Source organism: Balaenoptera ricei, chromosome 14, assembly GCF_028023285.1.
Source record: "Balaenoptera ricei isolate mBalRic1 chromosome 14, mBalRic1.hap2, whole genome shotgun sequence".
Taxonomy (NCBI): Eukaryota; Metazoa; Chordata; class Mammalia; order Artiodactyla; family Balaenopteridae; genus Balaenoptera; species Balaenoptera ricei.
Genome location: NC_082652.1, coordinates 7819827 through 7930350, shown reverse-complemented (window position 1 = coordinate 7930350; position 110524 = coordinate 7819827). Strand labels below are relative to the sequence as shown.

The 110524-nt window shown below is 50.9% G+C and overlaps 2 protein-coding genes and 1 pseudogene across 7 annotated transcripts; all 3 read left to right on the top strand.

Moving 5' to 3' along the window:
* Positions 1 to 1849: 1849 nt before the first annotated feature.
* On the top strand, positions 1850 to 31828 carry BCL7A (BAF chromatin remodeling complex subunit BCL7A). 4 transcript variants are annotated; one of them, XM_059893911.1, is made up of 7 exons: positions 1850 to 2211; positions 2649 to 2744; positions 9648 to 9729; positions 13521 to 13617; positions 18239 to 18406; positions 25624 to 25808; positions 28892 to 31828. In XM_059893911.1, the coding sequence occupies exons 2-7, from the start codon at positions 2653 to 2655 to the stop codon at positions 28961 to 28963; spliced, it is 696 nt and encodes a 231-aa protein (XP_059749894.1). In that variant the 5' UTR covers positions 1850 to 2211; positions 2649 to 2652; the 3' UTR covers positions 28964 to 31828. The 4 variants fall into 4 exon arrangements, with proteins under 4 accessions (XP_059749894.1, XP_059749896.1, XP_059749893.1 ...); XM_059893913.1 differs by lacking the exon at positions 1850 to 2211 and having other exon boundaries at positions 2390 to 2744; positions 25624 to 25745; XM_059893910.1 differs by lacking the exons at positions 1850 to 2211; positions 2649 to 2744 and adding an exon at positions 3885 to 4518.
* Positions 16496 to 16698, top strand: LOC132348290 (U2 spliceosomal RNA; annotated as a pseudogene).
* Positions 31829 to 45290: 13462 nt separating the features above from the next.
* MLXIP (MLX interacting protein) lies at positions 45291 to 107468 on the top strand. 3 transcript variants are annotated; one of them, XM_059895679.1, is made up of 17 exons: positions 45291 to 45795; positions 89843 to 89949; positions 90613 to 90698; positions 92500 to 92589; positions 93014 to 93055; positions 93413 to 93584; positions 94223 to 94312; positions 94893 to 94981; positions 95950 to 96604; positions 97050 to 97171; positions 97273 to 97453; positions 99402 to 99529; positions 100100 to 100201; positions 100296 to 100423; positions 100621 to 100744; positions 102150 to 102279; positions 102839 to 107468. In XM_059895679.1, exons 1-17 carry the CDS (start codon positions 45383 to 45385, stop codon positions 102958 to 102960), a joined length of 2781 nt encoding a protein of 926 aa, XP_059751662.1. In that variant the 5' UTR covers positions 45291 to 45382; the 3' UTR covers positions 102961 to 107468. The 3 variants fall into 3 exon arrangements, with proteins under 3 accessions (XP_059751662.1, XP_059751661.1, XP_059751663.1); XM_059895678.1 differs by having other exon boundaries at positions 97273 to 97489; XM_059895680.1 differs by lacking the exon at positions 45291 to 45795 and adding an exon at positions 89220 to 89235 and having other exon boundaries at positions 97273 to 97489.
* The last annotated feature ends 3056 nt before the right edge of the window (positions 107469 to 110524 follow it).

Sequence of the window (110524 nt, the reverse complement as noted above, 5' to 3'; positions counted from 1 at the left end):
ATCACCTGGGGGTCCAGGGACCCACGAGCCCCGAACTTGGATGTTAGTCATTCTGCACTCGCAGTGCCCTCAGGAGTCTGGCAGAGCAAACGTAAAGCAACTCGAGAGGAAGGTAACTCCATTCTAGGCCTCAAATCATCCCTATAAATAAATTTTAAAATACAATGTCCAGCAAGGTCAAGGAGAACCGGACAGATCACAAAGAAATAGGACACCATGAGTAAGAACCAGCAGAAACAGACTCTCAGATACTTCAAATATCAGAATGATCAGACATAGACTATAAAACAAGTGTGCTTTGTTGAAAGAAAGAAGTGTAAAAATATCCGCAGGGGACAGGAAACTATAAAAAGTGCCACACTAGATTTATAAAGAACATTTGTAGAGAGCTTTATAGTTTAATCAGAGATCAAAAACACAAACACCTTCAGGGGCCACGTGGTAACACAAATGAGTACAGTGACTGAGTGACACGTTGGTGACCTAGTGAGCTTTATCTGAGGGGCACAGGGCTCCTCAGCTCCAGCTGATTGTTGCCATGTGGCACTTGGGGCCCAGTTTGCAGGTCTTCTGCTATCTCTAGAGAAGCTGGATATTTGGATTTCTTTTTATTGTGGCAAAATACACATAATGTAAAATTGACCACTGTAACAATTTTAAAGGGTACAATTCAGCAACAGAAAGCACATTCACAATGTTGTGCAACCATCACCACTACCTACTTTCAGAACTTTTTTATCACCCCAAAAGGAAAACCTGTACCCATCTGAAGTCACTCCCCATTCCCCCCCTCCCTGCAGTCACTCCGGTTTCTGTCTCTAGGGATTTGCCTAGTCTAGATAACTCATATAAGTGGAATCATACAATATGTGTCCTTTTGTGACTGGCTTCTTTTACTTAGGATGTTTTCAAAGTTCATCCATGCTGTGGCATGTATCAGTACTTTATTCCTTTTTAATGGCTGAATAATATTCCATTGTATAGATATGCCCATTTGTCCATTCATCATTCAATACTTGGATTTTTAAATGTATCTTCCCATTTTTAATTCAAATATATGCTTTAAAAAGTTCTGTGTAACCTTAAGCATGTATCTGCTGGCCAGGTAAGTCAGAGGGCCAATGGTATGAGACCGCTGTTTTATGACCCACTGTTACATGTTTTCCCATATAATCCTCACATCAGGAACTTGGGGTTTGGGATGGTAAAAGGACATGCATAGGAAAAGGCCTGCAGTGCAGCTTCTACTCCGTATCGCCAGAAGCTTTTCTCCCCCAAACCAAAACCTCAGGAGAAAGGGCTTGGTTTTAGAATGAGCGGAAGACAAACATCTAGCTTATGGCTGTGTCCTTGAACTTCCCTGGGACTCAGTTTCCCTCCATGTAAAATGACTGATGTTGGGTTAGTTGATCTCCAAGGCACTGGGCTTGCTAACGGGGTCACTCTTTTTCCCCAGCATCCACCTGGGCACGAATTGGCTCTGGTCAATATAGTTTAGCTGCAGCTGAACACAAGGTTGAGGCCCCTGGCTTATCCTGGTAATTGTAGATTCGTGCGGAGTTGTCCTAAGGCACCGCGGTGAAGAAACCAGCCCGGAAGTTCTCCTTGTCGCTGGCCAGTCCATTTTACCTGCCAGGGTCATTTGTGAGGTGGCAGCACCTGGGCTGAGCCTGGGACTTACATCAGGAGTGGCTTAAACTCAACTCGTGGTTCTCGAACAGAAACCCCAGCGTGGGCCCCCTCACCTTATTTATGGCGAGGGCAACTTATCACTAGGAGGAAAGGTCTAAGAGCCCCTGTTGAAATGCTGATAAATAATCATCGAGCTTTTCCTGCGTCGAAAGCTGTTTCATAAGCAAGGTCGAATGTCTCTAGTGGTCACCCCAGGCACCTTTCCTCCCACCCTCGTTTTCCAGAGGGACGAAGGATAAGGAAGCGACGTCCTAGCTCGCGTATTTAAACCGGGCAGAGGGTCAGCACAGGTCCGCGTTTCTCAACACTTTCCAAGAGCACCTCGCGTCCCGAATCGGCGCCTTCAACTCGGAGAAGTCGGGAGCCCCACAGGAAACTTCCATTACTGCAGACGCTGCCACACACCCCGGGCAGCGGATGGGCTGCCGCGCTGGCTCCCCAGGAATGCGCTCCCTCCACGGCCGGCCGCCCCGCCGGCCCGCCCTCTCCCGGGGACCCCCCGGCACCTGCGGCCTCCGAGTAAGTGTCCGCGCGCACGTCCCCCGGCCCGCCTCCCCTCCGCGTGCCCGGAGCCGGGGGTCGCCGGGTGCCCCTCGCCGCCTCCCCGGGGAGCGGGGGGTCGCGGGCGCCTCCCCCGGGTGGACGGAGTGGCTCGCGGCGCTGCCCCGCGGCGGCAGCGGCGTCCGGAGGCCGCACTACCGGCGGCCGCGGCGGCGCTGCTCCCCCTGCTCGGTGCAGCTGCCGCCCGGCGCTTGCGCACTGGGCCCTGGGCGCGCGGCGGCACTAGGCTTTGTGTGTGTGTGTGTGTGTATGTGTGCGAGTGTGTGTGTGTCTGTGTGTGTGTGTGTGTGTGTGTCTGTGTGTGAGTGAGCGGGCGGGCGGGCGCGAGTGTGGCCGCCGCGGAGCGCGAGCAGGACCCGGCGGGCGCGCTCCCCCAGCCTCTCTCTCCCCGCCAGAACCATGTCGGGCAGGTCGGTTCGAGCCGAGACCAGGAGCCGGGCCAAAGATGATATCAAGAGGGTCATGGCGGCTATCGAGAAAGTGCGCAAATGGTAAGCGGAGGCGCCGGCTTGTTCTCTCGTTCGTTTGCAGGCTCGCGCCGCGGCCGCCCCGAACCCCGAGACCAGATACAAAAAGCCGGCGGGGCGCAGCGCCCCGGGCCGCCTGCGGGCCCGGGAGTTGGAGAGGGCGGGCGGCGCGCGAGCCGGGTCACCTGCGCGCGGCGGGGGCCGCGGCCGCTGCCCAGGTGCGCTCGCGCCTGTCGCCCACCTGGCGCGGCGGCGGCAGCCTGGAGGCGACGGGCGCCCCGGGCCGGGCGGTGGAGCGGCGGGCAGTCCCCGGCGCGGCGCTCGGCTCCCGGGAGGGGGGCTCGGGGCCGGCCCCAGAAGCCATTTCGTTTGTGCAAGTCACATGAAAGCGGCTTCCCGCGCGCCGGGGCCGCGATGCCGGCGGCAGAGGGGAGAGCGCGAGCTCCATTGTGCAGGCACCGAGCGGGCCGCAGCCGCCGTCTCTGTCTCCTACCCGCGCGCCCCGGGCGGCGCAGCGCCGGCCCCCGCGCCCTTGCCCGCGCCGGGCCTCCCTCCCTCCCTCCCTCCCCGGCCGGCTGGCTGGCTCGCTCGCTCGCTCCCCGCCTCCCAGGCCCGGCGCCCTCGAGTCTGCGGAGTTTGCAGAGCGCGAGCCTTTTAAATTTAGCGCTTTGGGCTGCCTGGAGCGAGGGCTCTTGGCGAGAAAGAAAGATGGGGACGAGCGCGAGGAGGAAACGCCGGCGGCGGCCGCGGGGCCCGGGGCTCCGGGCGCCCCCCTCCCGCCCCGCTGTGCCCAGACCCGGGCGCGGGGGTCCGGGCGAGCGAATGTTGGGGGCCAGACCCCGGTCCTGGGCCGCGTCTGCCTGTCCGAACCCGGCAGCTCGCGTTTGTTTTGCGGAGAGAGCCGTTGTTTTTGTTCTCTGCGCGGGGGGCGAGGGGGACTCGGTGTCGGCTGTGCCGTTTCTCCAGCTCACGTTAGATTCCGTCCGGCGTGGCCTGGTTGTAATTAATACGACTGAACGTTTCCCCGGCCTCGTCCGGGTCTGTCTCGGAATCGGCCCGAGGGCCAGGCCCGAGGCGCGAGCCGATCGCCAGGTTGGGGCGGACTTGTTGAAAACTCCCAGCTCCCGGATTTCAACTTTATTATTTTTTTTCCCACGGCCTCAGCAGGGTCAGGGAGGGAGAGGAGCCGCAGCGCCGTTCGAGTGTCAGCGCCCGCAGCCTCGTCCTGACTCTTTATTTAAAGCCTGCAAACCCCGCAGGCCCCGTGGCGGGCTCTGTTTATGTTTAGGGGTGTCACTCCTTGAGTAACGCCGCGCCTCGGTCCCTCAAAACCACTGGGGGCGAGCCTCCAGCCCAGCCGTGTCACAAGTTAGCTGTCCTTTCTGAGTCAAACCCAACAAAAAAGGCAAGAGGAAAATCAATAAAGTCCACGTGCTCCTGGGCCTCCTATGGAAAGGGCTGTCTGCAGATGGCCGGATGCCCGGCCGAGGGCTGGGTTTGGCTCTAGTGGGACAAAGAATTTTCAGAACCGTGAGAAGGGAAGGCCTTCCAAAGTTGAGATCCAAGTCTTCCCTGCCGTGGGAGCTCCCCTGGTGCGCAGGGCGCCCAGTGCCCGGACTGGAGCCATTTAAAAATGGCAGAAACAGCTGCAGGCCAAAATGCACACCGGAAAACAAGCCCACCACCCCCTCTCCTACGGGATTCCCAGAGGGAAGGCTGGAGTCGTCCCCTGCCTGAACGCCTGTGCAAAGAAAGAGCTGTTGTCTGGGCCTGAGTCCCTTCTGTCACCAGCCTGGAGGTGAGAAAGGGGTGGGGGCCAGCTGCCTTTCCGTGCTGCGGGAGGCTTGGCGGGGCCTTGCGCTCCAGGTTCCAGCCTGGCGGAGGCTCCTGCACCCTGACAGCTGCTCTGCTGGGAGGGCAGATGGAGCTGTGTGGGGTTTTCCACCCTGCCGGCCCCAGAGCAGCCGGCCTGGTGGCCCTCAGTGCTGCTCGGCACACTGCCGGCCAGGCCTGTGTTTGGGGGACGAGAGGAGAACGTGTCTCCCTCCCTTTTTTGTGTCTTGGGAAACTACGGGTCAAGTCCTCTAAAGACCTCAGGCTTTGGGATCTCATGGCTGGGCTTCCAGTGTGACCTTGGGCAAACCGCATAACTTCTCTAACCACGGCAAGAGGCTTCTGTGCTACCGTCTCCCCTTCTGGAATAACATCATGTCTCGAAAAGCACTTATCCTGCACACAGGAGCAGTCATTAAATGCGGTCCTCACTGTGAGGTAGAAACTTGCATTTTGCTGATTTTTTTTTTCTTTCTTTCTTTTTCTTTTTCTCCTGCCCATTCTAAGTAAAAAAAGACTTCGCCTTGTTTCCTGGGTTTCCCCAGCCCTGAGAAGCCAAATCTCACCCTCGCTGTGCCTTCAGAATGCGTCTTCCAGTCAGCCCTTGTGGTTTGGGGTTGTTTATTAACTGTGTGGCCACCAACCGTGCATTTCACCACTAGCTGGGACACTGGGTTGCCAGATTTAGCAAGTAAAATTATGGGACACCCAGTTAAATTTGAATTTCAGATAAACAAAGAAATAATATTTTTAAATACTTCTTTTTTTCTTTTTTAGTCTGAGTATGTCCCATGCACTAATTGAGACATACTTACACTAAAAAAATTATTCGTCATTTATCTGAAATTCCAATTGAACTCTGCATCCTGTTTTGTTTGGTTTGGTTTTTTTAAATCCAGAATGGAGGTGCCTGGCATACCACTTAGCCTGTAAGCCTAGGGTGGTATTTCTTCTCAGTCCCAGGGACCCCTAAAAATTCCCCCTTCTGCCAGCCCTACCCTTCCCCTGCCCTGGAAAAAGCCAGCAGCCAGCCGTGGCCACCCTGTCGGTAGCTGCCGGCCGTTTCTCCTCCCCTTTCTGTGGCCCAGCAAGGCAGGTCGGTGGAGTGAGAGGCAGCCAGAACACGAAGAAAGAACAAAATGGTGGGCTCCTTTTGGGGAAGCTGGGGCAGGGTTAGGAGGCCCGGTGTGGGCAGAGAAAAGCAGGGCAGGGGGAGTCCCTGGCAGGGAGGCAAAGGCTTGAGCCTCAAAGTAGGCTTAGGCCTGGGACCCCTGGATCCGTGGTCTGAAGGGTCCCTCGATGGCTTGTGAAGACAGAGAGAGGCCTGTTCCCCGAGACTTCCCACCCATCTCTGGGGGCGGGGGGAGGTTTGACTGTGCCTAGACCCTCACCTTGGTACTTCCAGGGGCACCCTTCTACCAGGCACAGGGCAGGTCAAGCGGGCCTGGGCCTAGTTAGGATGAGGCCAGCCGTAGTCAGGCCTCCTACGGCATCAAGGACTAGCCCTGGGAAGCGGATCGGAAGTGAGGGGTTCGGAGCCCCCCTTGAGGGAATCAGGTCACCCTGGCTGGCTAGCCCTTCCTTGGACCTGACCTTGGGGGGACACTAGAAATTGCCCTCGGCCTAGAGAATCTGGGGAGAAGGGTGCTCATGGTTTACACAGGAGCCTGTGCTGGGGAGGAGCATCTGGGGCTCTGTTCCTACAGCTGGAACCTCATTTGCTCCTTTTGTCCAGGAGCCCGAGCCTGGTGGGGAAGAGAGAGGCACTTAAGCCTGGCTGGTTACCAGGGGCCAGCGAGGCAGGAGGGCTCAGGCCGTGCCAGGGCAGCTTCGTGGCAAGGTTGGGCTGCGGCCTGGTGGTTGTGGTGAATCCGAGCCCAGTGCCTACAGGTGGTGAGACTTGGGGGATCCGAGGGAGCCACAGGGCCCCATCTGGAGAGAGTCAGTGCTCCTCGGGGCATGTGGGCCCCTCGTGGCCAGAACGTGTTTTTCAGAGTGGCCAGGAATCTGGATTTTAATGTGGGGTCTGACTTCTTTTTTTTTTAAGTCTGGCAATTGATTCAAATTTTTAGAAGTACCATGCAGGCCAGGCAAAACACGCCTGTTGGCCACTTGTTTGCCACTGCAGATGTAATTAAGTACAGGTTAATACCTTCCTTTGGGGTTGGGGGGCTGTGTGTTCTAGGGTGATGGGTTTGGAGGTGGTGTTGGGAACTCTCAGCTGCTCTCTGGAGTACCTGTGCCATTTCCCGAGGCGCTGCTGGGCCGCTGGCTTGGTGACACACCCGGCGCTCCCTGGTCGTGTGTCCGAAGTACCGGCTACTCACTCAGTGACTCGCCCCTGAGCTCTGGGGCCTGTGTCTCCCTGGGTGGCTGCTGGCCGGACACCAGGCTGAGGTCGGGTTCTCAAGGCTCTTCCCTCTGTCCCATGGCCCCTCAACGCCCACACCTAGAAATGCAACTGGAGAACGGTTTCTGATCCCTGGGGTGAGTTGGGAACTCGGGCCAAGGGAGGCACCAGAACCTAGCTGTGTTCAGCTCAGAACCTGCAGGGCCTGTAACCTCTCTGGGAAGCAACTGCCACTTGACGCATTCATCTTGGCTCAGGTGTGGCCTGCGAAGCCCAGATCTGGCACACTTTCTGCCCTGAGAGGTGTCCCGTGTACTGCAAGTCAATTACTATTTTTTTTTTTTAAACACAATCAAGCCTTGGATTTGCTGACCTAGTGGGGCCCGGGCCAAGGAAGCCAGTTGAGGGGCTTGTGAGTAGTGAGTGCCTTTGGCCATTTGCGTGGGATTTGGGCGATTTGTGCTTCTTTGTCCAGCTTCTGCCTCCGATGTGCTCTGTGGAGTCATTTCTTAGTTTTTCACGGGAGACAGAAGAGCAGGGGTCAGAGCCCGTGTCCAGTCCTGGTTCTGCCATTGAGGAGCTGTGTGACCGTGAGCGACCGGTATAACTTCTCTGGGCCTCCCATTTCCCCATCTATAAAGTGGGGTGACAGTAGTCTCCCTCTCATAGGCCTGCTGGCAATTGTCGGGAGAGAGAGCATGTAAGTAAAGTGCTCGGCACGGAAGCCCTCAGCGCACAATGGCCATTGTGATTGTTACTTTGTCACCAAGGTTGTTTCTTGGAATGTCTCTGTCCCTTCCAGGCACCTGCTGATTATTCAGCATGGAGGTGGGGAAAGACTGGGGTTGTGGATCGTCCATCCTGCCTCTGAGAGGCTGGGGACAGGTGGTGGTGACTTAGGTGCCTGACTTTATTTAATTCTCTCAGGGCTAAACGGGGCAGGGATGGGGCAGGGGAGGCTGCTCCAAAAAGCAGTGTGGTCTGGAGGTTGGAACACTGGCTCTGGGGAGAATGACTCCACCTCCCCCTGCCTCAGTTTCTTTATCTGTCAAGCAGGAAAAGTGACAGTTACTGCCACAAGAGGTTATGGGAAGATAAGAGTGTGTACAGTGCTTAGAACACAGAAGGCACTAGAAATGGTCATAGTAGAATAAGGAAAAGCCAGGCCCTAGCTTCGGACTTTGGGACCCGAGCAGGCACAGTCTGGGGAGTGGAAGTGTCCGTGATTTGGGTCAGCTGGTTTTGAGTGTGCTTGGGCACCCGGAACCCCCGGTGGTGAAGGGGTGCCAGGTGGCGGTAACGTGTCCCACCAGCTTGGGAGGGCTACTTGCCCATGGAGGAGAGGACCCAAGGCCAAGGTCTTGGTGGGGAGGCTGGACGAGGCGCCCACAGCCGCACGTAATTCTCAGCTCTGGTGGACCCCGCGTCGCTAACATTGCTGAGGACTCCCAGCTGCTATGCCACCTGCAGCAGGTGTACGTCTGGCTGTCCCGTCAAATCGTGGACTCCAGAGCCCAGCTCCCTGGTTGAAACCCCAGCTTTCCTTCTGGGGGGGCTCTCCCTTAGCCGTGGTGTCCTCAGGCACGTGGCCTCTGGCTGTCACTCTTAGTGTTAGGGGCAGGAGGTGACAGGACCTGACTCGTAGGCTGCCAGAGGTCGAGGACCGAAGTTGGGAGGCTGTGGTGATATAGCTAGAGAAGGACGATGCTCGAAGCAGAGAGGTAGGGGGAGAGAGTGGTAATTACCATCATTATTACCCTTAGTGGAAAGCAGTCACCCCCTTTCCTTCTTGTGGCTTGTGATCTGCTTCTCACCATCAACCTGCCTTTGGCCGCTGCGGGGCCCTGGGCACTGTGCCCCAGGAGTTTAGGATGCGGCTGGGGGTGGATCGGGGGCAGCTGTGCAGACGTTAGGAGCTGAGACCCTGGAACTGAAGCCTGTCTCCGAACCGAGGCATAGGGTCTCGGGGCAGGCAACCTCCCGGCCGTGGCTGCCCGCAGACAGGGCTGTGCTTCCCTGTCGCAGCCCCTCGGTTTCAGCATCTGGGGACTGCCCTTGGGGCCGAGGCCACTGGGCATCCAGGATCCCCCCTGCTCTCCATTCCCCGGGGCTGATCTAACTGGCGTTTGCCCGGAAGAGCCTGGGGTGGTTACTCATGCTGTCGGCTCCTGCTTCCCTTCCCACGACCTCGGAGGCATTGACAGGGGGCAGGGTGAGCCCCTGGGTTCCCTTGGGGAAGACCCTCCCACCCCCACGGAGGAAATGCCCTGTTGGTCTGAAGCCCTCTCTGCTGCCCAGAGGGGCTCGGGTGGCCCAGTTCGCCGGCTCTGGGGTGAAGGCTGGAGGAACCGGGGCTGATTCTCTCCATCCAGAGGAATCATCCCAGTGGCAGCCCCGCCCTCCCCTCCAGTCTTACCAGGCGCTCTCTTCCAGGCACGAGGAAGCTGTCAACATGCTTTGTCTCACTCGCGGCAGCCTGGAGAGATTGACGACCCCATCTAGCGGATGGGGAAACTGAGGCTCAGACTGGTGAAGTGACTTGCCCAGGGGCCCCCAGCCAGCGAGCGGCAGAGCTGGGATTCAAGCCCTCGTCTGTGTGATGCGGAGATGTTCTCTCAGCCCTGCCCGGAGCTGTCACCGTGTCACAGCTGCTCCAAGGGAGTGCGGCCTGTGCCCCCCACCGGCGTGAGCAGGGGCCTGCCCCCGAAGCCCCCTGGTAATGGGTTCTTCCTCGTCCTCTGCAGGGAGAAGAAGTGGGTGACTGTGGGTGACACATCCCTGCGAATCTACAAGTGGGTCCCTGTGACAGAGCCAAAGGTTGACGATGTGAGTATGTGGGGCCGGTCCCCTGGGGTGGGGCTGTCCATCCACACTCCCTCCCGTCACAGGGAGAGGGGGCTGTCCACGGCCACCCACCATGCGGGGACCCTGGGGCCAAGGCCACTTGGGCAGCAGAAGGACCCAGCTTAGGGCTGGAGAGGCTGCTGGACCTGTGTCTACCCCTCCCCCCATCATCCAGCCCCAGAGTTTGGCCCTCAGAGAGGTGGGAAATGTCCCCTGTAAGTCACCTCTTCGGGGCTGACAGCCCCATGGGTTGCCAGTGGGCACACTGCTTAGTGCAGAGGTATCCCCTCCCTGAGGCCCTGGGCACCATGGCTTTGCGGTGGGCGTGGCGGTACCTGCAGACGGGCAGACCCTCCCCCATCATTGTAGTGCCGTTCTTGGCACCTGACCATCTGCCAGGCATTACTTTGTGGAGTTGAGCTCTTTTCTTTTTTTTTTTTTTTTACATTTATTTATGTTATTATTATTATTTTTTTTAATTTATTTATTTTTATTTATTTATTTTTAGCTGTGTTGGGTCTTCATTTTGTGTGAGGGCTTTCTCTAGTTGCGGCAAGCGGGGGCCACTCTTCATCTCGGTGCGCGGGCCTCTCACTATCGCGGCCCCTCCCATTGCGGGGCACAGGCTCCAGACACACAGGCTCAGTAGCTGTGGCTCACGGGCCCAGTTGCTCCGCGGCATGTGGGATCTTCCCAGACCAGGGCTCGAACCCGTGTCCCCTGCATTAGCAGGCAGATTCTCAACCACTGCGCCACCAGGGAGGCCCTGGAGTTGAGCTCTTTATCCACTCTGGACAAGGGAGGACACGGGCTCAGAGAGGCGAAGCCGTTTCCCCAGAGTCACACAGCAAATGTCAGGTCTTCTGACTCCAAAGCACATACTCTCTCCACTCTTGGAGAGCCTTCTGGTGGTTGGAGCTGCAAGTTTGGTGCAGAGAAGCAGGGGCCATTGACGGCAGGGTTCCGGGAGGGGCGGTGACTGTGACCACTAGGGGGAGCCCTGGTGGCTGTGCTCGATCTCAGGGAGGCATTGGTGACAGGCCTGCCCCGCATCACGGATGGTTTTTCAGCTTGGTGGCTCCCAGGCCAGCTACCCTCAAAGACCCCCAGGTCAGCTGCTCTCATTTCCAGTCAAAATCCAGAATGGTCCCACTGACAGGCCTTTGCATGGGCTGTTCCTCCTGCCTGAGTGCCTTCCCTACTATGCAAGGATGGCTCAGCTCACACTGACCACATGCCTCCAGTCGTGACAGTGGGCATGACTGGTAGGTTTCTAGGGGCCATAAGGCGGGGCAGAGACTTCCCTGGCGGTCCAGTGGTTAGGATTCCACACTACCACTGCAGAGGGCACGGGTTCGATCCCTGGTCGGGGAACTAAGATCCTGCATGCTGTGCGGCGTGGCCAAAAAAAAAAAAAACACAAAAAACCGCGGGATAAAGCCTCCCTCCCCAGTCTCCAGTGACCTGCCCCACGAGTCTTGGGTCTCCTGGCAGGGCTGAGGCTCCATTCTTGACCCTTTGATCCCATGCGGCCCCTGGGTGGGTCGGTGCTGGGCTGAGAACGTGGGGGCTTTTCATCCCTTCTGGTCCTCGCCTGGGCTGGTTCGTGGAGCCACCAGGGCTGCTTTCCCCAGAGGCACCGACAGAGACTGTCCTGGCCTTTGGTGCCGGCCGTTCCGGAGGGAGAGCAGAGTGCAGCCAGCCTCCTCGAAGGCAGCTCCTGGCTCTTGCCCACGTCTGCGCCTTGCACATCATTAGGTGTTGTATAAACGCCAGTTGCATTTGAGAAGACGTGGTCCCTGCTCTCAAGGAATTTATAATCTTGTTGGGGGAAGATAATTATAGAATAGCATGAAACAGACATCAGGGAAGTGCCAAATGGATTGTGATGAAGGAGAGAATGTAATATATGGGCTGTCAGGAAGGACAGGGCAGCCTGGGGCTGGGCGAAGACCTTAAGATTTGGATTTGGACAGACTACCCCCAATTAACCTGTGATGCCAGACAGGTGACCCCACCTTGCTGGGTTAGTTCCCTCTTTTGTGCGGTGGAACAGTAACATCCGGCTCCTGGGGTTTCTGCAACAGAGCAAAGGCAGTGTATCATATGGGAAGAACTTAGCTCAGCACAGCTGTGCAGACAGTGCTCGGATGCTAATTCGCTGTCATCTCTGAGCCAAGATGTACAATACTCCTCCCACCTTTCTCTAGGGTGGTGGGTCCCACGCCTGGCTGAGCATTAGATCCCCTGGGAGTCACAACAAAATGCAGGTTCCTGGGCCTCACCCTGGATAGCTGAATCCGAATCTCTGATGGTTGTGGCCGGTAATCTGCAGTGGGAAGGGATAGCTTTTCATGTTCTTGTTTTTGGTTGGTTTTTTTTTGGCCGCGCGGCATGTGGGATCTTAGTTACCTGACCAGGGATCAAACCCACGCCCCCTGCATTGGAAGCGTGGAGGCTTAACTACCTGACCGCCAACGGAACTCCCTCTTTTCTTGTTTTCAAACACCCAATAATGACGTAGTTACATCTTTTTTCTTTTTCTTCAGAACTCTTGAAAATTGTCTTCTCTTAAATAGGTAGAACATGTTACAAAATTCAACTGTTACTTTAAAACTCTTTTTTAAAACTAAAACGATTCACATGCCATAAAATTCACTCTTTTAAAGTGTGCCAGTCAGTGTTGGTATATTTACAGTTGTGCAACCATCACCGCTGTAATTCCAGAACATTTTCATTACCCTGAAAACAAAACGTATACCCTCCCCAAGATCCTGGAAACCACCAGTCTACTTTCTGTTTCTATAGGTTTGCATATTCTTCAAACTTTAAGAACTTTAAACTTTAAGACTTCAAGTCTTATCTTTTTATACATCTGCTTCCCATCCCCGCTGAACACCTCCAACCCCATCCAGCTCTTTTCTTTGGAGACAACCAGTATTTGTTTATCCTTCCAGAGAGCTTGTGCACGCAAAAATACAAACACACGCTCATTTATGCTCTTCCTTTACCACCAGTGGCAGCATTCTGTTCACACGTTCTGCACCTTTCTTTTATACATCTTGGAGATACTGAAATATTTTAATATGTGGATATTTCTGCGGATCCTTCCATATTAGTACAGGAAGAGCTTGTACTTGGACTCTGTAATTGTTGCATCCCACTGCGTTGAGTGAATGTACTGTAATGTGTTTAACAAGGCTTTTACCAATGGACACAGGTTGTTTCCACACAATTCCAAAAATGGAAGCACGTACAAAAAACATCCCCTTGACCTTGCCCTCCTCCCCTGGGCTTTCCCTCCTCACCTGGTCCCCAGTGTCGGGCCGGAAGTCAGCTGACTGCCTTTGAGGAAGGCAGTCCCAGGGGCCTGAAGATAGTGGAAATGTGTGAGCTGTGTTTTCCATCCCTCACCTGGCAGCCCTGTACTGTACCTGCTTCGGGCAGGGTGACCATGGCCTTTTCCCCAGAGGAAATTCCCGCCAGCCAGGGTGTTTGCATGCCTGCGGGGCTGGCCGCAGAAGCATGGCAGCCTTGCCCCCAGCCCCCCAGCCCAGCCCCGGAAGCCTCCCCTCCACAGGGCTCCTTGATTCCAAAGCAGGTGAGGCTCCTCATGGGACGTGTTCACATGCGGGCCAGTGGAGCCCTCCAGAGCTCATCCAGAGGATGAGTCAGCGGAATAAAATATTCACCCCGCTCCCCAGGGTCTCACTCGTGCGTGTGCACACACACACAGTTGGTGACTCGGTTTCTTCATCCTTTTTCTCCTCCAGAAAAACAAGAACAAGAAAAAGGGCAAAGATGAGAAGTGTGGCTCAGAGGTGACCACGCCGGAGAATAGCTCCTCCCCGGGAATGATGGACATGCACGGTGAGCTCCCCGCTGCCAGCGGCCAGCCGGGCCCCTCTCCTGCCCGCAGCACTTGGTTGTGTTTTTGTTTTACCAGCAGGTTTGTTCACATTCCAGTCGAGGGGTAGGAGGGCTGGGCAGGACCGGGAGGCTTCTGTGCCAAGGAGGAGGCTCAGCAGAGGAGAAGAAGCTGCTTTTCCCAGAGCAGCAAAGCCAAGAAGCATAAAATGAGCCAGAGACATTGAATAAGACCTCCTTCCCACCCAGTGACACAAATGTCACAGGACATGTTCTGTTAGTCCCATGTGCCCAGGAAGTTTTTGGGAGGAATCTTATCTTTTTCCCTCCTGGGCCTGACATATCATATCAATGACTCTTATTTCCTATTTCCTATTTCGCTTGGGCTACTGGGAAGCTCTAACTGGATTTCTGACTTCATGTGAATCAGTCTGGGACCCTGGGACCTGCCCTTCTACATCGACTGCCTAACTTCCTTTGCTGTCTTATTTCAAAAGTTGTAACCAGTGTCCCACTGATCAGATCCAGGCTGGTGACATGCTTTAGTCAGTCTGCAGTTGTTTTGATGCTGCTGGTGGGGTTTTTTTTTACCTTTTTATCTGAGAGGAAAGGCACAAATCGTAAGTGTGTGGCTGCATGAGATGTTCACAAACTGCACACACCTTTGTCACCAGCCCAAATCAGGACAGAATGTTCCTGGCAATCCCCGTGGTGTCCCCTCCCGGTCATTCCCCTCCCCGCCATGGAAAACCACTACCTGACTTCTCACCTCAGAGATTTGAACCAGAAGTTTCTAAAAAATTGAGTTGCTGATATTTATAAATCAGAAAATCTGCATTTCTCCCATCCTTTGAGAAATCAGATCCGCCAGCCCTTGGGCATGTTCTTCCTCGAGGCCGCGGCCCGCTGGAGCAGGAGCAGCTGTCCCTGCGGGGAGAGTGTGGCCTCTCCAAGCCCACCAAGCTCACCTCCTGTTTTGTCCCCAGCCTGGCCCTGCTGGTCTAAGAGCTCCCAGCACTTGCCTTTCTCTGTCTTGATCACAGTTTGTGTCTTTGTACTTCTGACCACCCAAGCCTTTTTGCGCAACAAGGTGATGTTAGATAGATAAACAAGTAAATCAAGAGGGAATATTGGTTGGATCTAGTTCCTAACCCTCCAGGTCTGGGGCTGACTTACCCTGGGGGAAGGGAGGCCAGCAAACTTCCCCATTTGCCCAAACTGACTAGTCTGGAAAACAGTCACAAGCTCCAAGGGCAAGGAGTCTTGCTTGTTGCTGAATTGGCTTCAGAGAAGCACAGTGGGAGTGTTCGCTGACAGTTAACGTGTCAAGAAAGTGTCACACACACACACACACACACACCAACAACTGGCCGTATAATTGTAGTCGGGATGCATTTCATTTTCAGAAATAGGTATTTGAGTTGGGACATACCCTGTCCCTCTGTCACTGGTCAGCAGCCCCACTCTCTGGGGACCGAGGAGGCCCCTGGCCTGGCTCAGTTTCAGTTAATTCATAGAATTACAGGTGAGAACCTTTTCAAGCGGAGGGCAGGATCCCACCTGGATTCTAATGTGACTCTCCTAGGATCTACCCGTCATGGCGTGATCCTGGGCTAGGTATTGAACACGTAGCCTTGGGGTGGTAATGCCTACTTCACAAGGTCGTTATGAATATTGAATAAGATAATCCCTTAAAGGCCTTGGCGTGTCAGTCGCTAACATTTAAGAAGCCGTCACAGTGTGCCAAGCATCTTGCTAAGCCCGTTTTGGGCATTGCCTCATTTAATCCTGGTGACGAGCCAGCTTTGTACAGGTGATGAAACTAAGGCTCAAGGAGGCGAAGTAACTTGTCCAGAGTTAGGAAGTTCATAAATGCCAGTGCTGGCATCTGCGGTCCTTTGGAGGAGGCAGAATTCAAGTTCATGGCCACTAGCCCAGACTTAACACCCCAGAAAAACCTAGAATACTGAGCGACCCAGGTCCCCGTCTCAGGAACCATGCTCATCTTCCATTTTAGTACATGTGCAGCCAAGAAAGACCAAGTCCGACTGCAGGGAGTGAAAGCTCAGGGAAAGCTATGGGCCTGGTTAGAGTTATCTGGAAGGCTACAAGGCGGGAGGATGGGCACAGGAGGACATGAAGGGACAGGGCATCTGCATCCAGCTGTTTAGTCTCCAGGATCCACCTGAGGTCAGCCCAAGCATCAGGGTCACGCCGTTACAAGGTTACCAGGCAAGGCTCAGGGCAGCTGACTTGTTAAACGTTAGCGCTTACTGTCCTTAATTAGCATGACCTAATGCTGGGACCCATAGGTTGAGCCTCTTGCCTTCTGTGCTTCCAACACACATGGCCATGTATCTTGGCATAGGAAGGAGGCTGAGATTTTCTTGAAAGGTAAATCGAGGGAGTTTATATCTTTTTTTTTTTTTTTTTAAGTCCCAGAATTCACGAGAGGATGCTTTTGTGTAATGAGCGCCCCAGAGTACACTTAAAATAAGATGCAATTTACCAAGTCAGGGCTGCGGGGCTGCCTGCCACTTCCTCACCAGATTGAGGTAGCGGAAAGACTCGGGGTTTGGGGCTGGGCAGACCAGCCCGAGCCAGGGGCTCTGCTGCTGGGACTCAGTTTCCCCATCTGGGAGGTTGTTGAGATTAAACGAGGTGACTGTAAATGCCCTGGCCTGGTGCCCAGCATGTAGTAGGTGCCCTGCATGTGTCGATGTGCTTCTCGTTTTCTCTCCTCTCCTTCCTTCCCTGTCTCTGTTTCTTTCTTTCTCTCTCTCTCATTTTTACAAAAATGGCCTTGGTCCCAGGTGCACAGCATGGCCTAGAAAAGCAGGGTAACACCATGTGGGTATCCATGGTTTAAAATGACTCTTTGCTCGCTTCTCGGCCTTTCGGCTAAGATCAAGTGTGGTATCTGTTCTTATCAGTTTAATATCTGATATGTCCTCTATCCAAGGACAATATATTGAACGGATTTTTGGAGCAGGCAGTTGGAATAGGAGCTTGATATGTGTGGATGTGTGTCCCCTCCACATGTCGACCTGGTATTGCAGTACCCCCAGGAATGGTGCACCCCCTTGGGGAATAACTCAGTATCCAAAGGCAAACTGGGGGGCCTTCCCTGGCGGTCCAGTGGTTAGGACTCGGCACTTTCACTGCTGAGGGCCCGGGTTTGATCCGTGGTCAGGGAACTAAGATCCCACAAGCCTCACGGTGCGGCCAAAAACAATAATAATAATAAAATAAAATGACTCTTTGTGCCCAAGAAAGGGTGTCCAGGGCAAGGGGGGGATGTGGCCCAGGATCCCCAGCTTGACTCCCCAGCTCAACCCCTAATGCCCTTGCCCAGCTAACTTTCTTCCCCTTTCCTTTTTTATTATGAAAAAAATGTCATAATAGAGAATAGTAGAGAGAATAGTATGATGAAACCCATATGCCTACCCACCTAGGCTTTCATAACGTTATGCCACATTTGCCTCATCTATTTTTTTTAATGTGTTAAGTTTTTTAATTGAACTACAATTTACAAGTAAAAAAATGCACAGCTCTCGAGTGTAAAATTCAGGGAATTCTGACAATTGTATGCAACCTGTGCTAGAAGATTTTAAAGTACATTTCCCCACATCATGATACTTAAGTCTGTACCTAAACACTTCAGCACGCATCACTGATAAATGACATTTCTATCTACCCACTGTACCATTATCACTGCTAACAAAATTAATTCCTTACTCTTAAACTCCAGACTGTATTCAGATTCCCCATTTGTCCCCAAATGTCTCTCAGAGCTGGCACATTCACAACAGGGTGCAGATGAACTCCACACGTCATGCCTAGTTGTTAGGTCTCTTAAATTTCTTTAATCTGTAATACGACAGTAATCTTCCCTGCTTCTCCTTTTATTTTTTTGTCTTTAGTTGCATTGACGTGTTGGAAAGCCTGGGCCGGTTGTCCTATAGAATATCCACTTTCTGTTGTGAACTTGTTGCTCTCTCTCTCTCTTTTATTTTGTATCGAGTGGAATTGGTCCAGAGCTGGATCAGATCCGATGAAACGGTTTGACAGTGCTGCCTTGTGGGACCACGCTTTGGCCTTTGCAGTGCTTCAGAGCCAGGCCCACAGGACGTCTGGTTTCTTCACCCAGAATGAGACCTCACGTGACCCCCAAAGATCTTGTTTTATTTATTTATTTTTGGCCGCACTGCGTGGCATGTAGGATCTTAGTTCCCCGACCAGGGATCAGACCCAAACCCGTGTTGCCTGCAGTGGGAGCTCGCATTCTTAACCACTGGACTGCCAGGGAAGTCCCCTTTTTTTTTTTTTTGGCCCAAAGATTTTCAATGCGCTGGGCCACCGTCTGCGGTCGGCTGCCGCTAACACAGGAGTCCCCTCAGTGAGTCGGGGAGGGCGAGCTCAGATGAGCCTCCACCCCGCGCAGGACATGTGGGGAGGCCCTGGGTGGGCAGCTCAGGGACCTCAGGGGGAAGAGGGGTCTCCTCCCCCGGGAGAGCATCCTGTAGGGCTGCGGGCAGCAAGGCCGGGGGGACTGAGCCCCCCCCCCACGCCTTGAGTCAGCACCCGCAGCATTTCACGCTGTGGTTCTGTTCCCCCCGTGCAGACGATAACAGCAACCAGAGCTCCATTGCAGACGCCTCCCCCATCAAGCAGGAGAACAGCAGCAACTCCAGCCCCGCTCCCGAGCCCAACTCGGCCGCGCCCGGTGATGGCACCGATGCCAAGGCGGACGAGGCCCAGGCCGATGGCAAGGAGCTCCCCGGGGCCGAAGGTATGTGCCCTCAGGGGCTGGGCTCGGAGGGGCCTCTCTCCAGCCAGCCTTCAGCCAGGCAGTTGGAAGGGTCTTTAAGGAGGTCCTGCCAAGTGCCAGCCCCCAGAAGGTGACGTAAGAAGAAAGGTAATGCCTGGAGCTCGTATTCTTGAGGAGCAATTAAAAAAATCATACAATGTAATATTTGGAAAATAAGTGCTTTGGAGAATTATAAAGTAAGAAAGGGGAGTGGGGTAGGGTTGCATTTTAAATAGGATGGTCAGGGAAGGCCTCACTGAGAAGTTGACATGAGAGCAAACGAGGGTCAGGTTAGGGGAGGGAGCAAGCCAGGTGGGAGAAGAACATTGGGGGCAGTGCAAAGGCCCTGTGGCAGAAGCGTGCTCAGCATGGCTGGAGGAGAAGGCATGAGGGTCTCAACAAGCGAGATGAGGTCAGAGAGGAGGCAGGACCTCGAGTGTCAGGGCTCATAGGCCACTTCACAGACCCGGGTCTTTATTGCTGAGTGAGACAGGAGTCTTTGGGAGTTTGAATGCCGTGATATGAAGGATCACCTTGGTTGCCGTGATTGAGATCAGATAATGGGGAGGCCAGGGCGGAGGCAGGGAGACCAGCGAGGGGGCTGCTGTAGTTGTCCAGATGGGAGAGGATGGTGGCTGATGAGGTGGTAAGAAGGGGTCTGATTGTGGAGGACGTGTGTATACATGTATATGTGTATGTATAGGTTTGTTTATTTTAAGGTTTCCGGATTCTCTTTATGTATTTATTTTTTTAATCTTGAGTCTTTTATTTATTTATTTATTTTAATGTTTATTTATTTGGCTGCACTGGGTCTTGGTTGCGGCACACAAACACTTATTTGTGGCATGTGGGATCTAGTTCCTCAACCATGGATCGAACCCGGGCCCCCTACATTGGGAGCGCAGAGTCTTAGCCACTGGACCACCAGGGAAGTCCCTCTGGATTCTCTTTAAATGAAAAATTTTCCAGTATACAGAAAAATTGAACGAATAGTATAATACTCTCCTGTATACCCACCAGCCAAACTCGTCAGTTGTTAACGTTTAATGTTTTGGGGTTTTTGGTTTTTGTTGGAGGGGGGTTGGGGTTTGGTTTTGGTTTTTTTTTTTTTTTTTTTTTTTTTTTTTTTGCTTTGCTTAAAAGTATTTTTTTCTGAGGCCATTTGACATTGAGTCGTAGACCTTATGACATTCTGTCTCTAAACACTTCAGCATGCATCTTTTAAAAATAAGGACATTCTCTTACGTAGTCACGATGACCATTATTGCATCTAAGAAACTGAACAGTAGTTCCTGATTGTCTAATATCGAGGTGTGTTTCGGGGGCAGAGGTGAGAGTGTGTTCGATGGGTGGTGTGTGGGCTGTGAGAGAGGGGAGTGCAGAGTGACTCTCAGCACCTGGAGGGACGGCCTTGCCGCCACCTGTGATGGGAGAGGTGGAGGGGCGGGGCCGGTGGAGTGTGGAGGGGCGGGGCCAACAGGGTGTGGAGTGTGGAGGGGCGGGGCCAGCGGAGTGTGGAGGGGCGGGGCCAGGGCCATCTGGAGTGCCTGCAGATGCCCGAGTGCAGAGTTTGGGGTTCCAGGGAGAGGTCCGGGCTGATATGCTCTTACCTAGTGGGTCAAGGCAGCTGGCCTGGAGTCCGGGCTTCCAGATGCTTGGGGAGGGCGTGCATCTCCTTGGGAGAAGACCGTCCTGTGTTGTGGAGTTCATTCACATCCCCTTCCGTTCCGTTCCACACACTTCACCCACGTCAGCCCCATGCAAAACTCCATGCCAGTCCTGGGCGACAGTCAGCTGAGTCCCACTCCTGACTCCCAAGAACTCATGGGCAAGACAAGCATTGAAGCTGAGAATTACAGTCTACAGAGGTCGCAGACAGACTAGATCAAGCATGTGGTGTGCGGGTGTGACCATGGAGCCCAGTGGTGTTTTTATTTTTAATTGGAACTCGATGCCGAAATTTTTTTTTTTTATTGGAGTAAAATTGCTTTACAATGTTGTGTTAGTTTCTGCTGTACAATGAAGTGAATCAGCTCTACGTATACCTATATCCCCTCCTTCTTGGACCTCCTTCTCCCCGCATCTAGGTCATCACAGAGCACTGAGCTGAGCTCCCTGTGCTTTACAGCAGGTTGTCGATGCCGAAATTTAAAAGTTGAGCAGTTTCACTTAAAATAAGATCGATTTCCAGCCTCTCTTGAAAAGTGGGAAGATCTGGCAATACTGGACCTGCATTTCCATTGAGCAGCAACCAGCTAGAGCAGAGATGTGGCTGCCTCTCCAGAGAGGGCCAAGAGGACCTACATTCACCAGTTACCACACTCCCCACCACGCCCTATTGTCTCCCTGACGCTGAGGCCAAAGGCAGTTGCCATGTATTACAACGTGAGATCACTGTTGTTTTCCGTTTTTGTTTGTTTGTTTTTTGGCTGCGTGGCTCGTGGGATCTTAGTTCCCCGACCAGGGATTGAACCCGGGCACTTGGCAGTGAAAGCGCAGAGTCCTAACCACTGGACCGCCAGGGAATTCCCTGTTTTTCTCATTGTTGAGTTAAAAGGAAAGTTAATATGTTTCTTGAACCTTTTTCTCTAGTAAGAGTGGAAAAGTAAGTAAAAGGCTGAGAGGTTGGGGGAATGCACATTTCTTTGAGGAAGAAGAGAATATTCCTTTAGATTTTCTTTACAAAGCTTATTTGTGTCTGAATTAAATATTTGACTCATTCATGGCACTGCCTGGCCCCTAAGGGGGCTTTTGAGCTCACGGTGAGATGCAGTAAGGAAAGGGAGCCTGGAAGGCTTTCCAGAGGAGGTGCTGTCTGACTTAGTCTTAAAGGATGAGCAGAGGTAGGAGGGAACTGAGCAACCCAGGCAGAAGGGACTGCAGGGCAGTGCCTGGGGACCTGCGGGGGAAGATGCCCATGTGCCAGGAGCGCCTCTGTGCAGGGGGTGCAGGTAACCCTACACAGGGGAAACAACCATGAATTAGGACGCAGACTGAAGTGCGCCCCCAGCTCTCCAGGGTCCTCCCCCTCCTCAGGGCGGACCACTGCTGAGTCTGTTTTGAAGCCTTCCAGAGGTAGTCTGCACCTAGAAGCATCTGTATGAGATGATAACCTTTCTCTTTAGAACGCTTTCACTTAGCCATCACCATGGAGATAATTCCACGTTAGGACACACGGATTTGTCTTATTTTTTTTACCAGCCTATCATTCAATGACGTGAATGTGCCATGATTTATTTAAATAGTCCCCGCGTTGGTGGTCATTTGGGTTGTTTCTGTCTTTTTCCTACACCGACAGTGCTGGAGGGAGTCTTGTGTGCACGCCTCTTTGCCTCTTTGCTCAGGTGTGAGTGGGTGTGTACGCCGCGGCCCTGGAAGGGGGCTGTGGAGACGAAGGGCACGCCCTCCGTAGGCCCTGCGGGGTCTTCCTCCAGCGAGCCGGTGGGCGGAACGGCAGAGCAGGGCCTTTCAGCCTGGGCACTGTGGGCATGTGAGGCCGGATGAGTCTTTGCTGTGGGGTGTCCTGTGCGTGGCGGGGTGTTAAGAAGCACCCCTGTCACTAGATGCCAGTAGCATGCCCCACCCCCAGTCGTGACACCAAAAATGTTTCTAGATGGGGCCAAATGTCCCCTGGGGGAGCAGGGGACAGAATCGTCCCCAGTTGAGAACTCTGTCCCAGGGACTTTGGCGCCGCCTTCTCCCGTGTACAGCACGTGGGCATCCCCTCTCGTCCCCACGGGGCCCCCCCGCCCAGGCCTGGCGGGGGGAGGTGCTGGGACGGGGCCGTGGACACAGGACGAGCTAGTCACATCCGAGCCGACCCTTGCTGGCCGAGTGGCCTCAGGCCAGCGGCATCACCTCCTGTGTGCCTTCCTGCTTCCTCGTTCATAAGATGAGACCAATAAAAGTTGCCTCTCCTCAGGAGGCGGGGCTCGTGGGGGTGGGGCAGCGGGAGGGCGGAGCGATCCTGGGGGAGCTGGGGGCGGGGCCTGCGGGGCCCGGTGCGGACCACTCCTGGCTTATTGCCTGCTGTTTTTTTTGTGTTTTTTTTTTTTTGCTTTTTTTTTTTGCATTGGGACCGCCAGGAAGTCCCAGTGGCTTCTTACTTTCTGGCCATGGCCTCGTTTCTCCCATGTTTGGGGTCTGCGGCTCCTTTGCCCTAAAGGGTCCGGTAGAGCTCGGCTGCGGGATTACGTCTGGGGTCGGTGCTTCCACAACCTACCCTACCATCCACAGCCCCACGCCCCATCACAGGTCCAGGTGGGAACCACACCGGGGTCCCTCCTGGCCGGGCCTGGCCTCTGGGCCGGCACAGTTGCCCAGCTTTGACCCGGCGGGACCGCGCTGGCGGCCAGGCCCGCCTGCCCACGGCCCGGGGCTGCCGAGCTCCTGTGGGAAGGACAAGAGGCGGACCCTCGGGCCTTCCCAGGTTGGGGCCTACTGCCTGCGGGACAGGGCTGGTTGGTCACCAGCTGTTGACCTTGCTTTGAACTTGTTTACTGCTGAGTGAGTTCAGGGAATGACATAATGTCCAAACTCCCTGGACTAAATTTAGGCCCTCGGAAAATAATTTCCCCTGAGCGCGTTCCAGCGCTGTTGGGTTAAGAGAATCAGGCCGCTGCAGCGAGGCCTGGTACGCTCTGCCAGCTCAAAGGCCAGTTCCCACCGCGCTCTTGGGCCGGTCAAGGGGTTAGTGTGACTCTCTGGGGGACCGGCCACCTTCATGATTTCTAAGCCTGCAACCGGGCCCTTACCTTCCTCTCCACTCTGCAAAGCCCACCAGGTAGGGCAGAAAAGGATCTGTAGTCACAGGGAAGGAGGACGATAACAATTGCAAAGGTTTGTTAAAGCAAACATGTGTTATGAACTAGAATATAAGGTTAACATGGATATTTTCTTTTCTTTAAATTGAGATGAAATTCCCGTAGCATAAAAGGAAGCATTTTAAAGTGAACAGTTCAGTACCATTTAGCACATTCATAATGTTGTGCAGTCATCACCTCTGTCTAGTTCCAAACTGTTCTCATCACTCTAAAAGGAAACTCTGTATCCTTTGGCTGTCACTCCCCATTCCCCCCAGTCCCTGGCAACCACCAGCCTGGTTTCTGTCTCTGTGGACAGAGACAGAAACATTTTCTGGACGTTTCATATATATAAAGGGAGTCGTGTAATATGTGGCTTTTGGCTGACTTCTTTCACTCAGCATCATGTTTTCAAGGTTCATCCACATTGTAGCCTGTGTCAGTGCTTCATTCCTTTTTATGGCTGAATAATATTCCATTGTGTGGATGGACCACATTTTGTTTATCCGTTCATCTGTTAATTGACATCTGGGCCGTTTCCATCTTTCGGCCGTCATGAATAGTGCTGCTGTGAATATTTGTGTACAGGTGTCAGTTTGAGGACCTGTTTTCAGTTCTTGTGGGTCTATCCTACAAGTGGAATTGCTGAGTCGTACAGGAATTCTATGTTTAACTTTTTGAGGAACTGCTGTTACATGGATTTTAAAGGTAAAACTAAAAATATCAAAGATATGTCAGGTTTATGGGGAGTTTGTTTCTCTGCCCTAGATAATCCCTCATTTACTCCCACCTGGGATTATTTTGCTGCTTGGATACTTCTGTCTTTCCATTTAATCCTCACAGCGGCTCAACAGGGCGGCTACTGTCAACCTTGACTTTACGGAGGGTGAGGGATCTGAGACCCAGGAACAAGTGGCAGAGGCAGTATTAGAACCCAGGCTGGTTTCTAGACCCTGTGTCCCCCGCCCCAGACACCAGCTGGTAGGCGTAGCCCAGGGGCCCCAGTGAGGTGGACCCCTGACCCTCCCCGTGGCGGCCAGAGAACCCAGCTCAGACCCTGGCGGGGTGTCGGGTTTCCTGGCACTGCCCTGAGCAATCAGGACTGCTGATTTAGAGGAAGTAAGAGCGCGTGTTAACCGAAGCTCCCCCGGGACGGACGGGCTGAGGGTCAGCCTCCTTGGGAGGAGGGCTGCAGCTCCTTCCTGCCCTGTCCCCAGCCCTGTGTGCCCTGCTGTCCTCAAGCCCTGGAGTGCTGCCTACTTTCCCCCATTTCCCCATGTTGCTTGCCTGCTTTAAAACTTAAGCCTGGAATTTTTTTCCCCTTTGTTATGCCTCTGCCTCAGAAACCCCAGGAAAGTAAGGCATCCTTGAGTATTGTAGTGCGCTTTTTACAAATCGGGGTGACGTATGTTGTTGGTGTCTTGAATGCAAGCAGAGCTGGGCCCTGGGCGCCATGCGGCGGCTCCCTCCACGCGCTCTGTGCCCAAAATAAGCTTCAGGTACAGCAGCCGTTCCCGCTTCTTCCAAAGCCGCGTCACCTCACACAACCTGCTAAGGCCTGCACCTTCCTTCTGCTAAAGGAACATGGCGGGGGGAGCAGGGAGACCGATGCATGAGAAACAGCTCGAATGACTGGCAAAACAGGACTCGTTAAATAAGTGATTGCTTGATAGAATGCTATGCAGACATCTTGTAGGCTCTTGTATTTACAGAATTTTTGAGGACATGTATTTTGGAGAAAGTCTTCCAAAATACTATGAGATCCCTATTTGGGGAGAGTGTAGAACTGTATGCATGTAGGGAGAAAACATCCAGAAAGATGGGACTAAATCCTCTAAAATGTTAGTGGCGTGGTAGCTGGGGACGGCGAGATAGTTGGTGATTTAATTTTTTTTTTTTTTAATTTTTTTAATTTTTTTTTTTCTGTATTTTCTGTTTCTTACAATGACAATCAGAAAAATATCCATATTATTAAGAGAAATGTTTACAAAGGGGCAGTTACCTCTGTGGATTCCCCAGCTGGAGAGAAGACAGGCTCCCTAAAGGAAGAGGGAGGAGTCAGCAGCCATGATGGTTGGAGCGGGCTGTGTCCACCAGAGGGCGCCATGTGTACGCAGCACAAAGCATCCTGTAGCATCCTTTAGGTGGGCTCTCAGGGCACTTGGTAGGTAATAGGTGTGCAAGGGGAAGGGTCAGAGGCCGCAGGGCCAGAGTGGGGCCTGGCTGCTTAAAATGAGAACCCTAAGAATAAGCAAGAGGCTTCCCAGCTCCTTGCAGTCCTGACAGACCGCCTGGCCACAAAACTACCCAATTCCAGGTATTTTTAGTAGTTGGTCCATCTGGCTCCGCATCTCCCGTGTCTGAAAACAGCTTCTGTCGTCTTGCTTTTTCCCTCAGATGCTTCTGACGAGCAGAATTCACAGTCTTCAATGGAAAACTCGATGAACAGTTCAGAGCAAGTAGAACGGCAGCCATCTGGAGATGTGGGTCTGGCTGCAGAGACATCCACAATCTCTCAGGTACCTCGGTCGAGGTCTCAGAGGGGCAGCCAGATCGGCCAGGAGCCCGTTGGGGTGTCGGGGGTACGTCAAAAGGTGTTCTGCTGTTTTGTTTCGTTGTTTGCTCTTTGGACGAATGGAACTGTCTGGTATTCATTGAGCGGGATTCGTGGGCATCCTTCTGTGTCTGAGCTGGTCACTGGGGCCCATGGTGAAGGAGGAGACACACGGGTCTGGCCCTTGGGGTGGGTCCTTTATCCCAGCCTCAGCCCCACCACTTTGTTTATTCGGGTCCACAAAAGCGCTGCCCGGTCTCAGTGACCCAAAGTCAACTTCCCTCAGAGCTGGGAAGATAAGACTTCAAAATCCTAAATGCCGGATGAATCATCCTTTGGAATTTCGCAACTGACAACACTCCCCCTGCTCGGACCCCTTTCTGGGTCATCACTGTTTGCCAGAATCTGGTCTGAATCAGACAGTGCAGGCTCAGGTGGCTTTGTGGACAGGAGTAAAGGTCCCGGGTTCGAATCCCAGATCCTTCACTTGACACACACGAGCGTCAGTATCTCCAGCTGCTAAAATGGGATCACGGAACTGTCTTGGGGCCAGGGTGCGGGCGAGAGGAGAGAATGTGGGTAACACACTTAACACAGAGGTATGCGCACGAGATGCCCCAGTGTTGCCTCGGCCTCCATGGTGATTTTTTACCGTCAGCCCTCTGTGCTTACCTAAGAGGTCTGAGGACTCAGGTATCAAAACTTCAACTAATAAAACTGTTTCCACTTTGCTGAGTATTTTCATACCTAGGGAGAAATTGACAAGTAGCAGAAAGAAGTCTGTACTCTGGGGAGCCTTCAACCAGGCCTTCCGCAAGGGAAAGTGCCTCTCAGATTTTCACATCTCCATACCCTTGTATCTGCAGCCCCCTTTCAGCCTATAGAACACCCTTCCAAAGGCCCAAAGACACAGAGGTGGTGTTGATGAAAGATGTGTTTGCAGTGGCGGAAAATCGACCACAGCCTAAGTGTATCAGAAGGATTAAGTAAACCTGGGGTCATGGATAAAACAGCCTGCTATGCAGCTGTTAAAAAGAGTGTGTGGATCCAGGTACAGATAGAGAACAAAGAAATATTCTCACAATGTGAAATGAAAAACACAAGGCAGAGCCTCGAGCATAGCACGAGCCCATTTGATTAATACTACGATACAAATCAAAGCCTCATGTAGATAGAGCTGGTAAAACCAAGAAGCAGCTGGGGTCTCCTGGCCTCTTGAACTCAGTGGAGGAAAGATCAGCTTGAAACCTTGATCCACACCCTGGGGGCATGTAATGCTCTCCACTGACATCTGAAAAGTCCAGGGGTCTTCCATTCTAACACGCCACCCCCACTCCCATTTCCGGGGACCCAGACCTGAAATGGGACCTCTTCTGCCGTTTTCATGCTCACATAGACACGCCACCTTTCTCCAGAGCTGCTAGGTTTGTGAGCAAGGCGAAGGGTACGCCGCACTAAAGCAAACAGCTTGACATTGATGTTCAGCCATTCCTGTTTAAAAAAGAAAAAAGGCTCCCCGTCCCCTTTCTCACCCCCTCCCTCCTGCTCTCTCCCTTATGCAGGACAGTCCTCCTGTCTCCAGAGTCCGCTCCCAAGCTCACATTCTGTCCCCCACCGCGCCCCCCATGCAAGTGCTCTGCAGACACTTCACCTGAATGGGATCCACCTTCCGCGGAAGGCAGGGCGGCCCGCTTTCTCCCGTGACGTTTAGACTGAGCTTTTATCACTTTCATAAGGAAAAGGGAGGGGTGCCTTCCTGCCGTACCTGCTCTCAGGGTTTTCCTCAAGAAACTCATACACATCCTACATCAAGGCCCGGGGCTCTCTGTTTCACATTTATTGGGTACCCACTGTGTGTCGGGCAGTAAGCCAGATACGAGGTAGCCAGGGTGAGCCAGCAGACATGGTCCCCCGGCCCTTGCGGGGCTCATGATGGGGTCGGCGGGGCGGGGCGGGGGCGCAGAGACACAGCTGGGAGACAGCAGACGCAAGCGGGCCACGGCTCATGCCGCAGGAGAACGGGAGCGGGGCAGTGAGAAGATGCGTAACAGGAGCAGACTGCCCTCCTGGATGGCGTAAGCGGGGAGGAGTGGGAGGGGTGAGAAGTTAGGGTGGCGAGGGCAGGCTTTCTAGGCAGAGGGAACCGAGGGTGCACAGGCCCGGAGACAGGAGCCGCCCTGAGGACAAGGGGAGGCCGAAGCAGGAGGGCGAGGAGGAGGATGGCGGGATGAAGGGGAGAGAGGGAGGCCTTCTCTGCCTGGCAAGGAGCTGGGATTCTCTTCTGAGGCCAGTGGGACAGTATTCTATGTGTGATCGCTACTTTGAGAAGATCTCTCGGGCTCTGCTCAAGGCCGGGTAGGGCGGCCGTGGAGCGGCTGCTGCACCAGCCAGATGAGGGTTGGAGGCTCAGGTGTGGACGGGGTGGCAGGCGGAGGGCAGAGGGGGTGGGCCGAGGGCGTGGGGGCACGGAGAGGAGGGAGGGCTCCAGGGTCCACTGTACCCCGGGCAGACGGTGGTGCTGTCGCCAGCTGTGGGAGCACCAGTTAGGACGGGCGAAGTCAGGAGCTGGATTCGGGTGGTGGGTCAGGTTGGAGCTGCCTGGGATAGTGGCGTGAGAAAGTCGAGGGAGAAGCAGACGAGTGAGCATTGAACTTTCTTTTTTTTTTGAGTCCTGGGACTTCTTGGGAATTTGGTGGCAACTGTGGACCCTTCCCGCAGAATAACAGACTTGTGTACGTTCCACAGTGCTGAGTGTCTGCCCCGGGCCGGGCACCTGTGCTGAGCCCTGGATGAGCAGTTGTTAACACGGCCAGGTTGGTCTAGCCCTTGAGCTTGCAGAGGTAAACCCGAAACTGCGTATATAATTACCCTGCAGCTAATGAGAGATTGGAAGACATGAGTGACCTGGGCTTGGTGGACACAGGAGCAGCTTGGGTGTGAGGCTCCCCGTGGGTCCATGAACCTTTTTGAGTCCACGAAAGGGTCACAGGGTCAGAACCGCGGACGCCCGCCCTTGGGTCCTTCCTGGGCTGATCTGCAACCTCCCAGCTGACCTGAGTCGCTTTCCTGTGGTCTCAACCTGTGTTTCTCTTTTCTTCTCCTTCCCCCAAGGATCTGGAAGGAGTGCCACCCTCCAAAAAGATGAAACTGGAGGCGTCGCAACAAAACTCCGAGGAGATGTAGACACTGAGTTCAGTCCTCTGATCCACTTCTCACGGGAGATGCATCAGCAGGCTTAATTCTAGAACAACCTCACCCGAGCGGATCCCTGTTGGGTGCGAAGGGAACTACTAACTTTTCAAGTTTACCAAGTGCAAATCCAAGAAAACCTAGAACGGCGTAACTTCTCAGACACTGAAGAACTTTCTGCTGTGAAGCAAAACACTCGAATCTTGAAGTGACTGTCCTGGGGAAGGCGGGGTCGACAGCTCAGGAGCGTCTGCACACTGTCTCTGAAGCCAAGATTACATTTGTGTTGCTGCTGTATTTTTTTTTTTTTTTTTTTTTTTCCACTTCTCTATTTAACGATGTAAGCTATTTGAGGGTGGTACTGATCAAGAATTCGCTTTTTCATCGGGGCTTTTCACTGTTCAACTGATTCCTTCCACTTTCTTTTTTTGTGCCTTGTGCCCTTGAGGTGACCTCTGGCATGTTTTCCTGGTTGTTTTGCATCTCCCCTTGCAAGTGCCCTCTTGGTTCAGTTCAGGCAGCCATTGCCCCGGTCCTCACATCTCTCTCCTCCCTGCCCCAGGACTTCAGCTGGAGCGGACCAGGCAGGGAGAAGGAGAGCCCGAGGCTGCAGAAGAGCAGGACCTCCCCGGCAGCCTGACTTCCTGGTCCAGGGGGTGAGGGACACACCCTGAGCCCCAGGTGGGGACAGCACCAGCCTCCAGGGTCCGAGGAGTCTCCGATGTCTGGGCACTGTCCCCAAGGGCTTCCACAGAGCCCTTCGATTGTCCTGGCACTTCCCACTCTGCTGCCACCACACCGCGTTCTCCCACACCTCCGAAGACGGACTGGCTTCTGCCGCTGACTGCAGGATTGTCTCCTTAAGACGATAAAGGGGCGGAGGAGGCTGGGAGCAGACGGCAGAAATAGAGGAGGCTGGGAGCAGACGGCAGAAATAGCTGGTGCTGAACTTTCTCTCATAGGACGTCGCTTGGATTTCAAATCCACTGTCACCTGCTGCCCTCTGTTCGCCGCCCTCCCCCGCAGCTCCACCCGTCCCCACCTGCAGAGGAGGCGAGGTTGCAGTCGGCCAAAATCCAAACTCCACTTGCTTCTACATACCGTTCCGACTCCCAAAGCCAACAGTTGGATCGTGTCTCATTCCCGGGTGCGCCGACGCTCCCAGACGCTGCCACGGGGGAGCGGGCCTTGAGGGTTGGACCTCGAAGGCCAGAAACGAGGCACCGAGGAACTGGAGAGCTTTGCACTCCTCCAGAAAGGGGCAGCCGGGTCCCTCCTCCGCCTCCATCCCCTGCCTGCACTGGGACAGCTTCCTCTCACTAAAATGGAGATGCCCCCCCCCCCCACCTTGGACAAACTGCCTAATTGTTTGGTTCTGAGGCCTGGTTTGCTCTTAATTCCTATACGGACTCCTCAGACCTTAACCCTTTTCCTGAGCTTTCTTTACTGCACTGGAGTTCCAACTCCCTTTGAGTTGTATGGCGGGGAGGGAGGGTTCCGGGTTTCGTTGGTTGTTTTATTCTTTTTTTCTGTTTGTTTGTTTTTGTTTTGGCTAATTGGTGCATATTCAGGTACCACCTTTTTCACATGTGGATCTCTCTCCTGACCACCATGGGGAGTGTCTGCCAGATTCCATTTTCTAAGAGTGTCTGAGGGTGAGGCTCTTATTTGTTTTTTAAGGGAGCCAATCTATTTCCTGCACTTCAAGAAGAATCAAAATGTTCCTGAATTTCAAATACCTCATGCAAAAATGTCTCCTGAAACAAGGGAAGAAAAAAAAAAAAAACACGAACTTTGAAAATCTTAATGTTGAAGTTAGCGATGCCGAAAGGTTTCTGTCTTAAAAAAAAAAAAAATCCTTATCAATTTCGCCCCTCAGGCAGGCAGTTCTGCGGAGAACTGTGTCCTGCGTTACCTCTCCGCATATCTCAAGGCGGCTTTACCTCCAGACCCTATAGAGTTAGAGTTAACTTTTTCCTTTGCAGCAAAACTCCATTTGGATGAAAGATGAATTTGGATATTTATTTCCTCTTCTTTTTTGGGAAACGAGAGGTTACAAGCAAGACAGCTGAAGGAGAATCACACACACACATCCGTGGCAACAGCAGGGTCCTCTCGACAGGCAAGGGGAGTGGACACGGTTGAGGATGAACGAAGAGGACACCCAGGATACGAGGCTGTCATTAGTTTTTCTCTGAAGTGCCTGAAGGTAGGAATGGGCCGGGGGTCGGGGACCGACGGGGCCCCGCCACGGCCATGCCAGGCAGAGCGCCAGCGGCCCTGCACTCCATCCACGCCGGCCGGGAAGGCCTTCCACGCGGGATGATGAGACTGCAAAAATCCAGACGTGCTTCCTTCCCCGACGCGGCTCGCTCCTCAGAGCCGCCCTTCCCCACCCCTCGCCCCCAGTCCCACCACAGAATCTAAGACCTTTCAGCCGGCGAGCCAGAGGCGGGGGTCCTAAGCGAATGCCTTCCGCGGACACCAGGCCCCGCGGCCTCAAGGGCTCCCAGGGCAAACTTAACTCCCCGAAAAACTTGAAGTTGGGGATGCTGCATACACATTCCACAAAGTGCTGGCACTTACCCCGTAACCCGAAGGCGGTAGACCGGCTCATAGGGTGGTGACCTCCCATTACCAACGATGTCATGGTTCGGAATGTTCGTTATCGGCCAAGGACCTGCTTAGAGGTATAAAGACCTTTTTTCACTGTTACCTAATTTTTTCTTTTCCTTACGATTTTTTGTTTTTGGTGTGTTGTACAGCAGTATAATTTTTCACTTATTTATTCCATCAGTAGATATGGTTTGTACAATGTACAATGGTTCCATCTCAGAAAATAAAAACTCAAATCATGAACACCATGCGATTTTTGTAGCATCATGATACAGAGTAAAATCTGGTGGATGGTGAGAAGGTCCCCCACCGGCTGCTCTGGCGTCTCCTGCACGGCCACGTGGCCCTGACTTTGTACACAACTTGCACGCAGGCACTGTGGCCTCCGCCTCCCACGGTCGGTTGGTCATGATAGCTGCCATCATTAAGCACCTGCTGGATGCTGTGGGCGGGTGTTATTTGCCACCTTATGCAGACAGCCTCTTGCCGAGTCAGAGCCCCGGTGTAAATTACAGCTACGCCCGGCCCCCCAGCCTGGGTCCTGGCCCAGGACACAAGTTTGCTGCGTCCCTGACTTTGGGAGGCTCTGGCCCATGGCAGGGACTCTGAGGTGTCAGTTCACTATCAGCTTTGTCTTCACTTGTCTTAACTCTCGGTTAGGCTGGAGGCAGAACCGCCCCAGGGCCCTTCTCCCACACCCCACCACCCACCCCCAGCAACTCAGGCCCTTTCTCTCGCTCAGCTCAGACTCCCTGCCCCAGTGGACTTTTTCCTTTCTTCTCTGTGCAGTCCCTCCTTTTCCAACTCTGGCACCTGAAACCGGGCCCTGGGTGAGCCGCTGATGGGGGTGGGACGATTGTTCTAGCGAGGCCTGTGCTAAGTCACCCACGTTGACCATTGACTGACCTGCAGGCAAATGTTCTCTCCTTTTTGTTTTGTCTGACTCTCTTCCCCACCCCATTCCTTTTTAACATGTTCCAGTGTTTTTACCGGGATTGGTTGCTCAGCAAAATAAACTGATACGGAAAGTTCAGCCTGACAAAACACAAATCATAGGGGCCTTGTTTGCTTAACGAAAAAAAAAAGGGCCTTAGCGGGCACACTTTCACTCTCTCCCGTGCTCCCTGTGGTCTGTTCCCTGGGTCTCAGTCTCTGGATGAAGGTCCCTTCCTTCCAGACTTGTCTCTCTGGATCTCCCCCCTTCTCTCTGCCACTCTTGTCTCCACCCCCCTGGGTCTCTGTCTCAGGCATTCTGCTTTACCTTCTCTGTCTCAGTTCCCTGTCTGTGGAGGTGTCTGACTTCTCATCTCCCTCAAGGAGCAGTTGTGCCCAAGGGCTGGAAATTTAGGCTTTACAGGCATTTGTTGAGCGCCATCTGTGTACTGGGCCCTGGGCAGCAGTGACTCAAACTTGACCCTTTCTCTCTAGGCAGATAAGCTGGTGCATTAGGATGCCCAGCACAGTTTGGAATTGGGGGGAAGGTGCGTTTTGATGGCAGGGATCAGGGAGGCTCCTAGGATGGTGAGGAAGTCCAGGCATGGAGCTAAGAAGCTCATTTTTCCTTGTGGACGCTAAGGAGTGGTTGGAGGTTTCTGAGCCAGGGCTCTGCTGGACTGGGGGCAGTGTGGCTAGTGAATGGCGTGGATTGGAAAAAGCCAGACTGGAGGTGGGGGCAGGGCAGCTATGGAACTGGACAGTAGGTCGAGCAGGAGGTCAGGAGTTGGCAAGAGGGCCCGTGTGCCTGCAGGTGGTGTGAAGGCAATCAGCACTGCAGCCAGGTAGGGTGGGGACAGGTTGGGAAGGAGGCAGGCAGAGAAAGCTCTAGTCCAGGTCCAAGACTGGACCAAGATAAGTGTCATAGAAGTCCATGGTTGGGCTGAGGAGGAATTGCAATCCCTAAAGACCAAGTCCACCCCCCAACCTGCCTGGTGAGGAATGCATATTTTCCTCCAGAGGCTCATAGTAGACACTGGCTGCCTTTGCCAGTTGCATTCCCTTCTTCCAGTAGGGGTCCCCCTCACCCACTCTCAGTCCCCAGTCTGGCCACGTGACCCAGGTCCCTCCCCCTGGCAACAGCAATTGGGTCAAGGATCACATGACCTAAAGTGGCCCAATGAGAGTCAGCCCTGGGATTTTTGTGGGAACTGTTGGGAAAGAGTTCTGCTAGAGTGTTGGCTGGAGTTGTTAAATGGAGCCGCTGGGGCCACCTTCGCTCCAAGGTGGGGAGAAGCCTGCCTGAGAATGAAGCCAACACAGGAGATTGTTGAAAGATGGTGAGTGTGAGCCTCCTGAGAGCAGCATTTGAGCACTGGGACCCAGCCAGCCCTGAAGCCAGCCTTCCTCCTGAACTTTTCCATTTTGTGAGCCAATAAATGCCCATGATAGTTTAGGTCAGTTTTCACTGGGCCTTTCCCCACCTGAGCCCCCATCCCTCCGCCCAAGGGCTTGGAGAGTCTCTTGGACAAATCCAGAAAGAGGGATGGTTGCTAAGATGGTAGCTCTGACTCCTGACTGGGTGTCACTTTCTTGGAGGGAGTGTCTCTTTCCTCCGAACTTTGCCCTTTCAATGCTCCCATATGAGAAGGACTTGGAAGTTTCACAGCTGATGACAAACAAGGAAATAAACAGAGACTAACATGGACCTGTTTTGGACTTCTGAAGCAGCCCCTTCTAGAATCCTCAGAACTCCAGCACTTCAGAGCTGTGTGACCTCAGGTAAGTATCTTAACCTATCTGGGCCCCAGCTTCCTCATCTGTAAAATGGAAAGAATAATTGTGCCTACTCAGGTTGCTGTGAGGATTAATACATGTAAATTAATAAGTACATGTGAAGTGCTCGGGACAAGCCCTGGCACATAGTAAACCTCAATAATGTTAGCTGCTATTGTTACTACCATTGTAGTTATTACCCTCAGGCACATCTAGACTCCAGAAATCCAGCTGCTAGAAAATGAAGCACAGGGAAAGGCATAATCGCCCACTCCCAGCTGCTTTGGGCTTGTCCTCTGAGTTACACTTGGCTCCCTGAAGACTCACCTCTCCCCCAAATGACTGACACTGGAGTTATCCACCAAGCTCGCCCAACGTGATCCAGAGCCTGAGTGGTGCCTTGTGGGATGACTAGAAGCCCACCAGGAAACAGGCAGAAGGGAAGACATTCCTGGTCGAAGGAAGGGCTTGAGCAAAGGGCTGGAGATTTGACAACACATCCCCGCTGCAGGCACTGGCTGCTCTATAAGACACGCCCAAGCAGGGAGCTTCAGGCCCGGGTCTCAGAGGAACAGCTCACTGGGGACTCATTTTTCCAGCCTCTCTCCTTTACCATTGCTCTCCCTCCACAGGCTCTGCGGGGGAAAGGCCTCTGGGAGGCAAGGACCAGAATGTGGTGCCAGGCCTGTGGGTCCTGTCTCCCTCTGGGGTACCCCTGGGTACACTGGTGCCCGTGGATGCACTGGATGACTTGGAGTCAATGGCTTTATCTCTTTAGACTTGGCCAGAGATAACAATCTGCTTTGCATCAAAGAATCTCAAGAGACTCTTAAATCCTGCTTTTCTCCCTCAGGGCTCTCTCAGTTATGAGCTCATTTGACCTCCTTGTCACCCTGGATAGTAGTTTAGAGCAGGGATCAGCCTCCCCATTATACAGATAAGAAAACTGAGGCCAGGGAAGTGACTGAACAAAGGTCCTGCAGGGACTCAGTGAAGAAGACTTTGGAACCCAGCCTGTCTTCCACTAGACCAGGGGTCAGCAGGTCTGGCCTGCCAGCTGTTTTTGTAAATAAAGTTTTATTGGTACACAGCCATGCTCATTCACTTACATATTGTCCCTGACTGGTTTCATGATACAACAGCAGAATTGAGTAGTTGCTACAGAGACTGGCTTGCAGAGTCGAAACTATTTACCACCTGGCCCTTTGCAGAAAAAGTCTGCCAACCCCTGCACTTGACCACACTTTCCTGTTGAAACACTGTGTGGTTGAAAGAATATGATAATAATAATGATATTAATGATAATAATAATAACAATAATAATTACCTACTATGTGCCAGACACCATGCAAGACTTTTCCTGAATTTTTTATTGATATGAAAGGGCATAGCTCAATGAATTTTCACTGAGTACACCGGCAAAACCAGCAACTGGATCAAGAAACAACCCCCTGGATGAACCCCCCTTCTAGTCACTGCCCCTTGAAGGGTAATCACTACCCCGACGTCTCTCTGCACAGATGTTTTCTAAACTTTAACATTTTCTGAACTTTCTATTCATGGAATCGTACAGAATGTGCTCTTTTGTGTCTGGCTTCTTTCACTCAGCAAGGTGTTTGTGAGATTCATCCATATTGTTGCATGTCATTGGAGTCATGACACTCCTGCTGATGGGCGTTTGGCCTGTTTCCAGTCTCCATGGAGTATTATGAATACGCAAGATATTGGACCTCATTTCACCCCGGCTTCAACATGAGAGGGGGACCAATTAGCCTCATTGTACAGATGTGAAGACTGAGGTTAGAGACCATGGTGCCCGTGAGGTGACACAGCAGGTAGGAAAAGCCCTCGGCGCAGGAGTCCCTGCCGTCCTGGCTCTCTGGCTTCCTCATTAGATTCTGGCTTGGAATCCCGCTGTGACTACAGACTGTTAGATCCCATTTATATGAAATTTCTAGAAAAAGCAAAACTATGGAAACAGAAGGTAGGGGCTGAGTTGTTTGGGGCTGGGAGCAAAAGACTGACCACAGAGGCAGGAGGGAATGATTTGGGGCAACTGAATTGTGAGAATAATTACACAACTGTATCAACTTATTAAAGCTCATTGAATTGTACACTTAAAATTGGTGAATTTTATGGGATGTAAATTACACCTCAATAAAGCTCAAAAAAAAAAAAAAATCCCAAACCCGCAGGCATCTATTTCTTCACGCCCCCCACCCCACCCCCGTGCCTGAATTTTCCTTAGAGGTGTGAGGATGGCTGTGCAAACTGTCCACAGCTGTTGAGCCGCGGAACTCTTGTCGCTCCCCACCAGTCTGGCCTCTCCCTGCAAAGGCACGGGGGTCTCCCTCCCAGAGGTTTCATCTGAAGCAATGGGGATCCTGTTTGGCTTTGCTATATCCGACCTGCGCCCGGCGGGGGTCAGAGAGCCACGCGCAGCGGATGCACCGGCCCCAAACTGTTTCTCCAAGTAGTCCCCAGAGATGGCCTCTGCCTTTCAGTTTCTGCACTTGTTTATTTTCAAAGGGACGTTGCCAGACCGCTAGGCCCCCCCTGCCCTTTCATGGTTTGTTTTATGCAAGAGATTTCAGGAAGAAAGAGAGGAGGTAAAGTGACCTGAGACCAATTATTCTGCCGGCAGAGAACGGCAGCAGGCCCCAGCTGATAGGTTTGAGGGATGTGTGGGGTCAGAATGCTCCCTTGTTGCCCCCAGCCCCCAGAACAGGAATCCTGATAGTGTTAATAATCATTGCAAGGAATTCCCTGGTGGTCCAGTGGTTAGGGCTCCACGCTTCCACTGCTGTGGGCACGGGTTCCATCCCTGGTTGGGGAACTAAGATCCCACATGCTGCACAGCCATAAAAAGAAAAAGAAAAAAAGAAAGAAAAGAAAAGAAGAAAAAAGAAATCATTGCAAATATTCAACAATGGACACTGGAATAGTTTGACATGCATGTGCAAAAGGAATGACCCTCAGCCCATTCCTTACATCTTATTGCAAAATTCACTCCAAATGGCTCATAGACCAAAATGTCACTCTAAAAATTCTAGAGGAAAACACATGAGAGGATCTTTGTGACCTTGGGTTAGGCAAAGCTTTTTTAGACATGACATCAAAGGACTAACTATAAAAGAAAGAATTGATAAATTGGATTTCATCAAAATTTAAAACTTATGCTCTGCTAAAGACACTGTTAAGAGAATGAAAAAAAAAGCCACGGGCTGGCAGGTAATCTTTGCAAAACACTTATCTGATAAAGGACTTATATCTAGAATATATAAAGAACTCTCAAAACTCAGTAATAAAAAAGCAAACCCCCTGCTCCCACCCCCGCGCCAAAAAAACTAGCAAAATATTTGCACAGACATTTCATCACAGAAAATATACGGGGACTTCCCTGGTGGCACAGTGGTTAAGAATCTGCCTGCCAATGCATGGGACGTGGGTTCAATCCCTGGTCCAGGAAGATCCCACATGCCACAGAGCAACTAAGCCCGTGCACCACAACTACTGAGCCTGCGTTCTAAAGCCTGCGAGCCACAACTACTGAACCCACATGCCACAACTACTGAAGTCTGTGCGCCTAGAGCCTGTGCTCCGCAACAAGGGAAGCCGCTGTGATGCGAAGCATGTGCACTGCAAGAAAGAGCAGCCCCCGCTCGATGCAACTAGAAAAAGCCCGCGTGCTGCAACGAAGACCCAACGCAGCCAAACATAAATAAAATTAAAGAAAAAAAAAAAGAAAATATACGGAAGGCAAATGAGCACATGAAAGATGTTGAACATCATTAATTATTAGGGAAATGCAAATTAAAACCACAGCAAGATACCATTATACTCCCACTAGAATAGCTGAAAAGACCAGAATACCAAGTGCTGGTGACCATGCAGAGCAATGAAAACTCTCCTCCACTGCTGGTGGGACGGTAAAATGGTACAGCCATCTGGAAAATCATTTGGCAGATCCTTATAAAGTGAAGCCTAAACTTACCCTACAACCTGGCCATCCCACGCCTAGGTACTTACCTAAGAGAAATTAAAATGTACAAAAGCCTGTTTTCGTAATCACCAAAAACTGGAAACGACTAAATTGGCCTTCCACTGGTGAGTGGATAAACAAATTGTGATACAGTCATAAGATAAACTCAGCAACAAAAAGGAATGAAGTACAGACACCCTTGGCAACAGGGAAGCATCTCAGATGCACTTTGCTAAGTGAAAGAAACCAGACTCAAGGCTGCTTACTGAATGATTCCATTTACATGACATTCTGGAAAGGGCAAAACAATAGGGAGAAGAAGCAGAGCAGTGGTTGCCAGTGGCTGGGGTGGGGAGAGGGGTTGACTGCAAAGGGGTGAGACGGAATTTGTGTGTGAGACAGTGTTGGGAACTATCTTTTTTTTTTTGGTCACACCGCATGGCATTCAGGATCTTAGTTTCCTGACCAGGGATCGAACTTGTGCCAGGGAAGTCCCATTATTATTATTATTATTTTTTTTTTGTATTCCACATCTTGATTGTGGTGGTGATTACACGACGGCATATGTTTGTCAAAATTTGTGGAACTGTACAAAAAAAGAGAGAAATTTATGTAAATTATACCCCAACAAAATAAGACAAAAATAATAATAGCCAACATAGCACCACCTACTATGTGCCAGGCACTCTTGAAGCTCTTTACATATACATATATTAACTCACTCAATCCTCACGATAACCCAGAGAAGTAGGTATTAATTATTCCCAGTTTGTGAAAGTTTTGTCCCCAGAGCTGTCTCACCTTCTTAATTTCCTCGCCTTTGGTCTGATCCCTAGTGCCCTCTTCCTTCTGTAACCTTCACCTTCTCCTGTGGCTGTCTTCTCTCTCCCACAGACACAGCAGGAAAGGTTTCTTTAACTTTTTTCCACTGAGGGGCACAGAGCTAATAATAAGGTTTAGCAGAGATTTCAAACTCAAATGCCTACAGGAACCAGGCAGGTAATGTAAATAGCACAACTCACTGGGACGACAGGGAGTGGTGGGGACTGTGGAAAACTGGAGAGCTATGCTGTGTCTAAAGGGGATAGTCCCTCCTTAACTCCAGCTTCTACCATGTGGAAATAGTAAGAGCCCAGTGTTGTCAGATCTTCTGATAGTTCAAGAAAATCCTAACACCCTCACATTTATATGAAGTGTCATGATTTTTTTTTTTTTTTTTTTTTTTTTTTTTTTGGCCGCGTCGTGTGGCATGCGGCATGTGGCATCTTAGTTCCCTGACCAGGGATCAAACCCATGTCCCCTGCACTGGGAGCGCAGAGTCTTATCCATTGGACCACCAGGGAAGTCCCATGGTTTTTTAAATGTTAGCAAATAAAAAACTTGTTTGGATATTAGTTTTTACTCTTGTAAAGGCATGTTCATCCCTTTCTTTGCCTCCAAAATCACCCACAAAGTACAAGAAACCCAGATGCATGGACAGGAGGGTGGAGGGATGGAAATGAACTCTGCGAGGCGGAGGAAGACCAGACCCAAGTGCTGCAGAAGTAGATCTCAGTGAGAAGCAGGCCAGTCCTCGCTGAGAATCCCAGAAAGCCCCAGGACTGCAGAGAGCAAGGGACTGAAAATGGGGTTTGGTTGAAAATCTGTATATGAGACAGTCAGACCTCCACCCCCAAACCCCCCGCATCCTGCACACACCCCCATCTTGCACAGTCTCTGCTGACTGCCCCTCTCTCCCTTCTGCAGACAAGAGGTTTAGCATCTGGAGAAATTCAATCAGAGAAGCTCCAGAATCAGAGGCAGTAGGCACAGAGGCATGCAGGGAGGTTTTTAATAAGCCATCTAACATGATTTAATTTTTTAAAACTTTATTTTATTTAAAAAAAAAATCTTTAAAAATCATAATTTAGGGCTTCCCTGGTGGCGCAGTGGTTGAGAATCTGCCTGCCAATGCAGGGGACACGGGTTCGAACCCTGGTCTGGGAAGATCCCACATGCCGCGGAGCAACTGGGCCCGTGAGCCACAACTACTGAGCCTGCGCGTCTGGAGCCTGTGCTCCGCAACAAGAGAGGCCGTGACAGTGAGAGGCCCGCGCACCGCGATGAAGAGTGGCCCCCGCTCGCCGCAACTAGAGAAAGCCCTCGCACAGAAACGAAGACTCAACACAGCCAAAAGTAATTAATTAATTAATTAATTAATTTTTAAAAATTATAATTAAAAAAATTCAGTTTTAAGTTTTACTTTATTTTTTTGCTCTGAGCTGTTTCTTGTGTCCCATATCTTTCTCTTACTTGAATTTTTGTTTTGCTGGAGAACAACCTCCAGTAATTCTTTCAAACATGGACTACACATGAAAAGGCGATTTAACCTGTATCCTCCAAGATTTATTGAGGTATAATTTACATAAGTAAACTTCACCCTTTTCAGGTATAAATTTCCATGGATTTTGAGAAACTTACACAGTCATATAACCACCACCATAATCAAGAGATATTTTCGTCACCCCAAATAGTTCCCTTGTTCTTCTGTGTAGTTAGTTCCTGCCCCTCCAGCTCCTGGCAGGCACTAATCTGGTTTCTGTTCCTACCATTTTGCCTTTTCCAGATGTCATATAAATCAAATCAAACAATATATGGCTTTTTAGGTCTGGCTTCTTCTACTTGGCATAATGCTTTTGAGAGTCATCTAGAGTATTGTATTTATGGAAACGTTTGAAATCCAAAAGTATAGTCATCATCGGTCATCAGTGCTGTTCACCAGATATTTCTGGCTGTCTGTTTTCTGGTCTTATGATGGGGTTGTACTTCCTGCCTCCCTTGTGCTTGGGTGGGGCCATGTGATTAGTTCTGGCTGGTGAGTTGCGAGTACTCATCACTTCTGGCTCAGACCATTTAATCGACCCCGTTGAGCTCTCTCTCCCCCTGCCACAGTGATGGGCAAGAGTCTGGGAGTGACTCTGACCAGCAGAGAGCACCGCCACCCTGTGATGGACACGTAGCCAATAGACAGGTAGCTTAAATCAGAAGCATGCCTGAGTGGTTTTAAGCCTTTGAGATTTGGGTGTAGTTTGTTATCAGGGCACAATCAGCCTATGCTGACCCGTGCAGAAGGTTTGCTTTTTCCAGCGCTGGGAAATTTTCTTTTATTGCTGCTTTAATTATTTCCTTTCTCCAATTTTTCCTCTCACTTTTACTTTCTTCTTCCTTTCTGGAACTATTAGGCAGGTGCTGGAACTTTTGTTGGAAGAATCCTCCACGTCACTTAACTTCCCTTTGTCCTTTCGGCAGTTTTCTGGGAGAAATTCTCAGATTAATCTTTCAGTTTATGACTGTGTTTTCCAGACTTATTCATTTTGCTAGTCAACCTGGCGTTTTTTAAAAATCATAATTTTGTATTCATTGTTTTCCAGGACCTCTATTTGCTTCTTTTTCATAATGGGTTGTTGCTTAACGTGTGCAGAATCTTCTACATTCTTTCTTGGGCTATTAATTATTTTTAAAGTCTTCTGTTTGTTCTGTTAACTTTATCCTTTCACTTGTTAGTTCTCAGGTAGCTTTCTTCCAGAGTGTTGGCTTTCCTTAATTGTTTGCCGACATTTGCTGGTCTGTAATACTTTGTATTGGGGATTTTTTTTTTTTTTTTTTTTTTTTTTTTTTCTGCACTGTGCAGCTCGCGAGATCTTGGTTCCCTGACCAGGGATTGAACCCGCCTCCTCGACAGTGAAAATGCGGAGTCCTAACCACTGGACCGTCAGGGAATTCCCTGTATTTGGGAATTCTTATTTGCCTGTTTGCTGATTTGATTACCATGTAGCGCTGCTTCTGATTTTTGGGGAGAAGATGGTTATCCTATGAGATTCTCTGTTCTTATGGTTTGTCAGGTGTGGAAGCTCTTTGTCCTTCATGGGAGTTGTTGGCTCCCCTGGGGCACTGCCCTGTGTGTCCCCCCGGGCACTTGCTGTTGCTGCCCACTACTCAGTAGGAGGGGGGGCGGGCAGTCATCTGCAAACTCTTCTATATTTTCCAGAAAACTGCCCTTGAGACCTCTTTCTAGCCATTGATTTGTGAGCCTGGAGCAACCTCCAGATCTCACTCTTGGTGGTCCTCTGCTTTTAACTGAATTTTTAACTGCTTTTCCTCAAGTCTTGCTTCTCTTCTAATACAATCTTTAGGAATTTATGGTGAGGATTAAACAAAGCATGTTTGTGCACGGAATATGGCCTATACGTTGCCAGTTTGCAACTTCAGCCTTAAGAGTTTATCTCCTCCCAGGAAATTGATATTTATTTATATATATATTTTAAAGTATTAATATATATCCTTGCGACTTCCCTGGTGATCCAGTGGTTAAGACTCCACGCTTCCACCGCAGGGGGCGCGGGTTCGATCCCTGGTCAGGGAACTAAGATCTAAGATCCCACATGCCGAGCAGTGTGGCCTTAAAAAAAATTTTTTTTAAATAAAAGTATGTATCCTTCCACATAGATGCCTTTTGTGTTCAGAAACCAAAGAGAAATAAAGAGTACCCTGCAAAGAAAAAAGGTATACAAGTAATAATTGTCTCTTTTGGGAATTAGAAAATAGTCACCCCCCCCCCCCAGAGATAACCAGTGTTAACATTATGGTGCACTTCTGACATACACACATATATATATGAATTTTAAAAAATTGGGGACTTCCCTGGTGGTCCAGTGGCTAAGGCTCCGCACTCCCAATGCAGGGGGCCGGGGTTCGATCCCCAGTCAGGGAACTAGATCCTGCATGCACAACTAAAGATCCCCTGTGCCACAACGAATATCCCTTGTGCCTCAACTAAGACCTGGCTCAGCCAAATAAATAAATAAATAAATAGTTTTAAAAAACTGATATCAAGCTACTGTTAACTTTTTATTTTTTTTGGCTGTGCCGTATGGCTTGCAGGATCCTAGTTCCCCAACCAGGGATCCAACTCGTGCCCCCTGCGGTGGAAGTGCAGAGTTCTAACCACTGGACTGCCGGAGAATCCCCACAGCTAACTTTTTAAAAGTTGTTTTTCCACCCAACAACATATTATGGACATCTTTCCATGTCAATAAATATACATTTGCATCATTTAAAATGCAGTGTTTCGTTATATTGGGGACTATAATATATTCAATGAATTCCCGCTTGTTAGACATTACGTTGTTTCTAATGCCCACTCTTTACAAATGATGCTGTATTCACCATCCTTGTACCCACAGCCTTAGGATAATATCATAGAGGTGGGATCACTGTATCAAATGTGGCTGGGCATTTAAGCGTTTACCAAGGAGAAGAGTCTTCGAATAAAGGAAGGCAACTCAAAGGGTGGACCTTCAGACGTTTGCAGCCAGAGTTGGGAGCAGTGGTTTGGGCAAGTGGGGAGACCCTCAAACTCACACCGGCTGCCAGTCCGTCTGGCCTGTCCCTGCTTGGAGACATCCAGGGAAGGAGTTAGTTCCGCCACTTTGGTAAGAGACATTTGTCCCAACACGCTCCCCTTTAGGAGGCCCTTGTCAGGAGGAAGGCGGGGGAGGGAGCTCAGCCTCCACCCGAATCTGGAAGTGAAACTGGCTTCAAAGCAGAGCACAGGAGCAGCAGCAGAGGACACCGGAGGCCCTGCTGAGACTAGAGTGGGAGCTCCTGCCCCAGGGACGTCACTGGCCCTCTTGCTGGCCTGTCATCCCCTACATTCCCTACTGTCCCTACGTGGCCCCCACCCCAGGCTGGCTTTGAGCCCCTTGACAGCTTTCTATAAATGTCATCTCTTAGGTTGGACCATAGGAAATTGCTGTTTCTATAGTGAAAAGTGGTTGAGTATTGGCAATTTCTAGGTGCCTCTGGTCTGGCTGCTTCAGTTTCTTCAGTCTGTAGTCCATTTAACACTCAGCGCTCATTCTCTGCTAGGCACTGTGCTAAGTACTTTATAGTCATTTTTTAACTGTCACAACTTTCTGAGACATAGGAATCATTTCCCACTTGACAGAGAAGAAAACTGTGGCTCAGAATTGGAATTGTTTAGGGGCTGGTTTGCCCTTCAAATTTAAGATCTTAGCAATAATGACAGTATTTTGAGTTTTAGTGGCTCTGTCACGTACTAGTTGCGATGCCCTGGGAAAGTGCCTTAACTAACGTTGACTAAAAAGGCAGGTTCCACCTTTGTGGAGGTGAGAAGCGTTAGTGATCTTTCTTTTTTTAATTAATTAATTAATTAATTTTTGGCTGCGTTCGTTGGGTCTTCGTTGCTGAGCACGGGCTTTCTCTAGTTGCGGCGAGAAGTGGCTTCTCTTGTCGCAGAGCGCAGGCTCTAGGCGCCCAGGCTTCAGTAGTTGTGGCACGTGGGTTCAGTAGTTGTGGCTCGCGGGCTTGGTCGCTCCGCGTCATACGGGATCTTCCCAGACCAGGGCTCGAACCTGTGTTCCCTGCATTGGCAGGCGGGTTCTTAACCACTGCGCCACCAAGGAAGTCCAATGAAGCTTGCTTTCGCGTTGGAAAAACCCCTTTGGTATTCAGCGACTCAGTTTTATCAATAAAATGCGGACAAAACCCACAGCGCCCAGCAACATCTGTGAAGAGCCACAGTTCCGGGCCCTGCAGGGCCTGGGAGACGGAAGGAGCGCCACCCCCACCCACCACGTGGAGCGCCCGCCCGGCCTGCGGCGAGGCCGCAGAACGATTCCCCGGAGCGTGGGGCGGGATCGGCACGGCCCGCTTGGCCAACGCCTCTCCTAGGCCAAGACACTGGAGAGTGGCACCGCCCGGTTACCAAGTCCCGCAGCACCCCGGAGGGAAGGGGGTGGCGAGGGGCGGGGCCGGGAGGCGTGGCCTCTGCCTACCCCTGCCCCCCTTTTTTGTCCGCCCAGACACGGAAAGGTTCCCCTGCGCCTTTAAGAGGCCGAAGCGGGCACCCGATTGGCCGAGACGCGCCGGTGACGTCACGCCGGGGCCGGCGCCGAGGCGGCCCTGACGGCCCGTGCCCTCCCCCTCCCGCCCCGCCGCGCGCTCGCGGACAGTCGGCGCGCGGGCCGGGCCGGGCCGGCGCCCCGTCACCCTTGCTCACCCGCGTCGCCCCGGGCTCCGGGGGATGCCCCCGGCCGGGCCCCCCCATGGCCGCCGACGTCTTCATGTGCTCTCCGCGCCGGCCCCGCAGCCGGGGCCGCGCGGTGCTGCTCAAGCCCCAGGTGCCCGAGGACGACGACGACTCGGACACGGATGAGCCGTCTCCGCCGCCCGCCTCCGGCGCGGCCACCCCGGCCCGGGGCCACGCGAGCGCCGCGCCACTGCCGCCCAAGGCCGGGTCGGGCAGCGAAGAGCCTCCGCGCCGCCAGCAGATCATCCACAGCGGCCACTTCATGGTGTCGTCGCCGCACCGCGAGCACCCGCCCAAGAAGGGCTACGATTTCGACACGGTCAACAAGCAGACGTGCCAGACCTACAGCTTCGGCAAGACCAGCTCCTGCCACCTGTCCATCGACGCCTCGCTCACCAAGCTCTTCGAGTGCATGACCCTGGCCTACAGGTAAGACCGGCCGGCCCCACCTCTCGAGCGGGGCTCCCTTTGACAAAACAAGCGTGGAGGGCTGGGCCGCCTGGGGACCTCTTGGCTTCAGGCATTCCCTTTGGGTCTTCCCTCTTCGGGAGGGTTTATGGGTCTGGGGTCCCTAGTGGAAGCGAGAGGGGCGGGGGTCCTGGCCTCTTCCCTGTCAGCAGGGCTTGGGTTCTTCCGGCTTCACGTTCCCCATCCGGGCCCTCACCTCCAATTCCGAGGCCACCGATTTCGGATAAGAAAAAGCTGTAAATACAGGCTGTACCTTGTGTTACGCGACTTTATCCACCCTTCCCCCAAAAGCTTTGTGTGTTTCCAGCAATTGCCAGTAGTGGTTAGGACCACCTGTCCAGGGTGGCTTAAAGTCGCTGGTTCCAGTACTTAATGGTTGAGTCAAATTTCCGAGCCTGTTTCCTCCTTTATAAAGAGGGGATGACGGTAGTGTCTGCCTCCATTGGTTGCTGTGGGGATGGAACGAGATAGGTAAAGTGCTTATTCCAGTGCCTGGCACATAATTAGTTGCTCCAGAAGTGTGAGCTACTTTTCTTATTGTCCCAGCAGAGGGAGGCTGGGTCCTCTCACATCCCCTTTTATTGGGAAGCCCTCCCCCAACTTCGGAGGGGCCCTGGGTGCCTCCTAGGAAGACTTGGAGCCACAGCTCTTGGAGGTGCAGGCTGTCCTCCTGGCAAGCTGGAGGGTTCTTGGGCTGGCTCTGAAACATTATATGGAGATGTCAGTGTTTAGGGCAGGCATCCCAGGCACCATCCTGACCCACAGGTCATCCTGACCCACAGATCTCCGGCTCTAGGCGGAGATCCCTTTTTTCTAAGTCACAGAAATGCGTGGTCCTCACGGGTTAACGTGTCCTTTCAGTCTCCCTTTCTCGGTGTGTTTGTTAGGTATTTGCTTCAGATAATTTCTGCCTCAGCAGCAGAACCTCTGCGGACCAGCTGCAGTACAGAGCAGCCCAGCCCTGCCCAAAGCTCATGATAGCATCTCCGCAGAGTGGAGGTGACTGCAGTCGTAACTGGGCTGGCTGGGGTTGTCTCAGGTCTAGTCTGCAGGCAGCGCAGGGGAAGTTTCCTTGGAGACTCCAGAAACAGTGTAAAGAAGAGTAGGAACGTTACCCTCACCACCACCCCCCTTTTTTTGGAGAGTAGGGAGCCCCAAATATATCCAAGGTACACATTTACCTGAAGTTGAAACACTAGATATACATGGCTCCGGGTGGCATTTTCCCCTCTGGAATAAATGATTAGTCAACTTGTTCCTTTGTTATGTTCCTGAAACGCACCCCACTCTTCCCGCCCCCATTTCCTCTCTTGAAGGCTTCCCTGATGGTTTGTTTGCCACATGGCTGCATTACATTACCCAGAGCTCTCCTCCAACCCCCCTTGCGTGGCACATTGGTTAGGCTCTGCTCTGATTCTCTGGTCTTGCCAGCTTGAGCTGGCACTTAGCCTGTGAAGATGTTCTGTTTTTTTTTTAAGAAAAAAACCAAACGGCATTGAGATTGCAGCCCTCTGCCCTCGTTTAGCCCTGCTTACCCAGTCTCAAATTTTGAGCACTTCACTGGAATCAAACGCAACTAGATTGTAGCATATGCTACAGTGTGAGAGAGCCCTGTCAAACAAAATTGGAGGTGAAAGACAGGAATGTGCTTTATTAAGCGAACTTAATCCTCTTCTTTATTTTAATATAAACTTCTCCGCGTACAAAGAGAGAATGGTTGATTGAGTAGCGGGAGGCATGGGCTCGAAAGCACTCACCTAAGCTCTGCTGAAGGAAAAATAAACCCGTCTCCCCGCTTTGCCCTCAGTTTGGATAACCTAAAGGCTTATTATTAAATAACACCAAAGAATTTTAGTAATGGTATTTTTTTTTTCACTTCTTTCAAAAATATTTTGGCAACTGTCCATTGCTCATTTAACTTTCTTGGTTGCAAAATGCACCCTTAGTTTGGTCTGAGGCTTACCTTGTTCTTCAGGACCTCCAGCCCCTTTGGCTCTCCTGCTTTGCTGTTATTCCCCAGGCAGAGTCCTGCCACCGCAGGTCCCCGATATGTGTCCACCTAGTAATTTCTCATGAAGATGCTCTTTGTGTCTCCGCGTGAGGCTCGTTTGGATGGCCCCAGAGTTGAGTTGGCAGTGTGGAACCCGGGTACAGACTGACAGAGGAGTGACTCAGAACCAGTTGTCTGGGCTGTAGCCTCTGGCCCAGAAAGCAGCATGAGAACAGAAGTGAGTTTCTGACCTCAGCTGTCCTGTCACGACCACTAGCTGGCTTTCAGAGAAGGGGGGTTGAGATATGGGGGGCAGGGAGGAAAGAAGAGTTAACCCCAGAGGTGGCCTAACTTCCCTTTCAGTGCGGTGTGAGCCTTCATCACTGTTTTCCAGGTTTTCTGCTCCTGGGGCTGAGGGGAAGGCCAGCTGGGCCTCCTCTTCTGTCTGACTGTTTGTGGCCTAGGCTCTTTCTAACTTCAACTTCCTGTCTGTCCCCTGGCCTCTTCGTTCTAGCCGCCTAACTCTCCCTGGTACACTCTGTGCTTTTTTTTTTTGGTTTGGTTTCCTGTTAACTGCTGCCTCCCAGCTGTTTCCAGATGAGGCTCAACAGCTCTTTGGGGGAGGAACTAAGTGCAGGGGAAGTTGTGGTTGTTTTTTCCCCAGTCGTGTGAAGTGGCCTAGGGGCTCTGAATGTGATCTGTCCCTGAACGTGCAAAGTCTTGAACTCCTGAAGGGTCTTTGGCAAGACTGACTTCGGGTGGGGGAATAGGGTCTTTGAGGAGTTGGGACTAGGTGTGAATGTGCCCCGTGGTCCACCTGGGCAAGTGACAGTGCGGATGGACTCCAGCTTCATGCAGCTGGCATGCACGTCCTTCCCACGCTGTGGTGCTGAGAAGCCCTGTAGTGAAACATCTTGCTTTGGTCCCGCGGTGTGCGTTCAATTACTGGGACGTTTGGGAGGGGAAGAAGTCGCCTCTCCCCAAGGCAGAGCTTAGAAGTTCATGGCTTACCTTCTCTAAGGCTTCCTGTCTGCCACTGTAAAATGGGCAGGATAAAGCTCCCCTGCAGGGTGGAAGTGAGGATTAACTGAGATAATGTCTGTGAATGTGTCTAGTACCCGGCAAATAAGAGGCAAGAGGAGGTTTAATGGGCTGAATCCATTCTGCGTCCTCATTCAGCTGACATTTATTAGGAGCCCAAGTTTCTCATCTGTAAACTGAGGGAAATAACGTGTCTGACTGGGGTCTTTAGTGTGGCTTTCCAATGCCTGCCTGACAAATGCTAGATGGATGCATTCTTGGTTTGTCCATACTTTCTAAGGCTCCACAGAGGAGCTATGTACTCTAGAACATAGTTCATGGTTCTTGCCCTCTTAACACTGTGAGGAATGTCACACATGTAAATCACCCACGCGGATTCTGAACACATCTAGTAGATAGCTTTTTGTGGTTGGTTTTGGTTTCACTTGTCTCTCTCTCTCTCGTTTTTTTTTAATTTACGTTATTTTTGGCTGCATTGGATCTTCTTTGCTGTGTGCGGGCTTTCTCTAGTTGCGGCCAGTGGGGCCCACTCTTCATTGTGGTGCGCGGGCCTCTCATTGCGGTGGCCTCTCCTGCTGCGGAGCACGGACTCTAGGCACACGGGCCTCACCAGTTGTGGCACGCAGGCTCAGCAGTTGTGGCCCATGAGCTCTAGAGTGCAGGCTCAGTAGCCGTGGTGCACAGGCCCAGTTGTTCCGCGGCACGTGGGATCCTCCTGGACCAGGACTCGAACCCATGTCCCCTGCAATGTCAGGTGGACTCCCAACCACTGCACCATGAGGGAAGCCCATTGCTTCTCTTTTTATGTAATTCTTTATTAGGGAATCTTGGTGGGAATGTCTGGGGGGCGGGGGAAGAGACAGTCCTTTTATGTATTTAAAGATAAGCAGTAGCTTTCTGGACAGTGGATTTCTGCTCCAGTGGATATTTGAGGAGACCTTTTAATTTGGACTTGTAAGATAACCTTGGGATACAAGTTTCTAGAATGTAACCCTGTATACATATGTATAGTTACCCTCTGTTCCTGATCCCCAAGGATTAAAGGTTTAGAGCATCTCGTCCTCCAAGTTTTAAGTTTTCCATAGAGGAACTTTCTAATCCTAGGTGCAATAACTAGCTGTAAATGGGAACCATTCACACAAATGACTAAATTAGTTTTATTCTTCTGCAACCATGCTGAAGAGAAGCAGTTTCTCTTCTCTTGCGCTTTCTTTGGTCTTTAATCATAATATGGTGTCCATTAAAGGGCCGCACGGAGATGGGAGTGTGGGCTGCAGAGATGAGAAAAGACCGTCTCTGTCCTCCAGGAACTCACAAACCTGGGGTGGGGGTAAACAGACAGTTGTAAAACAGTTAGCAAGGGCTGTGATAAACAACGTGAACCAGGTCCAACGGCAGCACCAAGCAGGGTGGTGAAGCCAGTGTGTGTGTGTGTGTGTGTGTGTGTGTGTGTGTGTGTGTTTGCATAATCGGGATCAGTGTGGACAGTTTCCCCTGACATTGGGGTTTCATACCTATCTCCCCTTCCCCGTGTTAACTGTCAAAAATTATGCAGGAAGCCCCAGAGTTCCTTTTGCCTATCTTCTCCTTGTTGGTAGTCCAGGACCAAATTTCCTTTTTCTGTAGAGGCTGAATGGCTGATTGCCGTCCTGATGGAAGGGCGAAGAAGGGTGATCAAATTGGGAAGAGCCTGGGGAAAGGGGTTGGAGGGGAGCGTGGAGGGAGTTCATTTGCTAGGGTGGGAGGAGGGAAGAAAATTCGCACCAACTGAGCAACTACCGCCCTCCTGGAGTCTCTATGTTATCCTAAGTCACAATAACCCTCTCAGGCAGGTGATGGTGGAATTCCTATTTTTAAAACTTAAAAAAAAAAAAAAAAAAAAAAGGAACGAAGACCTGAGCACAGAAGTTAATTTGCCCTGTTGCTGGGAGGTGAGGCAGCTTGTCCAAGGCGGTGTCTCTGGGAGCTGAAAAGGAGTTGAAAAGTCACCTCCCTCATCTTCTCACAGAAGCCTGCAGTTCCGTAAGAGAGGAGGTGAAAGCGCCAGTTCCTCTAGGAATGTAAGGCGGGAGAAACCAAGATGGGGAAAACAAATGCCCTTAGGCAGCTCCATGCCCTTCCTCGGGCTGCCCTTCCCCACTGGTAAAATCCTGCCCTTCCTTCAAGACTGTGGCCCTGCCGTCCTTCTCAAAGGGAGTGAACTCCACGATCCTCTGCAAATCCACGACCTTATTGGTTCTGCGTGGTATTCTTCCATAGACCTGACTTCCCAAGATTCCTGCTCTCTTCACCTTTGACTTTCCCACGGAGCCTAACAGTTGCCTGGCATGTACTGGGTGGCTGAGAACTACACGTGGAATTGAAAAGGGAAGCTCAGGGGCCTAGCGGCCAACGTCAGCAACTTGCCTCTGGTGAACCTTGTTTATCTTCAGCTCTGCAAAGACAAACACACCCTCTGTGGAGCACTGACTGCTTCAGGGGTGTTGGTGGGGAGTGGGACAGCGAGGTGGTGTTTTGCTGGGTGGTGTTTGTGTTGTGACCCACACGGACTGGGGTTGTAGGCAGATGAGTGGCCCCTCGAGACGTCCACGTCCTAATTCCCGGGACCTGTGAATATGTTAGGTTACATGGCAGAGAGGCATTAGGGTTGCTAATCAGCTGCCTTTAAAATGGGGAGATTATTTTGGATTATGTGGGTGGGCCCAGTGTGATCAATCACAAGGGTCCTTGAACGTAGACGAGGAAAGCAGAAGAGAGGACCAGAGAGGGAGCAGCAGGAGAGAGACTTGGCCTGATGCTGCTGACTTGGAAGGTGGAGGAAGGGGCCATGAGCTAAGGGATATAGGCGACCTGTAGAAGCTTGAAAAGGCAAGGAAACAGATTCTCCCCTGGAGTCCTCGGAAGGAACCCAGCGCTGCTGACATCTTGATTTTAGCCCCAGAGACCCATTTCAGACTTCTGAGCTCCAGAACTGTAAGACAGTAAATTTGTGTGGTTCTAAGCCACTAATTTTGTGGTCATTTGTTACAGCAGCAATAGGAAACTAATACAGACTGGTTTCAAAAGTTTCTTGAGGTGATGTTTTTAAGCACATAACACATGTATAAAAGTCTTTCTGAAGGCTTCTTCCCCCACAGGAGAGCATAGCAGCCCACCCTGCAGTTACGTCAAGCTGTGCTGAGTGTATTAGGCACCACTTCAGGGGATCTAGTGATAGGAGGGCCCGCGATATAAAAGAAAGTCTGTAAAGTGGTCTTATCCTGGTTCCCTTGCACAGTTTCCAGAGTAGGGTATTGTAGAAAGTTAATAGTACTTATCTTTAAGGATTCTTATATGGCTGATGAAAAATTCAGAGTGTGAGCTCCTGTTCCCCAGAATTGAGTTACTTCTTGGGTATGAAATGTGCAGTTCAGACAGCAAATATCTTAGGTATTTTGTATCTTGTTGGAATTCTGTCTGTGGTTAGAATTCCAGGCCACAGGGCTTGAGTTTTAGGCAGAGCTCTTTTGGCCGCATGGATCAGGGACCCTCTGGTGCTAGCGCATGTAATGGGGGTTTATTGCAGGGATCAGGAAGGGTGCTGGTGCTCCCGTGAACCTCCAGGGTTACCAGGACTGCCGGACTTCAGTGGACACTGGAGTTGGGTCCCAGGGCACTGTGGGCCCTCGGCAGGGGGAGCTTGCCCTTTCCTTAAGGTTCACCCCCATCAAGTGACTCAGCTCCTCTCTCAGGCTCTGCTTTTCTTTGGGATCTTCTGCTTCCAGCTGGCGCTCTCACCTGCTGCCCTGCTCTTCTCTGCTTCAAAGCTCTTGCTTATGGGAGCTTCTGCGTCTGCCTGACTAGAGCTCGCCCATGGCCTGTGTTTCGCACACAGACCTGCTTAGAGCTTCCCATTACTGTCAGTGCTCTTTGCCAATTGTCTAATTAAATTAGTCCATCGTCTCCAATTCAGGTACTTGAGAAGGAGACCAGCAGCGCCCTCCCTCTCTGAGCAGAACCTCAGGGACCCCAGAGCGTGAGTCGAGCCATGGCCTTTGGACAGGATGCCCTTTCCTTCCAGAAGTATTAGTCAGGCCTCTGTTGTGTGCCAGGCACTGTTCTAGCCCTTCAGGGTACAGTAGTAAACAGGACCGATTAGTCATCTGCCTTCATGGCATTTATATTCTTTTTTTTCTTTCAGTTTTATTGAGATATAGGTGACATACAGCCCTGTACACATTTAAGGTGTACGGCACAATGACCTGACTTACAGGTATTGTAAAATCATGGAGTTTGTTGTCGGGGGATTCAGTGTGCAAATCAGGTCTGTATCGTTACTGCAATAAAGAACATAAAACACGCTGGGAGATGGAAAGTGATGGGGGTGGGCAGGGTGGGGGACACCGTATCTCGGCGGGTCGGAGAAGTGTTCTGATGAGGTGACATTTCAGGTTGAACTGAAACCTGAGTGGCGAGTGGGAACCAGACGTGGGTAGTCATTCCAGGCGGTGGAAGAGCCCGAGGCAGAGGCCCAAGGTGGAATGAATTTGGCACATTCCGGGGCTAGGAACAAGGCCAGCGTGGCTAGAACACTGAGGGCAGGGTGAGTGGTAGGAGAAGAGGAGGGAAGGGGCCTTGCTGGGTGGTAAGAGGTTAGGATCTTTGCTCATTGCTCTGGGAGTTGGCTTGTTGAGGCTGCTCGGTGGGGACTAGGGGATGGAGGGCAAGGGGAGCGCACGTGGGTCCCAGAGTGGGGGCAGTGGAGGTGGTGAGAAGTGCGTGGATTCAGGGCGGGTTTGGGCTTGCCGGTGGATCGGACCTAGGGGATGTAAGAAAAGAATCAGCAGGGACCCTGAGGGTTCTGGCCTGAGCCGTGGGGGCCAGGGCTGCAATGAGGAAGCCGAGGGAGCCCCGGCAGCCGCGTGGCTGGTGTGAGTGGTGCCGGGGACGCTGCTGTGTGGCGCTGTGCACTGAACTTGGCCACGTGGGCCGTGGGCGGAGCAGCTCCCGGGAAGTGGCTGCGAGGGGCTGTCAGCGTCGGGGGACACCGTGGTGTCCAGGGAGGTCCTCACTGTCGCCAGAGCAGTTCTCCACTTAGCCCCGACCAGTCTAGACCAGTCCAGGCGCCGGGCTTCTTTCTTCTGTCCCAGCTGCTCTGTCTTGCCTCCCTAACCCCTGTTGTGCCTCATGAGGGGCCAGTTGGCCATGGGAGGTTTTGGCGTTTTGAGCTTGTATTTGGGATGGCAGTTTTTTTTGTTTTTTGTTTTTTGCTGTGAAATATATACTATCATATCCCGAATGATATTTTTTACTCACTTGGGTCTGGTTGTGGTAGAGGAGTACCGCCTGGTCTTGAATGCCCTACGAGGAAACTTCTCCAGATCTAGCATTCCTAATGTGTTTGGGGTCAAACTGCACCATCAGACAAACCTTCTAGAAGGAGGCAGTGTAGAAGAGGTTATTTGGTAGCTCCAGAAGGACGTACAAGATCTGGAAAAATAATTCCAGAAACTGAATTCCTTGTCGATAGCTTTTGAGTCTCAGAAGTGAACGTAAAGAATCCGGTTGAGGAACAGTGAGGAGTGAGGCCAGGGAGAAGAGAGCTCATAAAGGGACAGCAGGGAGAACGAGGCTGCAGGTAGGAGCAGCAGTGCGGAGGGGACCCCGTGGGGGTGTTGTTAGCACAGTTACACTGTTGAGGAATATTCTGTGCCTAGGAGGGTCTGTTTTGAACGCTAGTTACCACTTCTTCCCTCTGTGGCTTGTGGGCGTAGGGAAGAAGGCAGCCTCTCTTGCTCTGTCACCATGGAACAGTCATCAAAACAAAAAACAGCTTCTTATGTAGAAAGTAGGAGAATTAACCTAGCTTCCAGATATTTACCCAGTATTCTGGCTTTTTAAAAATCTTATATTTGTATTTGTATGGAAATATGTATGGAAATATGTTAATATAAATGTTTCAGACATTACATGAAATTTCTAAAAATCTTATATTTGTATTTGTATGGAAATATGTATGGAAATATGTTAATATAAATGTTTCAGACATTACATGAAATTTCTAAAAATCTTATATGTTCTGGTATAATGTTATAAGTAATAATCCTAGTTATTACTTTAAAATATATATCTCAGAAATAACTAATTTTCTTGTCAACTGCATTATTATGAACTTTCATCAAATCTTTAACCGTGGTCATTTTTAAGTCTTTTGTCATTTACAGACAGTTCTGGGTGTACTCTGATGATTTTGCAAATATGTTCCTATAAAAGGGTTTCATCTTCAAGAAATTCATGGAAAAGACTCTGACAAGTACAGGTTTCTGGTAACTGACTGTACTGCTGAACTGAATGAATAAGCATTTTCAGAACTCTAATGAAAAACTGATGAACTCATAAAAGTGCTAACAAAAGATCAAGATGAAAAAAAAAATTAATTACATGGGACTGAGTGAACTGATGAGGATGAGTATAATTTTTGTGACTTTCTGTCTGAATGTAAAAAAAAAAAAAAAATCCCACAGGACTCAGAGGCAAAGAATATACAAATCAATTTTCACTGCAAAGTAAAGGAGCTGTTACAGTGGAGGATTACTGGACTGAATGTCAATATTATGACATAGTATGAGTGTGTTTCATGTTTGGTAATTGCAATCATTGTTGCTTTTGTTGTGGTCATCCATGTACAATGCTTGGTGTCAGTCTATTTATCTCTTGTAAAAATAAAATACAGTGTGTGTGTGTGTGAAAGAAAAAAAAAAAAACAACCAAGGGCTTTCCTGGCAGCTCAGTGGTTAGGAATCCACCTACCAATGCAGGGGACATGGGTTCGAGCCCTGGTCTGGGGAGATGCCACATGCCGCAGAGCAACGAAGCCCGTGCACCACAACTACTGAGCCTGCGCTCTAGAGCCCGTGAGCCGCAACTCCTGAGCCCATGCGACACAACTGCTGAAGCCCGTGCGCCTAGAGCCTGTGCTCCGCAACAACAGAAGCCACCACAATGAGAAGCCCGCGCACAGCAACGAAGACCCAATGCAGCCAAAAATAAATAAATAAAATAAATAAATTTATTAAAGAACAAAACAACAACAAAAAACAAGCTAAAGAACCCCTTCATATGCTCAGGTGGTAACTGACCCATTTGCAAATGGACTACCTCATCTTATGGGACCTGCCCAGATAGCTGGATACTACGCTTTCTAGAGAAAGTGAATTTATAAATTCCTCTTATTTATTAAAATGAAACACTTTCGGACTTCCCTGGTGGCGCAGTAGTTAAGAATCCGCCTGCCAATGCAGGGGACACGGGTTCGAGCCCTGGTCCGTGAAGATCCCACGTGCCGCGGAGCCGCTAAGCCCGAGCGCCACAACTACTGAGCCCAAGTGCCACAACTACTGAAGCCCACGTGCTGAGCCGGTGCTCTGCAACAAGAGAAGCCACCGCAATGAGAAGCCCGTGCACCACAACGAAGAGTAGCCCCCGCTCGCTGCAACTAGAGAAAAGCCTGTGCGCAGCAACGGAGACCCAACGCAGCCAAAAATAAATAAATAAATAAATAAATAAATTTATAAAATGAAACACTTTCAGCAAATTCTTAAAAGAGTATATGATTATATTAGCTTGCTGTTTTAAACAACTATTTTCCAGTTGAGTAGCAGGGTCTTTTACATTGCCTCCTTTGTTCTTTAAATTATTAAACGGATCATTCTCTGCCTTGGAGCAAGACTCTTTCTTCCACTTGTACAGACAAGTTTTTGTTGTTGTTGTTGTTAACAGCTTTATCAAGATATATTCATGTACCATAAGATGCAGTCATTGTAAGTGTGCAGTTCATTGATTTATATTTTTGTTGTGCGGTCATTATCGCAATCCAGTTTTAGAACATTCCATCACCCCACTAAGATCCCTCCTACCCTTTTACGTTTAATCCCGGTTCCCACTTTAGCCCCAGACAACCATTAATCTGCTTTCTATGTCTATAATCTGCTTGTTTGTGCCTTTTCTGGACATTTCATGTAAATGGAATCATACTGTATGTGGTCTTTTGTGTCTGGCTTTTTTCACTTGGTGTAATGTGTGCAGGGTTCATCCATGTTTATAACACGTATCCATATTTTGTTCCTTTTTATTCCTGGACAGTATTCCACTGTGTCAATATACTACATTTTGTTTATCCATTCATTGACAGGCAAGTTTCTGAGGGAAGCCTAGTAGCTTCATTATTTGGATGTTGACTTTCCATTTCCTGTAGTAAAGGTCTCTTGCAGATTCAGCTAGGAACTTCCTTACAAGGTGAGAACAGGAAATGGCAGTGAGTATGGTGGAAAGATGATGGATTCAACACCACTGGATAGTGGTGCCACTGACTGGCAGCATATCCCTTAGCCTCATAAGTCTGGGTGTCTTTAACCGTAAAGAAAGAAAAAAAGTGGGAGGGGTTAGACTAGAATCATGGTTACCAATCTTATTTTTCTTCCATGGACCTTATGTTTTTGAGAGATGTAGCCTTAGAAACAAATTGTATTCAGCAATAAAAAGGAACAAACTACTGGTATGTGCAGCAACACAGATGAATCTCAGAAACCTTACGTCAAGTGACACAAGCCTTACCCAAAAGATTATATACTGATTCCATTTACATGAAGTTCTAGAATAGGCGAAGCTAATCTACGGTGAAAAAAAATCAGACCAGTCCCTGCCTGTGAGGGGGGGTTGAAGAGGGGACCGGCTGGTGAGAAGCAGGAGAGAACCTTTTAGAATGATGGTCACGTTTTATATCATGAAGGGGGTTGTGTATACATTTGTCAGAACTCTCTGAATGGTACACTCAAGGTTTGTGCATTTTATTATGTGTAAATCTCACCCAAAACAAAAAGAGCCATTGACAAATGTTGAACTCAGGGACGAAGTGTACTGATGTCAGCATCTTATCTTTGAAATGCTTTAAAACAGTGGCTCTCAAACTTTTTGGTCTCAGGACCTCTTTGTGCTCTTGAATGTTGAGAACCCCAGAGAGCTTTTGTTTGTGGATTATATCGATGTTTACTGTATTAGAAATGAAAACTGAGGAAAAGTAAAACTATTTGTTAAAGTACTTTAAAAAATAATAAACCCCATTTACCATGTTAACGTAAATAACATATCTTTATATAGAACAACTATTTTCAAAAAAATAATGAGAAGAATGACATTGTTTTACCCATTTGCAAATCTCTTAATTAATGCTTAGTTCGAAGACAGCTGGATCCTCATATCTGCTTTTGCATTCGTCTGCTGCGATATCGAATGTCTGGAAAACCTCACCATTCTTGAGAGAATGAGAGTGAAAAAGGAAAATAACCTCTTAGTATTATTTTGAAAATAGTTTTGATATCCTGGACCCAGAAGGGGTCTCAGGGGCCCTCAGGGGTCTCCAAATCACACTTTGAGAACCACTGCTTAAGCAAAATAAGATGGGTTTTTGGGTGGGTAGATGAATTTTGATAAAGTAAATACATCAAAGTGGCAATCGTAGCATTCAGGTGGTGGGTACATGGGCGTTCACCATCTAATTCTTTCAATTTTTCTGTATGTTTGAAAATGTTCATAATGTTAGAAAAATGAGAAAATCACATTATTTAAACAGTGGCCACCTGGCTTTATCATGGACAAATAAATATGTTTGAAAATATTGAAAACAACTTTTGGAATGAAGTACTGACACGTGCTACAACATGGATGAACCTTGGAAACATTTTGCTGAATGAAAGAAGCTAGTCACAATGGGCCACGTGCTGTGATTCCATTTGTATGAAATGTCCAGATTAGGCAAACCCATAAAGCAGGAAGTGGAGGAGTGGTTGCTGGGGGAGGGAAGGGTGGATGGTCACTGCTAATGGGTATGGGGTTTTTTTTTTTAATTAATTAATTAATTTATTTTTGGCTGTGTTTGTTGGTCCTTCGTTGCTGTGCGCGGGCTTTCTCTAGTTGTAGTGAGCGGGGGCTACTCTTCGTTGCAGTGCCCAGGCTTCTCATTGCGGTGGCTTCTCTTGTTGCGGAGCACGGGCTCTAGGCACACGGGGTTCAGTAGTTGTGGCACGTGTGCTCAGTAGTTGTGGCTCACAGGCTCTAGAGCGCAGGCTCAGTAGTTGTGCACATGGGCTTAGTTGCTCTGCGACGTGGGATCTTCCCGGACTAGGGATCGAACCCGTGTCCCCTGCATTGGCAGGCGGATTCTTAACCACTGCGTCACCAGGGAAGCCCAAGTATGGGGTATTTTGAAGGAGTGATGAAAATGTTCTAAAATTAGGGAACGGTGATGGTTACACAACATTGTGAATATACTAGAAACCAGTGAACACTTTTAAAAGGTGAATTTCATGATGTGTAAATTATGTCTCAGTAAAGCTGTTATTTAAAAAAAAATCCAAACAGTTTAGGTTTTCAGCATTATCTTTAGGGAGTCTTACTTGGGAAGCACTGGACGATATGATCTTGAAGATCCTAAATATGTCAGTGTCTAGAAATTCCATGACTCTCTATCTTCCATCTCTTCTGTGTACAGTAAATGAGAGACTGTTTGGGAAGGTGACCTGTCCTGGGCATTTCCCCTAGATTAAAATCGACTCAGGAATTCGGCTCTCCAAGTTACCTCATAGCTTGGCAAATCACCCTAAGGTTATCCTGATAAGACCTTTTTTTCTTTTTACATTGTCTGGGTCAGGGGTCACAAAGTCAAATGCCCACAAGGACCAGGAAATAAAGTGGTCATCGGTAAGGCAAAGAGGACATTTGCTGTCTTTTATTTTCTGGCTTTTGATATAGTCATGGTTACACAGAAACATTTCTTTATTATGAAAACCATGCAAGCATAAACTGCAATTGACTGGGCCTCCGTGATGGAAGGGCAACAGGGAGTGGAGCGGTCTGTGGTGAACTGGAGGGTGTGTGCCTGGTCTAAAGGGGGCAGCCAGCGCTCAGCGCCAGGCGACTTTTGCTATTTGGGAATGTGAGCTCAGTGTTACGCGGTCTGGCATATTTGAAAATTGGAAGAAATCTGAATTTGTATGTGAACTCTGCATTTCAGTTTCTACCTAATGTCTGAGTTCAGGTATTAGGAATTCTGGGGAAATGAGTTTAATCTCGGTTGCATCTAGTTTAGAAGTGAGTTTTGGCCTAAGAGATGAAGGGGTGCTGTGTGGTGCTGTTTGCCGCAGGTCAGCCCTGGCACGGGGAAAGTCCTGTTAGGTGTTCTTACCCTTAGTGTCCCTTCATGCTGTGTTTAAGTTAATATGATCACAGGACCATCATCTTCTGAATACAAAATCTAAGACTATCCTTCTGGTAAACCCCAGAGGTATGCATGCTCCTGGTAGACAGCTACTCTGAGTTATGAGGAACTAGGGCAATTATTTTAAATAATCTTGACTTGGAGGTGGAGGGTTGACTCTCCATTTTGTGAAGTTATTGGACGGTAGGTCACTCATAGCTTTACATTCCATTTCTGACGGTTACCCCTTAACTTCACCACCGTAGCTGCCTCGGGTGGGGCTGTTTTCATAGGGTGATTCTGGGGTGAAAGAAAGGGGTAATCATTTGACTTAACTCCAGACAGTTGATTTGGTTGTAGTTGAAACAAAATCATAACTTGAAGTTAGCCTGCAGAGGCCTCTCACTTGGCTCTTGTTTAACGTTTCTAACCTACGCATTTGACGTTACGTGACGTGCCTCTGGCTTTGCCTCCCCAGCTAAGTGTGTACGTGCGCGTGTGTACTTGTGTGTGTGCTTCCCCAGCTAAGTGCGTACGTGCGCATGTGTACTTGTGTGTGTGCTTCCCCAGCTAAGTGTGTATGTGTGCGTGTGCACTTGTGTGTGTGTGTGTGTGTGTGTGTGTACGTGTACTTGAGGTGGTTAAGAAAGGAATGGACATGCTTGCTTTGAACCCTCCCCCCAACACACACACTCACACACGTTCCCATGCAGTCACCCTGCACACGTTCTGAGCCTTTCCAGCTCTTGGATTTTCTGTCTATATTTGATCTGATCTATAAAGGTGTTGGCAAATAGCTTTATGGTTCTTAAAGGCCATGACTTTGCTTCTAAGCCAGATTGAAATAGAATTTGTACTTCTCAGGGGTGCAGTTCAGCACGCTTACTGAGAAATTGGGGAAGTACTCTTCAGAGCTTAGCACCTTACTTTTTGGAATTTGACTGTATTTCTGGGTCTCCTTCCAGGGGAAGAAAAAAAAAAAAATCCCAACGCCCACAGATAACCATTGTCAATTCCCTGGTGTTTATCCTTCCAGACCTTGTGGGGTTTTTGTTTTTTTGGCAGGGTAAGTGTATTTTGTTTTTCTATTTAATAGATTATGAACACCTTTCCAAGTCCCCAAATACTCATCTGCAGTATTTTTTAGTGGCTGAATAGTATTTCATTGTCCACACAATGAAATGTACTGTTATTTATTGAATCCCTCTCGGGTGGTCATTGAGAATATTTCATGATATTTTTGTGTTTCTGAGCCCCTGTTCTATTTATCTTACCGTATCCCTACTTTCTATGAAAATGTCCCTCTGCCTCTTCCTCCTTCCTGATGGAAAGAACCATTTACCTGAGAACCTTTCAGCAGGACTCTGGAAAAAAGGCACCTGGCCTGGCCTGTCCCACCCTCCTGCCCGCATGGATAAGGTGTGTGTGGAGGTGGTGGTGAGCAGGTATGCAGCTCAGCAGCAGCCTTTGTCTGCGCCTCAGGCTACAGAGAGAAAGGCTGGCTGCATTCTGAGCCTGCAGCAGGGCAGGGGACACGGCGGGAGGCGTCTGACACACCCCTCAGCAGCATGCCTGGACCCAGGCTGAGCTTGCATGTTCACGCCCCGAGGCCAGGGCGCGGCACTCATGCCAGCAGGTGGATGCCGTCCCTCGGCTTTTTGTGGTTCCAGAGGCAGGGAGAGCGTTGAGCTTCACGAAAGGCGGTGATTCCAGCTGTGAGTCTGCCCAGCTGTGGTGAGCCCACCTGAGATGGGGAGCCGAGTGGAGGCGTGTTCCTGCGAGCCACAAACCAGACGCTGGGATGACTTGGTGTACGGAAGGGAAAGCTGACTCAGCTCTCTGGAAAACAATTTAAATGCTTTCTGTCACATCGAGTCCAGAGATGCTGATTTCTGGCTTTTCGGCAGCCTTACTTGTCAGCGTGATCACTGGTGGGGTTTCTATGGTTCCGTCTATCCGACCACCCACACTGGTGACAGAGTGGTGGCAGAGGGGCTGAGCCGAGACAAGAGGACTTTGGTGACGTTTTAAACGCTGGATCAGGTCATTACGACTCCCTAGGCCCAGTGGCAAGGTTAGGCTGCCCCTGTGACATCGGGTCCACCGGCTACATTCTGGCCCAGAGCTCCTTAGTGTGGCCTCCACCTCCTACCCCAGCAGAGCCTGGCCCCAGCCTCCTAGCGCTCTCCCAGGCTGGTTCCCTATTTATTGGACCAGCCTCTATTTCCTTCTGGCTTTGAAATTCATGATTTTTTTTCCCCCACGAGAAACCTTGGCAGAAGACTTTTGTTCCATGGGGAAAAAGCCTTCTCAGAAAAGCAAGGAACCCACTTATGAGCTCCGCCCCTGGCTTGTCCTTGGTGATGTCCTTGCACAGTACCTGAGAGCCAGCAGGCAGGTGGTGCTGGGGAAACTTACCTGTGGTGGGCACGGCCTCCTCCAGATGCTTCTCTGGTAGAGCCGCCTACCGGAGGACCTACTGATTGCCTTGCCGTTGAGCTGGCTCAGCCTGTATGTGGCCAGCTGCTTTTTGCCCGATAACTTTGTTTGCTGATCTCTGTTTTTATGCCGATTGCTGGCTCCTTGGAGTGAAGGGTGTGTCTGTGGTAGTGTTTGAGGTGATTGCCACTGATTGGTAAAGTATGGATGAAGTGAGCAGGGCAGGGTGTGGTATGAGAAATATTGTAATCTTCTGGTGCCTCTCATCCCTCAGTTCTTCCCTGCAGAGAAAATTTTTTCTGCTTCCTGTCCTAGAGGGTAACAGCTTTCAGGCTCCCGTGAAGCTGGGAGCAGCTGCCTCGGCTCAGTAGCTCCAGCTGAGGTCTTGGGTGTGCTGCCCGCCCCGATCGACTGGAACAGTGACCCAGCAGCACCGTAGAACAACTTGACCTTTCAGCCCTGTGTTCTTTGTTGTCTGGGATTGCTGGAGATGTATCAGTATGTGAGACTCAAATATGCCCCTGGAGTAGGAGCTCCACGGCTGTACAACGGTCAGCTCCGGTGATGCGTCATCGCTGAATGGCAGCTGGCCCGCCTGTGTTGAGTCACATGCATTGGCCGATGTTGGTTTATGTGTGTAACTTTTTTCCCTCTTTCTAGCATGGTGTCTCAAAGTCAGGGGTAGAAGTGAGGAGAGGAGGGCAGGATTTGGTGGGCTGTTGCAGTCTTCTGACAAAACCATCATTGTTTGGATTAAAGTACCAGTTGGTTCGGTTTGAATGGCTCCATCGCTTCAGTGCTCTGAAACGGCTGTTATTCTTCCACCACAGCGGCGTTCCTGGGGGGAGGTGGAAGGAGGACTGCCCGATCCAGAGGGGAGAAACTGCTCTCCTTTGCCCTCTCTGCTCAGCAGCAGATCAGTTAACCATCCAGAGCAGACAGTCTTCTCCTGGTCAGCGGGCATCCCAGGCCACTCCTGGACCCCAGCTGGGCCGCAGCCATCGTGGCCTCTTGGAGGAGTGGAGCTTTTAGGAATCAGGCTGCCTGCTCATGGCCTCAACCTCCCTTGGCGCTCACCTGTCCCGGCCAGGTTCCCTGCCTGCTGCGCTGCTGCTCAGCTGACCTCCCTGCCGACCTGTTAGCCTGCCGTCTGTCCCTGTCATGATAGCTCAAGCTGCGGAGTTACTCCAAAGAGCGAATCATTCCTCTGGCTGGACTCCCAGACACAGTCGCTCGAGCGAGCCTGGGACAGACACTCAGTGTTTTGGTTCTTTCTGATGCTGATTAGGTTGCGTTGTCTTACCTCTGCCCCTCGTTCCGTTTCGTGTTTGTGTGGTCAGATTAGTCAGACCCAGCTGTGTTTGTGGAAATCCCAGCCTCTCGGGTGAGGACAACAGGAACTCCCACTGCAGTGAAGGAGCTCACATAGGGAAGACGGAGCCTCCTCCGTTTGCTTCCAAAGTCGGGAACTTCATTTTCCTGCCTCTGAATTGATAGCTCTCCAAATGCAGTGTGGTCGCAATACGACATCTGAAGAACTTAGGAGAAATGCAGGGTATGAGAAACCATTTTTTTAATGACCCTGGCCCCAGACTGGCAAGTTAAAGTGATTTTTCTCAGAGACGGAGATGCAAAGGCAAGGAGATTCTACGAGGACAGAGCCGGACGGATGGGAGGGGGTGATGTAAAATGACCTTATCCACAGCGTTAGTTCTTCCTGAGAGATTGGAAACCACCTACATGGTGTACTTCGGGGAGCACAGAAGAATCTATCAATGGAGCTAAATTACTTCTTTAGTTCAGTCCTTTGAGTTTTGTGGTATTAAAGTTGGGTGGATAGCTATTAAAATATGTTTGCAAAAATGACTCATTTATTTGCCCTTCTCTTAAGGACTAGAGTTTCCTTTGATATAAGCCAGTTTTCCAGATCACTGTTGTTTATTTCATTAATCATCTCTTTTATAAAATTAACCATTCTTAATGGGAAATGGAAATCCCTCTCAAATGCTTAATAATCTTCACTGCTTTCTTGAACATACTGAGTCTAATATAACATTTGATTATTTAGAAACCTATTTCTGAATGTTACTTATTGTAGTATTAGTACCATCGTGACTTCTTGATGAAGTTGCACTGACCAGGTATGCTTACTTCTCTACTCAACCGTCTCAGCCTCCCTCGTGAGTTGAGTTTTCAAATCTTTAATGGATCGTCTCCTCCAGGCTGTTGGCTGCCACTTGTTCTGCAGTGAGTTTGCCATTTACTCTCCCTTTTTGTCTGGTGCCTCTCATTTTCTATTGGTTTGCATAACTTGTTAAATTGAGTGTAAAATGAGAGTAATTAACTTAGTGAGGGTTTAGAGACTCTCTGAGTCAATTGCACAGACCTTTACCATCTATCTTGAATTATTTGTACTTACTTTGGTATAACTAAATTAAGCTCCAGATAGTTGTGAGATAATGCTATACATACAAACTTCTTTTACAGTGTAATTTTAAGCCATTATTATCAAGTTACATCACTGAAATTTGTTGACCAGGTTAACTTGTTTGTATGAAAGAAATTATCTGCAAATCTCAAGAATATTAAGCTCTTAAGAAAATTACAGTTTATTCTCATTTCTGAAATGTGGCAAATAAAAAAAACCAACAACTCCAAATCACAATGATAAACTATGTCCCCTGGCTAATTAAATATTACTTTCTATTACTTATCAGAAGGAAATTCACTTTTTCCCCTTTTCAAAATAGAAATAGCTTTATGGAGGGTCCTCTCCAGCCCTTCTCCTTATTATATAGAAATACATACTCATTGTCAGATGGAGAATTCAGACATTTCAGAAAGATAGAAAAGAGCAACATTCTCTGAAACGTTCTTCTTGGATTTATTTACTTTATTTTGTCACTGTGCCCTTTTTACTTTTTTCTGTGCCTGTATAGGTAAAAATAGACCTGTACCATCATTTTCAGTTGTTTTTTGAAGAGCAAAAGTTTTTAATTTTGTTGAAGTCCAGTGCATGTTTTTTTAAATGGTTCATGCTTTTTGTGTCCTATTTAATAAATCTTGCCAAACCCGGGGCCTCTAAGATTTTTTCCTATGTTTTCTTCAAGAAGTTTTATCGTTTTAGCTCTTACATTTAGGACTATGCTCCATTTTGAGTTAATTTTTGCATATGGTGTGAGGTAAGGGTTGAGATTCAGTTTAAGAAGTACTTTGATGAATGTTCTTGTTTATAGCTTTTCTCATTCTACTTCTTTAACTTTTATCTTAAGATAAACTCTTAAAAGTAAAACTGTAAGATCAAAGAGCATTCACACTGAAATCTTTGATATATGTTGCCAGACTGGTTTTCAGAAGTTGTACCAATTGGAAAAGACAACCTCCAGAATGGGAGAAAGTATTTGCAAATCATACATCTAATAAGGGATGTGTATCTAGAGTATATAAAGAACGCTACAACTCAAAAGTAAAAAGACAAACAGCCCAATTAAAAGCAGGCAAAGAACTTGAATAGATATTTCTCCAAAGATACACAGAGGACCAATAAACACATGAAAAGATGTTCAACACTATTAATCATCAGAGAACCCTGGCAGTCCAGTGGTTAAGACTTCGCCTTCCAATGCAGGGAGTGCAGGTTCAATCCCTGGTCGGGGAGCTAGGATCCCATATGCCTTGCGGCCAAAACACCAAAACATAAAACAGAAACAGTATTGTAACAAATTCAATAAAGACTTTAAAAAATGGTCCACATCAAAAAAAATCTTTACAAAAAAAACCCCCCCCACACACACTGAGATACTGCTTTACACCCACTAGGTTGTGATAAATGTTGGCAAGGGTGTGGAGAGATTGCAATCTTCCTACACTGCTGGTGGGAATGTAAAATAGTGCAGCCTCTGTGGAAAACAGCCTAGTAGTTCCTAAAAAATTGAACATAGGGACTACCCTGGCGGTCCAGTGGTTAAGACTTTGCGCTTCCACTGCAGGGGGTGTGGGTTCAATCCCTGGTTGGGGACCTAAGATCCCACATGCCCTGTGGCCAAAAATTAAAAAAAAAAAAAAAAAAAAATTTGAACATAGAGGTGCTATTTGCCCCAGCAGTTGCACTCCTAGGTATGTACCTGAGAGAAATGACAGCATATGTCCGTACAAAAACTTGTACACGAATGTTCTTAGTAGCATTATTCGTCGTAACCGAAAGGTGGAAACAGTTAAAATGCCCATCAGCTAATGAATAAATAAACAGAATGTGATATATCCATACAATGGGATATTAGCCATGAAATGGAATGAGGCACCCGCTCCAACATGGATGAACCTTGAAAACATGCTAAGTGGAAGAAGCCAGTCACAAAAAACCACACATTATATGATTCCAATTATATGAACTGTGCAGAATGGGCACATATAGAGAAACAGGAAGTGGGGGACTTCCCTGGCGGTCCAGTGGTAAAGAATCCACCTTCCAATGCAGGGGATGTGGATTCGATCCCTGGTCGGGGAACTAAGATCCCACATGCCGCGGGGCAGCGAAGCAACTACTGAGCTCGTGCGCCACGACTAGAGCCCGCGTGCCGCAAACTACAGACTCCCATGCGCCCTGGAGCCCTCACGCCACAACTTAGAGAGAAAACCCACACGCCACAACTAGAGAGAAGCCCGCGTGCCGCAACGAAGACCCAATGCAGCCAAAAAACTAAATAAAATAAATAAATAAGTAAATACTTTAAAAAAAAAAAAAAAAGCAAGTGGATTAGTAATTGTTTAGGTTTGGGAGCTGATGACCAAGGGGTGCAGCATATTTTTTTGAGGTGGTGAAGATGTTCTAAGTTTGATTGTGGTGATAGTTGCACAAGTCTGTGAGTACACTAAAAACCATTGCATTGTACGCTTTAAGTGAGTGAATTGTATGTGAATTATGTCCCAATAAAGCTGTTACCCCCTAAAAAGAAAAAGTTTACCAACTAATATTCCCACTAGCAGTGCACAGGAGCCCATTCCCCCACCTTCTCCCCAGCTCTGGGTTATCATTGCTGTAATTTTAAATTTTAAATCAGCCCTATTGAGGTTTAATACGTAAACAATAAAATTCACCCTTTTAAATGCACACTTATGTAACTTTGACAAATGTATTCACATGTGTAATCACTGCAGTCCAGATACAGGACATTTCCATCACCCCAGAAGGTTCCCCCAGACCCTTTCCAGGTATTCCTCCCCATGTCTCTCTCACTATAGGTTAGATTTGTCCTGTGTTTTGTGTAAATGGAATCATACAGTATATACACTTTTTGCCTGACTTCTTTTGTTCAGCATATTTTTAAGATTCATCTGTGATGGTACTTGTATCAGTATTATTGCACGGATTTGAATGTTTCTGTACCAGCCTTGGTGTGGGCGTATGTTTTTATTTCTCTTGGGTAAATGCTGGGTCATGTGTAAGTGTATGTTTAACTTCATAAGAAACTGCCAAACTGTTTTCCAAAATGGCTGTACCTTGGGACTTCCCTGGGGGTGCAGTGGTTAAGAACCTGCCTGCCAATGCGGGGGACACGGGTTTGATCCCCGGTCTGGGAATATCCCACATGCCGCGGAGCAGCTAAGCCCGTGCGCCACAACTACTGAGCCTGCGCTCTAGAGCCCACGAGTCACAACTACTGAGCCCATACGCCACAACTGCTGAAGCCCGGGCGCCTAGAGCCTGTGCTCTGCAACAAGAGAAGCCCCTGCTCACCGCAACTAGAGAAAGCCCACGCGCAGCAACGAAGACCAATGCAGCCAAAAATAAATAAATAAAATAAATAAATTAAAAACAAAAAAAAAGAATCCTTTTTCAAAATAGCTGTACCTTTACAAAAATTTTGTGTACCATTATTACTGTGCGTTCAAAACTCTGTTAATCTGATAGGCCAAAAAAAAATGGCACCTCTGGTGTTTTAATTTGCGTTTCTTTGATCTCTAGTGTGTGTTTTTGTTCCCTGAATTTAACCATTTATTTTATGTTTGTGAATTTCCTTTTAGTTCTTCCGATTTGCTCTTTCTTTTTTTAGTTGGGATGTGGGTCTTTCCTTTTCCATTTTTTTTCAACTTTTTGTTATAAAAATATTGTAGCAGAAAAGTTGAAATAAAGGTGCAACCATCACCTTTATAACCACCACCTGCACAGCTCACATTTGCTAGCTTTTGCCATATTTGCTTTATGTATCTGTCTTCTTAGTTTCAAATGGTTCAGGAAGAAAAGTTGGAGACATCATGACATTTTATTCCTAAAAATAAAGGCATTTCATTTCATAACCATTATGTCATTTTCATGCCAAAAAATATTTATATAACATACAGTCTATATTAAAATTTCTCCTGTCAAAATGTCTTTTGTAACTGATTTTTATGAATCAGGATTCAGTCAAGGCTTATACTATGCATTTGGTTTTCATCTCTTTAGTCTCTCTCTTTTTTAAAAAATTTTATTTATTTATTTATTTCTGGCTGTGTTGGGTCTTCGTTTCCGTGCGAGGGCTTTCTCTAGTTGCGGCAAGTGGGGGCCACTCTTCATTGCGGTGCGCGGGCCTCTCACTCTCGCGGCCTCTCTTGTTGTGGAGCACAGGTTCCAGACGTGCAGGCTCAGTAACTGTGGCTCACGGGCCTAGTTGCTCCGCGGCATGTGGGATCTTCCCAGACCAGGGCTCGAACCCGTGTCCCCCGCATTGGCAGGCAGATTCTCAACCACTGCGCCACCAGGGAAGCCCCTCTTCAGTCTCTTTTAACATAGAAAAATCATTCTACCTTTTCCCTCTTGGCATCGACTTTTGGAAGTGACCAGTCCACTTGTCTTGAAAAACGTCCTACATTCCGTATTTGTGTTTTGTTTTGTTTAATGTGTTCCTCTGGGTCCTGTATTTCCTGTAAACCACATGGTAGGCCCCGAAGGCTTGATTACATTTAGGTTCAACATTTTTGGTGAGTTTGCTTCACAGATAGTCACGTCGAAGATGCACAGTGTCAGGGTGTCCCACTATTAGTGATACCAAATCTGATCATTTGGTTACAGGTAACTGCCAGATCTCTTCACTGTAAAGATATGTTTTTCTCCGTGCAATTACTAGTAATTTGGGGAGCTTAACTGATTTCGTAGAACTCCTTATGCAGTTAACTTTTTTTCACAGTCTTTCTCTCAGTTTGGCACTGATCTTCTAACTTTGCTTCTTGATTTAGAAGAGATTTTTCACTTTTATATATTTAAACGCCCAATAGTACAAGAGATTTCTTTCCAAACGTCCCTTTCCTAAACCCTACTCTCCCCGTTTTTCCTTCCTCTCTCTCTCCCCCCCACCCCACTTTCTCGTTCTGCTTTATTTAAATAACTGGTATGAGAAGCTAGCTCTTCCTTCTGTTCTATCATCTTTTTGGACTACAGATTCAGAAAATTGCACTTAAACCCAAATGTGAGATACGGACGCACTGACTTTGCATAGCTGTCTCTTATTTTTCCAAGAACATAACTGCTGTAGCTGATCACAGCCCTCTGGCAAAGGGGAGCCAGCAGTGAGACTGAGACTTTGGTCCTTGAGGCTCCAAACAACCCATGCTCTTAACTCCTCTCATCAAAGCTAAGGATGGAGGAGGGAGGGGACCAGAAGTCAAAACTGCTGATATTTTGAGAAAGACCTCTTTATGCCTCTTGCCTGAAACGCTTTTTCTCTACATTCCCTTTCCCTGGTTAACTCCTGCCCATCCTGGAGACTCAGCTCAGGCATCCGACTTGAGGAAGCTGTCCGGGACCCACCAGCGAGCGCCCTGCCCTGTGTTTCCATACCCTGCACACATGCCTTCGCTCCCTCGAAGCAAGACATTTCTGTCTTTCCCATTAGCTTATAAGGTCCGAGGATTAAGAGCCCGGGACCAGCTCTGTTGCCCAGTCTTCCACACAGAGCCGGACACCTCGCAGGTTCTTGACAGATGTTGCTGGGAGGTTTCACTTCCTGGCCTGCAGATGATTTCTCCCGTACAGTTATGGATGCGTTTGCTTCCTGGGCGTGAAAGCAAGGTGGCGTTGCAGGCTTTTTTTGAGACATGTATTTCTCTGTACCTTATAAAGAGCTGAGGAATGAAAACTCTGGCCTTTCCCTTTTTAATTGTTCCAGCTGCCTTCTAGCTGCCTTCTCATCATTCTAGGGTAATCGTTTCTCACTTGGTGCCTTTCATTGTTCTTTATTCTTCTAGATTCATGGAATTATGGACTTTGAACTGAAAGAGGCTTAGCCGTCAGCGACACAACCTAAAATATAAACCCACAGACCCGTCCACTTTCTCCTGGAGCACCTGCAGGGTTTAGAACTGCATCCTCATCATTCCTTCTCGGGTTTTTCCTCTCTCCCTCCCGCCCTCTCCCAGGTTTCCCCTCGCTGGTCTGCCTGAGTGGTGCTTGATAAGGGACATTGCTGTGAAGGGGGCCTGAGAGCCGCGGTTAGGGGTGAGTGATCAGCTCCCGGTGGTGGTTTTTCTTGCTCAGGAGGCTGGGAGTGCAGAGAATGGGAGGCTTCAGCTCCTGTCGAAGAGCTGTTAGCCTTTTATACTACACAGATACTTGTCTGTGGTGGAGAGTGAACTAGTGCTAATAAAAAAAGAGAGACAGTTGTATCTGTGCCACCGATACTGGTGGGATTCGATTGCGTTTTCATTGAAGAACCGCGTATCTAATCTCTAAATGGTAGTTCTCTCCGGCTCTCAAGGACCTTTGCTCATCACCCACCCCTAACAGTTATTCTCTCTTTGTTCCCTGAGTCGAGTCGCTAGGAGGGAGGCTTGGCTGCTGTGGCCTAGAGGCCTTTAATTGTGCTTTATCACAGCCCAGGGTCAGAACAGTTCCGAACATCATGGGGAATGTCAGCTGGATGCATTAGTCCATTTTATTGAGAGCCTCCTGTGTTCCAGACCCTGTTAGTCCATTCTAAATACCTTCTTTGTTTAATTCTTACCACAGCTCTGTGAAATAGGTTGTTTTTCTTTTCCCCAAGGAAAGTGAAGTTCAGAAAGGCCAGATGTCTGTGCGAGGCCGCATGGCTGGCAGGTGAGGACACCGGTGGGCAGGTCACAGGGTGGGTGGTTAGGAAAGCGTCCTTCTGAGTAAAAAGCTTCTGCTGTACTTCAGAGTCAGCCCTAATCGGGAGGCACGTGGTGTTTCCACCCGTGAAGGTGGCCTGGCCTGAGATTCTATTGATAGATGACTTTTTATGACATCAGGACAGCACAGTGGACAGGATCAGATTTCCTCAGTAAAATCTGGAATTTTGACATCAGATGAATCAGATGTTATCCTTCTTCTTTATGCCAAGAAAGTGTAGCTGGCCCTTGCCATAATATGAAGACTCTGCAACTTTACAGTCAAAAATCCTCATAAATGGTTGGCTTTAGGTTTCGTTCACAAGTACCTCTCCCCCTACTCCTCCTCCACCAAAATGCACACTGGTCCCCAAAGATCTGTGGAATAAGAAGCACAAAATCTCCTTGCTATTTGGTTCAGTCTGTCGTTATCGCACAAGCTCCCGCCCGGCCCATTTGTTGATTTTGTGTGTGAATGTGGAGGGAAAAACTCAGCATATCAGGGACTTCAATTTTGAGAAAATAAAATGTCCGTCACTTTTTGAGTTGACTTTTTCCCCTGCTCTGTAGTTGGTTGAATTATTTTGCCTTAAATATTCTCGTTTTATTTTTGTCTGTTTTCCCAGGAGGCCTTGAAACAGGGAAATGAAAGAGATAAGTTACCCTGACCTTGATTTTTATAGCACCGTAGTATCTAAAGGTGTGTCTGCCCTCTCATGGAGCCATAAAAAACACACGTTTCTTTTCTTTTTAAGCATTTGCAGCAGCAGTTAAGATGGGAAATAACTATGCGGCTGGGTTCATAACATATAAAGGTCTGAGGTTAAAATTGGGATATGATAATAAATCAAAACTTCTTTTTATCTTTCACCGCTGTTTTTAAGTTTGGTTTTATGAGTAACAAGTTGTTGCTTCTGACGGAAAGGGCATAGTGAAAATGAGTATATCAGAAAGGAAAAATGTAGGTATTTTGAATGTGATAAAGACATAATATTTACGTACGTCTCAGGAGACAGTGTCAGCAGAGGGGTGTTCGTCTCAGCTGGGTCGGTGTGGAGATATACAGCGTTTCTGAAGCAGAGACCAATCTGATGAGATTATCTAGCTTGCCTTCGATTTAGTGGGTTCGTCTCCAGCTCTCCTGCTCATCCCCAAAGCCTCTGCCACTTGGAAGGTTAGCAGGTTGATTAAAAAGCAGGCATGGGAGAAGGATGAAAAGAGGGAGAGATTTAGGGTGACAACTGATTCTCAGCAGCAGACGGAAGGAAAATTCTCTTTAGCTGGCAGAGGTAGAACAGATCTTATTTTGGAATGTCTATTAGGGGAAGAGGGCTGTGCAGAGTTTTTTATTTGTTTGTATTGCTTTTTTAAAAAAATTATTTATTTATTTATTTATGGCTGTGTTGGGTCTTCGTTTCTGTGCGAGGGCTTCCTCTAGTTGTGGCAAGCGGGGGCCACTCTTCATCGCGGTGCGCGGGCCTCTCACTATCGCGGCCTCTCTTGTTGCGGAGCACGGGCTCCAGACGCGCAGGCTCAGTAGTTGTGGCTCACGGGCCTAGTTGCTCTGCGGCATGTGGGATCTTCCCAGACCAGGGCTCGAACCCGTGTCCCCTGCATTGGCAGGCAGATTCTCAACCACTGCGCCACCAGGGAAGCCCCTGTATTGCTTTCTAAAGTCCCCCTCCTCAGAGATAAGCCAGAAGCCTGTGGTTGTCGTGGGGTGTTACAGACCTTTCTAGTCCCTCTTCTGCGTAATGGTAGCTGGTGTTACCCTAACACCCCTCTACTATGGGTGCCTCTCAAGTGTATTCTTCAGGGCCAACCTCTCCCTTTCTGGGGAGGGGTGCAGTCCTAGACCCTATGAATTGGAAAGGAAGTTGGGGTAAGCTAATTCAGTTCTCTCTCATCTAAAAAAGGGAAGCTGAGGCCAGGGCGAAGAAATGACCTGTGGAGCAGAGATGGTGTCACACTGCTCTTCAGCGTCAGAACTGGGGCTGCAGCGCTGGAGCCTGCCACCTGGTTTTGTCTTGTTCAGTTTCTGTTAAGACCCTTCCTTTTCATCTAGGTGTCTTCTCTAAAATGAAGCAAGCCTGGAAAAAGTAACAATCAGTTAACTTACAAAGCCCTGTGGTCTGATTTTGAATGTTGGGGGGAAGAGAAGGGAGGTGGAATGGGGGGGGAAGATAAACCGAGAACAAACGGACAATAACACATCCATGTGAGAGTCTGGAGTTCAGGCCAAGGGGAATTTCAGTGAGCATGACGGCGGGCGGGGCTGAGAGGGGGAGGGACTGACGGGGGGAGGGACTGACGGGGGGAGGGACTGTCAGGGGAGGGACTGACGGGGCAGGGACAAATGGGAGGGAGCGACGGGGGAGGGGCTGGCAGGAGGAGGGAGTGCCGCGGCAGGGACACACCGGGGCAGGGGCTGATGGGGGAGGGCCGCTGGAAGGGGTCCTGGAAGGGTTGGGAGGTGTGGGCCGGGCCGGGGGCAGGAGTGGGGTGGGGGGGCGGGGCCCGAGGGAAGAGGGTTTTCGCTCTGGAGTTCCCTCAGCACCGACTGTGCGGTGGCGTTTTGCTGGGCTCGGGGGGAGGTACTGGTGAGCAAAACAGACGGAGTTGTTACCCCCCTCATGGAAAATGCAGTCGGTTGTGGAGACACACCGTCAGCAGACACACACACAGGCAGTCGCAGATTGTGGTAGGTACAGGGTGTTGTGAGAAGTCGTAGCCAACTAACTCATTTACCTTGAGAGCCATCCAGGAGGCAGACAAGGAAGGTGAATGAGGTTCTTGTTTAGCCCAGACATGTGCAGCTGCGGGGCTCCACCGGGGTGAATACGCAGGGATGCTCTTCTCTCTAACAAGCAGGGCAACCCCTGAAGGAGTCTCAGTGGGGGAGAGAGATGGACACATGCGGGTTGTCCAGGTCATTCTGGCCTCCTGGGTGGGGGAGGCAGGAGGGGAGGAGCCCAAAGAGGAAGCCTGGCGGAGTTTGGCGGCGACCCGTGTACACCCTGCCTCCCGGCTCCCCCTCCCCTAGCGTTTGCCCCACACCACTGAGGACTTCCCGACACCGCAGGCCTGTGGTCGCCTGCCTGTCTGTCATTCCCCGGAGAATATAAGCTCCACGAGGCTAGGGACTTGGTTTTGTTCACTGCTCTGCACCTAGAACAGTCCTAAATAACAGATTTGGGTGGATGAATCAGGATAGTGTCACAAAGAAAGTGGTATTTCAGCCAGATTAATCTGGCTACAGTATTCCTGCTGTGTATAGCCCATGTGCGGCCTGAAAAGGTTCCACTTCTTACCATCAACCCGTTTCTGGTGTTAAGCACTGTTTTACACAGGGCATTATGATAGGTACTACATAGAATGAACTATTGGCTTCAGCTTCTGGCCCCAGAAAGGTTAGAATTTGTTAGGTGTACCCAGAGCAACTTCAGTTAACTTACCCATAATGTCACTGTGATCCTAGTTATATTGTCAAAGTTATTGTCAAAGGTTTGAAGTTTCAAATTCAATCAAGAACAGATTCCATGGTTTTTTTTTAATAGTCAACGTTGACTTTTAAAAAAGGACCCAATGCTTTTTAAAGCCTATTTATAGCTCTTGGCTACCCGGAGGATGTTACCTTATCCTTTGAAATGCATCAGACAGCTTCAGATTTCTCTGCCTTTTAAGTAGGTTATGTATCTGGCGGTGCCTCAAAAACGGCTCATAATGGTGATAATAACAAAGTTGTTTCTTGCCAATCTTCGTAGGAACTCAGAAACATTTGCAAGCGTGATCTATTTCTGTTATATCTCTGGCAGCCAGTTTCTTGACTCCAGGTGTGTACTCTGGCTGGAGACCTCCGTTAATTTACTTCCTCTTTACACCAGGTGTCTGAGATGGGGTGGAGTTCTTCCATTCTTTACATAAAAATCTTAACCTTGGTGAATACTTGAACCTATTAATTACCTTTTCCCGTAGGTGGATGAAAGTGCTAGGGAAAGGCTGTATTCTTTGCGGGTAGTTGGTTATTCCTGGTACTGAATATAATAGAAACCTCTCACTTATATCTATGGGTTGGCCACTTTGATCCGGGTGAGGGTGGCAGTTACCATATCAGCTGCGGGTGCTGTGCTGAATACAATAAAGTGTGAATAGTGCTTGTGTTTGGGTGTGTAACTATGTGATTTTGTTTTGTTTTGCTGGCTTCACTTTTTAAACTTTCTTTTGACATTATTTTGAGTATTATGATTAGAAATGTGAAGGACATTTATGAAGAAAATTACAGAAGACAACTTCAGACTTCTCTTTTTTAAATAGGTTAAGTTGTTCGAATAAGTAGAGAAACATAGGCCAGTCTAGGATGGAGATGACCCAGCTGGAATGGTCAGTGGTGGACACACAGTAGTGTATTTGTTAAGTGCAACTCCAATCAAAATGCCAGAATAGTTTTCTTTTGAGATTTGACAACATGATTGTAAAGTTGGAACATGGAGGAATAAATAGGCAAAGATTCTAAAATTTGTTTTAAAAAATGATGGGGACTGGGACTTCACTGGTGGTCCAGTGGGTAAGACTCTGTGCTCCCAGCGCAGTGGGCCCAGGTTCGATCCTTGGTCAGGGAACTAGATCCCACATGCATGCCACAACTAAGAGTTCACATGCCACAGCTAAGAAGTCCACATGCCGCAACTAAGAAGTCCTCATGCTGCAACTAAGAGCCGGGGCAGCCAAAATAAATAAATAAATATTTTTTAAAAATGCTGGGGACTAACGCTACCTAGGTAGTAAAGTGTATCACAGATTTATAGTTATTAAATCACTGTAATACTAAGACAGGATTCAACATGAATCAGTGATATGAGGCCCCAGAACAGACCCTAGTGTATATTATAATTTAATATATGTTAATGGAAGTGTCATAAATTAGTGAGGGAAGATGAGATAATCAGATAGCTAGTCGGAATTTATTTTGGTGAGCTGTGTAAAGAACTAAATTGATTTTTCCCCCAGATGAGTCAGAGTTAAATGTAAAAAGTGAAACCATTTAAAACATATGCACAAAACACCAAAAGAACTGGGGTGCTCAGAAGTGGTCCCAGGTATTGTATATGAGAATGTGGTGTATGATAGTGATGGTTTTTTAGTCTAACGGGGGAAGGATGAATTATTGAGTGAATAGGTAGGAACCATTGACTGAAGCAGGATCCCAGTATCTTAATGAAACCAAAACAACTTTCAGATGGAGCGAAGAATGTAAAAGGTGAAGCTGTGAAAGAACTAGAAGAAAACATAGATAAGTGTTTTCACAGTCTTGGGGTGGCAAAGCCCTTTTAATTATGACACAAAAGATTGAAACATAAAGGACTTTAAAATTTTGATTGCATTAATGAGCAATGTCAACTAAAACAATAACAACAAAAACTCACCGTACATTAAAAAATTAAGTAGAGTAAAACAGCAAAACAAAGCACATCAAAAATAGTCGAGGCAAAGATAAATAGTCAAGACGGACACATTAACTCTGCCATGTGTGTGACAGACATTTCCACCAAAGTAAGAGCTTTCAAACAACAGAAAACCAGCGGAAGACATGCAGACAGTTAACATTAAAAAATCCAATGGCCAATAAACATAAAAGATACTAATAAGTGGGAACTAAAAAATTAGTGGTCTAAATGTTTGTTTGTAAGATTAGCAGACATTGGGACTTCCCTGGTGGTTCAGTGGTTGAGACTTCGCCTTCCAATGCAAGGGGTGCGGGTTCGATCCCTGGTCAGGGAGCTGAGATCCCACATGCCTCGGGGCCAAAAAACCGAAACATAAAACAGAAGCAATATTGTAACAAATTCAATAAAGACTTTAAAAATGGTCCACATCAAAAAAAAAAAAATCTTTAAATAACTAATTTGAGTAATGGTTTGCAGAAGTAGGTACTATTCACTGGTATTAGGAGTGTAAATTAGTATAAACCTTGAAAGATTCTTTGACTATTACAAAATTATAAATGTACAAATACCCTCTGATTCAGCTTTCCAATTTCTAGGAATTTATCTCACAGAAACAGTCGTGCAATTGCACAAAAATGTAAGTAGCAGTATGGTCATTGAAGCACTATGTTTATAATAGTGAAAAATAGAAACAATGTATGTCCGTTAATATAAACAAATGCCTATTTATTGAAAAGTGGTTAAGTAGATTGTGATAAATGTATATAATGGAATATTTTGTAACCAATAAAAGCTGTATACAACTATAATAAGATGTCCATGACCTGTAAGTGAAAAAATGAATTATAAAACAAAATAATTCCATATATTTAAATACTTTTTTCATATGTTTTAATCTGAATAAATACACACATATATACGTAATCAAATAAATATATATTATAAGGATTTAGGACCAACTACAAAGTTGCAGAAGGTAGTCCACGAGACTCCCTTTTTTTTTTTTTTTTGACCACGTGTCGCAGCTTGTGGGATCTTAGTTCCCCGACCTGGGATTGAACCTGGGCCCACGGCATGAAAGCCTGGAGTCCTAACCACTGGACTGCTGGGGAATTTCCCAAGACTTCCCTCACTTCTAACACCAATTGCAAGTTCCCAAAACCATCCTCAGGTTCTGTAATTGCTAGAAGGACTCACAGAACTCACTGAACGCTGTTATACTCATGCTTGCAGTTTATCTCAGGGACAAGATTCAGGTTAAATCAGCCAAGGGAAGCCATGCATAGGGCAGAGTCCAGGAGGGGTCCCCATGTGGAGCTTCTGGTTGTCCTCTCCCAGTGGACGGCGTTACCTCCCTCCGGCCACGATGTGTGATGCTGTCAACCAGGGAAGCTCACCTGAGTCTTTGGTCTTCAGATTTTCTACAGGGGCCGGATCACTGTCTGTGTGGCTGGCCTCTCGTCTCCAGACCCTCCCAGAGACAGCTGATACCTTTAGTCATGGGTTCCTCTGGAGATCGGAACTGACACCCCCTGCTCCAGGGCCCCCATTGTAATTACATAGTGAGGTTGTCCTGTGGCCAAAGCCCCAGGCAAACGCAGATACTCCTGTTGGGCAGGCCATTCCAGCGGCCTAGAGGTTACCCCTCAGGAGCTGAGGGCAAGGGCCTTCTCTTTGAACGAGGTTATTTCTTCACTACACAATGTTATCACCAAAATTTAAACAATGGTGATTTCTAGGTGGTGGAATTGCAGGTGACTTTGCTTTTGTTCTTTGTACTGTTCTGTGTTGTTTGAATTTTCTTTCAATGTGAGTATATAATTTATTTAAAAATCAGATAAGACTAAAAAGGCTAAAAAAGAGATTAAAATGAAAAGTAAATCTCTGGATAGGGTGGGTGGGCAGGCAGGGAAGCAATAAAAGAAATTCTAAAGACCAGTAGATATGACTACACAAAAATATAACCTACTTATTCAAAGACATGCTATAAAAAGAAGTAAAAACCAAAACCTAGGGGAAACATTGGCAGATATATCACAAAGCGTTAATATCATTAATATTATAGTATTACCAATATAAAATAGCAAGAAAAAAACAACTAACACTTCAACGGATGGTGAAAACTGAATAAAATCTGTCGTCTAGGTAACAACAATGTTCCCAAAGCTGGTTTCCTAGTTTTGAGGTTGTGCTACAGCTAGAGAAGGTGCCACCACTGGGGAAGGCTGGGCGAAGGGTCCATGGGACGCTTTGTACTATTTTTTTTTACTTCCTGTGAGTGTATAATTATTTCAAAATAAAAAGTTTTTTAAAAGACAGAAGGCACGGACAGCTCATAAAGTAAGAGACACATAGCTAATATGCAGATTTTTAAAAGTATTTTATTAACAAGTGATGCAGTTGAAGTGAGACACCACTTGTCCCCGTTGTAGGTCTGGTCCCATCCTCAGTCTAGAGGAGTCGGGAACACCCTGGGTTCTGGATTCAAGTTTACTCTCCTGGCAAGTAGACATATGGTTATGGCTTTAACTGGTGCCCTGCCCAGCACCCCTGCTTCCTGCCTGAAAGGCCAGTGGTGGCTCGAACCGGACAGGAAACGCCGGGCTTTAACACTCAGGAACATGCCCAAGACTCAACTTCAGTGTTCAGCAACAAGCCCCAGGTTTGGGCAGCACTTACTCTGCACCAGGCCCAGTCCTTTCACGCCTCCTGTGGTCCCCGGCTCTCCTGTCGGGGAGGGGACATCGGCACCCTTTTTACCAAAGGTGGGGCTCCGACAGCTCCCGTTGTCACCAGCCCAGAAATGGAAAGCACTCTCTTTCCTCATTTGCTTGGGAATGGTGTAGGCATGGCGGTGTCTGTCCGCAGATGGGAGGCCGGGACACAGCAGGGAGTGCTCCCAGCAAGGACACAAGTCACTGACCTTCACAGTCAGGGCGAAGGGGCCACCGCTGCGGCTAGCCCGATTTTGCCTCTTTCAACTCCATCGTGGTGCTCTAACTTTTGATGGTCATGGACATGATTACTCCCTGCTTTTTACACAAAACAGACAACCCCAGTCCTCACAAACATGCTCACACATGTGAGCAGACACACACCTAGACACACTGGCACACCCACACACACACTCACACACACCATACATACCACACACACACACCACACTGTACCCACATACCCACACACACAAGCATACACTACACACATACACACATATGCATGCACCACACACAAACCACACACACCCCCCCCTTGTCAGTAGGACAGACCTGGAATGAGGACCTCGGGAGCCCATATTCCTGCCTTGCTGCCATCGCCCTCCGATCCTGCTTCTCCAATACGACTTTCTTTGAATGTTAAAAAAAGAAAAAGAAAAAGAAAAAAAGATGCCAAGTGCCCCAGGAGGAGGATGAATTTGGGGTGCAGGAGAGAGGACCCACGCCTGGGCGTGGGAGCAGGGCCTGAAAACCTCACAGGCTTTCTCCGGGTGGAGACTCTGCTTGGGCAGGTGGCCCAGGGCGGAGGGCCCGTGGCTCCAGGGCGGTTCCGTTGAACACGGTGCCCTCCTCCTGCCATGCCGCTCGCAGGGCCGCTCCCCACGCCTTGGCTCCTCAATGAACCTTTGTCTGTCTGGAGCCTGTTAGTTTTGGCTCCTAGCAGCCTGTGGAACCAGGCCCAGATCCCAGGGAAAGCCAATAGAGACCGCTTTTTTGAAGAAAAAGAATCGGAGTCCTGCCTGGAATAGAGAGACCAGTCTGAGCATTATTGATCCAGTCACTCATTAAAGAAACCACTTATTAGCTATTATCCTCATATTTGGATCCGGTGCACAAAACTGACTTGCATACAAGTTTTATATCTGCTCATGTGATTAATTTCCTTCCCCAATTAACTAGAAGCCCTATAAGGTCTTGGACTATACCTGGTCTTTTTCTCTTGTTTATTTTGAAAAAATAATACATTCCTGTGTTATATTTAAACAGTAGAAAAATGGTAAACAGTGAAAACTAACTCTCTGGCTGAGCCCCCTTAATTCTGCGATTCAGCTCTCCAAAGGGAAATCACTGTTTCACTGTTACCTGTTTCTTGTGTGTCTTTCCTGAGATTGACTGGTTGTCTTCCTCCCTCCTTCTCCCTCCCTTCCTGTGTGTGTGTGTCTGTATGCATATCTCCCTGTTGAAAATACAAATGGTGGCCATCCTGTATATCTTGCACCTTGTTTTTTTTCCCCACTTAATACATCTTGCAGATCTTGCCTGTACATCAGCCCATATAAACGTGTGTTGTTCCCAGCCTTTTGCTCCCACAAACAGTACTGCCGTTTAATGTCTTCTATTTATGTCTTTGTGCCCACGTGCAAATGCGTCTACAGACTCAACTCCTAACAGTGGAATCGTGAGTCAGAGGGATGTGCATTTGAAATGTTGATAGACAGTTGCCCGCTTGACCTCCAACAAAGGTCACAGTTGTTTTTGCCCATCATCATGTCCCCGGTGCCAGTGTAATGATCAGACCTCTCCCCCTTAACCAGCATTCTGAGCCAATTGGGAAATAAAACTGGAGTCAGTTCACACCAGCACTCTTCACAATGGCCAAAATGTCAAACAACCCAAGTGTCCATCAGCAGATGAAAGAATAAACAAAATGTGGTCTCTCCATCCAATGGAATATGATTCAGCCATAAAAAGGGAGTACTGATTCATGCTGCAGTGTGGATGACCCTTGAAACTATTGCGCTAAGTTAAAGAAGCCGGACATAAAAGGCCACACATTTTATCATTCTGTTTATGTGAAATGTCCAGAAGAAAGAAACCCATAGAAACAGAAAGTAGATTAGTAGTTGCCAGAGGCCAGGGGGAACGTAATGGGGCGAGACCGCTGGTGGGTACAGGGCTCCCTTGGGGGTGATGAAAACAGCACTGAAACTAGGTAGCAGCTGTGGTTGCACAGCGTTGTGAACGTACTGGATGCCACTGAATTGTACATTTCTAAATGGTCAAAATAGTAACTTTTATGTTACATGTATTTTACACAACGAAGAAGATTCAGCAGATGCTGGCTGAATTATTCTCCGTATGGTTGATCAAGCTGAGGATGTGGCTTTTAAGGGAACCCCAGACCGTCTTTCCAGGCAGCCTGGGACTAAGAGGGGCCTCCCCGACCCCAGGCTCTCTCTGTAGGAGCAGAACAGGAGGGGCCTGGGCCCTCAGTGGGCAGCTTTCCCGCAAGAGGAAAGGAGAAGGGCCTGGCCCCCCACGCCAGTCCTGCTTTCCACACTCCGTAGCTCACCCACTCCACCTAGCTGGGAGGGAGTAAGGGGGAGACAGGCCTAGGAATGTTTTTTGTTTGCTTGTTTTATTTTATTATTATTTTTTAAATTTATTTATTTACTTATTTAATTTCTGGCTCCGTTGTGTCTTCATTGCTGTGCACGGGCTTTCTCTAGTTGCAGCGAGCGGGGGCTACTCTTCATTGCAGTGTGTGGGCTTCTCATTGCAGTGGCTTCTCTCGTTGCAGAGCACAGGCTCTAGGCACGCGGGCTTCAGTAGTTGTGGCACGTGGGCTCAGTAGTTGTGGCTCGCGGGCTCTAGAGCGCAGGCTCAGTAGTTGTGGCGCGTGGGCTTAGTTGCTCCGTGGCATGTGGGATCTTCCTGGACCAGGGCTCGAACCTGTGGCCCCTGAGTTGGCAGGCAGATTCTTAACCACTGCGCCACCAGGGAAGCCCTTTTTTTTGTTTTAATTTTTTTTTTAAATTTTATTGAAGTGTGGTTGACTTGCAATGTTGTGTTTAATTTTTGCTGTGCAACAAAGTGACTCAGTGATACACATAGACATTCTATTTCATATTCTTTTCCATTATGGTTTATCACAGGATATTGAATTTAGTTCCCTGTGCTATACAGTAGGACCTTGTTGTTTATCCATCCTATGTATACTAGTTTGCATCTGCTAATCCAGAGCTCCCAGTCCTTCTCTCCCCGACCCCACCCTCCTCGGCAACCACGAGTCTGTTCTCTATGTCTGTAAGTCTGTGTTTTGTAGATTTGTTCATTTGTGTCGTATTTTAGATTCCACATATAAGTGATATCATATGGTATTTGTTTCTCTTTCTGACTTACTTCACTTAGTATGATAATCTCTAGGTCCATCCATGTTACTGCAAGTGGCATTATTTCACTTTTTAATGGCTGAGTAATAGTCCATTGTATATTTGTACTACATCTTCTTTATCCATCTGTCAGTGGACATTTAGGTTGTTTCCATGTCTTGGGTATTGTAAATAGTGCTGCTATGAACATAGGGGTGCATGTGTCTTTTTTTTTTTAAATAAATTTATTTATTTATTTTTGGCTGCGTTGGGTCTTCGTTGCTGCGTGCAGGCTTTCTCTAGTTGTGGTAAGCAGGGGCTACTCTTCGTTGCGGTGCGTGGGCTTCTCATTGCGGTGGCTTCTCTTGTTGCGGAGCACGGGCTCTAGGCGCACAGGCTTCAGTAGTTGTGGCACGCGGGCTCAGTAGTTGTGGCTTGCGGGCTCTAGAGCGCAGTCTCAGTAGCTGTGGCGCATGGGCTTAGTTGCTCCGCGGCATATGGGATATTCCTGGACCAGGGCTCGAACCTGTGTCCCCTGCATTGGCAGGCGGATTCTTAACCACTGCGCCACCAGGGAAGTCCAGCATGTATCTTTTCGAATTATAGTTTTGTCTGAGTGTATGCCCAGGAGTGGGATTGCAGGATCATATGGTAGTTCTACTCTTAGTTTTTTGAGGAAACTCCATAATGTTTTACATAGTGGCTGCACCAATTTACATTCGCACCAACAGTGTAGGAGGGTTCCCTTTTCTCCACACCCCCTCCAGCATTTATTATTTGTAGACTTTTTAATGATGACCATTCTGACTGGTGTGAGGTCGTACCTCATTGCAGTTTTGATTTGCATTTCTCTAATAATTAACGAAGATGAGCATCTTTTCATGTGCCTGTTGGCCATCTGTATGTCTTCTTTGGAGAAATGTCTGTTTAGGTCTTCTGTCCATCTTTCGATTGGGTTGTTTGTTTTTTTGTTATTGAATTGTAGGAGCTGTTTATATATTTTGGAAATTAAGCCCTTGTCAGTCACATCATTTGCAAATATTTTCTCTCAGTCTGTAGGATGTCTTTTTGTTTTCTTTATGGTTTTCTTTGTTGTGCAAAAGCTTATAAGTTTGATTAGGTCCCATTTGTTTATTTTTGTTTTTATTTCTATTGCCTTGGGAGACTGGCCTAAGAAAACATTGGTATGATTTATGTCAGAGACTGTTTTGCCTGTGCTCTCTTCTAGCAGTTTTATGGTGTCTTGTCTTATATTTAAGTCTTTAAGCCATTGCAAGTTTATTTTTGTGTATGGTGTGAAGGTGTGTTTTAGCTTCATTGATTTACATGTGGCTGTACAACTTTCCCATCAGCACTTGCTGAAGAGACTGTCTTTTCCCCATTGTATATTCTTGCCTCCTTTGTCAAAGATTAATTGTCCATAGGTGTATGGGTTTATTTCTGGGCTCTCTATTCTGTTCCATTGATCCATGTGTCTGTTTTTATGCCAGTACCACGCTGTTTTGATTACTGTAGCTTTGTAGTATTGTCTGAAGTCTGGGACAGTTATGCCTCCTTTGTTCTTTTTCCTCAGGATTGCTTTGGTAATTCTGGGTCTTTTATGGTTCCATATAAATTTTAGGATTGTTTGTTCTAGTTCTGTGAAAAATGTCATGGGTATTTTGATAGGTGTTGCATTAAATATGTATATTGCTTTGGGTAGTACAGGCCTCGGAACGTTTTGCTCGTGGGTTTCCAGGAAGCATCAGGAATGGTGAAGAAGTATTGCCTCACGAGCAAATATGGTTGCATGACCAAATGAATGGACTCCACCACTCTCTGGGCCCCACACCGGTAGACCCCAGAACCCTTGCCTGCTTTCTTTTGGAGAGAATGGTCTGGCCAGGAATTAGGACCTGGGACCTAATCCTACCTGGGACCAACAGAACCCCAAATCCCCGCCCCAGTCTCACTCTCCCCCGTTCTTCTTAATTCCAGCTCCTGTCTGTGCAAGGCTTGCATTTTAATTTTCATTCCAAAGCAGTCTCTTGCCAGACCTCTGAAGAATTCAGTTTGCTCGTTGCACCCAATGGCAGTTTTGAGAGAGACTTTTGTTGTGCTGTAGACTTCCTGCCCGTGTCATGAACCTGTCTTCTAGGAAGGGCTGCTGTGGCAGGGTGGGGATGAAGATTTTTCTTTATGGAAAAGTTTAGCACTCAGTAATTCCATATTTAATCGCACCTCCCACGTGCCAGGCACTGTGCTGGGTTGAGTCAGACCCAGACCCTGGCCTTCCCAGAGTAAGACTGGGAGAGTTGGGGGTGAATCAGGGTCATTGTTCTGATCAGGAAGCTGGTGTGTGTGTGTGGGTTCCCAGGCGTTTAAGGAGGCGGGGTTGGGAGGCAAGGGTGGAGGAGGTCTTGCCAGTGGTCTCAGAAATTTTGATAATGTGTTTCTGCTAACACTTTATTTTATTTTAAAGATTTTTTTGATGTGGACCATTTTTAAAGTCTTTATTGAATTTGTTACAATACTGCTTCTGTTTTTTTTTTTTGTTTTTTTTTTTTTTTATTTATTGGCTGTGTTGGGTCTTCGTTGCTGCGCGCGGGCTTTCTCTAGTTGTAGAGAGCGGGGGCTACTCTTCGATGCGGTGCACAAGCTTCTCATTGCGGTGGCTTCGCTTGTTGTGGAGCATGGGCTCTAGGTGCGCAGGCTCAGTAGTTGTGGCGCACGGGCTTAGTTGCTCAGCGGCATGTGGGATCTTCCCAGACCAGGGCTTGAACCCATGTTCCCTGAGTTGGTAGGCGGATTCTTAACCACTGCGCCACCAGGGAAGCCCCTGCTTCTGTTTTATGTTTTGGTGTTTTGGCCCCAAAGCATGTGGGATCTTAGCTCCCCGACCAGGGATTGAACCCACACCCCCTGCATTGGAAGGCAAAGTCCTAACCACTGGACCACCAGGGAAGTCCCAATGGTAGCACTTTAAAGAAGGAATATGGCAGAACCCTGAGTTAGACTAAGAAGTATCCCAATCAGCCGAGTCTGGAAGCCGAGTGAAGCTGGGACGGGGTTGAGGGGAGCAGGAGTCCGACCATGGGTGCTTTGTGGGCGTCCTGCTCAAGGGAGCTCCACCAAGGAGCTGCACGGTCCCTTTTAGAACTCTTTAGAGCAGCGTTTCCTGTATGTTCCATGGGAAACTAGACTTGGGGTACCTCCATAGAAAGGGTCCCAGTCCTTGTCTTCGGATGTCTGTATAGGGAATGTCTCCTCTCCCCGTTGAAGATTGATAGTGACATCAGCACATCAAAGCCTCCAGGGAGCCCATCAGTAAGGAAACTTCTCTCCACCTCTGAGGGCTGTTTAGGTTTTGGTTTTGGTTGCAGACTTACTTCTTTGCGTTGGTTGAGCGCCGCCTGTTGGCTGTTGAGATATTACAGAAGCCTCAGTTGATGGGTGATAGCAGTTGGAAATAAACATCAAGGAAGAGGGAAACATCCCAGCAGTTGAGGAGGAAGAAGATGAGAAGCCCAAACTATACCCTATCAGATTTGGTTTCTAGCCTTCCAGGGTTTGACCTCTCTCTGAATCTTCCCACCCCCTTCGTGGTAAGTAACTGAAGCTGTTGGCATTGTCTGACTTCTCTGAGAAGATGCTGTATGCTCACATCAGCCACTTTGTCTTAAGTAACAAAGCAGGAGTAAGGGTGGGTTTATATTAAGCCTGGTGGTCAGTTCTTAACAGAATGTTGCAGGGGACTTCCCTGGCGGTCCAGTGGTTAAGACTCCGCGCTTCCACTGCAGGGGCCACGGGTTCCATCCCTGGTCGGGGAACTAAGATCCCACATGCCGTGCGGTGCGGCCAAAAAAAACAAAAAAAAAATGTAACGGAACGTTGCAGGACACCAAAGTTTCTCCCCGCAGGAGTCCTCGTTTTCCATCCCGTCTCTTCTCCTGCTTCTGTCCTCGGCAGCTGTCTCTGCAGGTGGCAGATGCCGGGTCAGGATTCTGGTCCTGCTAGACACACAGAGAAAGTGGTGTTTGAAGCCTGGCCTTCAACATAGGAAGCTGTCAATTATAGAAAAGTTTTGTTTTCCCTTAAGGAAATAAAAAAATAGGGAGGGTTTTCTGTTTTGTTTTGTTTTTTCCTGGAACAGGCAGGAACACCCTGCCTGGCTAGACAGCGGGTTGCTGGAAGATCTTTCAGAAGAGGGGAAAGAGGGTTGGTTTTGCCCAGAGGCGGGACCAATATACTCTGGTATATACTCTGCCCTCCAGACTGGCCTAGAAGCATCCCCCCGCCTCCCCCACCCCTCCAGCTCCTGCCATTCTGGGTGTTTTCTACGGCCTTGACCGGACCTGTGTTGATCTCCTGAGGACTGTCAAGCCAGGCAGAAGGACCAGCACGGGCCTTTCTGCCTCTCCTTGGTTTAGCTGAAGTTTCCTCATCCTCTGGGCCTCAGCTGAGATGTTACCTTCTCCAGAATGCCTCTTGTGACTGCTCAGACAGGGCTAGTTATGCCAACTGTGTTCCCACAGCCCTTTGCTCTTGTTCGAGGCACTCAGCACGTAGGCAGGACTAATGCCTCAGCAGCTCATGTGCTCCATGAGGGCCGGGACCTCATCCGCCTCATCCATCCTTTCCCTCCCCTCCTAGCGTGTGCACGACACACAGTAGGTCCTCAACGCTTGTCGAGTGAGTAGATGGACCCAGGCCTGCCTTCCGGGCCCTGAGGAAGCGAGTGGCTCTGCAGCTGTGCGGGGGTCAGGGCTGACCTTTGCCGTGGTCTCTGCTCGCGGGTGTCGAGAGGGGGGCCCATGGGTGTCACCTTTTCTTCCTGTGGGGAGGAGGCACCCCACAACAGTGGCGGCAAACACGAAAGAGAGGACTTTTCAAGTCAGGAGGTGTTAAAAGCCAGGCCTTCGGAAAATAACTTAAATCCAGATCACTGAGGTGGTTATTAATAGCTTACATTTACATTTTACCTTAGGGTTTACCTGTCCTGTGTGTCTAAGAACGTGTGTGTGTGTACATTTAATCCTTATTAAAACACTCTGGAGGCAATGGTGTTATTGTAATTTTACCCAGGAAACTGGTGTGTCGGAGAAGTTAAGTGACTGTGAAAGTTCACAGCCAGTGCGCAGTCGTGCCACACAGGCTGAGAAACAGTGGGCTGCTGGCGGTTAAACGCAGGTGGCAGCTGGGGTGGAGGTGCCTTTGGGCCGGGGAGAGGCGGGAGGAGGGAGGCGTGTGATGGGCTCGAAGCCCTTGACCCTTTGAACTGAGGGGGCTTCTGTCTGTCTGTCCCTCAAATTCTCAGAGGATTTGCTGTGACTTTTTCTCTGGGGGAGGGGGTCACAGCCTTCTTCCAAAGCCTAGGCCAGTGCTGGGTTGAGTTGGGGCGGGGGCATGAGGTTTGCCCGGTGCGCTGCCAGGGGCTTCTGCTTTATAAACCAGGTGTTCGGGTTCAGGGAAGGTTTATCGCTCAGGCACTGTCTTTGAAGACCCCAGCTGCTGTGACTGCTTGTCACGTGGGATTTCCGAGTGGGTTTGGAGAAGGCGCAGGGCTGTGGCCTGCAGGGATGTAGAACCCACAGAACCGCCTTTGTATGGACCAGTGACAGTGCCTTGCCCCTCTCAAGCCATCTGAAGAGCGGAAGCCCTATGCCAGCTGCTCAGAGGTGGCTCCTGGCACAGCCCTTGGAAAACTAAACTATCTGAGCAGCCTGTGCCACCAGGCAGCATTCCTTGCCTGCCGTCAGCTTTGTTTGCAAGGGCCCTTTAAGTCATTCAGTGGAGAATTATTACACGAGCCCCTGCGCTGTGCCAAGTTCTGTGCTGGGTGCTTAAGATGAGGATGCCGGAAGGGCCCTCCCCTCGAGAAGCTGCGGTCTAGTGGCAGGAGGTGTGGGGACACGTTGCTGTACGGGGAGTGCATGAGTGCTGTCCTTGAGGTGTGAACAGCGCTCAGGGATCCTGAAGGGGTTGGCAGCAGCCTGGGAGAGGCCAGTGCCGGCTCGGAGGAGACGGTGTTTGAGCGTCACTCGGAAGGCTGAGCAGGTGGCCAGGGGCGGAGGGAGCTCCGTGAAGGGTGAGGACGGCGAGCACAGGGGCCTGGAGGCAGGAGGGGGCCCGCAGGTTCTAAGGCCAGTGGGGCGTTTGTGTGCCTGGATTGGAAGTGCCTCAGGGGGACTGGTGGCAAAGGAGGTGGCCAAGACCAGGTTCAAGGGGGCTGGCTTTCGTTCGGTGGTCAGCAGATTTCTTTTTTCCTTCCCCCAACTTTACTGAGATAAAATTGACTTATAACATTGTTTAAGCTTAAGGTGTACAACATGATGATTTGATACATGTATGAGGCAAAATCAGCAGATTTTTAACTTTTAATTATGGAAAATTTTAAAGATATTTGAAAGTAGACAGAATAGGATAGTGAACCCCGTGTACCATCGCTTCACTCCAGCAGTTACCAACCCACGGCCAGTCCTGATTCCTCCATACCCAACACCATTGCCCCCCTTACCCCATCCATATCACTTTGAAGAAATCCTAAAGTGCCTTGTGTATCCTGTCAAGCCTAGCCTGTGGCTTACATGGGTTAAACCAGAATTTTGAGGCCTGGAGTGATTGGGTGGCACTTTGTGATTTCATTCCATTTTCAGAGAAACCACTGAGTTTCCCCTCTTCATTTTACCTTTCAGTGGGAAGTTGGTGTCTCCGAAGTGGAAGAATTTCAAGGGCCTGAAGCTCCAGTGGAGAGACAAGATCCGGCTCAACAATGCCATCTGGCGGGCGTGGTACATGCAGTGTAAGTGCCGCGTGGCTGGGCTGGAGACCCTCCAGGTTCTGCCACCAGGAGGCCTTTGCACCTCGGGGCCCCGGAGCCTGCTCTTGTAACACTGTGTGTCAAACAGAAGTCTCTCTCGGGCCGTGTGTGGCCAAATCCGAGTGAACTGGACCCTTATCGCCATCGGCACTGGGGGCCCAGCCAAGCGTCTGCAGGAGGCGGAAGTGTAGGCCGATTGCTCCCAACCTAGTGTGCTCAGTGTTGTAAAGGCAGAGGAGGAGGGACGGGTGTACAGCCGAGAGGTGGCATTTGGAGAGTCGGGGAACAGTTCCCGTTTTCAGCAGGTCTGGGACGATGCAGGCCCAGGCCGCGTCCTGTGTCCAGCTGGCTTGGGTACGGGTGGATCTGGTGACTTCTGCAGGAGATTGGCGTGCTCGGGGTCCCCTAGGCTCAGGCCGGTGTTTCTCTTGATCAGCCAGACTCCCTTTCTCGCCCACACATCACTGCCAGACTCTTTTCCTTGGACCTGGACCCCTTTATTTCCCTGAAATCTCGTTTTCCAAGGGAAGGAGAAGGAAAGAACCCTTAAGGGTCCCCCCTGAGGGGTGGGGTGTGAACAGAAGAGGCGGAGCTCCTGCGGGGGTCTCTGCCTCAGTGATGCTATCTCATCCTCTCCCCGCCCAGATTTGGAGAAGCGCAAGAACCCCGTGTGCCACTTTGTCACTCCACTGGACGGCTCTGTGGAAGTGGACGAGCACCGGCGGCCAGAGGTACTTGGCATGTGGTGGGCCCTCACTCGGGAGGAGGTGACTCACAAAGGTGGGACTGAGGGCTCTGGGTCCCGCAGAGGGAGGATGCAGGACAGGGTGCTGGGGCTGTGGTGTCCTGGCAGCTGTTTTGACCCTGAGAAGTGATGGCGATGCAGGGGGCAGGTGGCCTCTGACACCCCACAGAGGCTCCCGCCTTCTCAGACCGGGCTGACCCAGGGACTGAGGGGGGGGGGTCCTCCAACCGGGACTTACCCTCTACTTTCTTTTAATGTCAGTATTTCTCTGGAAGTCAATGCGGAGGGAATCTATTTTTTTCTTTTTTTTAAATTATTTATTTATTTTTGTCTGTGTTGGGTCTTTGTTGCCGCGCGTGGGCTTTTCTCTAGTTGCGGCGAGCGGGGGCTACTCTTCATTGTGGCGCGCGGGCTTCTCACTGCAGTGGCTTCTCTTGTTGCGGAGCACGGGCTCTAGAGTGCAGGCTTCAGTAGTTGTGGCTCGCGGGTTCTAGAGCGCAGGCCCAGTGGTTGTGGCGCACGGGCTTAGTTGCTCCACGGCATGTGGGATCTTCCCGGACCAGGGCTCGAACCCGTGGCCCCTGAGTTGGCAGGCAGATTCTTAACCACTGTGCCACCAGGGATGTCCCACGGGGAGGGATCTTGACTCCTTACAAGGCAGGCATCTTTAACTATTAAAGAATGACCTTGAGATCTTTATATACTGAGAGGGAAAGATGTTGAAGAAACAGTAAATGAATAAAAGCAAATTGCACAACAGTATTTGAGTATCTTTAGGTTAATTTTTTAAAGTGTGTGTCTGTGTGATTGTACATGCATAGGAAATGCCTTGAAGGATATACAGAAATTGTTTCCTCGTGGGATTAGAGTGAGGAGGAGGGAAGACTCTTCTCTCACTTTTTACTCATCTGCATCGTTTTAGTTTTGTCCAAGCATGTCTCACTGTTACCATGAAAAGGGGAAAACTTGGAAAGTAACCTAATGAAAGACAGTTTGGAGCCATAGGACATGATCTGGTGTTAGTATTAAGGAATATCACTTTTTTCGGTCTGGTAATAATATTGCATTATTCACTGTCAGAGACACACAGTGAAGTATTTTTGGGTGAAATTATGTGGGATTTATGATAGGATATCTGGGACTTGCTTTAATATTTTCCAGCCATTAAAAAAAAAAGGAATCTGAAAGTGAGGTGGGCTCTCGGAGGCCGTCGTGAACTCCTCGTCACCAGAGGTCCTCAAGGCTGCTCTGGAGGGGCTCCCTGCCCTGCGCAGTGGGGAGGCTGGACTGTATCTTAGAGGTCACTTTCCACCTGAACCTTCTGTGACTGGCCGTTTGTTTTCACCCTTTGGAAACGTGGCGGAGGCTAAGGGCATTTGAGAGCTAGCCCGGGTCTCTGGAGGTTCCTCCAGCGCCGGGAACTCTGTGCTTCTCCCCTGCCAGGCACTCTGTCTGACCCCTGCTCCGGCCCAGCCTCCAGGACCTGGGCCGCCGAAGCCCCCTGGGTTATCATGGGCCATGAAATGAAAGCTCCCCATCACTCAGAGGCCGGGTGCCGCCGAAGCCCCCTGGGTTATCATGGGCCATGAAATGAAAGCTCCCCATCACTCAGAGGCCGGGTGGGGCCCAGCAGAGGCGGGACGCACTCTGTGGATGAAGCCGCCGGCAGGCAGCCTGCTTCTCAGAGCTGGATTGCCCGGGCCTGACTTCCGGAGCCAGACGCGTGTTTGTTGGCAGGGTGGCTCTTCCAGCGCCGCCGCGTCACTCTGCCCCGCGTCTCCCCACAGGCCATCACCACGGAAGGGAAGTACTGGAAGAGCCGCATTGAGATCGTGATCCGGGAGTACCACAAGTGGAGAACCTACTTCAAGAAAAGGGTATCTGGCTCGGGCTCCAAAGAGAGCACGTTCAGGAAGCCCCGTAGGGGAGGGAAGAAGTGAGCCCGGATTCAGAACACTGGCCCCCAAGGCTGTGGCCCGGAGCTGGCCGCCCCTCTCCTTGGCCCAGCATTCTAGCCCAGCCCAAGTGGTGGCCTGCTTTGGTCGTGTGACTTTTGCTCTCAGCATCTCCAGCTAGGAGCCAGGGCTCTTTATTCCACACACGCTGGTTGGGAGTCTCCTCGGTGTCCAGCGTTGGCCTGGGGACGGCAGGGGCAGGGTCCCTCTCCCCGCCCGCCTCCCAGAGGGAGAAGGCCTAGATGTTTCTGGAGGTTAGCCCCTTCCACGAAGGAGAGGCCGAGGGCCTCGTCCCCTGCCTGGGCCCTGAGTGACCACCTCGGCCCTCTCTGTCCTTTCTCCGCAGCTCCAGCAGCACAAGGATGAGGACCTCTCCAGCCTGGCCCAGGTGTGTGAGCTTGGGGGCCATGAGGACCCTCATGGGACCTCCCCCTTTGACAAGAAACAGCAGTGACTTGGGTGGCCCAGCACTGCAGCAGAAGGTGGTGGGGGCGTGGACTCTCCCTGGGGCTAGAGGAGGGGCCGCCCCCCTTCTCACGTGAAGGATGTGAAGGAAACGAGCCAGTTCTCTGCTGGGGGGCTGGAGGGGGCTTCTCCCTGCAGTTCCCACCCCCTCGCCTCGTCTCTTAAGCGGGAGCCCTTGCTGCTCTGTGAAACGGTGCAGCGTATTTCCCTGATGGGGCGTGCTGGGAACTCCCGAGTCACTCCCGCCCCTTTGGTTTGTCCTTCCCCCCGTCGGTGGCAGGACGATGACCTGCTTTACTGGCACAAGCACGGGGATGGCTGGAAGACCCCCGTCCCCATGGAGGAGGACGCGCTGCTGAGCACAGACATGCTCATGTCGGAATTCAGCGACACCCTCTTCTCCACGCTCTCCTCGCACCCGCCCGTGGCCTGGCCCAACCCGCGCGAAATAGGTAACCCGCCCCTAGACTCTAGACTGGACACGTTGCCCTCTCCACCAGGCCCCCAGAGCGGGCTCTGCCTCGGGGCCATCCCTGAGCTGCTGTCGCTTGTCTAGGGTGAGCGGTGAGGAGAAGGGTTGACCAACCTCCTTGCTGTCAGGCCCGTGGTGACACCGCCAGGGAACAGTGGAGGTCTGGTCTGAACCAGTTTCGCATTTCTGATACGGTCCCTCAGCGGAGGACAGGGGCCTGGGGCGCGTGACAGGGCCCGTGACGCACTCTCAGGAAGAGCATTCGCACTGCGGGGCCGGCCTCTCACCTGGCGGCGTGCAGCTGCCGCCAGCCCCTCGGGAGGGCCCGCAGGCCGAAATCCGAGCGCGGGGTCTCTGCACAGCTGCTCCCGGCTTGTGGGGAGTGCCCCTTCCTGGGTACTCGGCCTACCGTTCCTACGAAACTCTCCTTCCTGCCCCCTGAGGGTGGACGATGCCCGTGGACTGACGAGAAATCCCAGCCAGTGGCCTGCGTTTCTCCTTGGGAGAATCTAGAATGCGAGCAGGGCCAGGAAGATCCATTCCAGGCCCTTAATATGTTCCTACAGCATGGCCTGAAAAGGCAAAATGATTGCTCTGTCTCCTTTCTGATTCTTACAGCACATCTGGGAAATGCAGACATGATTCAACCGGGGCTGATTCCTTTGCAGCCCAACCTGGACTTTATGGACACTTTTGAGCCTTTCCAGGGTGAGGACTCGGGGCAGAGAAAGAGCATGGCTACCTGCATCTCCCTTTACCCAGGACAAAGTGGATGTTCCTTCCCTGTCATAGAGGCAACTGTTAGAATGGACCAGGGGGAGGACTTAGAATTTTTCCAGAACTTTTTTTTTTTTTTTTTTTTTGCTAGTAGCTGCAAGGCCTGGAAAGTGTTTCTGGGATGTTGTTCTGTCTCATCCCGCACGTCTCAGAGCCTCAGGCTTGGCTTTGACTGTAAGCAGTTCCCCCACTAGGCAGCAGAGTGCGCCGACGACACAGCCACTTCCTCGCAGTTTCCCGCAGTTAGAACTGGTCCTTGAGCTCCTGCCACTGTAAGAGCGGGTGCCACCCAGGCCTGGGAGTGTTTCAGAGGCCACACTGGTTGCCAGCCTGTGCAGCTCCAATCAGAGGGCCTCTTTCTGCAGAGTTACCTCGTGGTGGGGGGCGGGGAGATGCCCTCTAGCCATGGCATTCCTCTGGGTGAGGTGGGGTTCAGTGCCTGATTTGTTTGGATCTTAATGCAGTGAAGTGATGGGCACAGAGCTCACGAGCCCCTGATGTTGTCTTTCAGACCTCTTCTCTTCCAGCCGCTCCATTTTCGGCTCCATGCTGCCTGCACCTGCCTCAGGGCCCGCACCGGATCACAACAGCCCACCTGCTGTAGGTAGAGGGAACTTGGGGGAAGGGGCACCGGACTGGTCATCAAACCTTTGCAGCCATAAGCAAAGTGCTAGGGGTGGCTAGATCCAGCGGTGAACTCACATATAATGTGTAAAGAAGTTATTCTAGCCCTCCTTGGAAGCATCCTTAGGTATCCGTGAGGTGGGAGACTCTGTCAGTAAGCGTATGCTCCCGCCTAAGGCCCAAATAAGCTGTGTGCAGCGGGCTCTGTCTTGACCAGTTAAGACAGGGCCAGTGAGACAGCAAAGAAAAACGCAGATCGCTGAGAAGAGGAAGTTCCGTGTATTTCTTTTACTTTTTACTCAGCACGCAACACAAGTTGGTTACCAGCTGCTGGGACGGCTGAGCTGAGTGAGGCACGGCTCTCTGCCATTAAGAGACTCTCAGGCTGGTGCCCGTAGCCAGTTAGGCGCCCGTGACCTGACCCTCTCTCCTTCCATCTGGCTCTGTGAAGAGTTTCTCCTGTAGAGGCTGAGATCCGAACAGTTGATTCCTTGTAGCGTTTCCCTTTTAGGAAGAGGTGACCTCTCTAGAAGTTGACACGTGAAACTGTCCTGGGGGAGCCTCGCGAGCAGCTGTGATCCAGGCTGCCCCTGCTCTGTAACAGAAGGTGGCAGGGACTTCGGGGGGACCCCGCCGGACTCCAGAAACAAGATATCCCCAGGCCGAGAGCCAAGCGTGTGCAGACAGTCACTGTGTCTGAGCCCTGTGTTATCACTGAGTTCCTAGTGGAAACAAGACCCCTGCAGATGCCTGGGGAGACCCAGATCCATCCCCCGCAGACTAGCAGTCCCAGGGCCGGGAGACGTCGCCTCTGTCCCTTCTGCCCGGGGCATCGTCCCAGGCGCCGGGTACCGTGTCGGACCTTGTGGCGTGCAGCGCTGGAGAGTGACGGCGAGCAGTGTGGCTCTAGCGTGCGTTCCTCACGTCTTCTCTTCCTTTCTTAGGAGAGCATCCTGCCAACCACCACTCTGCCCACCGCGAGCCTCCCCGACGGCTTCATCGCACCCCCTGCAGCCACGGCCCTGGACCCCCCGCGTGGGCAGGGCTGTGAACACACCTCCCAGCCGGGGGACCCCTTTCTCCAGCCCGCAGACTTAGGTCCCTCTGCACCACCACTGAGTGTCCCCCAGCCCTTCCTCCCCGTGTTCACCATGCCCTTGCTGTCGCCCAGCCCAGCCCCGGCACCTGCTTCCCCCGTCTTGCCATTAGGCCCTCCTCCCGCCACTGCCCTGAACCCCCCGACTCCCCCTGCCTTCCTGCAGCCACAGAAGTTTGCCGAAGTCAGCAAGTCGCCCCCTGTCATCACCCACACGGCCTCTGCCACCCTCACCCACGACGCCTCTGCCACCACCTTCAGCCAGAGCCAGGGCCTCATCATCACGACCCACTACCCCACCCCCTCCGTGTCCCCCTGTGGCCTGGCGCTGTCTCCGGTCACCCGGCCACCAACCGTCGGGCCTCCTCAACCCCGTTTAACTTTCGTGCACCCCAAGCCCGTATCCTTGCCTGGGGGGAGGCACAAGCAGCCCCCCAAAATAGTGCCTGCTCCCAAACCAGAGCCCATGTCCTTGGTATTGAAGAATGCTTGCCTCGCCCCAGGTGAGTCAGGTGGAGGGAAGCAAGTGGGATTCTCCCCCCCGCCCTCATCCCCCGCCGCCGGGATGTTTCCCGTCCCCAGGCTTGCAAACTCGTGGCGCACACATTGTGATGGGAAACAGAAGGGTTATGAAAGACTACATGCGTAGATCTAGTCTGTTTTTTTCTATTCTATGTTGTTCTTTTAGTTAGTCTCAACCCAGTTTGAAAAAAACATGGTCCTGGTCATCTCTTTCCCGGGTCTGTAATCTGTCCCCTCCAAGGAGAAGTTGCAAAAAAGTAGCTTTGTCTCCATGCCCTGCGGCAAGGAGGTGACGTCTCAGTGGCAGCAGAGGGGTCGTGTGCTGCTCCTAGGGCCCCCCCGCCCCCCGTGCAGCCTGGCCAGCCCTGGCATCAGGAGCAGGCCCCCAGCTGGGCCGCCACCCTCACCTCCCCCTTGTTCTGGCAGCTGCCTTTTCAGGACAGCCCCAAGCAGTGATCATGACATCAGGCCCTCTGAAGAGAGAAGGGATGTTGGCTTCCACCGTGTCCCAGTCCAACATGGTCATCACGCCTGCTGCCATCGCCAGGGTGAGTGGCCCAGACAGGCCCTCAGCATCCTGTAAGCTTGGGTGGCCCTCACCCAGCATGACTGTGGTCGGGGGTGACCTCTCTCCCCTGTGTCCCCTCAGGCTCCTGGGGTCACAGAGTTCCACCGCGGCATCCTGGTGACAGACCTTGGCCACGGCACGGGCAGCCAGCCTGCTCCCCTCTCCCGGCTCTTCTCTCCCAGCACAGTGCCGGACTCCCTGGTAAAGGGCGAGCAGGTCCCGCCACATGGGGGCATCGCCCAGGTCCCTGCCACGGGTGCCAGTGAGTCTGCTGTCTGGTTGGAACGGTTGGGACCGCGTGAGTGGAGTGACGGGCCCGCTCTGGACTGGGGAGGCTGCCAAGGGTGCCCGGGATTGAGCCTGGGTTTCCAGGCCGGGTGGTGAGAAGCTGCCAGTGGCCCAGGCTAGGGAAGCGCTCGGCAAAGGGCAGGATAAACCAGGGAAAGCAGCCGGCGCGTCGCAGCGCAGGCGGTGTGTATGCTCGCGGAGATGTCGCTCAGCCTCCTTCAGAAAGGCCTCGCTCGGATGGGGACTTCCCTGGGGGTCCAGTGGTTGAGACTCCGTGCTGCCAACGCAGCGGGTACAGGTTCATTCCCTGGTCAGGGAACTAAGATCCCACGTGCCACGCGAAGTGACCAAAATAGATTTTAAAAATTAAAAAATAAATTAAAAAAAAAAAAGAAAGACCTGGCTCTGAGCTGCCAGCTCCGATCCACAAAAGGGCTTGAGGGGGCCGCGTCGACCGTTTCCAGAAAGCACGAGCCTGCTGTTGCTGCAGCCACGGGAGCCCCCGGCCTTGTCCCCTCCCCCGCGGTGGGCCGGCACCGTGCCTCGGGAGCCCCCTTCCCTCCTCCCCAGCTTGGTCTTCCGTTGGTGAGGTGGCCGGGGTAGGACTGATACTGCCCAGGGACGTCTGAAGAGCTGAGAGGTCAGGGTAGATGATCTTCCCGAGGCTGTGCTGCTGCGGGCCGGGGAGAAGCCAGGTACCAGGTCGGAGGGAGACCAAGGTGTCTTCCTGTCTCGGGTAAAACCGTGGCAGCTGCTCCCGGCACCCTGTGCAGAGGCACCTTCCCGAGGTGGAGGGCAGGACACGAGGGGGAAGGCTCTCTACTTAGAGGGGTCAGACAGGGACTTGTCCCAGGACAGGTTTTGAAGAATAAGGACCCTCATCTGGGAAGATGGGGGCACAGACTAGCTATGAGTCAGGCCCTGGGATGCTGCATGGGGCTCGGGCTCAGGGAGACGGCGCCTTGGCCACTGAGGGGGGTCCCAGCAGGTTAGAGCCTTGAGAGCAGGGTGGGGAGAGCAGCCGAGCGGAGGGGGCCGAGCCTGAGGCATCCGTGCTGTGAAGCGGGACCAACGGGGGGGGCCAGGGAGGGGCTTCCTGCGGGTGGCTCCGCAGCCTGGGCCACAGGTTTCTTCCACCACGTTCTTTGTGGGTAAAATAGTGCTTTTGTTTTTTTTGTTTGTTTGTTTTTTTTTTTTTAAATCTATTTATTTATTTATTTATGGCTGAATTGGGTCTTCACTGCTGCGCGTGTGCTTTCTCTAGTTGCAGCGAGCGGGGGCTACTCTTCGTTGCGGTGCGCGGGCTTCTCATTGCGGTGGCTTCTCTTGTTGCGGAGCACGGCCTCTAGGCGCATGGGCTTCAGTAGTTGTGGCACGTGGGCTCAGTAGTTGTGGCTCGCGGGCTCTAGAGCACAGGCTCAGTAGTTGTGGCTCACAGGCCTAGTTGCTCCGCGGCATGTGGGATCTTCCCAGACCAGGGCTCAAACCCGTGTCCCCTGCATTGGCAGGCGGATTCTCAACCACTGCGCCACCAGGGAAGCCCGCGTTTTTTGTTTTTTTAATTAAAAAATGTCGGGAGTGGGTACGATTGAAAAAAGTGTGAGAAAACATACATGTAGAAATTAAAGAACAACAAAAAAAGGACAGGTAGCCGTGTGCTCGCCACCCAGGGTGAGAACTGCAGCCTCGCAGGTGCCGAGGGGCCCCTGGCGGCCCAGGAGGCAGGCCTCCTCGCAGCCCCCAGACCCGCGACTGCAGCGTCCAGCTGGCGTCCGTCAGGCCTAACGGAACCCACCTCCTGCCCCCGCCTGGTGGCAAGGGTCCCTCCCGATTTTGCTGTGGGGCTGCCACGGAGGCTCAGGGTGGGTGCCCCGCGCAGCTGCTGCAGCCTGGTCCCTGAGGGGAGTCTCTGCTCTTCTCAGGTCGAGACTGCCCGAACTCAGGGCAGGCCTCTCCGTGTGCTTCAGAACAGAGCCCCAGTCCTCAGTCTCCCCAGAACAGCTGCTCAGGGAAATCTTCTGCAGACCCCAAAAATGTGGCTGCTTTAAAGGTACCTGTGGGGTCTTGATTCCCTTGGAAGGATGGGGAGGCAAGGAGAAGCGTATCAAGGGACTTTGGGGATGGCTGCGTCCCTTACTAGAGACACACTGGAAAGAACCGTGGGCTTGAGGGGTGTCCCACACCAGGCTGGGGCAGCATCGGAAAGAGGGAGGTTTGCTGCTTTAACCTTGAGCCTCTTGGCTCCTCCCATCCCCCACCTCCCCCCCAGCCCTGTGGTGACGGCGGCCCTCAGCCCAGGAGCCAGCACGGAGCCCTGTGGAGCAGTGGGGGGAGGCGGCAGCTGTCAGAACTGGGTCCGGGGTGTGAGGGTGGCCAGGAGGGGCCGAGCCAGCAGCCTCGGGCCCTTGCTGTGCTCTCTTCTGCAGGGATGGTTTTCTAGTCCCGTCCTGTCGCCCTCCTGGCTCCCGCTGGAGCCTTTTAGCTTCCTCTCGCCCCTCCTTCCACATAGGTCTCTAGAGGCCACAGGGTCCCAATCTGCCCCTAATCTGGGCAGCAGGTGGGGGTGGGATGGGGAGGGGAGGGGTCCCTGTGTCACAGTGACGGGTCGATTTCCCAACAGAACCGGCAGATGAAGCACATTTCAGCCGAGCAGAAAAGGCGCTTCAACATCAAGATGGGCTTTGACACCCTCAACAGCTTGATCTCTAATAACACCAAGCTGGTGAGTGGCCGGAGGGCGGGGAGGGCCGGCAGGACGGGCGGACATGGCGGGGTCGCCGCGCCTGCTGCCGCCCTGACCCGGCCGCCCCTTGCAGACCAGCCACGCCATCACGCTGCAGAAGACGGTGGAGTACATCACCAAGTTGCAGCAGGAGCGCAGCCAGATGCAGGAGGAGGCCCGGCGGCTGCGAGAGGAAATCGAGGAGCTCAACACCACCATCATGTGAGGCTGGGCCTGGGGGCTCAGGTGGCACCCCGTCCTCGCTGGCACGGCACGGAGGGGGCGCTCATCGCCGGTGGAGGCCTCTCTGCTCGGCGCTGCAGCCTTTGCCCTCCTCCTCCTCCCCAGGCTCCCCTCCCGGGCCCGCCCACTTGGCCCCCACCACGCCGAGCTTCCTTTGACTCTTCCTGTCGTTTCAGCTCCTGCCAGCAGCTGCTCCCTGCCACGGGCGTCCCCGTCACCCGGCGCCAGTTTGATCACATGCGAGACATGTTTGACGAATATGTGAAAAGCCGGACTCTGCAGAATTGGAAGTTCTGGATTGTATCTTTGGGTTTTCTTTGCTCATCCCCCATCCCCCCGACCAGGGCACTAAAACCGCAGACACTGAGCCTTCAGTTGCTTTAGAAAGATGCTCTCTAAATGGTTGTCATTGAGTTTGTCAAGACAGGTAATGCTAGTTTCTGTCTCGAGAGGGAGGGGCCCGGCCAGGCCTGTGGTGTGGAGCAGGCTGTCCTTGGTGACCGTCCAGGCTTGGGGCTCCCTGGGGACCTGGAACAGGCCCGCTTTGCGCTCTGAGTCCTTGAGAAGTAAAGACAAGGCTGGAGCCACTGGCAGAAGCAGTAAGGTGGGCAGGAGGGGGCATCTGGTCTGACGCGTCCTGGCACCAGCGCGGAGTGTGGTGCCACCCGAAACCAGGGCTCACAGAGCGACTAAGTGGCAGAGCCTGGATTTGAAGCCAGTTCCCCCCGGGCTGTTTTCTGGGTTTGTGCCGCAGGGCCTTGACTGCTGTAACGAGGCACGGATACCTGAGTGCTGGGCCCTGTCTCTGGGGCCAAGGCCTCCCTGCACTTGGCTTTCCAGATGTCAGCAGGGCCCTTATGGGGGACGGCTCTGCCCTTGCCACTCCCCACCCAGCCACCGCTGTGCCTCCGAGTGGACAGTGTGTGCAGGGGTGGGGTCGGTCGCCGTGCCTGGGCCTGGGGTCTGATGGGCTGCGGAGGGGGTCACGTGGGAGGAGGGACACTCCAGCCTCAGCTCTGACAGGGCAGCTGGTGTCTGTGTGCACTAATGGGCGGGTTTTAAAGGAAGAGATGACAGACACCAGCTCCAGTGCCCCAACTTTGCTCTGGTCCTGGTCCCTGAGTGGCGCTGGCATGAGGCAGAACCTCTGTGGTCAGTGGCAGGTTCCTCGGCATCAGGCTGAGTGTGGTGACCGTGGTCGCCACCTGGGCTCAGGAACAGTTAGGGACCGCTCGCTCTCTCTCCCTCCCTCTCTCTCTCTCTCTCTCTCCCTCCCTCTCTCTCTCTCTGCCTCCCTCTCTATCTCTCTCTCTCTCCCTCCCTCTCTCTCTCTCCCTCCCTCTCTCTCTCTCTCTCTCTGCCTCCCTCTCTCCCTCCCTCTCTCTCTCTCTCTCCCTCCCTCTCTCTCTCTTTCCCTCTCTGTCTTTCCCTCTCTGTCTCTCCCTCTCTCTCTGTCTCTCCCTCTCTCTCTATCTCTCTGTCCCTCTGTCTCCCTCTGTTCCTCTCTCTGTCTTTCCCTCTCTCTCTCCCCCTTCGTCTCTCTCTCTCTCTCTCTCTCTCTCGCCCCCTCTCCCCCGTCCTGCCCCGTCACAACTATGCACAGTTACTTGCCAGTCCTGAGGGGAGTTGGTCACGGGCAAGCCCGTGACTGGACGTCGTTCTCTCCACGCTCGCTTCCCTTTTCTTTAACGTGCGTGCTGTGCAGTTCAGCGTCATCATCAAGCCGCTGTTTGAGTCCTTCAAGGGTGTGGTGTCCAGCAGCAGCCTGGAGGAGCTGCACCGCACGGCGCTGTGCTGGCTGGACGAGCACTGCTCCCTGCCCGTTCTCAGGCCGAGTGAGTGGGGCCGTGCGGGCTTGGACGGGGCTGCCGAAAACCCAGGCTCTGCTGCAGGTGGCCCGCAGACAGCTGGGGCAGGGGGGCGAGGCCGAGCCGGAGGCGCCCCTGCAGGGCGGAGGGGTGAGGGCTCCCAGAGCCTCCGTGTGCCTGTTTGATCAGATCCAGCTCGCATTTAGTGAGCACCTACTATTTACCAGGCCACGTATCAGGGGTTTTCAGATACGTTTTCGTGTTTAATTCTTGTAATAACAAAAAGAGCTGTGGCCGTGTATAAAGGCTGTAGAGGTGTGATGCTAAAGCAGGGGGACGAGCAGGAAGAGGTCAGCGTTCCCCGCCCACCTGCAGCGTAGGAGGTAGGACCGGGGGAGTCGTCTTAAAGGCAGAGGTGTGAGTGTCCAGACCTCAGGTGAGAGGCTCTCCCGGTGTCCGTGCCTCTCCTGCTCTGGGGGCCTGAGAATCCCCACGCGGGGTGCACACACGTCGCTGCGTGTTCCGTCCTCTGGGGGCTTGGAGCTGGCGCCGGGCCGTGTCTGCAGGCTGCCCCTCTGTCTTGCAGCCGTGCTGAACACCCTCCGGCACCTGAGCACCACCACGTCCATCCTGACGGACCCGGCCCAGCTGCCGGAGCAGGCGGCGGAGGCCGTCACCAGAATGGGCCAGAGATCTGGGGAGTCTTAGCAGTGCTTAGCGGGCACATGGCCGCGTGAGAAGCCGTGGAGACCCTTCCTGCCTGTGGAGAGGAGGCCGCGCCCCTCACCTCTCCTGATGCGGAGCTTCCGGGCCTCCCTCCGACTGCGGCCCAGGCCGCTCAGAACGCCATGCTCAGGTCTGAAGCAGGTTCGGGTCCTGCCCACAGCAGTAGCCCAGCTTAGGGAGCCCCTTGCTGTGAACTCTGACTCAGCGACCTCTGTCACCGACCTCCCCTCCCCTCGGGTAGCCGGGATAAAGGGGAACGCTGCCCGTCCCGGTCCTGTCCTGTCCTGTCCTGCTGGTGGGTTGTCGGGGCCACGGCGGCAGCGCGGGGAGCAGACGGGGCAAGAGGGGGCATCACCCGCTCCCCCAAGTCAGGAAACGTGAGGGTCCTTCCCGGCTCCTGTCTGGAGACTTACACACGCTGCCTCCTGTCACCTCTCAGGCGCCCGTGGGGCAGTTGGAAGGCATCCTCCTTCCTGCCCCGACTCTGACCTTGTAGATAGGTTGAACGTCTGCTCAGGCTTCACAGGGCCGGCTGCCGGGGAAACCCCGCAACACACGTGTGCAAAGTGGTGGGTGCGCGTGCCCGCAGACAGGAACGGAAGCGCGAGCGACGCGGAGCTGCTGCTGGCTTGGAGGGCCGCTCGGGCGGGGCTTCGATCTGTCCTGATCTGGTTCCACTTGGCGTTGCAGCCTCCGTGGTGACACCGACCTGAGAATCGCGTGGCGGGGCTCAGCTGGGGCCCTGCTTCCGAGCCGCAGCCGGGCGGGCGGCCGTGCTTGATGGGTGCTGCTGGCCCTTCGGGTGCAGTGTTTGAAAGATCAGGCTCCACAGTGCTGCCGTCGGCCTGGTCACCTTGTCTGGATTGTCCAGCTGGGAGCCCCAAATCATAACAGTTCCTGGACCAAAGACGCCACCGCACCCAGCGTCTGTCTCGTGTTTGGAGGCAGAAACTGAATGTTGACACAGAGCTCCGAGGTGGCTCCAGACCAGACTGTAGAGAGTTGTATTCAGATTTGGTCCAGGTGGAGGGGGCAGCAGGCTGTTTCCGGATGTGGGAATTGCACTTGGAAGGGTTCAGAGGAGGTCCCGGGCCCGCCCTCCTCTCGGTGTGTCTGCAAGAGCAGCTCCAGGTGGAAGGATGCTGTCTAACACTCAGGAAGCCCAGCCAGGGGCACCTCCTCACTGAAAGAATGTGCTTTTCACGTCCTGCTGTGAAGTTCAGAGGCCAGCAGGCTTCCCGTTCAACCTCTGTCCTCCGGGCCCGAGACGGAGACTGGGCAAGCGCTGGGCAGACCAGGAGCCCAGGGGCCCCAGGAGGGGCCGCTGCGGGCCACCCTCTGAAGCTTGGATCATTTCGGAGGCTGCTGCTGGTTCCCGGAGGCCTGTGGAAGGTGCTCGGGGGGGGGCAGGCAGCCCCACCTCAGCCTCGGCTGATGGAGGACGGAGGCGGGGTCCTCTCTTGGCCGCTGGCCGTGCCACTGCCCCTGCCATGGGTCACGACCGGTCACCTGCTCCAGCCCCGTCAAGGGTGCCTCGGCGGCACCCCTGCAGCTCCCCAGAACCCGTGTTTACAGGCCTTCCGATTGCTCTCCTGAGGCGCGAGCACGCAGCGAGGCCGGGCCAGCCCTTCGTTTCCACTGGGATGAGGGACAGGAACCCAGCCTTCCCCGGGGTGGACACGAGGTCACCCTCAAAAGTGGAAGAGCACGTGGTAAGAACTCCGTGAGGCTCAAAAGGGAAAAAGGAAAGCCAGAGACGTTCCAGCCATGAGGGCTCGTGGAGGGTCCTGCCCTCGGCCTCGCCCCAGTTCCTGTGCCTTCGTAAACCGCGTGGTGGCCGCGGAGCTCGGCCCGGCCATGACCTCTCCGAGATCACTAGCTTTCTCCCCACCCCTTGCTGGGAGTCTTTTTTTTTTTTTTTTTTAGCTCCATGGGATATAAAATTGGCCTCTTCCTTCTCTGGCCTACCTCTCCCTCCCTTTGGCTGATTTAATGTTCACGATTCTGTTTTTTTAAATATTTAAGGCTGTTAGGTTGTATGAGGCATTGAAGGGGGTGTGTGCGTGTGTGCGTGCGTGTGTGTGTGTGTGTGTCCCAGCAGGTGTTTAACTAGATGCATGTTTTGTTTTGAGATATTTACTTAAATCCATTTCTCTTGGTGCTCACCATTACGGCTGTAGGGCCGCAAAGCTGTATCTCTTACTACAAACACGTTTGTTTCTTGCCCCGGAAGTTTTCTTGTTTTGGATTCTTGCCTGATGAGTCTGGCCAGACGGGGGCCTAGCTTTGACCTCTGTCCTGGGGTCCCAGGCCGGGGTGCAGGGACCCCGGGGCCACTCTGCCAACCGCCTCCAGTGGATGCTGTAGTTTGTTTACACTCACTTTCACCCCTACTCCTGTCCCTACTCCCATAAAAGAGACTTAAAAATGCTGACACTTTGGAGGATAAGAAAATCAAATCTGAAAAGGAAAAAAAAAAAAAAAAAGCCCATCTGGCACGTAATCTCTGAAAGTGTTTCCTGTGAAATCTTTCTGTGCCATCAACTCCTTTCCCACTGCTGGTTGCTGTTTGACACCCTGTGGGAGATGCAGGGAGAGTGGGGCTTTCTGCAGTTGGCTGGCCCGTCCCTCCCTCGGTCTCAGGCAGGTTACAGCCAGCTGTCACCCCTCTCCCACCAGGCCCCCCACCTGACTGGGGTTTTCAGGGCACGAGGGAAGAAGCAGTCCCGGCGTCAGGAGTCAGTGTCGATGTGAGCACCAGCTCCTGTTGGGGAGGGGCGGGCAGGGCGCTGTGGGTGACCCCGTGCACGCAGCTCAGCTCGCTCTGCTCTCTGTGCTTGTGACCTGATCCCGCCTCCCTCGCTAGGTGGCGCTCAGCCCTCCAGGTGGTTATTGCTCTGGCTGATAGAAAGAGAAACTTAGAGTCTTAGGGGACACGGCATCCCAGGGTGGGGGCCAAACCCCGTGTCCCTCCCCAGGTGAAGGGGTGCGGGGGCCTCCTCTCAGCCTGGGCCTGCCCTCCCTGCACAGCCGGCTCTCCACCTGGGTGAGCGGGTCCGAGAGGCAGGCTCATTGCCGTTGTCAAGATCCCGCGTTCTCACTGTCCAGCTGAACGAGGGCTCATCAGGGCGGAGCCGGGGCTGCCCAGGGGGCCCGTCTGCCCGCGGCCTGCACGCTTACTCAGTGTGGACCCAGCCCGGCGCCGGCTAGCCTGCCCCACTTCGGTTCTTTTATCTCATCTGGGCTCCAGGTGGGCAGGCTTGGAACACCGCTTGTCGGAGCAGCTTGGCTTCCTTGGTGGTGGGCTTGCTGAGGAAGGGAGCTGGGGAGCCCCACTGTGGGCTCAAGGGCAGCAGTGGGCTAGGGTTTCTGGCTCCACGCCCCTGGTGCCTCGTATACGAAAGAGGATTGTCACCACGTCTGAACACAGATGACAGGAGAGGACAGCGAGGCTGGAGGGTGGAGGAGCTCGGACCTTCAACACGTTGTACCTTTCAGTGGTCGCTTAGCCTTGACCCGCTCAGCGGGCAGGTTTGGGGATCGGAGGGGCTCCAGGAGCCGAGAGAAGCCTTAGGACCCCCCCGGGTGCCTCCACACAGATCACCTGCCCTATTTTCTTTTCCTTCTGACGACTTGGCTTTCCCAGCTCACCACACAGGGCTGTTTCCTGTCGAGGCTTGTGAAAGTAAGCCTTTGAGAAAGAAAAGGGAACGTTTCCTGTTGAATGTTGGCCTTGGCTATGCGTGTGTGTATGTGTGTGTGTGCTTGCACAAGCCTGCGTGTGTGTTTGTGGGTGTTTACTTAATGGAATTTTATTTTTGTGAAATTCTTTTATAATTATGTAGCAAAATTCACCTCCATCTCCCAGTCAAACTTTTGGTTCCAGAGTCAACCCTGGGCGTCACTAATTTGAAGAATTCTCTCCTGGGTTTCTGAACGGAGATGCGCCACTGTCAAGAGTTGAGGTTGTGGAGAGGGTTGGGAGAAACTGAAGTCTGATGCATTTCCGTAGAGTTTACATCCTGCAGTTAAAAGGTAGGAAGGGCTCGACCAGGGAGACACGAAGCCCAGGCTATGTTTCTTGCGAGGGAGCTGGATCGCGGCCTCACCCCGAGGTGCCCTGCTGCTGCTTTATCTGAATCTGTTCACACGGCTTGTTTTGCTTGTTTTGTAACGCCACAGCTGAAACAGCACGTTCTTTTCCTTTTTTGGGTTTCAGTTCATTGTATAAATGGTTCATTTTTTCTGTTGTGAGCTCTGGTGACTTGTGTCAGGCCTCCCGTAGGAGACAGTCACCCCTTGTGGGCAGAAAAACAAAACCCAAGAAGAGTTGTGTTAATCGGAGGCTCCCTCAGGCCTGCACCATCCAGAGCACGGCCCTTTATGCTCCACTGTTGAGAAGCAGGTTTCCACCAGCTGAATTCAACACTACAATGCAGTTCAAAAACTATATTTGCATCCAAGACAATAAAAAGCCGTATTTTTTTGAAGAGCCTGTGGTGTGTGGTCTTTGCTACCCTGTTGGGCGGTGGAAGAGGCCATAGAATGAGGTCAGAGCGGAGTGAAGCTCACGCTAGCCTTGGGGGGAGTGGGTGCAGCCTGGAGCCAGGGGCTGGGAGTGAGGAGACGGGCCTGAGGCAGTGGGGCTCCGGAGGCGGCCGCAGAAGACGGCGGCCCTAAAGAGAGGCCTCTGCCGAAAGGCCCAACGGGACACATTCTGCCCGTGAACTCACCAGGGCCTGCTCCAGGCCTTTCCCAGGTGGACAGAGTCCAAGGGTACTTGTACAAAACTGCCCGTTTCCTCGTGCGGAACTTGGGCAAACAGCAGCCGCCCTGCGCTCTTTACAGGGTGGTCACGAGGGTCACATGAAGTCACGAACGTCCGGTGCCCAGAAAGCACAGGTTATCACCAACATGGCCAGCACTGGCCCCAGCACAGAGCGGGGGGGCTGCGTCGCGGTGATGCCCCGGGGGGGCGGTGGGCCCCCTGCTGACTGTTGACCCGACACTGTAGACAGAAAATGCTGGGAAGTTGACCAGCAGAGATGTCCCTTTGTTGTGCTGAGATGTTGATGATTTCTGTTTAATCTAAAAGCCTTTCTTTTAGCCCTACCATCTTCCTGTGCCTCCAGCTTCTTGCGGCTGGGCAGGGTGACTGTGAGATGAGGTGTGCTGTCCCCTTTCAGCCTGCCGGCCCCTCTACAGAGCTGCTGGCTTGTTTCACTGAACAACTGCCCGGATCCGTATCTCCTGACTAAGATGCAGTGCGTTCATATGCAGGCCCTTGTCTGATCAACCCCCCACGCCTCCCCCGAGGAAGAAAGTCTTCATGACACAAAGCCAGATGTGGGGCCGTGAGAACCAGGGCCCCCTGAGAGAGGTGAGTGGTTCATGGACTCCTTGAGGCTAGAAGGAACTCGGTTTCCATTGACCTAATCAGTGGGTGTCCAGTTGGTTCTTCTAACTTTTTGAGCCCAGCCCCATGTTAGGTATGGGATCGTAAAGATAGTTGGGGTGTAATTAGGAGAAGAAGGGAGGGTTTGGAAGTGGGGAGGGAGGGGCCAGGGCACTGGGGCTTCCCTGCCTCAGTGTCAGGCACTGGGCCATTTCGGGGACATGCCCCACTCTGGACAGTTCTCGAGTTGGTGGTGTGATTATTCCCATTTTATAGAGGAAGAAATCAAAGTCGTTTCCAAGGGGGCGAGGCTGCATGGGTCAGAGCCAGAAGGCTAAAGGTTCATTTTTTATCCTGTAACGGGCCTCTCCATCCACCGAATCCGGAGGATTATCCGTGACGTCCTTCCCCTCCCCTTCCCCTCCGCCAGCACCAAGTCCTGTCGAGTTTGTCCTCCAAATGTCTTCCAAACACATCATCCACTTTTCTCCAGCCCCACAGGCATCATCACCCACGTCCGAGTTGCCATCGTTTCTCAAGTGCACACGATGGTGTCGTCCATCCCTTCTCTGTCTTGTAGCCTCGACCTTACAGTCAGTGGGAACTTGAGGAGGTCCCAGTCCAGCCACAGCACTGACTCTGCCCAGTCCTTCAAGGGCTTCCAGATAAAGGTCAGTCCACCCCACTCCGTTGAGCCCATCCTGCCTCTACTTGCCTTTCCAACCTCATTTTTGCTCTTTTCAGTTCCTTGAACATTCCATGCTTTGTTATGTTTCACTCTTCAGGTTTTCCCAAGGCCTCTTTCCTCTGCCTAAGCCTTTGCCCATCTCCACCCCTTTTCCTGAATAGCTCCTATTCTTTCTTCCCATTTTAATCCTTAAATGTCAGTTCTTCAGAAAGCAGCCCTAATGTTCCTCCCACCGACACACAGGTGCATGCACACTCGCACACACATGTACGTACACACGTGCACATACCAAGTCAGACCTCAGAGCAACTGTATTTCCTCAGGATGCTGGTCATGTTTGTCATTACCATTTATCTTCCCCGCCAGGTTCTGAGGCCCATCAGGACAAGATGCCCACGGCCATTGCTGTGCCCAGCTCAGAACCAGCACAGGAGGTGCTCAGGGCACCTGCCCAGTGACCCTCAGCCCCAGGCCCTTCCACCAGCCCAGCGGCCCCTTCCGCACCTCCATGTCAGACAGGCGGGGGTGAGGGGCAGGCAACCAGCAGGTGCAGAGGTCAAGCTCAAGTGGGTGTCCTGCAGGGTTTAAAGGTTGGCTCCTACGATTACATACTTAATATAAAACATCAACTTCAGTAATTCAGGTTGTAGATATGATTAGAATAGTCTCCAAATGGCATTTGAGAGCGTTTCATCTTGGATGTGGACTTGATTCTATAGAACACAGTCTACCTTCTTCAGTAGCTCTTTTTTGTACGTCAAGCTCTGAATTTAGCCTTGTGTAGGCTGGTGGGATTACACTCAATGTGTGCTTTTACCTTTTTCAGAAAATCTCCAGCGCACACAGAAGTAGAACAGTACAGTGAACCCCTACATACCCATCATCCACTTTAACGATGACCAACTCTGGGCCAGTTTTGTTTGCTATATACCTCACCCCCACCCCCATTATTTTGAAGCAAATCCCAGACACCATATGGATTTCGTCTGTTAATAGTAAATGTGCTTTTGTTTCCAGAATTGCATCTATGCCTGCAACGTTGGTCGTTTGAAAACTCCCGAAGGCTTTGTGAAAAACTACAAAGTCACAGTTGATGAGAAACCTGGGGACTAGGGAGTTCTGATTGATCAGATTTTCTGTTTCACTGAATCATTAGCTAGAAAACCCTTATTGTTTAGAGAGGGGGAAAAGCTTTCTAAGGGTCTACTTTCATGCCTTATATGGATTTGTACAGCAAACAGTCTAACCTCTTGATCTAGTCCGACTGATTGTCGCTCCAGGGGGATGTGACTGAACAGGGCTGGTTGGTACCATTACAGGTTTGTGGCGGGGATGGGGCCTTCCCACCTGTTCCCTTATCTGTCCCGCAGCACAGATTCCAACCTGTCGGTGTCTCCTGAGTCCCCAGCATAACTGAACACCCTCTCCACCCCTCACAGACAAAGGATCCTCCAGTTCCGTGC

Excerpts from the sequence above, each read along its gene's own strand:
- BCL7A (XM_059893910.1), top strand. The coding sequence starts at position 4,379 with ATGCACACCGGAAAACAAGCCCACCACCCCCTCTCCTACGGGATTCCC. Across the intron at positions 4,519-9,647 it reads CTTCTGTCACCAGCCTGGAG|GGAGAAGAAGTGGGTGACTG; the intron begins GTGAGAAAGGGG and ends CGTCCTCTGCAG. Across the intron at positions 25,809-28,891 it reads AGCCCGTTGGGGTGTCGGGG|GATCTGGAAGGAGTGCCACC; the intron begins GTACGTCAAAAG and ends CCTTCCCCCAAG.
- MLXIP (XM_059895678.1), top strand. The coding sequence starts at position 45,383 with ATGGCCGCCGACGTCTTCATGTGCTCTCCGCGCCGGCCCCGCAGCCGG. Across the intron at positions 45,796-89,842 it reads TGCATGACCCTGGCCTACAG|TGGGAAGTTGGTGTCTCCGA; the intron begins GTAAGACCGGCC and ends TTTACCTTTCAG. Across the intron at positions 92,590-93,013 it reads GAACCTACTTCAAGAAAAGG|CTCCAGCAGCACAAGGATGA; the intron begins GTATCTGGCTCG and ends CTTTCTCCGCAG.